The sequence below is a fragment of the Macaca fascicularis genome, chromosome 5 (assembly GCF_037993035.2).
Source record: "Macaca fascicularis isolate 582-1 chromosome 5, T2T-MFA8v1.1".
NCBI lineage: Eukaryota > Metazoa > Chordata > Mammalia > Primates > Cercopithecidae > Macaca > Macaca fascicularis.
In genome coordinates this window covers 48541096-48685274 of record NC_088379.1, presented here as the reverse complement: position 1 = coordinate 48685274, position 144179 = coordinate 48541096, and the positions used below count along the sequence as shown (strand labels likewise).

At 39.2% G+C, this 144179-nt stretch overlaps 1 protein-coding gene and 1 pseudogene across 1 annotated transcript; one reads left to right on the top strand and one right to left on the bottom strand.

The window, feature by feature from the left end:
* Positions 1-43694: 43694 nt before the first annotated feature.
* CWH43 (cell wall biogenesis 43 C-terminal homolog) lies at positions 43695-133397 on the bottom strand. Its single transcript, XM_005554882.4, has 16 exons — positions 133200-133397; positions 131003-131194; positions 128093-128213; positions 127578-127732; positions 124853-125054; positions 120913-121001; positions 115496-115753; positions 112165-112290; positions 103732-103811; positions 92189-92294; positions 90013-90148; positions 82067-82216; positions 76613-76757; positions 71908-71969; positions 66472-66627; positions 43695-43963 (listed from the first exon to the last, which is right to left on the bottom strand). Exons 1-16 carry the CDS (start codon positions 133330-133332, stop codon positions 43885-43887), a joined length of 2190 nt encoding a protein of 729 aa, XP_005554939.3. The 5' UTR covers positions 133333-133397; the 3' UTR covers positions 43695-43884.
* Positions 103871-104653, top strand: LOC102125741 (triosephosphate isomerase-like; annotated as a pseudogene).
* Positions 133398-144179: the final 10782 nt, after the last annotated feature.

Genomic DNA, 144179 nt, shown 5'->3' with positions numbered 1-144179 from the left:
CTTCTTTCCAGTTTTTATCTGAGAATATTTTCTTTTTCACCATAGACCTCCATGGGCTTCCAAATATCACTTTTAAAATTCCACAAGAACAGTCTTAGCGAACGGCTTCTTGAGGGGAAAGCTGTAACTCTGTGAGATGAATTCACAGATCACAAAAAAAGTTTCTCAGAAAGCTTCTTTCTCTTTTTTAACGGAGGATATTTCCCTTGGACCTATAGTCTTCCAAGTGATCCCAAATATCAGTTCTCAGATTCCACAGAAACAAGGCTAGCAAACAGCTCCATGAAATACAGTGGTAACTCAGTGAGTGGAAGTCACACATCACGAAGCAGTTTCTCAGAAAGCCTCTTTCCAGTTTTCATCTGAGGATATTTACTTTCTCACCGTAGCCGTCCATGGGCTTCTAAATATCACTTTGCAAATTCCACAAGAACAGTCCTTGCGAATGGCTTCTTGAAGAGAAAGATGTAACTCTGTGAGATGAATTCACAGATCACAAAGAAGTTTCTCAGAAGGCTTCTTTCTCTTTTTTATTGGAGGATATTTCCTTTGGCAATATAGTCTTCCTAGGGTTCCGAAATACCAGTTCTCAGATTCCACAGAAATAAGGCTATCAAACAGCTCCACGAAAGACAGCTGTAACTCTGTGAGTGGAAGTCACGCATCCCAAAGCATTTTCTCAGAAATCCTCTTTCCAATTTTCATCTGAGAATATTTTCTTTCTCACCGTTGCCGAACACGGGCTTCCACATATCGCTTTGCAAATTCCACAAGAACACTCTTACTGAATGGTTTGCTGAGTGGAAAGATGTAACTCTATGGGATGAATTCACAGATCACAAAGCACTTTCTGAGAAAGCTTCCTTCTCTTTTTTATCGGAGGATATTTCCTTTGGCCCTATAGTCTTCAAGGGAATATGAAATATCTCTTCTCAGATACCACAGAAAAAGGGCTAGCAAACAGCTCCACGAAATACTGCTGTAACTCAGTCTGTGAAAGTCAAACATCCCAAAGCAGTTTCTGAGAAAACTTCTTTCCAGTTTTTATCTGAGGATATTTTCTTTTTCACTTTAGCCTTCCTTGGGCTTCCAAATATCATTTGCAAATTCCACAAGAACAGTCTTAGCGAACGGCTTCTTGAGGGGAAAGCTGTAACTCTGTGAGATGAATTCACACATCACAAAGAAGTTTCTCAGAAAAATTCTTTCTCTTTTTTATCGAGAGGATATTTCCTTTGGCCCTATAGTCTTCAAAGGTTTCCAAAATATCAGTTCTCAGATTCCACAGAAATAAGGCTAGCAAATAGCTATACGAAATACAGCTGTAATTCAGTGAGTGGAAGTCACACATCACAAAGTAGTTTCTCAGAGAGCTTCTTTCCAGTTTTTATCTGAGGATATTTTCTTTTTCCCCTTAGCCCTCCATTGGCTTACAAATATCACTTTGCAAAATTCCACAAGAACAGTCTTAGTGAACGGCTTCTTGAGGGAAAGCTGTAACTCTGTGAGATGTATTCACAGATCACAAAGCCGTTTCTCAGAAAGCTTCTTTCCAGTTTTTATCTGAGGATATTTTCTGTTTTACCATAGCCATGCATGGGCTTCCAAATATCACTATGCAAATTCCACAAGAACAGCCTTAGCAAATGGCTTCTTGAGTGGAAAGCTGTAACTCGGTGAGATGAATTCGCAGATCACAAAAAAGTTTCTCAGAAACATTCTTTCTCTTTTTTATCGGAGGATATTTCCTTTGGCTGTATACAACTCCATGCGATCGATATGTGAAACTGCTTTATGATGTATGGCTTCAGTTCACAGATAAAACCTTTCTTTTAATGCAGCAGATTGAATACACATTTTTTGTAGATCTGCAAAGAAACATTTCAGAGCCCACTGAGGCCAATAGTGATAAACCAAATATCTGCAGATAAAAACTAGAAAGAAACTATTGTGAAACTGCTTTGTGATGTGTGAGTTCAGTTCACATAATTAAAACTTTTATTTGTTTCACCAGTTTGTAAACACTATTTTTGTATTATTAGCAAAGGGACATATCTGAACCAACTGAGGCCTATACTAAAAACTAGAATATCTAATGATAAAAAGTAGAAAGGAGCCATCTGTGAAACTGCTTTGTTATCTTTGGATTCTGCTCACAGAGTTTAACCTTTTTTTGTTCAACAGGTTGGAAACATTCTTTTTGTAGAATCTGCGAAGGAAATTTAGGATCCCAATGAGGCAGTTAGTGAAAAGCAGAATATCCCTTTATGAAAACTAGAAGGAAGCCATCTGTAAAATTACTTTATGATGTATGGATTCAGCTAAGTTAAACTTTTCTTTTGCTTCAGCAGTTAATAATCACTTTTTTTTGTAGACTCGGTGAAGGGATATTTGGGTACCTTGTGAGGTATATGGTGAAAAAACAAATATCCCTAGATAAATGCTGGAAAGAAGGTATTTGTGAAACTGCTTTGTGATGTGTGGATTCAGTTAACAAAGTTAATTCTTTCTTTTGATTCAGCTGTTTGAAAACAGTCTTTTTGTAGAATCTGCAAAGAGACTTTTTAGAGCCCACTGAGGCCTATAGTGAAAAACTAAATATCCCATAATACAAGCTAGAAAGAAGCTATCTGTGAAACTGCATTGTTATATGCAGATTTAGCTCACAGAGTTAAACTTTTCTTTTGATTCAGTAGGTTGGAAACCCTCTATTTGTAAAATCTGCAAAGGGACACTTTGGAACCCACTGAGGCCTATAGTGAAAAACTGAATATCCCATGATAAAAACTAGAAAGCAGCTAGCTGTGAAACTGCATTGAGTTGTGTGGATTCACTTCGCAGAGATAAACCTTTCTTTTGATTCAGCAGATTGGAAACACTCTTTTTGTGGAATCTGCAAAGGTAGATTTCACAGTACACTGAGGCCTACAGTGAAAAACAAAATATGCCATGATAAAAACTTGAAAGAAGCTATCTGTGTAGCTATTTTGTGATGGGTGAATTCATATCACAAAGTTAAACCTTTATTTTTACTCAGCAGGTTGGAAACATTCTTCTAGTAGAATCTGCAAAGGGATATTTAGGAAACCACTCTGGCCAATAGTGAAAAACTGAATGTCCCCTGATAAAAACTAGAAAGAAACTATCTGTAAAACTTCTTTCTGATCTGTGGATATAGCTCACAGAATGAAAAACTGAATAACCTGTGATAAAAACCTAAAAGTGGCTATCTGTGCAACTGCTCTACCATGTGTGGATTCAGCACCCAGAATTAAACTTTTCTTTTGATTCAGCAGATTGGAAACACTCTTTTTGCAGAATCTGTTAAAAGACATTTTGGAGCCCCCGATGCCTATAGTGAAAAACAGAATTTCACGTGATACAAACTAGAAAGAAGCTGTCTATGAAACTGCTTTGTGATGTGTGGATTCAGCTCACAGAGTTAATTATTTCTTTACATTCAGCAGATTGGTAACACTCTTTGGTGGAATCAGTGAAGGGACATTTCAGAGCCCACTGAGGCCTATAGAAAAAAAACAAATATCAGGCAATAAAAAATTTAACAATGTCATCTGTGAAATTACTTTGCCATGTGTCTAATCAGTTCACAGATTTCAACCTTTTTTTGATTTTGCAGGTTGAAAACACCCTTTTTTTTTTTGGAATCTGCAAAGGGTCATTTCAAAGCCCACAGATATCTGTAATGAAAAACAGATATCCCCAAATAAAAACTAGAAAGAAGCTATCTGTGAAACTTATTTGTGATGTGTGCATTCAGCTGACAGAGTTAAACTTCTCTTTTGATTCACCAATTAGTAAACACTCTTTTTGTAGACTCTGTGAAGAGACATTTCAGAGCCCACTGAAGTCTATAGTGAAAAACCAAATATTTCATGATAAAAACTAGAAAGAAGCTATCTGTAAAACTTCCTTGTGCTGTATGGATTCATTATACAGAGTTAAACATTTCTTTTGATTCAGGAGGTTGAAAACACTTTTTGTAGAACCTGTGAAGGGATATTTTACAGCCTACTGAGCCCTATAGTGAAAAACAGAATATCCACAGATAACAACTACAAAGAAGCTATCTGTGAAACCGCTTTGTAATGTGTGGATTGATGTCAAAGAGGTAAACATTTCTTTTACTCAACAGGTTGGAAACACACTTTTTGTAGAAACTATGAGGGACATCTGGGAGCCCATTGAGGCCTACAGTGAAAAAAATGAAAATTCCCATATAAAACTAGAAAGAAGCTATCTGTGGAACCACTTTGTGATGTGTGGATTCATCTCAGAGTTAAACATTTCTTTTCATTCTGCAAGTTGAAAACACTGTTTTTGTGGAGTTTGTGAAGAGACATTTTGGAGCCCATTGAAGCCTATAGGGACCAATTGAATATTTCATGATAAAAACAAGAAAGAAGCTATCTGTGAAACTGCTTTGTTATTTGCAGATTCATCTCAAAGAGTTAAACCTTTCTCTTAATCAGCTTTTTGGAAACACTCTCTGTAGAATCTGTGAAGGAAAATTGCTTAGCCCATATTGACCTCTAAGGGAAAACCAAATATCCCACCATAAAAACTAGAAAGAAGCTATCCGTGAATCCACTTTGCAAAGTGGCAATTCTTCTCACAAAGTTAAATCTTTCTTTTGTCTCAGCAGGTTGAAAACACTCTTTGTGTTGAATCTACAAAGGGATATTTTGGAGCCCATTGAGGCCTATGGGAAAACCTAATATCCCACAATTCCAACTAGAAAAAATTCTATCTGTGTAACTGCTTTGTGATGTGTAGATTCATCTCACAGAGCTAAAACTTTCTTTTGATTCAGCAAGTTGGAAACACTCTTTCTGTAGAATCTGTGAAGGAAGTTTTCACAGCCCATTGAGTCCTATCGGGACAAACTGAACATGGCACACTAAAAACTAGAAAGAAGCTATCTCTGAAATCACTTTGCAATGTGTGGGTTCATCTCACACAATTAAAACTTTTGTTTGATTCAGCAGGATTGAAACAATCAATTCGTATAATTTGTGAAGGCACATTACAAAGCTCATTGAAGCCAATAGGAGAAAACCAAATATCCTGTGATGAAAACTTGAAAGAAGCTATCACTGAAACCGCTTTGTGATGTGTGGATTCATCTCACAGTGATGAACATTTCTTTTGATTGAGCAGATTGGAAACAATCTTTTTGTAGAAACTGCAAAGAGCCCTTTTTATTTTATTTAGGCTTTCTGTATTTATTTCTTATAGAAAAAAGTGAATATGCTGTGATGAAAACTAGAAAGAAGCACTCTGTGCAACCGCTATGCCATGTGTCCATTCATCTCACAGGGTTAAAACTTCATTTTGATTCATACACTCTTATACATTCTGTGAAGTGACATTTGGGAGCCCAATGAGGTAAAGGAAGTAACCTAGTATTTCATGGAAGAAAAATACAAGAAGCTATCTGTGAAATTGCTACCTGATGTGTGGTGTCATCTTACAGACTTAAATCTTTTTTTGATTAAGCAGGTTGAAAACACTTTTTTTGTACAATCTGTTAAGAGACATTTCAGAGTCCATTGATGCCTATAGAAAACAACCGAATATCTCATGATTAAAAACTAGAAAGAAGCTATCGATGAAACTGCTTAGTGATTGATGTATGGATTCATCTCACAGAGTTAAACCTTTTTTTTTATTAAGGAGTTTGGAAGCACTGTTTGTGGAATCTGCAAAGAAACATTTTCGAATGTATTGAATCCTATAGGGAAAAACCAAATATCCCACAATAAACAATAGAAACAAACTATCTGTGAAATCGTGTTGTGGTGTGTGGATCAACTCAGAATTAAACCGTTCTTTTGATTCAGCAGGTTAAAAATTCAATTTTTGTAGAATCTGTGGCATGTCATTTCAAAGCCCATGGAAGTCTACAGGGAAAAACTAGAAAGAAACTGTGAAACTGCGTTGTGATTTGTGGATTCATCTCATAGCTAAACCTTTTTTTTTCCAGCAGGTGTGACACACTCTTTTTGTATAATCTCGGTAAGAACATGTCAGAGCCCTTTGTGGCCCAGAAAAAAACAAAAAACAAAAACCTGAATATCCTGTGAAAGTAAAGAGATGCTATCTTTGAAACCTCTTAGCAATTTGGGGATCATCAGAGAGTTAAATCTTTCTTTCAATTCAGCAGGTTGGAAACACTCTTATTGTAGAATATGTGAAGGGATATTTCAGAGCCCATTGACACCTATAGGGAAAAATAAAATATCTTGTAATAAAAACTAGAAAGAAGGTATCTGTGAAACTGCTTTGTGATGTGTGTATTCACCTCACAGAGTTAAACCATTTTGGTGCAGCAGGTTGGAAACACTCTTTTTGTAGAATCTGCAAAGGGACATTTCATAGTTAATTGAGTCCTATAGAGAAAAACAGAATATGCATTATAAAAGCTAGATAGAAGATATCTCCGAAATTGCTTTGCAATGTGAGGATTCATCTCACAGGGTCACCTTTTCTTTCAATTCAGTAGTTTGGAAACACTCTGTGTGTAAAATCTGCGAAGTGATATTTTGATTCCCATTGAGGCCTCTAGGGAAAAATTGAGTATTCCATGATAAAAACTAGAAAGAAGCTATCTGTGAAACAGGTTGCAATGAGTGGATTCATCTCACAGAGTTAAACCATTGTTTTGATTCAGCAGGTTGGAAACCCTCTTGTAGAATCTGTGAAGAAACACTTCCTTGCCCATTGAGGCCTGTTATAAAAAAAAAAAAAATCCTGCAATTCAAACAACTAAATATTATGTAAGAAACAGCTTTGCAATGTGCTGATTCATCACAAAAAATTAAACTTTTCTTGAGATTCAGCAGGTTGGAAACACTCTTTTGGTAAAATCTGCGTGGGGACATTTTGGAACCCATTGAGGTCTATAGGGGAAAACTGAATATGCTGTGATAAATATTACAAAAAAAAAAATCGGTGAAACCACTTTGCAACGTGTGGATTCACCTCGCAGAGTTAAGCCTTTTTTCTTTTTTTTCTTTTTCTTTTTTTCTTTTTTCTTTTTTCTTTTTTTTCTTTTTTTTTTTTTTTTTTTTTTGCATTATTTTGCTACTTGGAATCTTTATTTCTAGAAAAATGTAGAAAGTTGATTAAATATGCCACAGGGATAACAATTCTCAGCGCCATGTAAGTTTGAATATGCAGTTACTGTAACTTGTTTTACTTATCCTAAGTCTTACTTGCCAGTTTTTATACATCATATTAATATTTCTACATCAATTTAATCATCTCTGTTCATTATTGTGTTATTTATATCTTTTAAGATCTGTGTTTTCTGTTAGATCATTGTTTTACCTGCACATTGTATTCTCTTCAAAATGATGAGTTATGTCTCCTTGTTTAGATCTACATGGTACTACTTACCTGATAATAACCACTTTTGATGATAGCTGCAGTGATGGGACCCAAAATAGATGCACAGGTCCTAGCAGGTTACATAGCTCCTACAAACTGATTCTAGATCCTACCAGCAAAGACTTTTTAATCATCCTTTCACCAGACTTGACCATTATATTTAAAAGAGAGAATAGCACAGTGTTACTATGCAATGGATCTACTATGCATATTCTCACTGCTTTAAAAATCACTGATGATATAAAAAGAGAAGAGTGCACTAGCTTAGTGTTTGATCTTGACCACATAGATCTAACATCATGATCAAGTGCTTTCAGCATTTTCTTTGAAATCACATAAGGTTCATATGTGCCAAATTTCATAAGGATCACATGATAAGATCAAGAAATACAAATTCCAAAGCAGAATTTATATGCCCACTTCACATATGACAGCGATACTAAATAACCATATGTTGACTATAATACACTGTATGTAAATGCTGTTCTTGAAAGCAATCCAATCAATAAAACCTAAAATAAATAATACTTTAATAACACATTTCAAATAGACTGAAAATGGAATAGATGGACTCTATGGCAAGAACATCCCTATAAAACTGACATTCAGAGACCATTAAAACACAGAAAGTAAAACAATCATGAAATTAAAGAAAAACTGTGAATATTTAGAAGTTTTTTAAAAGCGTACTACACTGTACGCCAAGATACAGCAGTCGTTTTTATTAAAAGAGCTATTTCAATAAAAGCTGTGGATTCCTAAGTATTAAAAAGCAAATTCAGTTTGCCACAACCAATAACCAAAAAATACTTTTTTAAAAATATACAATATTACCCAGATTTTAAAAATACATAGTATTAAACAGAAAAAAAGTCAAAACAGAAACAGCTAATTTTCATTATAATTAGGATTATTAAGAGACTGACCAATTTTATCATTAAAGAAGTTTATAGGAAAGCTACTGAGGTTAACTTCAAAGGCCTGGCAGTAAAAAGTGATTGTAATGTCAGTAAAACTCTGAAACAGATCAAATAGCCCATAAGTAGTACTAATCTACTGTATCTTTGAAAATGTATATGCTTTTTTTTAAGCTGACAAAATTACCCTTTTTTCATTTAATTTGTTTTTAATATCACATTTTAAAAAATATCCAACTATTAAACTGTTAACAGCAGCTCAGAATACAGAAACTTTACCTTCCCTCATTCATAATATGAATTCAGATTTGAACATTTTTTTTTCCTCTTTGTCCTAGTTCTGGAAAACATGGTTTTGTCATCCCACATTGTACAGTGATAGTTTATCTTTTTCAACACGAGTGCTTGTTTATGTGTACAAACAAATGAAACAATGAAGCTTGCATACAATTATTTAACCAGTTTTTCTCTCATTTATTAACTCAAACTAAATGAGATGTTTGTGATGTGATTGATGACTTTCTTACCTGGTCCATTCAGAAAGTCTTTAATCTGTAGTGTTATAAAGGAAGGTGGAATACCACTTTTGCTGTCTATTTCTCCAGGCACTGTTTGTAGCCAAACAGTGCAATAATCAAGGGCTTCAGGCAGAGTCTTCCCAGGATCTAACGTGACAAAATTGAAGCCTTTTTTCAATTCAGCAGGTTGGATACTATGGGGAAAAGAAAGAGAGATCAGACTGTTACTGTGTCTATGTAGAAAGAAGTAGACACAAGAGACTCCATTATGTTCTGTACTAAGAAAAATTCTTCTGCCTTTAGATACTGTTAATCTGTAACCCTACCCCCAAACCTGTCCTTGCAGAGACCTGTGCTGTGTCTACTCAAGGTTTAACGGATCTGGGGCTGTGCAGGATGTGCTTTGCTAAACAAGTGCTGGAAGGCAGTATGCTTGTTAAAAGTCATCACTGTTCTCTAATCTCAAGTACCCAGGGACACAAACACTGCGGAAAGCCACAGGGATCTCTGCCTAGGAAAGCTAGGTATTGTACAAGGTTTCTCCCCATGTGATAGTCTGAAATATGGCCTCGTGGGAAGGGAAAGACCTCAGTGTTCCCCAGCCTGACATCCGTAAGTGGTCTGTGCTGAGGAGGATTAGTAAAAGAGGAAGGAAGGCCTCTTTGCAGTTGAGATAGAGGAGGGCCTCTGTCTCCTGCCCATCCCTGGGCAACGGAATATCTTGGTGTGAAATCCGATTGTACGTTCTATTTACTGAGATAGGAGAAAACCACCTGGAGGTGTGATGTGCTAGCAGCAATGCTGCTCTTTATGCATTGAAAATGTTTATGGAGATGTTTGCATATATGCACATCAAAACACAGCACTTTTCCTTAAACTTATTCATGGCACAGAGATATTTGTTCATATGTTTTCTTGCTGACCTTCTCCCTACTATGACCCTATTGTCCTGCCACTTCCCCCTCTCTGAGATGGTAAAGATAATGATCAATAAATACTGAGGGAGCTCAGAGACCAGCGCTGGCCCGGGTCCTCCATATGCTGAGCGCTGGTCCCCTGGGCCCACTTTTCTCTCTCCATACTTTGTCTCTGTGCCTTTTTCTTTTCTCAATCTCTCATTCCACCTGACGAGAAATGCCCACAGGTGCGGAGGGTCAGGCTACCCCTTCAGGATACAATGTTGTTTTAGAATCTGCAAAAAAATTTGGAGCCCTTTGAGGCCTACAGAGAAAAACCAAATGTTTCACAATAAAAACTTGAAAGAAGTTATCTGTTAATCCACTTCGTGATGCGTGGATTCATCTCACAGAGCTAAAAATTCTTTTTGATTCAGCAGGTTAGAAACACTCTTTTTGTAGAGTCAGTGAAAAGACATTTTGGAGCCTATTGTGGCCTACTGGAAAAAACACTAATATCCCATGATAAAAACTGAACAAAAGCTATCTGTGAAAAATCTTTGTGTAGTGTGGATTCATCTCACAGAGTTGAACTTTTCTTTTGATTCAGCCAGTTGGAAACACTCTGTGTGTAGAATCTGCAAAGGTACCTTTCAGACCCCCATTGGGCGAATATCCCAAAATAAAAACTAGAAAGCAGCTATCTGTGAAGCTGCTTTGCAATGTGTGGATTCACCTTACAGAGTTAAAGCTTTATTTTCATTCAACACATTGGAAACACTCTTTTTGTAGAATCTGCAAAGGTACATTTTGGAGTCCTTTGAGGCCTATAGGAAAAAATTGAATATTCTGCGTTAAAAACCAGAAAGAAGCTATCTGTGAAACTACTCTGTGACGTGTGCATTCATCTCACAGAGATAAACCTTTCTTCTGATTCAGTAGGTTGGATTCACTCTTTTTGTAGTATCTGTGAATGGACACTTCGGTCCCCATTAAGGCATATTGGAAAAAACTAAATATTCTGTGATAAAAACTAGAAATAAGGTATCAGTGAATCTACTTTGAGATGAGTGGGTTCATCTTACAAAGTTAAACCTTTCTTCTCCTTCAGCGGATTGGAAACACTCTTTTTGCAGAATCTGTGAAGGGACATTTGAAAGTTCATTCAGGCCTATAGTGAAAAACCGAATATCCCCAGATAAAAACTAGAAAGTAAGTTTCTGTGAAACCACTTTGTGATGTGTGGATTCATCTCTCACTTGATTCAGCATGTTGGAAATCTCACAGATGTAAACATTTCTTCTGATTCAGCAGATTGGAAACACTTTTTTTCAAGAATCTGTTAAAAAACAACCTGAAACCCATTAAGGCCTATAGGGAAAAAGTGAATATCCCACAATAAACACTAGTATCAAACTATCTGTGAAACCTCTTTGTGATGCACACATTCATCTCACAGAGTTAAACCTTTCTTTTGATTTGGCAGGCTGGAAAACTCTTTTTGTAGAATATGTGAAGGAACATTACACAGGCCACTGAGGCTTATAGTAAAAAACATATATCCCATGATGAAATCTAGACAGAATCTATCTATGAAACCACTTTGCAATGGGTGGATTCATCTCATAGAGGTAAACCTTTCTTTTGATTCAGCAGGTAGAAACAATCTTTTTTGTAGAATTTTTGAGAGTACATTTCAGAGCCCATTCATGCTTACAGGGAAATACGGAATATCTGACCATAAGAAATAGAAAGAAGCTATCTGTGAAACCACTTGCTGATGTGTGGAGTCATCTCACTGAGCTGTACATTTTTTTTTTAATTCAGTCGGTTGGATACACTCTTTTTGTAGAATCTGTCAAAGGACATTTTGGAGCCCTTTGATGCCTATTGAGAAAAACTGACTATACCATGGTAAAAACTATATGGATCCTCCATCTGAAACACCTTTACAATGTGTGGATTCGTCTTACAGAGTTAAATTTTTCTTTTCATTCAGCTGATGGAAAACACTCCTTTTGTAGAATCTGTGAAGGGATATTACAGAGCACGTTAATGTCTATAGAAAAAACCTGAATGTCTCACAATAAAATATAGAAAGAAGCTATCTGTGAAACTGCTTTGTGATATATGGATTCTTTTTAAATAGTTAAATTTTTATTTCGATGCATCAGGTTGGAAATTTTTTTTGTAGAAACTGTGAAGGTATTTTCAGAGTCCATTGAGGTCTGTAGGAAAAAACCGAATATATTAGAAAAACTAGAAGAAACTATACGTGAAACCACTGTGCAATATGTGAATTCACCTCACAGTGCTAAACCTTTCTTTACATTCAGTAGGTTGGAAACACTTTTTTAATAAATAGATTCTGTAAAGGTACATTTCACAGTTCCCAGAAGCATAAAAAGAAAAACTGAATATCCCATGATAAAAACTACTAAGAAGGTATCTGTGAAACTGCATTGGGATGTGTTGATTCATCTCACAGAGCTAAAGCTTTCTTTTGATTCTGCAGATTGGAAACACTCTTTCTCTAGAATCTGAGAAGTGACATTTCAAAACTGAGGACCACAGGGAAAACCAAACATCTTACATTAATAAATACAAAGAAATTATCTGTGAAAATGCTTTGTGATGTGTGGATTCATCTCTCAGAGTTAAACTGTTATGTTAATACAGCATGTAGGAAGCCTCTTTTTGTAGAATTGGTGAAGGGACATTTTGGAGCCCACTGAGGCCTTGAGGGAGAAGCAGAATTTACCACAATAAAAACTAGAAAGAAGCTATCTGTGAAACCACATTGTGATGTGTGGATTCATTTCACAGAGCTAAATTTTCTTTTGATTCAGCAGGTTGGAAACACACTTTTTGTAGAATCTGTGAAGGGACGTTTCACAGCTCACTGGGGCTTATAGTGAAAAAATGAATATCCTGCGATAAAAACTAGAAAGAAGCTATCTGAGAAACTGCTTTGTGATGCATGTGTTCATCTCACAGAGATAAACCTATCCTTTGATTCAACAGATTGGAATCATTCTCTTTATAAAATCTGCAAAGGGACATTTCAGAGAACAATGAGGCCTATAGGAATAAAACAAAATATCCCGTGATAAAAACTAGAAAGAAGATATGTGTGAAACTGATTTGCAATGTGTGAATTCATCTCACAGATTAAAACTTTTTTTGTGATTCAGCAGATTAGGAAAACTTTTTGTGTGGAATTAGCAAAAGGACATTTCAGCACCCATTGAGAACTGTCGGGAAAAGCAAAATATCCCTAGATAAAAACTAGAAAGAAGCAATCTATAAAACTACTTTGTGATGTGTGGATTTATCTCACAGAGTTAAACCTTTGTTTTCATTCAGCAGGTTCAATATACTGTTTTTGTAGAATCTGCTAAGAGACATTTCAGAGCTCATTGAGGCCTATAGGGAAAAACCAAAAACCCCATGACAAAAACTAGAAAGAAGCTATCTGTGAAACGGCTTTGTGATGTTTGAATTCATCTCCCAAAGTCCAAACTTTCTATTAACTCTGCAAGATGGAAGCAATCTTATTATAGAATCTTTGTGGAAACATTTTGAAACCCTTTGGGGCCTGTAGGGAAAAACCAAATATCTTGCAATAAAAACTAGCAAGAAGCTATATGTGAAACAGCTTTGCAATGTGTGGACTCATCTCACAGAGTTAATCAATTCTTTTGATTTAGCAGGTTGGAAACACTGTTTTTGTGGAATCTGCAAAGGGTCATTTTGGCGTACATTGAGGGTATAGGAAAAAAAAATTATCCCATGATAACAACTACAAAGAAGCTATCTGTGAATCCTCTTTGCAATGTGTAAATTCATCATAGAGAGTTAAACATTTCTTTTGATTCAGTAGGTTGGAAAATCTCTTCATGTAGAATCTGGGAAAAGACATTTTGGAACCCACTGAGGCCTTTAGGGAAAAACCACATATCCAGCAATATAAGCTAGAAAGTAAAAATCTGTGAAACTGCCTTGTGATATGTGAATTCATCAACAGAGTAAAACCTCTTATTTGGTTCAGCAGGTAGAAAACACTCTTCTGGAAGAACCTGCAAAGGGGCATTTTGGGGCACATTGAAACCTCTAGTTAAAACTCGAGTATCTGACAATAAAAATCAGAAAGTAGCTATCTGTGAAACTGATTTGTGATGTGTTAATTTATCTCACAAAGTTAAACATTTCTCTTGATTCAGCAGGTTGGAATCTCTCTTTTTGTACAATCTATGAAGGGACATTTCAGATTCCATTGAGACCTATAGGGAAAACTCGAATAACCCATAAAAAGTACAAAGAATCTATCTGTGAAACTGCTTTGTGATGGGGTGGATTCAGCTCAGAGAGTTAAAACTTTATTTTGATTCAGTAAGTTGGAAACTCTCTTTGTGTAGAATCTGACAAGGGACATTTTGGAGCTCATGAAAACCTACATTGAAATATTGAATGTTTGGTGATAAGAGTTACAGAGAAGTTATCTGGGAAGCTGCTTTGCAATTCACCTCACAGTGTTAAACCTTTCTTTTGATTCAGCAGAGTGGAAACTCTTTTTCTGTAGACTCTGCTAGAAACATTTCGGTACCCATTGAGGCCAACACAGAAAAATCAAAAATTTCATGAGAAAAACTATTAAGAAGTCATCTGTGAAATTGCTTCATGTGTGTATTTATCTCACATATTTAAACCTTTCTCTTGATTCAGCAGGTTGGAAACACACTTTTTTTAGAATCTGCCAAGGGACATTTCAGAGTCAATAGAGGCCTATTGGGAAAATGGAAACATTCTAAAATAAACACTAGAAAAAGCTATCTTTGAAACCACTTTCTGATGTGTGAATTCATGTCACAGAGGTAAACCGTTGTATTGAATCAGCAGGTTGGAAACACTCTTGGTGTAGAATTTGTGGAGGGACATTTCAGAGCCCCTTGAGGACTAGTGGGAAAAATTGAATATCCCGCAATAAAAACTAGAAAGAAGCTATCTGTAAAACCACTTTGTGACATCAGGTTCATCTCACAGAGTTACACCTTTTGATTGATTCAGCAGGTTGGAAACACTCTTTTTGAAGAATCTGCAAAAGAACATTTCAGAGCCCTTTGAGGACTATGGGGATAAACTGAATATCCCATGATTAAAAACTATAAAGAAACTATCTGTAAAACCACTTTGTGATATTGAATTCATCTCACAGAGTTAAAATTTTTTATTGATTCTGCAGGTTGGAAACACTCTTTTTGTAGAATCTGTGAAAGGACATTTCAGAACCCTTTGAGTCCTATAGGGAAAAACTGAATATCTCATGATAAAAACTAGAAAGAAATTATTTGTGAAACTGCTTAGTGATGTGTGGATTCACCTCACGGTGCTAAACCATTCATTGCTTCAGTAGAATGAAAATATTCTTTTTGTAGAATCTGCTAGGGATAATTCAAAACCCATTGAAGTCAAAAGGGAAAAACCTAATATCAAATGATAAAACATAGAGAGAAGAAACCTGTGAAATAACTTCATGATATTTGGACTCATCTCACAAAGCAAAATCTTTCTTTCCATTCAGCAGGTTGGAAACACTGTTTTTTACATTCTGGGAAGGGACATTTTGGAGTCCATTAAGGTCTAAAGAGAAAAACTGAATATTCCATGATGAAAACTTGAAAGAAGCTATCTGTGAAATCATTTGGCAATCTGTGGGTTCATCTCACAGAACCAAAGCTTTCTTTTGAATCAACAGGGAGGATACATTCTTTTTGTAGAATCTGTGAAGGGACATTTCATAGCCCATTGAAACACACAGGGAAAACCAAATATCCCATGATAAAAACTAGAAAGAAGAAATCTGTGAAACCGGTTTGTGATGTGTGAAATCACCTCATAAAGCTAAATTTTCCTTTTTATTAAGCTGGTTGCAAATGCTGTTTTTGTACAATATACAAAGAAACATTCTGAAGCTCATTGAGTCCTACAGTGGAAAACAGAATATTCTGTGATTAAAATTAGAAAAAAGTGGAGGCGTGCCCAAGATGGCCAGATAGGAACAGCTCCAGCCTCCAGCTCCCAGTGTGAGTGCCACAGAAGATGGGTGATTTCTGCATTTTCAACTGAGGTACCAAGCTCATCTCACTTGATCATGTTGGACAGTTGGTGCTGACCATGCGTGCAGCCCGACTAGTGAGAGCTGAAGCAGGGTGAGGCATCACCTCACCTGGGAAGTGCAAGGGGGAAGGGAATTCCTTTTTCTAGCCAAAGGAAATTGAGACACACAACACCTGGAAAATTGGGTAACTCCCACCCTAATACTGCACTTTACCAAGGGTCTTAGCAAATGGCACACCAGGAGATTATATCCCACACATGGCCCAGAGGGTCCCATGCCCACGGAGCCTCCCTCATTGCTAGCACAGCCTTCTGAGATCTAACTGCAAGGCAGCAACAAGGCTGGGGAAGGGGCGCCTGCAATTGCTGAGGCTTAAGTAGATAAACAAAGTTGCCAGGAAGCTCGAATTGGGTGGAGCCCACCACAGCTCAAGGAAGATGGCCTGCCTCTGTAGACTCCTCCTCTGGGGACAGGGCATAGCTAAGCAAAAAGCAGCAGAAACTTTGGCAGAGGTAAATGCCCCCGTATGACAGCATTGAAGAAAGCAGTGGATCTCCCAGCACAGATTTTGAGACCTGAGAATGGACAGACTGCCTGCTCAAGTGGGTTCCTGACCCCTGAGTAGCCTAAGTGAGAGACATTCCACACTAGGTGCAGACTGACACCTCACACCTCACATGGAGGGTACACTCCTGAGACTAAGCTTCCAGAGCAAAAATCAGACAGCAACACTCACGGTTCAGCAATATTCTATCTTCTGCAGCCTCCGCTGCTGATACCCAAGAAAACAGGGACTGGAGTGGACCTCAAGCAAACTACAACAGACCTGCAGCTGAGAGTCCTGACTGTTAGAAGGAAAACTAACAAACAGAAAGGACACCCACCAAAACCCCATCAGTATGTCACCATCATCAAAGACCAAAGGCAGATAAAACCACAAAGATGGGGAAAAAGCAGGGCACAAAAGCTGGAAATTCAAAAAATCAGAGCATATCTCTTCCTCCAAAGGAACCCAGCTCATTGCCAGCAATGAAACAAAGCTGGATGGAGAATGCCTTTGACGAGTTGAGAGAAGAAGGCTTCAGTTGATCAAATGTCTCAGAGCTAAAGGAGAAACTATGTGACGAGGGCAAAGAAACTAAAAACTTTGAAAAAAGATTTGATGAATGGCTAACTAGAATAACCAACTTAAAGAAGTCCTTAAAAGAACTGATAGAGATCAAAACCATAATACAAGAACTACATGACAAATGCACAAGCTTCAGTAAATGACTCGATCATCTGGAAGAAGGAGTATCAGCGATTGAAGATCAAATGAATGAAAGGAAGTGAGAAGAGAAGTGTAGAGAAAAAAGAGTAAAAAGAAATGAAAAAAGCCTCCAAGAAATATGGGATTATGTGAAAAGACCAAATCTACGTCTGATTAGTGTGCCTGAAAGCGAGGGGGAAAATGGAACCAAGTTGGAAAACACTTTGCAGGATATCACCCGGGAGAACTTCCCCAACCTAGTAAGGCAGGCCAACATTCAAATTCAGGAAATATAGAGAATGCCACAAAGATACTCCTCGAGAAGAGCAACTCCAAGACACGTAATTGTCAGATTCACCAAAGTTGAAATGAAGGAAAAAATGTTAAAGGCAGCCAGAGAGAAAGGTCGGGTTACCCACAAAGGGAAGCCCATCAGACTAACAGTAGATCTCTCCACAGAAACTCTCCAAGCCAGAAGAGAGTGGGGGCCAATATTCAACATTCTTAAAGAAAAGAATTTTAGACCCAGAATTTCAAATCCAGCCAAATTAAGTTACATAAGTGAAGGAGAAAAAAAAAGCCTTTACAGACAAGCAAATGCTTAGAGATTTTGTCACCACCAGGTCTGCCCTACAGGAGTTCCTGATGGAAGTATTAAACATGGAAAGGAATAACAGGTACCAGCCATTGCAAAAACATGTCAAAATATAAAGTCCTTCGATGCTAGGATGAAACTGCATCAACTAGTGAGCAAAATAACCAGCTAATATCATAATGACAGGATCAAGTTCACACATAACAATATTAACCTTAAATGTAAATGGAATAAATGGTCCAATTAAAAGACATAGAGTGGCAAATTGGATAAAGAGTCAAGACCCATCAGTTTGCTGTATTCAGGAGACCCATCTCACATGCAGAGACACACATAGGCTCAAAATAAAGGGATGGAGGAAGATCTCCCAAGTTAATGGGAAACAAAAAAAAAGCAGGGGTTGCAATCCTAGTCTCTGATAAAACAGATTTTAAATCATCAAAGATCAAAAGAGACAAAGAAGGCCATTACATAATGGTAAAGGGATCAATTCATCAGGAAGACCTAATTATCCTAAAAATATATGCATCCAATACAAGGCACCTAGATTCATAAAGCAAGTCCTTAGAGACTTAAAAAGAGACTTAGACTCCCATATAACAATAATGGGAGACTTTAACACCCCACTGTCAACATTAGACAGATCAACGAGACAGAAAGTCAACAAGGATATCAACGAATTGTACTCAACTCTGCACCAAGCAGACCTAATAGACATTTGCAGAACTCTCCACCCCAAATCAACAGAATATACATTCTTCTCAGCACCACATCGCACTTATTCCAAAATTGACCACATAGTTGGAAGTAAAGCACTCCTCAGCAAATGTAAAAGACCAGAAATAGTAGCAAACTGTCTCTCAGATCACAGTGCAATCAAACTAGAACTCAGGACTAAGAAACTCAATCAAAACCGTTCAACTACATGGAAACTGAACAACCTGCTCCTGAATGACTACTGGGTACATAACGAAATGAAGGCAGAAATAAAGATGTTCTTTGAAACCAATGAGAACAAAGATACAACATACCAGAATCTCTGGGACACATTTAAAGCAGTGTGTAGAGGGAAATTTATAGCACTAAATGCCCACAAGAGGAAGCAGGAAAGATCTAAAATTGACACCCTAACATCACAATTAAAAGAACTAGAGAAGCAAGTGGAAACACATTCAAAAGCTAACAGAAGGCAAGAAATAACATTCTTAGATCAGAGCAGAACTGAAGGAGATAGAGACACAAAAAACCCTCCAAAAAATCAATGAATCCAGGAGTTGGTTTTTTGAAAAGATCAACAAAATTGATAGACTGCTTGCAAGACTAATAAAGAAGAAAAGAGAGAAGAATCAAATACATGCAATAAAAAATGATAAAGGGAATATCATCACCAACCCCAAAGAAATACAAACTACCATCAGAGAATACTATAAACACCCCTACGCAAATAAACTAGAAAACCTAGAAGAAATGGATAATTTCCTGGACACTTATACTCTCCCAAGACTAAACCAAGAAGAAGTTGAATCCCTGAATAGACCAATAGCAGGCTCTGAAATTGAGGCAATAGTCTACCAACCAAAACAAGTCCAGGACCAGACAGATTCACAGCTGAATTCTATCAGAGGTACAAGGAGGAGTTGGTACCATTCCTTCTGAAAGTGTTCCAATTAATAGAAAAAGAGGGAATCCTCCTGAACTCATTTTATGAGTTCAACATCATCCTCATACCAAAGCCTGACAGAGATACAACAAAAAAGAGAATTTTAGACCAATATCCCTGATGAACATCAGTGCAAAAATCCTCAATAAAATACTGGCAAACCGAATCCAGCAGCACATCAAAAAGCTTATCCACCATGATCAACTGGGATGCAAGGCTGGTTCAACATATGCAAATCAATCAACATAATCCAGCATATAAACAGAACCAAAGACAAAATCCACGTGATTATCTCAATAGATGCATAAAAGGCTTTTGACAAAATTCAACAGCCCTTCATGCTAAAAACTCTCAACAAATTCAGTATTGATGGAATGTATCTCAAAATAATACAAGCTATTTATGACAAACCTACAGCCAATACCATACTGAATTGTCAGAAACTCGAAGTATTCCCTTTGAAAACTGGCACCAGTCAGGGATGCTCTCTCTCACCACTCCTATTCAACATAGTGTTGGAAGTTTGGACTAGGACAATCAGGCAAGAGAAAGAAATAAAGGGTATTCAATTAGGAAAAGAAGAAGTCAAATTGTCCCTGTTTGCAGATGACATGATTGTATATTTAGAAAACCCCATTGTCAGCCCAAAATCTCCTAAGCTGATAAGCAACTTCAGCAAAGTCTCAGGACACAAATTCCATGTCCAAAAATCACAAGCATTCTTATACACCAGTAACAGACAAACAGAGAGCCAAATCATTAATGAACTCCCATTCACAATAGCTTCAAAAAGAATAAAATACCTAAGAATCCAACTGAAAAGGGATGTAAAGGACGTCTTCAAGGAGAACTACAAACCACTGCTCAGTGAAATAAAAGAGGACACAAACAAATGGAAGAACATACCATGCTCATGGATAGGAAGAATTAATATCGTGAAAATGGCCATACTGGCCAAGGTAATTTATAGGTTCAATGCCATCCCCATTAAGCTACCAATGACATTCTTTACAGAATTGGAAAAAACTGCTTTAAAGTTCATATGGAACCAAAAAAGAGTCCAGGTTGTCAAGACAATCCTAAGCCAAAAGAACAAAGCTGGAGGCATCATGCTACCTGACTTCAAACTATACTACAAGGCTACCCTGACCAAAACAGCATGGTACTGGTACCAGAACAGAGATATACACCAATGGAACCGAACAGAACCCTCAGAAATAATACCACACATCTACAGCCATCTGATCTTTGACAAACCTGACAAAAACAAGAAATGGGAAAAGGATTCCCTATTTAATAAATGATGTTGGGAAAATTGGCTAGCCTTAAGTGGAAAGCTGAAATTGGATGCTTTCATTACGCCTTATATGAAAATTAATTCAAGATGGATTAGAGACTTAAATGTTAGACCTAAAACCATAAAAACCCTAGAAGAAAACCTAGGTAATACCATTCAGGACATAGGCATGGACAAGGACTTCATGTCTAAAACACCAAAAGCAATGGCAACAAGAGCCAAAATTGACAAATGGGATCTAATTAAACTAACGAGCTTCTGCACAGCAAAAGAAACTACCGTCAGAGTTAACAGGCAACCTACAGAATGGGAGGGAATTTTTGCAAATTACTCATCTGACAAAGGGCTAATATCCAGATCCTATAAAGAACTCAATCAAATTTACAAGAAAAAGACAAACAACCCCATCGAAAAGTGGGCAAAGGATATGAACAGACATTTCTCAAAAGAAGACATTCACACAGCCAACAGACACATGAAAAAATGCTCATCATCACTCTCCATCAGAGAAATGTGAATCAAAACCACAGTGAGATACCATCTCACACCAGTTAGAATGACAATCATTTAAAAATCAGGAAACAACAGGTGCTGGAGAGGATGTGGAGAAATAGGAACACTTTTACACTCTTGATGGGACTGTAAGCCAGTTGAACCATTCTGGAAAACAGTGTAGCGATTCCTCAAGGATCTAGAACTGGAAATACCATTTGACCAAGCCATCCCATTATTGGGGATATACCCAAAGGATTTTAAGTCGTGCTGTTATAAAGACACATGCACACGTATGTTTATTGCGGCACTATTCACAACAGCAAAGACTTGGAATCAACCCAAATGTCCATCAGTGACAGACTGGATTAAGAAAATGTGGCACATATACACCATAGAATACTATGCAGTCATAAAAAAGCATGAGTTCGTGTCCTTTGTAGGGACTTGGATGCAGCTGGAAACCATCATTCTCAGTAAACTATCACAAGTACAGAAAACCAAATACCACATGTTCTCACCAATAGGTGGGAATTGAACAATGAGATCACTTGGATACAGGAAGGGGAATATCGCACACTGGGTCCTATTGTGTGGAGGGGGAAGGGGGGAGACATAGCATTAGGAGATATACGTAATGTAAATGATGAGTTATTGGGTGCAGTACACCAACATGGCACATGTATACATATGTAACAAACCTGCATGTTGTGCACATGTACCCTAGAACTTAAAGTATTAAAAAAAGGTAAACACAGTATTTTGACATAAAAAATAAAATTAGAAAAATGCTGTGATACCACTCTGTGATATGTGGATTCATCTCACAGAGTTGAACCTTTCTTTTGATTCACCCTGTTGAAAATACTCTGTATAGATTCTGCAAGTGGACATTTTGGAGACAATTGAAGCGTCTGTGGAAGAAACAAATATCCTATGGAAAACAGCAAGATGGAAGCTATCTGTGATACCAATTTGAGATGTGTAGCTTCACCTTGCAGAGTTAAATCTATTTTTTGATTCAGCATGTTGGAAACACTCTGTAGAATCTGCAAAGGAATATTTTAGTGTCCACTGAATCCTACAAGGAAAAACTGAATATCCCATAATAAAAACTAAAAAGAAGCTGTCAGTGAAACTTCTTGTTGTGTGGATTCATCTCATATAGCAAAACTTTCCTTTTGATTCAGTAGCTTGGAAATACTCTTTTTGTAGAATCTGGAAATGGACATTTAGGAGACCATTGAGTCCTGTAACACTCTTTTTATAGAATCTGCAAAGGGACATTACAGAGCCCATTGAGGTCTATAAGGAAAAACTGAATATCCCCAGATAAAAAATAGAAAGAAGTTATCTGTGAAACTGCTTTGCTATGTGCGGATTCGTCTCAGAGTGCTAAACCTTTCTTTTCCTTCAGCAGATTGGAAGCACTCTTTTTGTAGAATCTGCAAAGGGATAATTTGGAGCCTATTGAAGCCTACACGAACAAAATGAAATGTCCTACGATAAAAAATGGAAACAAGCTATCTGTAAAACAGCTTTGTAATGTGTGGATTCATCTCAAAAAGCTAAAATTTTATTTTGATTCTGCATGTTGGAAACACTCTTTTCGTAGAATCTGCAAAGAGACATTTCAGATCCCATTGTGGACTATAGGTAAGTACTGAATATTCTATGATAAAAACAGGAAATAAGCTATCTGTGAAAGCAATTGGTGACATGTGGATTCATCTGAAATAGCTAAATCTTTCTTTAGAATCAGCAGGTGAGATTCTTTTTGTGTGATATGCTAAGAGAAATTTTAGAGGCCGTTAAGGCCTGTAGAAAAAAAAAATAAATAAATATCCTGTGATAAAAACTGGAAAGAAGCTTTCAGTAAAACAACTTTGTGATGTGTGGATTCATCTGAAAAAGTGAAATATTTCTTTTTATTCAGCAAGTTGGAAACCTTCTTTTTGTACAATCTGCAAAGAGACATTTCAGAGACCATTGAGTACTATAGGGAAAAACAGGATATCCTGAAACACAAATGAGAAAGGAGCTATCTGTGAAACTGATTTGTGATATGTGGATTCGTCTCACGGAGTTAAACCTTTCCTTTGATTCAGCAGGTTAGAAATACTCTTTGTGTAGAATCTGTGAAAAGTCATTTCAAAGCCCATTGAGTCGTATAACACTCCTTTTGTAAAATCTGCCAAGGGAGAATTCAGAGCCCATTGAGGCCTACAGGGAAAATCAAAATATCCCACAATAAAAACTAGAAAGAAGCTACCTGTGAAATCGCTTTGCTATGTGTCTGTTCATCTTACAAAGCTAAACTTTACTTATACTTCAGCAGGTTGGAAGCATTTTTTTTTTTTTAGAATTTGCTAAGGGATATTTCCCTGTCCAATGAGGTCTATAGAAAAAAAAAAACAAACATTCCATGATGAAAACTAGAAAGAAGGTATCTGTGAAACTGCTTTGCAACATATGAATTCATCTCACAGAGTAAAACGTTTGTTTTGATTTAGCAGGTTGGAAACACTCTTTTTGTGGAATCTGTGATGGGACATTTCGGAGCCCATTGAGGCCTATAAAAAGAGACACTGAATATCCCATGATAAAAACTAGGAGAAGCTACCTGTGAATCTGCTTTCCTATGTGTGGATTCATGTCACAGAATTAAACCTTTCTTTTGATTCAGCAGATTGGAAAGACTCTTGTTATAGAATCCACTAAGGGACATTTCAGAGCCCATATAGGAATATAAGGGAAATCTGAATGTTCTGTGACAAAAAGTAGAAAGAAGCTATCCGAGAAACTGCTTTGTGATGTGTAGATTCATCTCATACAGTTAACCCTTGTCTTTTATTCAGCAGTTTGGAAACATTTTTCTTGTAGAACTTGTGAAAAGCCATTTTAAAACCCATTGGGGCCTATTGGGAAAAAACAAATTTCTTGTGATATAAAATAGCAAGAAGCTATCTGTGATAACTATTTGTGATACGTAGATACATCTCACAGAGATAAACCTTTCTTTATCCTCAACACGATGTAAAAGTAGAACCTGCAAAGGGACATTTCAAAGCCCATTGAGACCTATAGAAATAAACCAAATATCCCGCAATAAAAACTAGTAAGAAGCCATCTGTCAAATCCCATTGTGATGTGTGATTTCATCTCATAGAGTTAAACCCGTTTTTTTATTCACAAGTTGAAAGCACTCTTTCTGTAGAATCTGCAAAGGGACATTTCAGAGCCCATTGAGGCCTATAAGCAAAAACTGAATATTCCATAATAGAAACTAGAAAGAAGCTATCTGTGAGACTGCTTTGCTATTGTGGATTTATCTTAGAGTGCTAAAGCTTTCTTTTGATTCAGCAGATTGGAAACATTCTATTTGTAGAATCTGTGAAGGGACAATTTGGGGCCCATTGAGGCATGTAAAAAAAAATCCCATGATAAAAAATGGAAAACAAGTTATCTGTGAAACTGCTTTGCGATGTGTGAATTCATCTCAAAGAGCTAAATCATTCTTTTGATTCAGCAGGTTGGAAACACTTGTTTTGTAGAATCTGCAAAGGTACATTTCAGAGCCCATTGAGACCTATAGGGAATAACTGGTTATTCCCTGATAAAAACACAAAAAATGCTATCTGTGAAACCACTTGGCAACGTGTGTATTCATCTCAAAGAGCTAAAGGTTTCTGTAGAATCAATAGAGTGGATACACGTTTTTGGCAAAAAGTGCAAAGGGACTTTTCAGAGCCCATTGAGGTCTGTAGGGAAAAACCAAATATCCCATGATAAAATCTAGAAAGAAGGTATCTGTAAAACCAATTTGCGATGCATGGATTCATCTCATTAAGCTAAATCTTTCTTTTTTCTTTTAGCAGGTTGGAAATACTCTTTTTGTACATTCTATGAAGGGACACTCCAGAGTCAGTTGATTCCTACAAGGAAAAACTAAATATCCCTCCATAAAAATGAGAAAGAAGCTATGGGTGAAACTGCTTTGTGATGTGTGGATTCACTGCACAGAGTTAAAACTTATCTTTCATTCAGCAGGTTGGAAACACTTTTTTTGTAGAATCTACGAAGGAACATTTCAGAGCTCATTGAGGCCTATAGGGAAAAACTGAATATCTGGTGATAAAAACTAGAGTGAAGCTATCTCTGAAACCATTCTGTGATGTGTGGATTCTTGTCACAAAGGAAAACCTTTCGTTTTTTCTTCAGGTTGGGCGCACTCTTCTTGTAGAATCTTCAATGAAATATTTCAGAGCCCATTGAGTCCAATAAGGAAGAATTGAATATCCTGCAATAAAAACTAGAAAGACGCTATCTGTCAAACTGCTTTATGAAGTGTGGATTCATCTCACAGATTTAAACCTTCCTTTTGATTCAGCAGGTTGGAAACACTCTTTTTGTAGACTGTTCGAAGGGATATTTCATAGCCCATTGGGATATAGAGGGAAAACTGAATACCCTGCAATACATACTAGAAAGAAAATATCTGTGAAACCACTTTGCAACGTGTGGATTCATCTCAGGTGGGAAACACTCTTTCTGTAGAATCTGCGAAGGAATTTTGCAGAGCCCATTTAAGACTATAGAGACAATCATAGTATCTCATGATAAAAACTAGAAAGAAGTGATCTGTGAGAGCACTCTGTGATGTGTGGGTTTATCTCACAGGGTTAAATTTTTCTTTTGATTCAGCAGGTTGGATACACTCTTTTTGTAGAATCTGCAAAGAGACATATCATAGTCCTTGGAATCTATAGAAAATAACAGAATATCTTGCAATAAAAAATAGACAGATGCTATTTGTGAATTGATTTGTGATAAGTTTATTCATCTCACAGGGTTAATCCTCTCTTTTGATTCAGCATGCTGGAAACACTCTTTTTGTAGAATCTGCGAATCAGCATGTTGAAAACATTCTTTTTGTAGAATCTGCAAAAGGACATTTCAGAGTTCATGGACACCTATGAAGAAAAACTGAATATTTCATGATAAATATGAGAAAGAAGCTATCTGTGATACTGTTTGCAATGTGTGGATTCATCTCACATAGGTAAACTTTTCTTTTGATTCAGCAGTTAGAAACACTGTTTGTTTAGAAGTGGTGGAGTGATATTTTGGAGTTCATTGAGATCTATGGGTAAAAATGGAATATCCCATGATAAAATGAGAAAGAAACTTTATGTGAAACCACTTTGTGATATGCGGATTCATCTCACAGAGTTAATTCTGTCTTTTGATTCATCAGGTAACAAACACTCTTTTTGTAGAATGTGTGAAGGAACATTTCAGAGTCCAGTGAGGTCAATAGTAAAAAACCGAATATCCTGTGATTGAGGACTGTGGGGACCAACCAAACATAGCTATAAAAACTAGAGAGATGCTACCTGTGAAACTCCTTTGCGATGTTTAGATTAACCTCACAGAGCTAAACCTTTCTTTTGAATCAGCAGGTTAAAAACACTCTTTGTAGAATCTGCAAAGGGACATTTCAGAGCCTATTGAGGCTTAAAGAGAAAAACAGAATATCCTGTGATAAAAACGTCAAGGAAGCTGTCCATGAAACCACAGTAGGATATGTAGATTCATCTCACAGAACTACATCTTTCTTTTGTTTAAACGGTTTGGAAACACTATTTTGTAAAATCTGTGAAGGGATAATTTGGAGCCCATTGAGGCTTATATGGAAAAACTGAATTCCCTGTGATAAAAATGAGAAAGAACTTTCTGTGATGTGTGGATTCATCTCAGAAAGTTAAACACTTCTTTTTATTCAGGAGTTTGCATTTGCTCTTTTTCTAAAATCTGCAAAGCAAAAATTCAGAGCTCACTGAGGCCTACTGGGAATAACCAAATATTCCATGAAAAAAAAAAAAAAAAACTAGAAAGAAGGTATCTGTGAATTGCTTTGTGATATGTGCATGCATTTCACAGAGTTAAACATTTTCTTTGATTCAGCAGGTTGGAAATAATCTTTACGCAGAATCTGTGAAGAGCTATTTCAAAGTTCATCGAGGCCTTTAGACAAAAAACTGAATATCCTGTGATAAAAACTAGAAAGAAGCTATCTGTGAAACCACTTTGTGATGTTTGGATTCATCTCACAGAGCTAAATCTTTCTTTTCTTTCAGTAGGTTGGAAATACTCTTTGTATAGAATCTGTGAAGAGACACTTCGGTGCCCAGTAAGGCCTATAGGGAAAAATCGAATATCTGGCAATAGCATCTAGAATGAAGTTATCTGTAAAACAATTTTGTGATGTGTGGATTTATCTCACAGAGTAAAATCGTCTATGTAATTTAGTAGATTGTAAACACTCTTTTTGTAAAATCTGCAAAGGGACATTTTGGAGCCCATTGAGGGCTGCTGGAAAAAGTGGAATATCCTGCCATAAACATTACAAAGAAGCTATCAGTGAAACCACTTTGTGATGTGTGGATTCATCTCAGTGTTTAACTATTCTTTTGATTCAGCAGGAATCAAAACTATTCTTTTGATTCAGAAAGAGTGTTTCCTCTTTCTTTATGGAATCTGCAGTGAAATATTTCACAACTGATTGAGGCTTATAGGAAAAATTGGAATATCCCATGATAAAAACTTGAAAGACGATATCTGTGAAACCACTATGTGATGTGTGGATTCCTCTCACAGAGCTAAAACTTTCTTTTACCTCAGAATGTTGGCAAAACTCTATTTGTACAATCTGCAAAAATATATTTCAGACCCCATTGAGACCTATAAGGGAAAGCCAAATATCCTGTGATAAAAACTAGAAAGAAGCCACTGGTGAAACAACTTTGTGATGTGTGTGTTCCTTGCACAGAGTTAAATCTTCTTTTTGATTCAGGAGGGTGGAAACACTCCTCATGTAGAATATGCGAAGATACAAGTCTGAGTCCATTTGGGCCTAGAGGGAAAAAGTGAATATCCCACAATAAAAACCAGAAAGAAGCTATCTGTGAAACCACTTTACAATGCATGGATTCATCTCATATAGTTAATCCTTTGTTTTAATTTTGCAGGTTGGAAATACTTTCTGTAGAATATGCAAAGGGATATTTCAGAGCATATTGAAGCCTACAGAGATAAAAAGAGCATCCCACAGTAAAAATTGGAAAAATGTTATCTGTGAAACTGCTTTACATTGTTTGCATTCATCTCACAGAGTTAAACCATTCTTTTGATTCAGCAATTGGAAAAACTCTTTGTATAAAATCTGTGAATAGTCATTTCAGAGTCCACTGAGGCCTGTAGGAAAACTAACAAACAGAAAGGACATCCACACCAAAACCCCATCTGTACGTCACCATCATCAAAGACCAAACAAAGGTAGATAAAACCACAAATATGGGGAGAAACCAGAGCAGAAAAGCTGAAAATTCTAAAAATCAGAGTGCCTCTTCTCCTCCAAAGGAATGCAGGTCCTCGCCAGCAATGGAACAAATCTGGATGGAGAATGACTTTGACGAGTTCACAGAAGAAGGCTTCAGAAGATCAGTAATAGCAAACTTCTCTGAGCTAAAGGAGGATGTTCGAATCCATCACAAAGAAGCTAAAAACCTTGAAAAAAGATTAGATGAATGCCTAACTAGAATAAACAGTGTAGAGACCTTAAATGATCAAATGGAGCTGAAAACCATGGCATGAGAACTGCATGACGCATGCCCTAGCTTCAGTAGCCAATTTGATCAAGTGGAAGAAAGGCTATCAGTGATAGAAGATCAAATGAATGAAATGAAGCAAGAAGAGAAGTTTAGAGAAAAAAGAGTAAAAAGAAACAAACAAAGCCTCCAAGAAATATGGGGCTATATGAAAAGAACAAATCTACATCTTATTGGTGTACATGAAAGTGATGGGGAGAAAGGAAGAAAGTTGGAAAACATTCTCAGGATATTATCCAGGAGAACTTCCAGAACCTAGCATTCAGGCCAACATTCAAATTCAGGAAATACAGAAAACGTCACAAAGACATTCCTCGAGAAGAGCAACTCCAAGACACACAATTTTCAGACTCACCAAAGTCGAAATGAAGGAAAAAATGTTAAGGGCAGCCAAAGAGAAAGGTCGGGTTATCCACAAAGGGAAGCCCATCAGACTAAGAGCAGATCTCTCGGCAGAAATTCTACAAGCCAGAAGAGAGTGGGGGCCAATATTCAACATTCTTAAAGAAAAAAATTTTCAACCCAGAATTTCATATCCAGTCAAACTAAGCTTCATTAGTGAAGGAGAAATAAAACCCTTTACAGACGTACAAATGCTGAGAGATCTTGTCACCACCAGGCCTGCTTTACAAGAGCTCCTGAAGGAAGCTCTAAACATGGAAAGGAAAAACCGGTACCAGCCACTGCAAAAGCATGCCAAATTGTAAAGACCTTCAGTGCTAGGAAGAAATTACATCAACTAATAAGCAAAATAACCAGCTAACATCATAATGACAGGATCATATTCACGCATAACAATATTAACCTCAATTGTAAATGGGCTAAATGCTCCAATTAAAAAACACAGACTGACAAATTAGATAGAGTCAAGACCCATCAGTGTGCTGTATTCAGGAGACCCATCTCACATGAAGAGACACATATAGGATCAAAATAAAGGGACAGAGGAAGATGTACCAAGCAAATGGAAAGCAAAAAAAAGCAAGGGTTGCAATCCTAGTCTCTGATAAAACAGACTTTAACAAACGAAGATGAAAAGAGACAAAGAAGGCCATTACATAATGGTAAAGGGTTCAATTCAACAAGAAGAGCTAACTATCCTAAATATATATGCACCCAATACAGGAGCACCCAGATTCATAATGCAAGCCCTTAGAGACCTAAAAAGAAACTTAGACTCCCCAATAAAATTGGGAGACTTTAACTCTCCACTATCAACATTAGACAGATCAACAAGACACAAAGTTTACAAGGATATCCGCAGATTGAATGCAACCCTGTACCAAGAGAACCTAATAGACATCTACAGAACTCTCCACCCCAAAACAACAGAATATACATTCTTCTCAGCACCACATTGCACTTATTCCAAAATTGACCACATAAATAGAAGTAAAGCACTCCACAGCTAATGTACAAGAACAGAAATTATAACAAACTGTCTCTCAGACCACAGTGCAATCAGACTAGAACTCAGGACTAAGAAACTCAATCAAAACCGCTCAACTATATGGAAACTGAACAACCTGCTCCTGAATGACTACTGGGTACATAAAGAAATGAAGGCTGAAATAAAGATGTTCTTTGAAACCAATGAGAACAAAGACATAACATACCAGAATCTCTGGCACACATTTAAAGCAGTGTGTAGAGGGAAATTTATAGCACTAAATGCCCACAAGAGAATGCAGGAAAGTTCTAAATTTGATACCCTAACTTCACAATGAAAAGAACTAGAGAAGCAAAAGCAAACACATTCAAAAGCTAGCAGAAGGCAAGAAATAACTAAGATCACAGCAGAACTGAAGGAGACAGAGACACAAAAAAATCCTTGAAAAAATCAATGAATCCAGGAGCTAGCATTTTGAAAAGATCAACAAAATTGATAGACCATTGGCAAGACAAATAAAGAAAAAAGAGAGAAAAATCAAATAGATGCAATAAAAAATGATAAAGGGGATATCACCACTGACCCCACAGAAATACAAACTACCATCAGAAAATAGTATAAACTCCTCTACTCAAATACACCAGAACAACTAGAAGAAATAAATTCCTGTACACATATACTCCCCCAAAACTAAACCAGGAAGAAGTTGAATCCCTGAATAGACCAATAACAGGCTCTGAAATTGAGGCAATAATTAATAGCCTACCAACCAAAACAAGTACAGGACCAGACAGATTCACAGCCAAATTCTACCAGAGGTACAAAGAAGAGCTGGTACTATTCATTCTGAAACTAATCCAATCAATAGAAAAAAAACGGAAACCTCCCTAACTCATTTTATGAAGCCCGGATCATCCTAATACCAAAGCCTGGCAGAGACACAACAAAGAAAGAGAATTTTAGAACAATATCCCCGATGAACATCAATGCAAAAATTCTCAGTAAAATACTGGCAAACAGAATCCAGCAGCACATCAAAAAGCTTATCACCATGATCAACTTGGCTTCATCCCTGGGATGCAAGGATGCTTCAACATACACAAATCAATAAATGTAATCCATCATATAAACAGAAGCAAAGACAAAAACCACGTGATTATCTCAATAGCTGCAGAAAAGACCTTTGACAAAATTCAACAGCGCTTCATTCTAAGAACTCTCAATAAACAAAGTATTGATGGGACGTATCTCAAAATGATAAGAGCTATTTATGACAAACCAACAGCCAATATCTTACTGAATGCGCAAATCTGGGAGCATTCCCTTTGAAAACTGGCACATGGCAGGAATGCGGTTTCCTTTCTCACCACTCCTATTCAACATAGTGTTGGAAGTTCTGGCCAGGGCAATCAGGCAGGAGAAAGAAATAAAGGGTATTCAATTAGAAAAAGAGGAATTCAAATTGTCCCTGTTTGCAGATGACATGATTGTATATTTAGAAAACCCCATCATCTCAGCCCCAAATCTCCTTAAGCTGATAAGCAACATCAGCAGTCTCAGGATACAAAATCAATGTGCAAAAATCACAAGCATTCTTACACACCAGTAGCAGACAAACAGAGAGCCAAATCATGAGTGAACTCCCATTCATAATTGCTTCAAAGAGAATAAAATACCTAGGAATCCAACTTACAGGGGATGTGAAAGACCTCTTCAGGGAGAACTACAAACCACTGCTCAAAGAAATAGAAGAGGACACTAACAAATGGAAGAACATTCTATGCTAATGGATAGGAAAAATCAATATTGTGAAAATGGCCATACTGCGAAGGTAATTTATAGATTCAATGCCATCCTCATCAAGCTAACAATGACTTCCTTCACAGAATTGGAAAACTACTTTAAAGTTCATATGGAACCAAAAAAGAGCACGCATTGCCAAGACAATCCTAAGCCAAAAGAACAAAGCTGAAGGGATCACGCTACAAGACTTCAAACTCTACTACAAAGCTACCATAACCAAAACAGCGTGGTACTGGTACCAAAACAGAGATATAGACAAATGGAACAGAACAGAAGTCTCAGAAATAATACCACATATCTACAACCATCTGATCTTTGACAAACCTGACAAAAACAAGAAATGGGGAAAGAATTTTCATTTAATAAATGCTGCTGGGAAAACCAGCTAGCCATATATAGAAAGCCGAAACTGGATCCCTTCCTTACACCTTACACAAAAATTAATTAAAGATGGATTAAAACTTAAATTGTTAGTCCAAAAACCATAAAAACCCTAGAAGAAAACCTAGGCAATACCATTCAGAACATAGGCATGGGCAAGGACTTCACGACTAAAGCACCAAAAGCAATGGCAACAAAAGCCAAAATTGACAAATGGTATCTAATTAAACTAAAGAGCTTCTGCACAGCAAAAGAAACTACCACCAGAGTGAACAGGCAACCTATAGAATGGGAGAAAATTTCTACAATCTACCCATTTGGCAAATGGTTAATATCCAGAATCTACAAAAAGCTTAAACAAATTTACAAGAAAAAAATCAAACAACACCATCAAAAAGTGGGCAAAGGATATGAACAGACACTTCTCAAAGAAGACATTTATGCAGCCAACAGACACACGAAAAAATGCTCATCATCACTAGCCATCAGAGAAATGCAAATCAAAACCACAATTAGATACCATCTCACACCAGTTAGAATGGTGATCATTAAAAACTCAGGAAACAACAGGTGCTGGAGAGAATGTGGAGAAATAGGAACATTTTCATACTGTTGGTGGGACTATTAACTATTTCAACCTTTGTGGAAGACAGTGTGGAATCCAGTTCTAGATTCCTCAAGGATCTAGAACTAGAAATACCATTTGACCCAGCCATCCCATTATTGGGTATATACCCAAAAGATTATAAATCATGCTGCTATAAAGACACATGCACACTTATGTTTATTGTGGTACTATTCACAATAGCAAAGACTTGGAACCAACCCAAATGTCTATCAATGATAGACTGGATTAAGAAAACGTAGCACATATACACCATAGAATACTATGCAGCCATAAAAAAGGATGAGTTCATATCCTTTGCAGGGATATGGATGAAGATGGAAACCATCGTTCTCAGCAAACTATCGCAAGGACAAAAAACCAAACACTGCACGTTCTCACTCATAGGTGGGAACTGAACAATGAGAACACTTGGATACAGGAAGGGATACATCACATGCCAGGGCCTGTCGAGGGGTGGGGAGAGGGGGGAGGGAGATATACCTACATTAGGAGATATACCAAATGTAAAGGATGAGTTAATGGATGCAGCACACCAACATGGCACATGTATACATAGGTAACAAACCTGCATGAAAGGATGAGTTCATGTCCTTTGTAGGGACATGGATGAAGCTGGAAATCATCATTCTGAGCAAATATCACAAGGACAGAAAACCAAACACCACATCTTCTCACTCATAGGTGGGAATTGAACAATGAGAACACTTGGACACAAGAAGGGGAACATCACATGCCAGGGCCTGTCATAGGGTGGGGTGGGGGTAAGGATAGCATTAGGAGATATACCTAATGTAAATGACAAGTTAACAGGTGCAGCACACAAACATGGCACATGTAGACATATGTAACAAACCTGCACGTTGTGCACATGTACCCTAGAACTTGAAGTATAATTTAAAAAAAAAGAAGAAGAAGAAGAAAGAAAGGAACGATGCAAGCAAAAAAAAAAAGAAAGAAATCTACCTGGTGCCCTACTCTAGTTGTGCTGAGTTGCCTCCCAAGCCACAAATCCTTGTTCTTCCCACTATTGCCTCCCCTTTCCACAAGCAAAAGAATTCTCTCACCATGGCCACCACTGCCCCAGACCTACAAAGAGTACTGCCTGGGTACTGTCCATGTTCACTCAAGGTGCAGTGGCTCTTCAGTCATCTTGTGGTGAATGTTGCCATGCCTGAGACTCACCCTGTTAAGACAGTGGGCTTGCCTCTAGCCCAGGGCAGGTCCAGAAATGCCATCCAAGATCTGAGACCTGGAATCAGAGACCCCAGGAGCCTACTTGGTGCTCTGTCTCAGTGTGGCTGAGCTGGTACCTAAGTTGCAAGACAAAGTCCCCTTTACTCTTCCCTTTACTCTTCTCCTTTTCTCAAGCAGAAGGACTCTCTCCCCATAGCCACCACAGATGGGACTGTGGTGGGTCGCATTTAAAACCAGTATGTCTCTGAGTATTACCCAAGGCATGGGGAGTACTGCCTGGCTACCATTACTGATTATTCAGGGCCCAAACGCTCTTTAGTCAGCAGGTGATAAATTCTGCCATGACTGGGTTCTTCCCTTCAAGGCAACAGGTTCCCTTCTGGCCCAGGGTATGTCTAGAAATGTCACTTCAGAGCTAGGGCCTGGAATAGCTGCCTCAAAACTCTGCTCAGTGCCCTACCCTACTGTGGCTGAGCTGCCATCCAAGTTGCAAGACAAAATCCTCTTTATTATTCCCTCTCTTCTACTCAAGTGGAGGGAAGGAATCTCTCCCAGAGGTTTGAGTTGTGCTGCCAGAGGTTGGGAGAGAAGTGGCACAAGCACTCCTTTGGCCACACTGGCTGGCATTTCACTAGGTTGCATGTTGCCCAAGTCCACTGGTTCTGAGACCAGCACAGCACGAGGACTTGGCTCAGCAGGACTTGCTAGTCCTTGTGGCCTAGACTGTCTTTTGAGTTTATTTAGGACCCCCAGAGCACTTTAGCCTGCTGTGAAAGGGCTTGCCAGATGGGTGACTCTCCTCTGACTACGGCTATTCTAAAGGCTCCTTTCATGGTCACCAGCTGAATTCTGCATGGTGTTGCTTTCCACTGTGACAGGGTAGCATTGAGTTCCAATGCAAAGTCCCACAATCACTGCACTCTCCCTCCCACCAAGCACACAGATTCTCTCTCCACACCACACAAGCATTGCTGGGGGGTGAATGGAGGCCTTGTGTAGGCAGTTCAAGACTGTCCTTCCTAACTCTCCAGTGCCCCTTTCAGTTATATGAAGTTAAACCAGGTACTGTGAATGCTCATCTGATTTTTGGTTCTTAAGCAGGTGCTTTTTTGTGTGAATAGTGGTTCAATTTGCTGTTCCTGGGGGGAGGACAATTGGTGAAGGCTTCTATTTGGCTATCTTGCCTCATTCTGTTTTTCCTTTTTCATTGTTTCATCCACTGTTCCCAGAATCTATGTGAATCATCTAAAAAGTGTACCGGGATTAAAGCTCAAATGAGAAATGAGAAACAAGAGGATATTTCTTGAATTGCCAGATTCCACTAAGCAGATAATTTGTTGAAGAGAAAGTCCTGAAGATGGACAGCCTGGTCTCCAGAATGGAAGACATTGGCTGCTAAGTCCACATATACTTTATGTCCACTATAAAGTAGGGGGAGAGATCTGGATTCTTCCATTTCCCCCGTAGGACTCTACCTTTTACTATCTGCAGACCATACCCACCCCAGGTTGGGAGTCACTGGATTACCAAACCTTCCTCCCTCAGGGCACACTCAATAAACTAGTGCATTCTTATTTACAATATAAAATAAATCTGGGGGAAGAAAGAAAGAAAACAAAATCTAAATTCAACATTTAAATTTAGCTAGCTAAATTTTTAGAAGAAAAAAACAGAAATGGAAATTGCCAGAGATGTTAGAAAATGTTTATGGGGATATTGTTAGAAAGCTCTGTTATGGTAAAAGTAAAAAATAAAAACAGAGAGAAATGTTAATATAGTATCTTATTTTTCTAGGAAGCAGTGCAAATATGAGAATCTGCATGCTTTCTTTCTCTGCAAAGCAAACTGGAATTGAAGAGAAATTAGGTTCCCAGAATCCTCAATCCTCATAGATCCAATGACAGAATACGGGCTTGGTATTATTAACAAGAACCCCAAAGTTCCACAGAATTCATTTAATTTCTAATCTATAGATTTCCTTAGAAATCTTAAAAATAAGGAGAGCTAAGAACATAATTATATTTTGCTGATTTCACAGATTATACCACTTCAATAATCACTTCAAGTTCAACTACGTTATGAAGTCTCCATCACTTCTTAGGAGGGCACCTCCCTTCCTGACAACTTACATAGTAGGCCTTAGCCTCCTTCCCCAAAGATGTTCAGTGGGTCCACTCAGAAGGCCCCCAACTGGAGAAACTGTAGTCAGCCACACTCTCACGCCACCTATAATATCAGGGCCTTTGTTTTACCTCAGGATTTTGCAACAACAAGCATCTGTGAAGTCAGGACAGTTAGAAGCACTGGAATAATGATCATCAAGTTAAAGAGGATTAACATAATAGCAATGTTCCACTAGTAGTATGTAATAATAACTATAATAACTTTTTGTTGACTTGCGCACAGCACGCTACTATATGCAGGTTTGAAGGGATTTTTAAGTATGTGTTTATTTTTATATATAACAAACACTACCTTTGTGAATATTAAACAGATACATTTGAAGTTTACCCCCATTTCCCTCTACCTCTGGATCTCAGTTTCTTTTGAGCTATCTTCCAGTTCACAAATCCTGTTTAACTATTTGTCTATTCTGTTGTTAAATCATATCATTGAACTCTTAATTTCAGTTATTGTATTTTTGAGTTCTACAATTTTTCTTTTCTTTTTTTTCAAATCTGCTATGTTCCTTTTTATGCTTTTTATGCTTTTAGTTTATTGCCAAAACATTCAAGCTTGGTTTTTATGTTGGTCAGACCTCACAATTTAAACTGAACCTGATTGGCTAACAGCTTAAAAACTTTTCTAAATAGGTAAAAGCAATGGAGGTTAAAAAGAGGAAGTTGCTTACAAAAGGACTTAGAAAAGTAATAATATTCCCAAATAAGGAAGGAACATAGATTGTGAGCTGGGACATGGCTGTGAGCACATCCAGCACAAATATCTTGGTTTAAGTACAAGGACATAGAATGTACTATGTGCTTGCGAGCATGTCTAGCACATATATCTTTGTTAAAGTACAAAGACATAGAATGTACTTATTCCTTTATGTCTAACAGCTACATAGGATAGGGCTTAACAAAGAGTTATTAAGAAAAAGCAAGAAGGCTTTGAAGAAAGTCTTTAAAAGAAACTATTATTTCTAACATTTATTATTAGTATCATCTTTTAACAAGAATGGAAACCTTGAAGAGGAACTTTTTACTTTCCACATTAAGCACAGAAAGCATAGTTGTTTTACAGTCTGTGTCTGGTAAATCCCATACCTGAAGGCTTAGTATGTTTTTTCCCTTGACTGTTGTTTCTGCTTATTGTGGTTTATGTCTTTGTGTGCTTAGTCATATTTGATTATGCACTGGACATTGTGCACAAGAACTTACTGTAGAAATTTCTTGAGACCTGTTATCTTCCTTCTAAAAGGGTTATTAATTGTACAGAATTTTGTTTTATTTTTTTCCAGGTGTCTGAGGACATGAGCCATCCAGAATCACCTTAGTCTCAATTTAGGGCTTAAGATTTTTTGTGCCACCAAGATCAGGACCTCTCAAACTTTAGTGTGCTTACACATCACCTGTTGATCTTGTTAAAGTGTAAATTCTGAGTTAGATGACTTGGGGTAAGCCCTAAGACTCCACCTTTTTACAAAGCCCCCAAGTGATGTCAGTGCTACTGGTACACAGGCTACATTTTTTAAAAATAACTAAGACTTACATGTCTTAAAGCAACATACAGATTTTTTTTTCTTTTTTTTAGACAGGGTCTGTCTCTGTTGCCCAAGCTGGAGTGCAGTTGCATGATCTCAGCTCACTGCAACCCCTGCCTCCTGAACTCAGCCATCCTCCCACCTTAACCTCCTGAGTAGCTGGAACTGCAGGCACATACCACCACACTCAGATAATTTTTGTAGAGATGGAGTTTTGCCATGTTGTCCAGGCTGGTCTCAAACTCAAGCGATCTCCCTGCCTAGGCCTCCCAAAGTGCTGAGATTACCAGTACAAGCCACTGTGCCTGCCCTACAGTTCTTTTTGAGGGCTATTTTGCTTTCAATTCATTCTAACATGGGTATTTTCTAATTGATTTCTGCTTCCAGTAATTCTAATAGTTCATCTGTAGATTATTTTTCATTTTCTTCATAAACAATCATGTTGTCTGAAAATAATGACAATTGTATTTCTTTTTTTCTAACCTTCTATCATTTATTTGTTTTTCTAACTGTATTGCACTGGCCAGGACCTCTAGTACAATAGCACATAGTAAGCATTTATGCCTCACGCCTGATCGCAAGAGGAAAGCATTCAATCTTTCACTGTTATCATGTTCACCATAAGATTTTGTACATATGCTTTATTAAATTAAGAAAAATTTCCTCTATGCCTAGTTTACTAAGAGATTTTTTTGTGGTTTTAAAAATAATGAATAGATATTAAGCTTCATCAAATGCTTTTAAATATATCATTACATATATTGTTGATATGGAGAATTACATTGATTTTCAAATGTTAAACCAACCTTCCATTCCTAGAATAAATTTAACTTGATCACAATGTAGTCCCTTTTCATATAGTGCTGGATTTGACTTGCAAATATTTTGTTTAGCAATCTTATATCAATGTATATGATAGAGGTTGGCCTATAATTTTCTTTTCATTTAATATTCTTTTCAGTTTTGATATTGTACTAGTCTGGGTTCTCCAGAGAAGCACAACCACGTGTGTGTGTGTGTGTGTATGTGTGTGTGTGTGTGTGTAGATAGAGACAGAGGCAGAAGGACAGAAAAGACCACGAGAGAGATGTATTATAAAGAACTGACTTGTGCATTTACAGAAGCTGAGAAGTGCCATGATCTGCAGTCAGCAAGCTGGACCCTAAAGAGAACTGGCACTATAGTTCCAGTCTGATCTGAAGGCCTGAGAACCAGAAGAGCCAACGGTGTAAGTTCCAACCAGAGTCCAAATCTGAAGGCAGGAGAAGATTCATGTTCCAGCTCAAAACTAGGCAGGCAGACAGAGTGAATTCTCCCTCACCCAGCCTTTTTGTTCCATTCAGGCCTACAATGAATTGGATGAGGCCTCTCCACATTGGGGAAAGCAATCTACTTTACTCAGTCTATCAATTCAAATATTAATTTCATCCAGAAACACCCACAGAGGCATACCCCGTATAATGTATAATCAAATATCTGGGCACATTGTGGTCCAGTAAAATTGACAATAAAATCAACCATCACAGTTACCAAAGTTATGGTGACTTCATGCAAGTTGGGAAGTATTCCTCTTGTTTTATTCTTTGGAAAAAGTCTGTAAGATTGGTATTATTTCTTCCATACATAGCTGTTAAAATTCACTGGTAATCTATCAGGGTGTACAGTTTTTGCTGTGGGAAGTTTTATCAGTCAGGATTTAACCAGAGAAGGAGAGCAACTAGAGTATATATAAGGATTTATTAGAGACTTGATTTTTGTATAGCTGTGGTTGCTGATTAAGTCACCTATAAGGTTATTGTCTTCAGACAATATTAGAGTGTGAAATCTGCAAGGCAGGCCATGGAGAAAGGAAGATGGATGTAAAGTTGTGGAGAGCAAGAACAAGCTGGAAGACACAGGAATGAGCTGGAGCACATGAGAGTAGACTGGAACTGATGTCAATTTTTCTTGCCTCTGACCTTGAATGTTTGGCTGAGAAGTTTTGTTTTATGTTTGGTTGTTTAATTATTAATTTTATTTCTTTAGTAAGTTTTCTATTTCTTCTTGTATCTCTTGTGGTAAACTATATTTTTGAGACATTAATTGGTATAAAATTGTTAATAATGTCCTCTTATTTTCTTTATAATATTTGTAAGATCTATAGTTATGTCGACTTTTTCATTCCTGATGTTGGTCAGTTTTGCCTTCTTTCTTTCCTTTTTCTTCTGATCAGTCGTACCAAAGAGTTTTCAATTTTATTAGTTTTTTCAAAGGACTCCGCCTTTGGTTTTGTCACTTTTATCTATTGCAGTTGTTTGTTTTCCAGTTCATTAATTTCTGGTCTTATCCTTTTTTCCTTTATTCTACTCTCTTTTGGGTTTAATTTTCTGTTCCCTTTTCAGCTTCTCTTGATGGGTACTTCTGTAACTGATTTTTAGTCAGTCTTCTTTTCCAATTCATGCATTTAAGTCTACATATTTTCCTCTAAACACAAAACAATATCATATAACTTTTGATATGCCATATTTTCATTACTATTTAGTTCAAAATATTTTCTGATTTTCCTTGTGGTCTTTTTTTGACCCATGGATTACCTAGAAGTTTATTATTCTATTTCCAATATTTGGGACTTTCCCATTATCTTTTTGTTATTTGTTTCTAGCTTAGTCTTATCACCATCAGAAAATATAATCCTGTATGAAGTCAATATTTTGACATTTGTTGAGTCTTGCTTTTTGGCCTAGCATATGGTCTGTTTTGGTAAATGTTCTGCAGGCACTTGAAAACAATGAGTAACTTGAAGTTCCTTGGGGCACTGTTCTGCACATGTCACTTAGATTAATTGCATTGTTCACACTTTCTCCTTGTTTTAACATTTACTGAGAGAGGTGTATTGAAACCTCCCACTTAGCTAAGCCATTGACATAGAAATTAAGATTCCAAGAGCTTGATGAGTAAGCAGGAGGCTAAAAAATAAAGATGTTAATCTGATTTGCATTAGAAATTAATAGAAATTTGGGGAAGATATGAACAACTAGGAAGAAAATAAGATATTGCCAAACTACATGATGTGAAGAAGAGAAAAGATTTGCAAAGCAAGGGAATATCTAATTACCCCATTTGAATATGTTTTGAGTTTCTACAATGAAAACCCTTCTCTATCTTCCCAAATAGTCAGTAAAAGTTGCTACCCACTAAGACACATAGTCAGAGACTTTTATTTGTTTCTTTTGAGGAAGTTAAGAAAACAACCAAACTCTCTGTATGCTTGGCATAGAACAGAGGCAGCTCCTGCTGTCTGTTTGTGGATCTGCCTCCCCAGGCACTACCAACGTGTTTTAAATGCATTATTTGCTTGCATTTACCTTGCACGGTAGCATGATTTGGGTGTCAGAAATGCAATGAGACCACGTATAAATTGAAATATGACAGTACAAGGAGATCAGTGAGAGAGATGCCTATAAGAATGTGAGTCTTGTCTCCTTCACTTCCAAATTCACAGAAATCTTGGGAAGACACTGTCTTCTGGCACATGGGTTATATAACCTTGCAGTATTGTTGTCAGGAGATAACATTGGTAAAGCATCTAACTCAATAGGGGGTAAATAATCAGTAGTTGCTATTCAAGCTGTCTTTGTATTTTCCCATCTCCCACACTTGGTGTTTAGGGCAATGTCTTTTTCAGTTAAGTGACACCTCCCACCACTACCACATGCCTAGTACAGTATAATGGATAAAATGGACACTGAATAAATATGTTTGTTGTTGCCAGATTCCCAAAGATGTTCAAATATATTTTAAGGACTGTGTTGCTTATGTATTGATACAAAACAAATTACCCCATTACATAGTGGCTTAAAACAACAAACAGTTATTATCTGTCAAGATTTGGGACAAGTTAAGTTAGGTGCTTAGGGCTCAGGATCTCTCACGAAGTTGTAGCCAACATGGGGCTGAAGTTATCTGAAGTTTTTCTGGGGCTGGAGGTTCCACATCTAAGGTGACTCACTCTGGCTATTGGCACAAGGCCTCAGTTCCTCACCACCTTTCCATGGGGCTGCTCACAACACAGCAGCTGGCTTCTCTCAGAACCAAGATAGTGAGATTAAGACAGAATCCCCAGTATTGTTTATAACCCAGACTTGGAGTCACATACCATCTCTTTCACTTTATTCTCTTCATTAGAAGTAAGTCACTAAGTCTAGCCCACACTAAAAGAGAAGTGAATGAGGTTCCAGCTTTTGAAGAAACTGCAGGATCACTCATGGACTCATCTTTAAAACCACTATAGGAATGCAATGTTTTGAACATGGCAATGTTCTCAGTATATGATATGGTTTGGAGTTTGTCCCCACTAAATCTCAACTTAAATCATAGCTTCCATAATCCCCAAGTGTCATGAGAGGGACCTGGTGAGAGATAATTAAGTCATGGGGGAGGTCACCCACATGCTGTTCTCATGATAATGAGTGAGTTCTCATGAGATCTGATGGCTTCATAGGGACTTTTCCCTTTTTGCTCAGCACTTCTGCTTCCTGTCACCATGTGAAGAAGGATGTGTTTGCTTCCCCTTCCACCATGATTGTAAGTGCCCTGAGGCCTCCCCAGCCCTGCAGAACTGTGAGTCAATTAAACCTCTTTCCTTTATAAATGATCCAGTCTTGGACAGTTCTTTATAGCAGCCTGAGAACAGACTAGTATGATACACTTTCGTTAAAAAGATCTGAGGAATCTCCTTAGATTGTGATGTAATACTTTTGGAAACTTTCTTTCTGACAACTTTTATCCCTGCCCCAAAAGGCAAAGCAGCATTCAGTGTCCTTTCCAGTTCTAAGACTTCAAGTGCCTCCATGGCCAACATTCAAATCATTATCTTCCATGGAGATGGTGCTGTTGTGTTGAATTCTCCCCTTTGTCTGCCTACTTGATTCTACAGAAGGAAAATCACTTCATGGGACCCTTCTGTGTGTTAAAGTATGCTTGCTGAGAGCCGGGTGGCCTGACTGATTGGAGACATCAGCACAGGGTGCCATGTACAGCCATGAAGAGGTGTAAGCATGGGGAAAAGACAGACAACCCCTCACAGTTCAGGGAAGGATGGTGATGGGCTGCTGCTCATGTTAAGTCAGTAATAGTCACATGCACGTTATTCTTCTAGTAATTAGACTTAATTTGTTAAACATTTTCCCCAGCTTTGTCCCAAGAAGGGTTTAAAATTGCTTGATTTTCACAAGTAATCCTTCCAGCTCACCAACAAATCAATGTCTGGCTGGGTGCAGTGGCTCACCCTTGTAATCCCAGCAGTTTGGGAGGCTGGTGGGAGGATTGCTTGATCCCAGAAGTTTGAGACCAGTCTGAGCAACATAGTGAGACCTCTTCTCTACAAAAAATTAAACAATTAGCCAGGTATGGTTGCAAACACCTATAGTCTCAGATACCCCAAGGGCTGAGGTGGGAGGATCACCCAAGCCCAAGAGATCAAGGGTACAGTGAGCAGTGATCGCACTACTGCACTTTAGCCTGGGCAACTGAGAGAGATCTTGTCTCAAAAAAAAACAAAAAACAAAATCCTATTTTTTAAGCCTTAAAGATCAAGGTGGCAGTGAGCAGTGATCACACCACTGCACTTTGCCTGGGCAACTGAGAGAGATTTTGTATCAAAAAAAGAAAACAAAAAAAAAGTCCTATTTCTAAACCTTAAAAAGATAAGACGTTTTTAATTATTTTAACTCCATGGTGAAACTTTCTTGTATTACCCCACATTCTATTTTTTATCAAAATTTAGGGAAAACAATTTGGAGAAATGTTTTTATTAAGCAACATGGTTTATAAATTGAGGTAATTTCCCACTGTATAGATACCATGTTTGTTTTTAAGTTAAGGTTGTTCATATGTACTTTCCCACTTTCATTAATCTCTTCTTTTCATCTTACATACTTTTTTTCTTAGATTTGCCCAGCCAATAGCTTCTTGTTTTAAATGTTTCATAAAAAGTATTTAGGAGTATTCATATGAAAATGATGGTTGTTTTCATAATTGTGTCCTTCTTTGTAGGATCCAAATCTAAAAAATTAAAAAAAAAAATGTCATTGACATGTAAAAACCATTCAGAAAGGTATGTTCTTATGCAAAATTTCAACCATAAAATAAAATAGTAAATGAATAAATAAAAAAGATTCATGCATATGTGAAAGGCAAACTAAAATTTTAACCCCCAAAGTCCTCTTTCCATGGTTACGGATAATTCCAAAAGCACAACTGGCTAACCTTGCCAAAAAATAAGTCTAGATTTTCGTTCTAGTCTTGAGTTTGAATAATATTTGTTTATATGAAAGGGGTCATGAAACCTGAAATGTTATTCATGTTACATTTATGCATATAAAAATCTATTTTGGCAGAACTTCTAAATTTTCTACATGTGTTAATGTGCTGCAGATTAGTTCTTTACTTTGCACATGAATAACTAATTAATTACACAGCTCTGGTTGATATGATAGAATACAAAAGACACTAGGAAGAAAGCTAAGACTTGCACATAAGAGACCACTTCCTTCCTTTTCTTCATAAGCAACCAATATATCTAACCTCTGTCATGTAAAAGACAGGAGATCTGCTTCCTTTGTCATCTTCAAAGAATAATAATAAGGAATATAAAATTTAACATAATCTTTGATTCTGCTATTTCACATCTAGAGCTAGACCCTAAGGAAGTAATCAAGGTTATGCTCAAATAGATAAGAAGTCCTTAGAAGACTTTTTATAATAATAAAATAATAAATATGGAAAAATAACAAAATTGATTAGCTAAATTTTGGTGCATCCATACAATGAAATATTATGCAATCATTAAAAAATATTTGAAGAAGAATACTTTATTTCGGAATGAAGTTCATAATATACTAGTTGGATGAAATAATCAGATTAGCAAATAGAACAAAAACACACATGTACACACAGATATACATACATACATATATGTGTCATACATTTACAAAGGTGGGATAATTGTGTGATGTATAGATATATACAAGAGTGATGTCAGCAAGATGATAAAATGGGACTTTCCAGTGCTTTTCCTTGTAGAAACATCCATTTGAACAACTATCCATGCACAAAAATATCTTCACAAGAGTTAAAGATTTCAGATGAGAGAGTATAGCACTTGAATGTATTACAGAAATAAGAAAAGGCTCATTGAGAAGGGTAGGAAGGACAACTTCTCATTACTTCTATCACTCCTCCCCCAAGACTAGGTAGCACAGTAAGTAGAGAGATAGATACTCTTCACGGGCTGAAAGGAGTGAAGTAAGCACCCAACTTTGCCACAGACCCCAGCACCAAGTCCAGGCCAATGAACATCAGCACCAGGCTGGCACCCACAGAACAAGCTTCCAGGCCAACCTAAACATGAGGCCATCCCCAACAACCCCAGGCCCTAAACTGGCCCTAGCAAATTCAGGCTCCAGGCCCACCCAAGGCTCCAGACTGGCACCAGTGCCAGGACACCCTGAAAATCCCCAGACTCCAGGCTAGAACACATGGACCTAGCCTTTAGGCCTGCCGCAGCTCCCGACCAACTCTGTGGTCCCTGACTCCAGTGCCCATGGACCTGGCCTCTAGAGCAATACCCACAGTCCCAGCCTCCAAGCCTACCCCAGTGCTAGGCTGGCCCCTATGCAACCAGCTCCAGGCCACCCCACATAACCCCAGGCACCAGGTTAGCATTGCCAGTTCCAGGCTGCAGATTGGGCCCTGTGAACCCAGGCTCTAACGCACTGCAGCTCCAGACCAGTCCCTGCAGCCCCAGGTAACAGAATCTAGGCCAGCTCCAGCAATTCCAGAGTACAGGCCCACCATAGGAGACCCCAGCACTGGTTCAACATAGGAGGCCCAGGCTTCATGGGCCCAAGTTCCAGGTCTATCCCAATGCACCCAGGCACCAGTCTCATTTCAACACCAGGGTGGCTCCTGCAGACTCAGGCTCAAGGCCTAACCCCACACACCTACTCCTGGAATCAGGTTGGCTGTCATGGACCCAGAATTCAAGTCCAGTCCCTATTGACACAGGCTCTGGGCCCATCCCAATGGACCCCAGCACCAGACTGACCCCATAGACCCAGACACAAGGCCTATCCACTTGCTAACCCAGGCACCAAGCAAGTCTGCCCAAGAACTCTAGCATAAGCCCATGCATGAGCCCAGCTAGATAGCCCACTGAGAATCTTTGGACCAGCCAACTAGTAAACGCTTTCCCTGCCAAAGCCAATCTGTAAAGAGTAGAAGAGGTACCCACTTTTTCAAATGTGCAGAAACCAGGGCATGTCCACAAGGATCACAAATAATCAAGGAAACATGATACCACCAAAATAACAAATAAAGCACAAGTAACTGATGCTAATTAAAAACTGACTAATAAAAAATTCAAAATAATCATCTTGAAGCACCAATGAAAGACAGAGAGCCAAATCATGAGTGAACTCCCAGTCACAATTGCTTCAAAGAGAATAAAACACCTAGGAATGCAAGTAACAGGGGATGTGAAGGACCTCTTCAAGGAGAACTACAAACCACTGCTCAATGAAATAAAAGAGGACACAAACAAATGGAAGAACACTCCATGCCCATGGATAGTAAGAATCAATATCGTGAAAATGGGCATACTGACAAAGGTAATTTATAGATTCAATGCTATCCCCATTAAGCTACCAATGACTTTCTTCACAGAATTGGAAAAAAACTACTTTAAACTTCATATGGAACCAAAAAAGAGTCTGCATTACCAAGAAAACCCTAAGTCGAAAGGACAAAGCTGGAGGCATCACGTTACCTGACTTCAAACTGTACTACAAGGCTACCCTAACCAAAACAGCATGGTACTGGTACCAACACAGACATATTGACCAAGGGAACAGAACAGAGGACTCAGAAACAATACCACACATCTACAACCAACTGATCTTTGACAAACCTGACAAAAACAAGAAATGGGGAAAGGATTCCCTATTTAATAAATGGTGCTGGGAAAACTGGTTAGCCATAAGTAGAAAGCTGAAACTGGATCCCTTCCTTACACCTTATACAAAAATTAATTCACGATGGATTAAAGACTTAAATGTTAACCCTAAAACCATAAAAACCATAGAAGAAAACCTAGGCAATACAATTCAGGACATAGGCATTGGCAAGGACTTCATGTTTAAAACACCAAAAGCAATGGCAACAAAGGCCAAAATTGACAAATGGGATCTAATTAAACTAAAGAGCTTCTGCACAGCAAAAGAAACTACCACCAGAGTGAACAGGTAACCTCCAGAATGGGAGAAAATTTTTACAATCTACTCATCTGACAAAGGGCTAATATCCAGAACCTACAAAGAACTCAAACAAATTCACAAGAAAAAAACAAACAACCCCATCAAAAAGTGGGCAAAGGATATGAACAGACACTTCTCCAAAGAAGACATTTATGCAACCAACAGACATGAAAAATTGCTCATCATCACTAGCCATCAGAGAAATGCAAATCAAAACCACAATGAGATACCATCTCATGCCAGTGAGAATGGCAATCATTAAAAAGTCAGGAAACAACAGGTGCTGGAGAGGATGTGGAGAAATAGGAACACTTTTACACTGTTGGCAGGACTGTATACTAGTTCAACCATTGTGGAAAACAGTATGGCGATTCCTCAAGGATCTAGAACTAGAAATACCATTTGACCCAGCCATCCCATTACTGGGATTTATAACCCAAAGGATTATAAATCATGCTGCTATAAAGACACATGCACAGGTATGCTTATTACAGCATTATTCACAATAGCAAAGACTTGGAATTAACCCAGTCATCAATGACAGACTGGATTAAGAAAATGTGGCCCATATACACCATGGAATACTATGCAGCCATAAAAAAGGATGAGTTCGTGTCCTTTGTAGGGACATGGATGCAGCTGGAAACCATCATTATCAGCAAACTTTCACAAGATCAGAAAACCAAACACTGCATGTTCTCACTCGTAGGTGAGAATTGAACAATGAGAACACTTGGGCACAGGAAGGGGAACATCACACACTGGGGCCTGTCATGGGTTGGGGGAGGGATAGCATTAGGAGATATACCTAATGTAATTGATGAGTTAATGGGTGCAGCACACCAACATGGCACATGTGCACATATGTAACAAACCTGCACATTGTGCACATGTACCCTAGAACATAAAGTGTAATAAAAACAAAATAAAATAGTAATCATCTTGAAGCTAAGTGAGCTACAAGAGAACACAGATAGACAACTAAACAAAATAAGAAAAAGAGTACAGGAACTGAATGAGAAGTTCAATAAAGAGATAGAAATCATAAAAAAGAACCAAACAGAAATTCTAGAGCTAAGAAACATCATAACTAAACTGAAAAGTTTAATGAAGAGATTCAACAACAGACTCAACCAAGCAGAAGAATCAGAGAGCTCAAAGTATGGTCATTCAAAATTACCCAACCAGAGTAACAGAAAAAAGAGTGAAAAAGTGAAGATAGCCTACAGAAATTATAGGTCATCATTAAGTAAACCAATATACCTTATTGGTGTTCCAGAAGAAGCAGAGAAAGAAGGAAATCGGGGAAGAAATCTTATTTAAAGAAAAGCAGCTGAATACTTTCCAAATTTGGATAGGAAGATTAACATGCAGATCCATGAAGCCCAAAGCACCCCCACATATATTAAATATAATGAGATTGCCACCAAGACACGTTATAATCAAATTTTTAAAAATTGAAGACAAAAAGAAAATTTTGCAAGCAGTAAGAGAAAAACAAAGAGAAAAAACATTCAAAGGAACCCCTATAAGATTATCAGTGTATTTCTCAGTAGAAACCTTGCAGGTCAAAAGAAATTGAGATGATGTATTCAAAGTGCTAAAAGAAAACAAGAATTCTGCCAACCAATAATTCTATATAGCAAGGCTGTCCTTCAGGGACAAGGAGAGATAAGGACTTTCCCAAAGAGACAAAAGCTGCAGGAGTTCATCATCATTAGACACACCCTGTGAGAAATGCTAATGGGAGTTTTTCAAGCTGAAATGAAAGGACATTTACAATGTGAAAGTGTAAAACTTATTGTAAAGTTAACAATATAGTCAAATTCAGAAAACATTAATACTTTAATACTTATGCAGCATCATTTTAAACTCTAGTGTAAAAGTTAAAAGACAGAAGTATTAACATAACTACAAAAATTTGTTAATGGGTACATGATATATAAAATACATGAATTGTGACATCAATAACATAAAATGTAGTGGGAGGAAAAGCTAAATCTCAGAGTTTTTATATGCAGCAGACAAAGTTGTTTCCAGCTGAAAATAAATAATTATGTTTTATGTAAGACTCATGGTATCTACAAATATAAAACCTATGGTAGATACACAGAAGATAAAGAGAAAGCAATTAAAGCATACTATTACCAAAAAATCATCGAATCATAAGGGAAAAGAGTAAGAATAGAATGAAGGAACTGTAAAACAGTCAGAAAACAATTCTTTAAATGGCAATACTAAGTCCTTAACTATCAATAATTACTTTAAATGTAAATGGATTAAATTCTCTAATCAAAAGACAGAGTGGCTAAGTGGATTTAAAAAAATAAATTATAAGAAATTGCTGCCTATAAAAAAAACTCACTTTAGCTTGAAGGATATACATAGACTGAAAGTAAAGGTTTGGAAAGATATTCCATGCAAATGATAACCAAAAGTGATGAGGGGTGGCTCTACTTAGACAAACTAGACTTTAAGTCAAAAACTGTCAGAGGAGACAAAGTAGGTCATTGTACTAAAGGGCTCAATTCATCAATATAATATAATAATTATAAATATATGTGCACCCACCATCAGAGCACCTAAATATATAAAGAAAATATTAACAGAACTGAAGGGAGAACTAGACAGCAATACAATGGTAGTAGGGGACTTCAATAACCCACTTCCAACAATGGATAAATCATCCAAATAGAAAATCAACAAGGAAACAGTAGACTTGAACAACATTATAGACCAAATCGACCTAACATATAGAGAGAGCATTTCATCCAACAGCAGCAGCATATACATTCTTTTCAGGTGCAAGTGAAAGGAAAATAAATCTTGTGGCCCCAAAATCACTAAGCTAGAGGGAAAAGTCAAGCTGGGATCCACTTAGGGCAAACCTGCCTCCCATTCTATTCAAAGTCATCCCTCTGCTCACAGAGATAAATGCATATCTGACTGCCTCTTTTGCAGAGGCTAATCAGAAACTCAAAAGAATGTAACCATTTGTCTCTTATCTATGACCTGAAAGCCTCCTCCCTGCTTCGAGATGTCCTGCCTTTGCTTCCAGTTGTCCTGCCATCCTGGACTGAACCAATGTTCATCTTACATATGTTGATTGATATCTCATGTCTCCCTAAAATACATAAAACCAAGCTGTGCTCTGACCACATTGGGCACATATCTTCAGGACCTCCTGAGGCTGTGTAACAGGTGTGCATCCATAACTTTGGCAAAATAAACTTCCTAAATTGACTGAGACCTGTCTCAGACTTTGGGGTTTCATAAATGCATGGAACATTCTCCAGGACAAAACTTATGTTAGGCCACAAAACAAGCCTTAACAAGTTCTAGAATACTGAAATCATTTTGAGTATCCTTTCCAACAACAATAGTTAAATTACAAATCAATAACAGGAGGAAAATTGGAAAATTCACAAATATGTAGAAATTAAACAACACTTGCCTAAACAGATAATGGATCAAAGAAGAAATCAAAAGGAAAAATTTAAATTTTGTTGAGACAAATAAAAATGGAAACACAATATACCCAAACTTATGGGACATAGCAAACACAATTTTAAAAGGGAAATTTTGTAGCAATAAACACCTACATTATGAAAAAATAAAGACATCAAACAACCTAACTTTATACCTGTGGGAGCAGAAAAAGAACAAGGCCCAAAGTCAACAAAAGAAAGGAAAATAATAAATATCAGAGCAAAAATAATGAAATAGAGGATAGAAAACTTAAAAAATGTCTATGAAACTAAGAGTTGTTTTTTTTGAAAAGATAAAATGGACAAACTGTTAGCTGGACTTACTAAGAAAGAGAGAAAAATCAAATTAATAAAATTATAAATCAGTGTGGAAATGTTAAAATGATACCACAGAAACACAAATAATCATAAGTGACTACTATGAGCAATAATACACCAAAAAATTGGATAGCCTAAAAGAAAGAAATGGACCAGTTCATAGCAACAATCTACCAAGACTGACAGATGAAGAAATTCAAAATCTGGACAGTTCAATAATGCATAAGGAAATTGCATCAGTAATCAAAAACCTCCTCAAAAGCAAAAAGCCCAGATCCAATGGCCTCACTGGTGAATTCTACAAAACATCTAAAGAAAAATTAGGCCAAGTATGGTGGCTCATGCCTGTAATCCCAGCACTTTGAGAGGCCAAGGCAGGCAGATCACCTGAGGTGAGGAGTTTGAGACCAGCCTGGCCAATATGGTGAAACCCTATCTCTACTAAAAGTACAAAAATTAGCTGGGCATGGTGGCAGGTGCCTATAATCCCAGCTACTGAGAAGGCTGAGGCAGGAGAATTGCTTGAACCGGGGAGGCAGAGGTTGCAGTAAGCTGAGATCATGCCATTGCATTCCAGCATGGGTGACAAGAGTGAGACTCTATCTCAAAAAAAAAAAGAAGAAGAAGAAGAAAAGAAGAAAGAAAAATTAATTCCCATCCTTCTCCAACTCTTTCATAATTGAAGAGGAGGGACCACTTGCAAATTCAGTTTATGAGGCCATTATTAGCCTGTTACCAAAGCCAGACAAGGATGCTACAAGAAAAGCAAATTATAGGCCAATATCCCTAATGAACACACATGTAGAAAATCCTCAACAAAATGCTAGCAAACTGAATTCAACAGTATATTAAAAGGATCATACACCATGATCAAGGGGAATTTATCCTTAGGATGCAATGATAGTTAAATATATGCAAACCAATAGATATGATACAATGTATTAACAGGGTAAAAGACAAAAATCATGTGATCATCTCAATAGATGCAGAAAAAGCATCTGAAAATTTGAACTTTTCATGATAAAAACTCTCAACAAATTAGGCATAGCAGAAATAGACCTCATCATAACAAAGGCCATATATGACAACCCACAGCTAACATCAATACCCAGTGATTAAAAGTTTAAAGCTTTTACTCTGGGATCAGGATCAAGACAAGGATGCCCACTCTCAGCACTTCTATTCAACATAGTACTGAAAGTCCTAGCTAGAGCAATTAAGCAAGTAAAAGAAATAAAATACATCTAAATTGGAAAGGAAAAATTTAAATTGTCCCTATTTGCAGATGACAAGAATATATATATATATATATATACACACACACCTAAAAACTCCACTGAAAAACTGTTAGAATTAATAAATTCAGTAAATTTGCAGGATACAAGATCAGCTTATAAAAATCAGTAGCATTTCTATATACTACCAATGAACTATTGGAAAAAGAAATCAAGAAAACAATCCCATTTACAATAGCATCAAAAAATACTTAGGAATAAATTTAACCAAGGAGGTAAAATACCTGTACACTGAAAACCATAAAATGATGATGAAAGAAATTTAAGAGCACAAATTAATGGAAACATATCTTGTGTTCATGAATTGGAATAATCAATATTGTTAAAATATTCATACTACCCAAAGCAATCTGCAGATTCAAAGTAATCCTTATCAAAATTCCAATGACATTTTTCACAGGAATAGAAAAATCAACCCTAAAATTTGTATAAGACCACAAAACACCTCAGGTAGCCTAAGCAATCATAAGCAAAAAGAACAAAGCTGAGGGCATCACACTATCAGATTCCAAAATACACAACAAACCTGTAGTAATTAAAACAGCATGGTACTGGCATAAAAACAGATCTATAGATCAATAGAACAGAATAGAGAGCCTAGAAATAAATCCACACATTTACAGTCAATTGATCTTTGACAAAGGTACCCCAAACACACAATGAGGAAAGGACAACTTTCTCAATAAGCAGTGGTGGGGGAACTGGGTATCCACATGCAGAAGAATGAAATCGGACTCTTACTTCATACCATATACAAAAATCAACTCAAAATAGATTAAAGATTTGGGGACTTGAAACTGTGAAACTGCTAGAAGAAAACATCAAGAAAAATTTCTGACATTGGTCTGGGCAATGATTTTTTTAATATGATCCTTAAAGCAAAGGAAACAATAGCAAAAATAGACAAATGGGATTGTATCAAACTAATAGCTTCTATATAGCAAAGAAAACAATCAACAGAGTGAAGAGACAACCTACAGAATGAGAGAATATATTTACAAACCATATATATGTTGAGTATTCTTTATCCAAAATCACTGGAACCAGAAGTATTTCAGATTTTGGATTCATTTTTTGGAAAATTTGTATTACACTTACTGTTTGAGCATCCCAAATCCAAAAGTACAAAATCTGAAATGCCCCAAGCATTTCCTTTGAGCACTGTGTCCGTGCTCAAAAAGTTTTGAATTTTGGAGCATTCTGAATTTTGGATTTTTTTACTTGAGATGTTCAACCTATATCTAATACATGGCTAATATCTAAAATATATAAGAAACTCAAAAATCTTAATAGCAAGAAAACAAACATGGATAAATATTTCTCAAAATAAGACATCCAAGTAGCCAGCTAGTATGTGAATAAATGCTCATCACTAATCAGGGAAATGCAAATTAAAAGCGCAACGATACATCACCTCACACCTGTTAAAATGGCTAGTGCCAGAAAGGCAAGACAGCAAATGTTGGCAGGAGATGTACAGCAAAAGGAACCCTTGTTCACTGTTGTGGGGAATGCAAATTAGTATAACCATTGTGGAAAACATTACAAAAGTTCCTTTAAAAATTTAAAATAGAACTACCATATGATCCAAAAATCCCACTTCTTGGTATATATCCAAATGAAAGAAATTAGTATTGAAGAAATATCTGTACTCCCACATTCACTGCAGCATTTTTCACTGGAGTCAAGAAATATAATCAACCTAAGTGTCCATTGACAGATGAATGGATAAAGAAAATGCAGCTATACACAAACATGTGTATGTATGGAATAGTATTCAGCCTGAAAAGAAGAAATCTTGTCATTTGTAACAACATGGATGAACCTAGAGGACATCATGCTAAGTGAAATAATCCAGACCCAGAAAGGCAAATACGTCATGATCTCATTTATATGTAAAATTTGAAAAAAATTGAACTCGTGGAAGCAAAGAGTAGAATGGTGGTTGCCAGGGGCTGGGGGAGATGAGGGTTGAGAAGATGTTGGTGAAATGATACAAAGTTTCAATTTGACAGGATGAAAAATTTCTGGAGATCTATTGTAAAGCATTGTGACTGTAGTTAATAATAATGTATTGTATATTTGAAAATTGCTATGAGAGTAGATCTTAAATACTCTCATCACAGTTTTAAAATTAAGACATGCCTTCTACTTATGCCTTTGTTATTTTCATAATTAAACTGAGTGAGAAAGCAAATCTAGCTCCCTTCACAGTTGGTTTGGATCAATCTGCCATTGTGGTTAGCCAAAAATATTTTATTTGGATTTCTCTGCACTCCTGCTACATAAAGAATAATGACACAAGAAAATCCTTTCCTTCCCTGATTTTCTAGCTTCAAGAAACCATCTCAATAAGCAAAAGGAGGGAATCCTTCTATTTTACTTCTACCATTACTAGTGGAAATTCTAAGGTTGCTTTTGCAGCTACTGTTAAACCACAAGCATTCACTATGCACTATTCTAACAACTTTTTGTGCCATGCATGCTTCATATAGCCTTAGGAGGTAACCACTACTATTTTTCCCATTTTTAGATGAGGCACTTGAGGCTCAGAGAGGTTAAGCAACTGGCCCACAGTTGCCCAGCTGTTCACTGGCAAGAGTGAGGATTTGAGCCAGACAAATGACCCCAGGGCCCAGGCTTTTCCTAGTCACATTACACTTACACAGGGTAAGATCAATACAGGAATTGGAACAAATTGAGACTTGGTGATAATTCTCCTCATATTCATCACCTACACTTTGGTACAATTTTTTCTTGTTGTAAGGAGGGACAAGGAAGAAAAAGAGAATGGAGAAATTTCTTTCTTCCCCCAACAAAATGAGAAATGTCTATAGCTATTAGCTGGTAAAAGTGATAGAAATGTCAAATAATAATAATGTATACGATATGCTCTGTGTTTGACTTTATGTAGAAGTTTCCTCTCACTATCCAGTCATGGGGGAGAAAAGAGCACATACTCCATCTCGTATGTTTTGCTGCAAATAGATTTCTCTTCTAAAAACAAAACAAGGCCAGGCATGGTGACTCACATCTGTAATCCCAGCACTTTGGGAGGCCAAGGCAGGTGGGTCACCTGAGGTCAGGAGTTTGAGACCAGCCTGACCAATATGGTGAAACTCTGTCTCTACTAAAAATACAAAAATTAGCCAGGCATCAGGGCATGAACTGGTAGTCTTAGCTACTTAGGAGGCTGAGACAGAAGAATTGCTTTAACCTAGGAGACAGAGGTGGCAGTGAGCTGAGATCGCGCCACTGCACTCCAGCCTGGGTGACAGAGCAAGACTCCATCTCAAAATATATATATATATATTTCACATGGTAATGAATTTTTCACATGCAATGTAAATGAATTATCCATGATCCATAGTCTCAATCCTAACTGCACATTAAAATAAACTGAAAATAATTTTTTAAATCCCAAAGCCCAGGTACCACACCAGGAGGTCCTGATAAATTGGTCTGGGGTTGGTCCCAGGCAGTGGTATTTTTTTTAATTAATAATTATTTTTTGCTGCTTATTTTATTTTATTCTATTTTTTATTATAATTTAAGTTCTAGGGTATATGTGCACAACATGCAGGTTTCTTACGTATGTATCCATGTGCCATGTTGGTGTCTTGCACCCATTAATTTGTCATTTACATTAGGTGTATCTCCTAATGTTCCCCTCCCCCCTCCCCCCACCCCTCGACAGGACCGTGTGTGTGATGTTCCCCTTCCTGTGTCCAAGTGTTCTCATTGTTCAATTCCTACCTATGAGTGAGAACATGCTGTGTTTGGTTTTTTGTCCTTGCAATAGTTTGCTGAGAATGATGGTTTCCAGCTGCATCCATGTCCCTACAAAGGACATGAACTCATCCTTTTTTCCGACTGCATAGTATTCCATGGTGTATATGTGCCACATTTTCTTAATCCAGTCTGTCATTGATGGACATTTGGGTTGGTTCCAAGTCTTTGCTATTGTGAATAGTGACACAATAAACATGCCTGTGCATATGTCTTTATAGCAGCATGATTTATAATCCTTTGGGTATATATGCAGTAATGGGATGGCTCGGTCAAATGGTATTTCTAGTTCTAGATCCTTGAGGAATCACCACACTGTTTTCCACAATGGTTGAACTAGTTTACAGTCCCACCAGCAGTGTAAAACTGTTCCTATTTCTCCACATGCTCTCCAGCACCTGTTGTTTCCTAATTTTTTAATGATTGCCATTCTCACTGGTGTGAGATGGTATCTCATTGTGGTTTTGATTTGCATTTCTCTGATGGCCAGTGATGATGAGCATTTTTTCATGTGTCTGTTGGCTGTATGCATGTCTTCTTTTGAGAAATGTCTGTTCATATCCTTTGCCCACTTTTTGATGGGGTTGTTTGTTTTTTTCTTGTAAATTTGATTGACTTCTTCGTAGATTCTGGATATTAGCCCTTTGTCAGATGAGTAGATTGCAAAAATTTTCTCCCATTCTGGAGGTTACCTGTTCACTCTGATGGTAGTTTCTTTTGCTGTGCAGGAGCTCTTTAGTTTAATTAGATCCCATTTGTCAATTTTGGCTTTTGTTGCCGTTGCTTTTGGTGTTTTAGACATGAAGTCCTTGCCCATGCCTATGTCCTGAATGGTATTGCCTAGGTTTTCTTCTATGGTTTTTATGGTTTTAGGGCTAACATTTAAGTCTTTAATCCATCTTGAATTAATTTTTATATAAGGTGTAAGGAAGCGATGCAGTTTCAGCTTTCTACTTATGGCTAACCAGTTTTCCCAGCACCATTTATTAAATAGGGAATCCTTTCCCCATTTCTTGTTTTTGTCAGATTTGTCAAAGATCAGATGGTTGTAGATGTGTGGTATTATTTCTGAGTCCTCTGTTCTGTTCCCTTGGTCAATATGTCTGTGTTGGTACCAGTACCATGCTGTTTTGGTTAGGGTAGCCTTGTAGTATAGTTTGAAGTCAGGTAGCGTGATGCCTCCTGCTCTGTTCTTTTGGCTTAGGATTGTCTTGGCAATGTGGGCTCTTTTTTGGTTTCATATGAACTTTAAATTAGTTTTTTCCAATTCTGTGAAGAAAGTCATTGGTGGCTTGATGGGGATAGCATTGAATCTATAAATTACCATGGGCAGTATGGCCATTTTCATATTGACTCTTCCTATTCATGAGCATGGAATGTTCTTCCATTTGTTTGTGTCCTCCTGTATTTCGTTGAGCAGTGGTTTGTAGTTCTCCTTGAAGAAGTCCTTCACGTCCCTTGTAAGTTGGATTCCTAGGCATTTTATTCTCTTTGAAGCAATCGTGAATGGGAGTTCACTCATGATTTGGATCTCTGTTTGTCTGTAATTAGTGTAAGAGAATGCTTGTGATTTTTGCACATTGATTTTGTATCCTGAGACTTTGCTGAAGTTGCTTATTAGCTTAAGGAGATTTTGGGCTGAGACAATGGGTTTTCTAAATATACAATCATGTCATCTGCAAACAGGGACAATTTGACTTCCTCTTTTCCTAATTGAATACCGTTTATTTCTTTCTCCTGCCTGATTGCCCTGGCCAGAACTTCCAACACTATGTTGAATAGGAGTAATAAGGGAGGGCATCCCTGTCCTATGCCCATTTTCAAAGAGAATGCTTCCAGTTTTTGCCCATTCCATATGATATTGGCTGTGGGTTTGTTATAAATAGTTCTTATCATTTTGAGATATGTCCCATCAATACCTAGTTTATTGAGGGTCTTCAGCATGAAGCACTGTTGAATTTTGTCAAAGGCCTTTTCAGCATCTATTAAGATAATCACGTGGCTTTTGTCTTTGGTTCTGTTTATATGCTAGATTACTTTTATTGATTTCGTATGTTGAACCAGCCTTGCATCCTAGGGATGAAGCCCACTTGATCATGGTGGACAAGCTTTTTGATGTGCTGCTGGATTCGCTTTGCCAGTGTTTTATTGAGGATTTTTGCATCGATGTTCATCAGGGATATTGATCTAAAATTCTCTTTTTTTGTTGTGTCTCTGCCAGGCTTTGGTATCAGCATGATGCTGGCCTCATGAAATAAGTTAGGGAGGATTCCCTCTTTTTCTATTGATTGGAATAATTTCAGAAGGAATGGTGCCAGCTCCTCCTTGTACCTCTGGTAGAATTCAGCTGTGAATCCATCTGGTCCTGGACTGTTTTTGTTGGTAGGCTATTAATTATTGCCTCAATTTCAGAGCCTGTTATTACTCTATTGAGAGATTCAACTTCTTCCTGGTTTAGTCTTGGGAGGGTGTATGTGTCCAGGAATTTATCCATTTCTTCTAGATTTTCTAGTTTATTTGTGAAGAGGTACTTACAGTATTCTCTGATAGTAGTTTGTATATCTGTGGGATTGGTTGTGATATCCCCTTTATCATTTTTTATTGCATCTATTTGATTCTTCTCTTTTCTTCTTTATTAGTTTTACTAGTGGTCTATCAATCTTTTTTTTATTTGATAGATTTTTTTTTGAAGATTCGCATTTCTTTTTACTATCTTTTTTTTATTATTACAGTGTAAGTTCTAGGGTACATGGGCACAATGTGCAGGTTTGTTACATATGTATACTTGTGCCATTTGGTGTGCTGCACCCATCAACTCATCAGCACCCATCGACTCGTCATTTATATCAGGTATAACTCCTAATGCCTTCCCTCCCCCTGCCTCCCTCCCCATAATAGGCCCCGGTGTGTGATGTTCCCCTTCCAGAGTCCAAGTGATCTCATTGTTCAATTCCCACCCATGAGTGAGAACATGTGGTGTTTGGTTTTCTGTTCTTGTGATAGTTTGCTGGGAATGATGGTTTCCAGCTGCATCCATGTCCCTACAAAGGACATGAGTTCATCCTTTTTTATCGCTGCATAGTATTCCATGGTGTATATGTGCCACATTTTCTTAATCCAGTCTGTCACTGATGGACATTTGGGTTGATTCCAAGTCCTTACTATTGTGAATAGTGCCACAATAAACATGCCTGTGCATGTGTCTTTATAGCAGCATGATTTATAATCCTTTGGGTATATACCCAGTAATGGGATGGCTGGGTCATATGGTATTTCTAGTTCTAGATCCTTGAGGAATCGCCACACTGTTTTCCACAATGGTTTAACCAGTTTACAATCCCACCAACAGTGTAAAAGTGTTCCTATTTCTCCACATCCTCTCCAGCACTGTTGTTCCCTGACCTTTTAAGGATTGCCATTCTAACTGGTGTGAGATGGTATCCCATTGTGGTTTTGATTTGCATTTCTCTGATGGCCAGTGATGATGAGTATCTTTTCATGTACCTGTTGGCTGTATGCATGTCTTCTTTTGAGAAATGTCTGTTCATATCCTTTGCCCAATTTTTGATGGGGTTGTTTGCTATTTTCTTGTAAATTTGATTGACTTCTTTGTAGGTTCTGTATATTAGCCCTTTGTCAGATGAGTAGATTGCAAAAGTTTTCTCCCATTCTGTTGGTTGCCTGTTCACTCTGATGGTAGTTACTTTCACTGTGCAGAAGCTCTTTAGTTTAATTAGATCCCATTTGTCAATTTTGGCTTTTGTTGCCGTTGCTTTTGGTGTTTTAGACATGAAGTCCTTGCCCATGCCTATGTCCTGAATGGTATTACCTAGGTTTTCTTCTAGGGTTTTTATGGTTTTAGGTCTAACATTTAAGTCTCTAATCCATCTTGAATTAATTTTCATATCAGGAGTAAGGAAAGCATCCAGTTTCAGCTTTCGACTTATGGCTAGTCAATTTTCCCAGCACCATTTATTAAATAGTGAATCCTTTCTCCATTTCTTGATTTTCTCAGGTTTGTCGAAGATCAGATGGCTGTAGATGTGTGGTATTACTTCTGAGGGCTCTGTTCTGTTCCATTGGTCTATATCTCTGTTTTGGTACCAGTACCATGCTGTTTTGGTTACTGTAGCCTTGTAGTACAGTTTGAACTCAGGTAGCATGATGCCTCCAGCTTTGTTCTTTTGACTTAGGATTGTCTTGGCAATGTGGACTCTTTTTTGGTTCCATATGAACTTTAAAGCAGTGTTTTCCAATTCTGTGAAGAAACTCATTGGTAGCTTGATGGGAATGGCATTGAATCTATAAATTACCTTGGGCAGTATGGCCATTTTCACGATATTGATTCTTCCTATCCATGAGCATGGTATGTTCTTCCATTTGTTTGTGTCCTCTTTGATTTCACTGAGCAGTGGTTTGTAGTTCTCCTTGAAGACGTCCTTTACATCCCTTGTAAGTTGGATTCCTAGGTATTTTATTCTCTTTGAAGCAATTGTGAATGGAAGTTCATTCATGATTTCGCTCTCTGTCTGTTACTGGTGTGTATAAGAATGCTTGTGATTTTTGCACATTGATTTTGTATCCTGAGACTTTGTTGACGTTGCTTATTAGCTTAAGGAGATTTTGGGCTGAGATGATGGGGTTTTCTAAATATACAATCATGTCATCTGCAAACAGGGACAATTTGACTTCTTCTTTTCCTAATTGAATACCGTTTATTTCTTTCTCCTGCCTGATTGCCCTGGCCAGAACTTCCAACACTATGTTGAATAGGAGTGGTGAGAGAGGGCATCCCTGTCTTGTGCCAGTTTTCAAAGGGAATGCTTCCAGTTTTTGCCCATTCCGTATGATATTGGCTGTGGGTTTGTCATAAATAGCTCTTATTATTTTGAGATATGTTCCATCAATACCAAATTTATTGAGAGTTTTTAGCATAAAGGGCTGTTGAATTTTGTCAAAAGCCTTTTCTGCATCTATTGAGATAATCACATGGATTTTGTCTTTGGTTCTGTTTATATGCTGGATTATGTTTATTGATTTGCATATGTTGAACCAGCCTTCATCCCAGGGATGAAGCCCACTTGGTCATGATGGATAAGCTTTTTGATATGCTGCTGTATTCGGTTTGCCAGTATTTTATTGAGGATTTTTGTATCGATATTCATCAGGGATATTGGTCTAATATTCTCTTTTTTTGTTGTTGTGTCTCTGCCAGGCTTTGGTATCAGGACGACGTTGGCCTCATATAATGAGTTAGGGAGGATTCCCTCTTTTACTATTGGTTGGAATAGTTTCAGAAGGAATGGTACCAGTTTCTCCTTGTACCTCTGGTAGAATTCAGCTGTGAATCCGTTTGGCCCTGGATTTTTTTTGGTTGGTAGGCTATTTATTATTGCCTCAATTTCAGAGACTATTATTGGTCTATTCAGGGAATCAGCTTCTTCCTGGTTTAGTCTTGGGAGAGTGTAAGTGTCCAGGAAATTATCTATTTCTTCTAGGTTTTCTAGTTTATTTGCGCAGAGGTGTTTATAGTATTCTCTGATGGTAGTGTGTATTTCTGTGGGGTCGGTGTCATATCCCCTTTATCATTTTTTATTGTGTCTATTTGATTCTTCTCTCTTTTCTTCTTTATTAGTCTTGCTAGCAGTCTATCAATTTTGTTGATCTTTTCAAAAAACCAGCTCCTGGATTCATTGATTTTTTTTGGAGGGTTTTTTTGTCTCTATCTCCTTCAGTTCTGCTCTGATCTTAGTTATTTCTTGCCTTCTGCTAGCTTTCAATGTGTTTGCTCTTGCTTCTCTAGTTCATTTAATTGTGATGTTATGGTTTCAATTTTAGATCTCCTCCTTTCTCTTATGAGCGTTTAGTGCCAAAAGTTTCCCTCTACACACTGCTTTAAAGTGTTCCAGAGATTCTGGTATGTTGTATCTTTGTTCTCATTGGTTTCAAAGAACATCTATATTTCTGCCTTCATTTCGTTACGTACCCAGTAGTCATTCAGGAGCAGGTTGTTCAATTTCCATGTAGTTGAGCGGTTTTGATTGAGCTTCCTAGTCCTGAGTTCTAGTTTGATTGCACTGTGGTCTGAGAGACAGTTTGTTATAATTTCTGTTCTTGTACATTTGCTGAGGAGTGCTTTACTTCCAACTATGTGGTCAATTTTTGAATAAGTGCAATGTGGTGCTGAGAAGAATGTATATTCTGTTGATTTGGGGTGGAGAGTTCTGTAGATGTCTATTAGGTCCGCTTATTGCAGAGTTGAGTTCAATTCCTGGATTTCCTTGTTAACTTTCTGTCTTGTTGATCTGTTGAATGTTGACAGTGTTGTTGACAGGGGTGTTGACGTCTCCCATTATAATTGTATGGGAGCCTAAGTGTCTTTGTAAGTCTCTAAGGACTTGATTTATGAATCTGGGTTCTCCTGTATTGGGCACACATATACTTAGGATAGTTAGCTCTTCCCGTTGAATTGATCCCTTGACCACCATTATGTAATGGCCTTCTTTGTCTCTTTTGATCTTTGATGATTGAAAGTCTGTTTTATTAGAGACTAGGATTGCAACCCCTGCTTTTTTTTTTTTTTTTTTTTTTTTTTTTTTGTTCTCCATTTGCTTGGTAGATCTTCCTCCATCCCTTTATTTTGAGCCTATGTGTGTCTCTGCATGTGAGATGGGTCTCCTGAATGCAGCAAACTGATGGGTCTTGACTCTATTCTATTTGCCAGTCTGTGTCTTTTAATTGTACCATTTAGTCCATTTATATTTAAGGTTAATATTTTTATGTGTGAACTTCATCCTGTCCTTGTGGTATTAGCTGGTTATTTTGCTCGTTAATTGATGCTGTTTCTTCCTAGCATCGATGGTCTTTACATTTTGGCATGTTTTTGTAATGGCTAGTACCGATTGTTCCTTTCCATGTTTAGTGCTTCCTTCAGGATCTCTTGTAGGGCAGGCCTGGTGGTGACAAAATCTCTAAGCATTTGCTTGTCTGTAAAGCATTTTATTTCTCCTTCACTTGTGAAACTTAGTTTGACTGGATATGAAATTCTGGGTTTAAAATTCTTTTCTTTAAGAATGTTGAATATTGGCCCCCACTCTCTTCTGGCTTGTAGTGTTTCTGCTGAGAGATCTGCTGTTAGTCTGATGGGCTTCTCTTTGTGGGAAACCCGATGTTTCTCTCTGACTGCCCTTAACATTTTTTCCTTCATTTCAACTTTGGTGACTGTGACAATTACGTGTCTTAGAGTTGTTCTTCTCAAGGATTATCTTTGTGACGTTCTTTGTATTTCTTGAATTTGAAAGTTGGCCTGCCTTACTAGGTTGGGGAATTTCTCCTGGATGATATCCTGAAGAGTGTTTTCCAACTTGGTTCCATTTTCCCCGTCACTTTCAGGCACACCAATCAGATGTAGATTTGGTCTTTTCACATAATCCCACACTTCTTGGAGGCTTTGTTCATTTCTTTTTCCTTTTTTTCTCTAGACTCCTCACTTCATTTCATTCATTTGATCTTCAATCATTGATACTCTTTCTTCCAGTTTATCGAGTCAGTTACTGAAGCTTGTGCATTTTTCACATATTTCTCGTGTCATGGTTTTTATCTCTGTCAGTTCATTTATGGCCTTCTCTGCATTGATTATTCTAGTTATCCATTCTTCCATTCTTTTTTCAAGATTTTTAGTTTCTTTGCACTGGTTACGTAGTTCCTCCTGTAGCTCTGAGAAGTTTGATCAGCCGAAGCCTTCTTCTCTCAACTCATCAAAGTTATTCTCTGTCCAGCTGGTCCATTGCTGGTGATGAGCTGCGTTCCTTTGGAGGGGGAGATATGCTCTGATTTTTTGAATTTCCAGCTTTTTCCTCATCTTTGTGGTTTTATCTGCCTTTGGTCTTTGATGATGGTGAGGTAGTGATGGTGTTTTGGTGTGGGTGTCCTTACTGTTTGTTAGTTTTCATTCTACTTGTCAGGGCCCTCAGCTGTAGGTCTGTTGGAGATTGCTTGAGGTCCACTCCAGACCCTGTTTGCCTGGGTATCAGCAGCGGAGGCTGCAGAAGATTGAATATTGCTGAATAGTGAGTGCTGCTTTCTGATTCTTGCTCAGGAAGCTTAGTCTCGGGGGTGTACCCCACCTTTTGAGGTGTGAGGTGTTGGTCTGCACCTAGAGGGGGATGTCCCCCAGTTAGGCTACTCAGGGGTCAGGGACCCCCTTGAGCAGGCAGTCTGTCCGTTCTCAGATCTCAGCCTCTGTGCTGAGAGATCCACTGCTCTTCAAAGCTGTCAGACAGGGTCATTAACATCTGCAGAGGTTTCTGCTGCTTTTTGTTTCACTGTGCCCTGTCCCCAGAGGTGGAGTCTACAGAGACAGGCAGAGACAGGCAGAAACAGGCAGAGACAGGCAGGCCTCCTTGACTTGCAGTGGGCTCCACCCAGTTCGAGCTTCCCAGAGGTTTTGTTTACCTACTTAAGTCTCAGCAATGGCTGGCACCCCTCCCCCAGCCTCGCTGCTGCCTTGTAGTTAGATCTCAGACTGCTGTGCTGGCAATTAGGGAGGCTCCGTGGGCGTGGGACCCTCCTGGCCAGGTGTGGTATATAATCTCCTGGTGTGCCATTTGCTAAGACCTTTGGTAAAGCACAGTATTAGGGTGGGAGTTGCCCAATTTTCCAGGTGTTGTGTGTCTCCATTTCTAAAGGGATTCCCTTCCCCCTTGCACCTCCCAGGTGAGGTGATGCCTTGTCCTGCTTCAGCTGTTGCTGGTCGGGCTGCACCAGCTGACCAGCACCGATTGTCCAGCACTCCTCAGTGAGATGAACCCGGTACCTCAGTTGAAAATGCAGAAATCACCCTTCTTCTGTGTCATTCGCATTGGGAGCTGGAGGCTGGAGCTGTTCCTATTCAGCCATCTTGCTCCAGATATCCATTTTGGTCTATCAATCTTGTTGATCTTTTCAAAAAGCCAGCTCCTGGATTCATTGATTTTTTTGAAGGATATTTTTGTGTCTCTATCTCCTTCAGTTCTGCTCTGATCTTAGTTATTTCTTGCCTTCTGCTAGCTTTCGAATGTGTTTGCTCTTGCTTCTCTAGTTCTTTTAATTGTGATGTTAGGGTGTCAATTTTAGATCTTTCCTGCTTTCTCTTGTGGGCCTTCAGTGCTAAAAGTTTCCCTCTACACACTGCTTTAAATGTGTCCCAGAGATTCTGATATGTTGTGTCTTTGTTCTCATTGGTTTCAAAGAACATCTTTATTTCTGCCTTCATTTCATTATGTAGCCAGTAGTCATTCAGGAGCAGGTTGTTCAGTTTCCATGTAGTTGAGCGGTTTTGATTGAGTTTCTTAATCCTGAGTTCTAGTTTGATTGCACTGTGATCTGAGAGACAGTTTGCTATGATTTCTGGTCTTTTACATTTGCTGAGGAGTGCTTTACTTCCAACTATGTGGTCAATTTTGGAATAAGTGCAATGTGGTGCTGAGGAGAATGTATATTCTGTTGATTTGGGGTGGAGAGTTCTGTAGATGTCTGTTAGGTCCGCTTGTTGCAGAGTTGAGTTCAATTCCTGGATATCCTTGTTAACTTTCTGTCTTGTTGATCTGTCTAATGTTGATAGTGGGCTATTAAAGTCTCCAATTATTATTGTGTGGGAGTCTAAGTCTCTTTGTAGGTCTCCAAGGACTTGCTTTATGAATCTGGGTGCTCCTGTATTGGGTGCATATTTAGGATAGTTATCTCTTCTTGTTGAATTGATCCCTTTACAATTATGTAATGGCCTTCTTTGTCTCTTTTGAACTTTGTTGGTTTAACATCTGTTTTATCAGAGACTGAGATTGCAACAGGCAGTGGTATTCTTCAAAAGCTGTCCAGGTGAATCTAATGTGCAGCCAGAGTTGAGAATCCCATCAACCCAATGATGCTAACAGGCTTTCTCCCCACTTATTAGTTCCATCACTGACTGGCCATGTGACCCCAGTGAAGTTACTTCATGTTTTTAAGCTTGAGCTTCCTCATCTATTAAACAGGGATAATAAGAGGACCAGCCAATAAGGATTAATTGAGATAACACAAAAAGCACCTATAATAGGGTCTGGGACATAGGAGCATTCAAATACTAGCTATTGTGGGGGTGGCAGTTATGATGATGGTGATGATGATAATGTTAGCTTTTTTAACCTGAGGTTACAACATATTTCTTGATTCCAGAAAGCAAGCACCATAACTTCAACCCCAACCAGATTTTATCATCTTTGTCACAGGCTCCCTTACCCCGAATAAACCTCTAGGAGAAGATATAATTTTTAGCTCATTTTGAGGGAATATGTAGGTTCCATAGAGGGATGTGGTAGCTTATAACTGAACTACAACATAAAGGAACTCACCTGGGATTAAAATGAATTTTCTTGGGAACTTCTCTGTGGTCTACGACCACTTTCTGATTGTCTCTAAAATTAGTGGGGTCATCAGGGATCCTAAATTTTGCCATCTGAATTTCTGAATCACTCAGTTCAGCATGGGAGATTCTTGCATAACCCAACCTGTAGCAGAAACAGAAATTATTTGTAAAGGTTTTATTATTACATGGAAATCTAATGAGCTCCAAGTGATACCACCTTTGTTATTAAGCCAGTTTCCCACTTCTGAATCTACTCTGAATATCACAACTGGAATTAAGTTAAATTGTTAATCTAAATATTGGCAAAATATTGCTTATATGATATAAATGAATAAAGAATATGTATATAGATTTAATTAACTATTCTTAGCAACTTACTTTACTTTTTTTATACTAATGAATATTCTAGCCATGCAAATTGCCTCCCATACAATCATGTTTTGAGCTAATAACAGGAATTCTTCAGAATGACAGGGGTGTTTGCCTAAATTTTTTCTTACCTTTAAAAATACAAATGCCACATGAATATTTTCAGCCAAATTTCAAGTCTAAAATCAAAGATTTTTATATATCTGAAAAAAAAATCCATATCCTATTTTGGCTGAGAGCTTTCAATTCCTGGGGAAATTCAAAGTACTTTGTAGACATTATACAAAGAGTTCTTATTTGAGAAGCTCACGTGGAAAACAGGGGGAACCATTAACAACAAAGAATTAATTTTATTTTATTACATTGTGCTCTTCCAGAAAAAAGACTTAGGTCAGCTTCAGTCATTCATTTATTCAATGAAGCACATATGTATATATATGGAGTGCCTACCACATGCAAGCACTGTTCTGGGTGTTGGGGAATAAGTCACGAATAAAATGAAGTCTTGCCCTCATGGAACTTTCATTCTAGTAGGGAAGGATGCATTAAACACATATGTATGTTTACAATCAGTCAAGTAGTGATAGATAAGTAAGTATTGGGGTGAATGCAGAGTAACGATAACAGGCAGTGATAAGCAGCAGAGGTTGGTATCTTATGGTGGATGGTCAGGGCATACCTTTGCAATAAAGTGACACTAGAGCAAAAATTCAATGAAGAGAGGGATCAAGCCATAGAGATCCTGGAGAAATGGTGTTTAGGGAAGGGGAACAGCAAATGCAAAGGTCCTGAGGTGGAAATATGCTTGGTGTTTTGGGGGCCAACTCCACCATGACTGGAGTGATGTGCATAAGAGGGAACATGCAAAGCCTTCCTCACAGGCCACTATGAGGACCTCAGATTTCTTTTGTTGTTGTTGTTGTTGTTGTTTTTGAGAGTGAGATGAGAATCCATCAGAAGGGTTTGAAGCAGAGGTCTGTGACAGCTACCAGGTAGACAATCACCTTCAGGGAAAGGATCAAAGCAGGGAGACAAGTTATGAAGCCACTGCAATAACTTAGGTAAAATATGATGGGAGCTTGGACCTGAGTGGCAGGAGAAGAGAAGCACGTAAAACAAAGCCTATAACCACATGCCTGTAACTCCATGCAAAATAGAAACGGAAACCCAGAGCGGGACCAGCAGAGACAGCAAGTCTGCCCACTGGGAAAGGTAAGCAGAGCTGTGACTGAACATCAGATGAAGCTCTGAGCTGTCAGGCAGCTTAATGCATTGTGTGGGCTCAAGTCCTAAATCTGTGCACTTTTGTCTAATTCTAGGTTACTGTCTTTAGTAAATCTAGGTTATTTATTCCCAACTCTAAGATCAAAGTTCTAACCCATTTAACAGACACTGCCTTCAAAGATACAACAAAAGTCTTGAAACTGAGGAATCTGACAATCCAAATCTTCCATTAAAGCAGAGGATCTCCCATTATTGTCCAATAAGTATTCATTAAGCTCTTACTACCTACTACATGTAGGGCATTGAACTTGGTGATTGAGATGAAAGCTTACAAAATTAGTTTTGTGGAGAGAAACTGAAAAACCCTAGTTCCTAACTTCATTAATATGGGAATTTTTTAAATCATCTTCCTATTTTGTATTCCCCCAAAATTCATTTGTTGAAGCTCTAACCCCCAGTGTGGCTGTATTTGGAGATGGGTCTTCCTAGGAAATAATTAACGTGAAATGAGGTCATGAGTGGGGAGGCCTGATCCTACAGGATTAATGACTTTATAAGAAGAGACACCAGAGAGCTCACTCTCTCTCTACAGGCACAACCCAAGGAAAGGCCATGAGGGCACATGGCAAGAAGACAGTTATCTGCAACCCAAGGGGACAGTCCTCACCAGACGCCAACTCTGCTGGCACCTTAATCTTGGTCTTAGAATCTACAGAACAGAAAGAAAATTAATTTCTGTTGTTTAGACCATCCAGTCTATGGTATTTTGTTATGTCACAGAGTATTAAATTCATATATAAATAAATATATATTATATATGATATCATATTTTCATATATACTTTATATATATATACTCTGCCATCCCATTCTCCTAAGGAGAGGTAATAAAGGTTTCAGAGCCCAACAATGAGCTATTATGGGCACCAGTTACTATAAATACCACTGTTCCTTGGTTCCCAACATTTTTTACAACTTGAAATTATACCTATTTCAGCCTATATGAAAAGTCGTTTTCTAGAATTTCTGATATCTCATTTAAACAATTGCTTTAACAAATATTTAAACAGAAACAGTGTTTTCAATCTTAGATATAAAATACCATACAAAACTCACCCTTCAGCACCTTCAGTCCTACTGTAACACTTTGGAAACACCAAATTATAGTCAAGCTATCTATTCCACAGCTATTTGGGCATGTGATGTGCCTTTTAGAGTTTCTGAGTTAGTGGCATAACCGAAACAATCTTAGCATCTCAAGGGCCTCCTTGGCCCACCTCAGTAAGCATATGGCTCCATGGAGTTGTCCAAGAACCAGCAAAGGTCACTATTTTACTAAGTAATGTCCAAAGTGCTTACTAAGGATTCACAGATCCTTACAAGATTTTTTCTCTTCCCTGCCTGCCCACACACTCTCTCCTTCCCTCCTCACTGCCCCTCACCCCACTCCAACCCAACCCTTTCCAGCCACACTAGCCTCACTTTTCCTCAAACACATGCAGCACTCCTGCACTGGGGTCTTTGCACTAGCTCAGCCCTCTACCAGGAAGTATCTTCTGCCAGGTGGCCAAATGGCTCCCTCTTTGCAATCTTGGTTGAAATGTCATCTTCTCAGTAAGACCTACCCAGTTCCCTACTTACAATCGCACCCCACCTCTATATTCTGGAAGCTCCTTCCTCTGCCTAGTTTTTCCCACTACCCTCGTCATCTTCTAAAATAGATCATCCAGGAATTATTTATCATGATTTTTGTCTGTCCTCCCTCCACCAGCATAGGGATCCTTCTCTGTTTTGTTTACAGCTTTATCCCTATTGCCTGGCATCCATTCTGCTAGATCAATACTTGTTGAATGGCAAATGGGGTCTAGAGCAAGAGAAACTAACAATTTGCTTTCACTGGACTGTAACTTATAACCGAACAAGCCATATCCCCACTGGGAGAGGAGCTGACTCCATGATTCTATACCATCCCAGAAAGCAACTATTTTCTCTCATAAATGTAGGCCACAGATCTTAGAAGATAAGGTTATTTAAAGAGTGATCCATTAATGTCGGCCCCTATCTTTAGGCAGGCGATGCCAAGATGCCTTTGGGTGATGAACTGCTCTATATGGAAAAGAGACTAAGGGTCAGAGAAGTCTGTCCTAGGAGCCCACACCAGGGCTCCCCACATTGTCCCCAGGATGGCAGTTAGGGGGCTCAAATCAAATATCTCCAGACAGATTCCATCCTAACAGGAGAACCCTTGAGTGTTTCAGGGAAGGTCTCCAGCATGTTCCCTCTGTGGAAGAAGTTTGTATGTAGAGGAACCTCTGAATCGACCCACTGTGTACATCATCTACTACCACCTGCCATACTCACATCACTTCTGTCACTCTACTCCAGCCTCACTGGCCTTCTCGATCTTGCCCCACAACGTCCAGCATCCTCCTCTCAAACTTTCCCTGCCTCCCCTGCCTGAAGTGCTCTTCCTCAGGGTATACACAGGTGGGGTCCCTCCTTCCACTTGAGGTGCTGCCCAGAAGTCACTCCAGCATACCCTGCCCACTCTTTATAACCTACCACAGCCACCCCCAGCACACCCTACCTTCTCACCTGGATTTATTATTTTTCTTTCACCATGCGTATCTCCACCTGTCATAGCCTGTCATTTCTTGTCTGCTTATTTTATGTCTCCTTCCATTGCAATGTAAGTTCTATGACAGTCAAGGATTTTGTTTTTTTCCTATTGTATTCCCACTCCTGAGAACAATACCCAGTACATAAAGAGGATTTAGAAAATACTTATTGGATAAATGAATGAATGAATGAATGAATGAATGGTTAGTCCCTCTTTTTTGGTATTAAACTGCTCCTTGCTTTATTGATACAAATACTGCCTTCAAAACTGATTTGTATGGTTACATATTTGAATTTTAAAATCTCAGCTGTATTATTTTGGATCACATATGTATGTATACAGTCATGTGTCACTTAACAACAAGAATACATTCTAAGAAATGTGTCATAGGTGGTTTCATCATTGTGTGGACACCATAGAGCACACTTATACCAGCCTGGATGGTATAGCCTACTACACACCTAAGCTATATGGTATGGCCTATTGCTCCTAGGCTACAAACCTGTACTGCATGTGACTGTACTGAATATTGTAGACAACTGTAATACCATGGTATTTGTGTATCTAAACATAGAAAAGGTACAGTAAAAGTATGATATTATATCTTATAAACTACCATTGTAGATGTGGTCTGTTGTTGACTGAAGATATCATTAAGCAGCACATGACTGTATGTATCCAAATGTATATTATCCAAGTATATCATACACACACATATGCATGTATATGATATACTTGGATTATATTTTTATGTGGAATGATTTTTTAATATAATTTATCTAGAGATCTCACTACAGTATAGTAATGGCCCCATCAAATTAGTTAACTTACCCAGGATTATTGATTAGAAGCTGGCAAGCCTGGAACTCAAGCCCAGGACTTTCTCATCCAATGGTCTATGATGTTTCCACTAAACCATACATTCAAAAATGGTGCCATTCCTCACATGTGTTGACAGTTACATATTCACCTTGCTTAATAGCCTACACAGTATCCTCTTACACAATTAAGCTTTATTTGCTAAGCTATTTCTACTTTTGTAAATTATGAGACTATGCCTTGAAAAAGATGTTAAACTGTATAGTCAAATCAATGTTTATAAAAAGCAACAAAAATTAATTGCTTCCATAAAGTTGTTTTTTCTTCTCAGATAGACCCAAAAGATTACAGCAATAATAGATTAAAAACAAAATCAAACCCCTGTGCTCACCTTATCAGTCCTCGATACATAATGTATTCACACCATCTGTCATGATCAGTGCTGTCAATATCCTAGTAAAGAGCAGAGAGGAGAATGTTTAAAACATAAAAAACAAAGCTCTATTCCACATTGCCAAAAAATGTGTTACCTACATGATAAATATCTCTTTGTACATGCTGTTTTCTCTTCCTGGCTCCTACTGATCTTTTTTGGTCCAAATTATTTGCTCATTCTACATATATTTATTGAGCACCTGCTATGTGCCCAACTAGCTTCTGTACTACATGCTGAGAAAACAAAGAGGAAGGAGGTCTGGAGAGTGACTTAGGTAAATCAGCGATTACAACACAGACCCTGGCTCCTGGCAGCTTTCCAAGCCTCTCATCCCCAACAGCACTGACCGCACCTTCATTGGTCATCCTGTACAGTACTTTACACACACTAGCTATGCCATCATGCTAGGTATCTGTTTCTATGTCTCCATCCTCCCACTCCTGCACAGAGGGACTCTTAATCACTTTTGGCCACTTGGCACTTAGCATAAAACCTGGTGTTGAGCAGGTGCTCCATCTGTGTTTGTTAAATTGAATCATGGAAATAAGAACATTTGGGGAGCAATCATGAGTCTTTTTGATGTTGAGAGCTTGGGACCAGGGTTATTATTCATCAAAGAAAGAGAACAGAAACATATTCTTTTCTATCATGTGTTGGGAAACTATAAATATGAGGCATTTATTCTGAAGAAAGAAATCTCCATTTTCTTCTTTTTAAATACCTTATATATAAAAAATATACCTGACTTTTCACCACTTCTGAATTTTACTGTTAACATTTAATTAAAAACACATTTTTAAATCACTAAAAGAATACACCACCATTTATTATATAATTCTTTATTTTTTTCTTAAGCTTAGTGGTAGACACATGGATGTCTATTAATCAACCTTTATTGTTGTTTAGAGTACACACATGCATATACCTTTTGTATACATAAAAATTATAATAAATTTTTTAAATTAAATTTAAAATGTTAATGAAGAAAATAAAGAAGCACTGTTCTGGTTTGTCTTGGGAAAATAGAAAACTTTAGCTATAGTATGGGGAATAATAAACAATAAATCTATTTAGCTATCATTTTGTTTATTCGATTTTTTAAAGATGCTGTAAGTCTTGCAAAAAAAATAAAAAAATAAAGATGCTGTAAAGTTTTAATACTGCAGGATTTAAATACTCATTTCTTTAAGAGAAAAATCTGTTCGTCCAAGCATTAATGATTAAAACTCTTCTCCACATTAATAAACTTCCCCCTAAAGAAAGCAATATAAGAATCCACCGTTAATTTTGACACAGCTTTTGACCACGACAGTGGAAATCAAGAGAGGATTAGATGAAAATCAAATCAAATTCTTCTTAACACCATGTATATCCTTCACACACACATGCACATGCACACACACAATGTAAGAATGCCCTCATTAGGATGCAATTTTTACTTAGACTTGCCAAATTTCATCTTGTCTAATATTCCTTTGTGATTTATAGACCATATACTTACACATTTCTCTTATTTTATTTTTGACATACAGCCAGACACACATAATATATGTCATGTAAGTCTGAGGGCTTTGCAGACGTTATCTTCTATTTCATTCTCAAACAACCCTATGATTCCACAGATACCGCTCTCACCACATTTCAGATATGGAACTTGAGGCCCAGAAAGGCTAAGTAACTCGCCCCAAGGTCACACAGCTGGTAAATGCAGCATCATCTAGGCTAATAAATAATGACAGACCATGAGAAGAGAGAGAGGTCCAGCACCAGGGCCCAGACACATGTGTGGGGCTATCTTAGACCCTCCTGCCATAAGTAAGCCATCAGCTGACTACACAGGAGAACCCAGGCAAGAACAGAAAACCACCCAGTCAACCCAAAGAATCATGAGAATATTCAGTTGTTACAGTTTTAAGTCACTATGTTTTGAGGTGGTTTGTTACATAGAGGTGGTTTGTTACATAGTGATAAACAACTGATACAGTCTCTGTGAGTACACACTTTCCAGGTTTTCCTCTTCTGAACTCTCCTTACTCCCTTTCCTGAAATAATCGGTCTTCTCTTCCTTCACCTACATCCCCATGATGGCCACATTCAATGTGGCTTCATTGGGGCTTTATTTGGTCTTCCTTTTGCACTTCTCTAATTCTAGCACTCTAATTTGCACTTCTCTAATTGCTAGCAATATCACCCACTTCCACGGCTTCAACGCTTCCCTACATGGTGGCCACCCCTTAATCTATAACTCTAGTTCTCTCTGCCCTGCTGAATTCCAGATCTGTATATGCACCTGCCTATTGGACATCTCTATTAATGTTCCACAGATGCCTCAAACTCAGCCCAAAGCTGAACTTATCTTCTTTGTAAAACGTTTCTTCCTTTTGTATTCTCTACAAAAATAAACGTCAGTATCATAATCCCTCTGGCCAGAGTCAGAAATCAAGGATCCACCTGTGGCTCCAAGGCTAAGTCATACAAGGCAATATAGGCTTTTTATTTTTCTCTTGGGATACTCACTATTGGAAGCCAGCTGCAAGGAAGAGAGGAAGCCCAAGTAGCCCATGGTGAGGAACCCGGGTCCCCAGGCCAAAGCACCAATTTGCCACCTGTGAATTATCTACTGAGTAGATCCTCCAGTCCCTAGTTGACCCTCCTAGCTGATCCTGCATGGAGCAGACATGAGCTATCCTCATTGAGCCCTGTCCGAACTCCAGATTCGTGAGCAAATAGATGACCGCTGTTGTTTTAACACTCTAATTTCTGCCTATCCAAAAAAATGCAGAGACTAAATCATCTTCCTAATATCTGCCTTGCCCTTCTTCCAAAATCGTAGTATTTTTAGCTGTGAATATGGCCATCAGGACTAAACATTACACCTCTCAACTTTCTGTACAGCAAGGTATGTCCATTAGACTAAATTTATGTCAGTGAAATATAAGTAGAAGTGTTAGAGATCAGTTTCTGGGTTTTGCCTTTAGAAGGGACTGGCATATGCTCTTGGCCCCTTCTTTATCCCTTCCTCTATCCTGCTAGCTACAACCTAAAGGCTGCTGTTTGGAAATATAGGCCTTGTCAAATGGAAGCACACGATAGAACACAGATTCCAAACACCACAGAGTGCCATTCCAGTGCTGATTCACCTGCCCAGACTTTTACATAAAGAAATATGATCTCTGTTATTTTCTGTCACATGCAGATAACTCTCATCATGCCATGCTCTCTTTCACCTGTCTTCCAAGCTCTGTAAATAATGTTACACCCTAAGAAGATTTAAGTAGTAAAATCAACATAAGATGGATAAGCTTTTTTCTCTGCAGATATTATCTCAAGACATGAGATAAAACAGAATGAAAGGAACCAAGACATCTGCCTAGGGCATAACTAAATATAACAATCATATTTCGCATTCTAAATTAATTCATTTGGCATTATAGTATATATATATATCATATATCATATATATATTATATATATCATATATATATTATATATCATATATATTATATATATATCATATATATATTATATATATATATATATATCAATCTTCTGGGAATTTATTTGTGTGGCAGTTCCCCAGAACATTATTATATTCTGGTACACTGACAAATTCAAGTGTTTTAGACCTGAAAATGTAGAGTAATTCAGTGTCATCTGCTGTGGCCCTGTTGGCTGATTAGCCATTCTCTCTATGAGACATTTCATTTTGTCTTTTACTCTCAATGCCATAATTAACTTTCTTTTTTTTATTTTATTTATTTATTTATTTACATTTTTTTGAGACGGAGTCTTACTCTGTCGCCCAGGCTGGAGTGCAGTGGTGCAATCTCGGCTCACTGCAAGCTCCACCTCTCAGGTTCATGCCATTCTTCTGCCTCAGCCTCCCGAGTAGCTGGGACTATAGGCACCCATCACCACGCCTGGCTAATTTTTGTATTTTTAGTAGAGACAGGGTTTCACCGTGTTAGCCAGGATGGTCTCAATCTCCTGACCTCGTGATCCGCCCGCCTCGGCCTACCAAAGTGTTAGAATTACAGGCATGAGCCATCATGCCCAAACCCATAATTAACTTTCATAATGTGGCAGATTGTGTTTTCTAAACATGGCTACAATAAAATCTCACTTCCCATTAGTATTCTTATCATGTGGTTTTTATATTCCTCCCATCAAGAGTTTAATGTGATCAGACTTGTGATGACACCGGGAGTAACAGTATATGACTTATAAAGCTATGCCATACAAAGCAATATAGGCTTTTTCTGGTTCTCTAGGGATACTCATTATTGAAAGTCAGCCAACATGCAGGAAGGAAGCCCAAGTAGCCCATGGCGAGGAACCAGGGTCCCAAGCCTAAAGCACAACTTGCGACGTATAAATCTACTGTGAAGTAGATCCTCTAGTCCTTGGTTGAGCCACCTAGCTGACCCTGCATGGGACAGAGATGAGCTACCCCCATTGAGCCCTGTCCGCATTGCAGATTTATGAGCAAATAGAAGATTGCTGCTGTTTTAAGCTCGTATGTTTTGTGGTGATTTTCTATGCAGCAGTAGATACTCAGACTGCGCATTAAATTGTTAGGTGAGGTTGATTTTTTAAAAAACATGAAAGAAAAAGAAGTATTTTACTTAATAAATTATAAATCCTATTAAGATTATGTTACCTTCACATTGCCATGTTCAGTGAGCTGTAGATAATCTCTGGAGCCAGGTGCTGAAGTGATATATCCCAGAAATATCACTTGATTTGAGCTACTTTTCAGTAGTTTTGAAACAGCAATAGCCTGCAGTTTCCTGTCGAGGTCATCTCTAAAAAATGTAAAAATATGACCCTTTATAGTATTTGTAAAACAATCTTTAAAAAGTCTTAGTTACCTCAGAGATGATCTGCACATAGTGAACAAGCCCAGAGTCGTTCCTACTCGGGCAAATGTCTTAATGTTATACAAATGAACAAGACATAGATACAGTGCTTCAAATGAGTAGGCAGACAGACATTTGGCTGAGAACATGACCTTTCTTCACAAATCATTTGGAGTCCAGTCAATTTAAAGATCAACTCTAAATACAGCATTTGTTCAACTTTTCATCAGAAGAGATTAAATCAATAATGTGAGAACTCACCATCAGTATTACAGCTAAAGAACTAGTAGTTTAAAAAAGTAAAAAGAGCCAAGAATACTGGTAAGATGAAGAATCCTGACATTTGCAGAGCCCATCAGGCTTATGTAACCTAAGCTCCTTCAACTGAACACTACTTTTTTTTTTTTTTTTTTCGTGAGACGGAGTCTCACACTGTCACATGGGTTGGAGTGCAATGGCACAATCTCAGCTCACTGGAACCTCCACCTCTTGGGTTCATGCAATTCTCCTGCCTCAGCTTCCTGAGTAGCTGGCATGACAGGCACACACCACCATGCACGACTTAATTTTTGTATTTTTAGTAGAGACAGTGTTTTCCATGTTGGGCAAGCTGGTCTTGAACTCCTGGCCTCAAGCAATCCACCCACCTTGTTTCCCAAAATACTGAGATTACAGGCGTGACCCACTGCCCAGCCCAACTGAACACTTTCTGAAAGCCTTCTTAACTCTCCTGCTCAAACACCGGCCAAACATGGTGCTTTTATTATGCTAAGCACTGTAAACCTATAACTGAGATACTTAGGTGGGTACATCTAGCTCCTGGGGAGTTTAGAGTCAGTCTGTTTGGGGGAAAATAGGACATCATATTTTACATGATCCAGCCAGGAAAACAGAAACACCCTAGATGTTTCAAACAAAGTGAATTTAATATAGGGAATTGGTTAGCCAGATAGGAGTCAATTATGCAATCAGAGATTAACAACAATAAGAAACCAGTACCACCTCTACAGCTACAGGGAAAACAAGAGGAGGTGATATTATCAGAGTCCAGAAGCCAGCACTGACTAGTGGGAGATGTATCAATGGAGGAGGCTTCCCAGAGGAACTGGGACCATTCAGAGAAGAACTGGAGCCACAGAAGAGACTCAACTCCTCCCATAGACACCAGAGGAAGCAGAGAGAGAAGGAGAGAAATACACTCTCTTCTCTACTCCCTCCAACCTTGCACTAGTGCCTCCCATTGGCTAAACCTACCCAGAAGCCAGAAGGCAAGGGACTGTGAGAAATGCAGTTCTCTGCAATGCATAGCTGAGAGTAAGAGCAAGGAATGGAGCCCAGAACAGATAGGAAGTAGACAAACAGGGTATTTACATAGAAAGGTAGCTAATACATGAGTGTTAAGGGAGAAAATGACAAAGAAAATAGAAGATCACCAAGCACTGAGAAGACTGGAGAAACCTTGTTGAGTTAGGATCTCAAGACAGGACTGAGTTGGATAAATTTGTGTAGACAGCTGAGGGCTATTAAAAGATGTCTCAAGAAATAAAAGAGTGAAAAGAATGGCCATTTGTTAAACCCCTTTGCTACTGAATTCTCACAACAGAAGGCAGGTGGTAGCTCTATTTTCAAATGAGGCTAATATGCCTATGGTTATTCTTCATCTCCCCTGCCCACATTCATCCTCTGTCTTTCTCTATGCCCTGGGAGGCTGACCCCTGCAGATTTCACCTCCTGGACTTCCTTCTCTCCTGGTTTCAAGTTAGGTTTGGCCAATTGGAGGCACCACAGGAGATTAAAATGTGGGAGAAAAGCAACATTCTGGGATTCCTTCCCCAGTCCCTCTGGCAGTAGCTGCATTCTATGCTAGGTGGTCCCTTGTCCTGGTTCTGGGTCTCACTGGGCTCTGGGAACACTGTTTTCTCTGCCTATTCCTTCAGCCCTAAGGCAGGCACTGTTATGGGTGTCTGAGTGCCTCGGCCTCTCTTATTTGTTCCATGGGTCCCTCCAGCATCTTGTTAAGTAGTTCTTTCATTAGGTCTGCAGGGAATTCTGTTCCATCTGATACCTACAACTAGGATTCAAATTCAGGTCTAGAAAATTCCAAAGCCACTGAACCACAGGAAGTGTTTTCAATCCAACATATTTTAGTAACATCTAACTGGAAGTAATCTGTGAATTTGGTTTTACATTTTCTCAGGAGATAAATCTTACCTAGTGAGAGTAATAAAAGTTAAAAGTATATATATGTGTATAAGGAAAGAGGGCAAGACAGAAAGAAAGAGACAGAGCTCACATATGCTTTATGTTTTCTTATCTGTTAATATTTTGTCAGTCCAATAACCCTATAAAGTAAGCTGGAAAAGGGAATTTTATCCCATTTTCAGAGACACGAGAACTGGAACTTACCAAGGTTTACCTGCAATGGAACGAAACCTAGAACACAGTTTTGGTTCTTTGTCACATAGTGTCAGACTATGGATTCTGTGTTCTCTCCTCTTTGTTTATGATGCATGTTATAGATTTCTTTAAATGGCGATTAGTGGCTCAGTTAATTACCTAAAATAATATCAATTTTCGTTAGGGTGTTTGCCTGTGTGACTTCTAAAAAATGCTGCCATTTCCTATTTAGTGGTTATAAAAGATGTACTTATGTAGTCAGTACTTTTTAAAATCTTTTGAATCAGCTAATAACATGCACAAGCATTAGGAATTATTCATTCCTAATAGGATTTTCACATTTATATGCCATAATCACTGGAAAATGAAATCTCTAAATATTTTTTCACAGTAAGAATTTGTGTATTTAGTACTGTAGAAAACAAAGACAAATAAAACATGTAGTGATCGCGTCACAAATTATTCAAGGTGTTAACTTTCCTATGTCACTTTTGGGGAGGCTACAGTGTACTAGACAGTAATTCTGGGGGGTGGCTCAGAGCAGTGGTTCCTAAAGCAAAGACAAAGTCTAGTCATGTGCGTGGGACATGTCAGATGCTTGATTCATGTTTGATAAATGAATTATTTTTTAAGCTGCCCAATATACCTTATATTCATAGTTGTCTGATTTGGTTTAGTAACGGCCATGTTAATTGAGCACTTACTACATTCATGTACATTGTATGAGGTACTATGGGCACAAGAACCCCACGAAATAGGTAGGATTATTGCCCCTGATTTGCAGTTGAGAAAATTAAAGCTTGAGGTAGTTAAGTAACTCAGCAAAGGATACACAACTAGTTAAAGAATTAGGATTCAAACCGGATTGTCTGATTCCAGGTTCTGGAATCCCATGCTCTTAATCATTAAACTACACTGCCTTCATCCCTGGAGGTATGTATCCTCAATATGTGTTCACTATTATTGTTACTGCTATTGTTGTTGTCATTATTATTGAATCAAATGAGCAAGACAGCAAGTAAAGGATATGGTGTTATCCAGAGAACTTTAAGTATGTGGTTAACAGAAAGTGAGAAAAGGCAATCCTTCCCTCCTCTTTTTCAAGCGCATTCCTAGGGCTCTCTTTTAGCTTTCTCTTCCTTTTCAAACCTATTCTTCACATTTTGGGATATATTGGAGAGAGTTAAAGGGGACGGGGGAAAAAGGCAAAGGAAAAATGGAAGGAGTTCAACTGTTTCTTAGGTTGAGAACTTGCAACCTTTAAACAAGAAAGTACCTTTTTTAAAAAAAGATAAACCCAATGTTAAGTACAACATAAGGTCATGGGAATGATTTCTGAATGTCTGTACTTCCTACATGAAAATCACTGGGAGGAACAGAAAGCATTTCTTCAAACAGCTTTTTTAAGAGATACGAACCATCTACATCATCCATCCTCCAAACACTCCTCTTATTTCTAAGGAGGTAAGCAAGAGTCTGGTTCATGAATGGTTCATATTAATTATATTTGGAAGGTTTATTTATATTATTTATTATCTGACCTATTTAAGAAAATATTCAAATATGCTTTCACAGATTCACATAATAGTATTAGAAACAGTGAGGTAACCAGGGAAATAAGAGTGGCAGACACATCAATTTGTTTAAATAAAACATAGTACAATAATGTTGTTTTCCAAAAGTATGTCACTTTAAAGTTCTGTGGCCTCTTGTGTCATTAATGCAGGCAAAGCTTGCATGTGAATGTCATAGCACATAGCTCTTTACATTCATGTTTAAATTATTGTGGTTTGGTATGGTAGAGTATAAGTTATATACTTTTATGTTTGCTTTTACAATATATTGCTGGGATTATTCATGATTTATTCAGTACTGTCACTGGTTGTAAATGTTATTCTTTGGTGGTAAAACTCATTCCCCACTCTTCATGTTGCTTGTAGAGGGACTTCCTTAGAAAACCACCATTGGCCTCTCTCCCCATTCTTTACTTTTGGGGAGGACTTTTCTAATTCAATAATCTTGAAGTTAATTTTACGTGCTTGTCTCAAATCCTTCTTTTCTATTCTCCTTGGAAGCTGCCAGTTTGCAAACAAGCTGTTTTCCATCCTCTTCTTTCCATCAAGGAGAGAGCTTGCCAGGGCAGGCAGGGTAGGCCCACCGTTTAGGGGGAGTCATTTTCATATATATTTGGGGATGTATTCACAAGTCCATATGGGCACTTAAGCCAGGTTGTCCAAATAGGCTTATCAGTATTTAAAGTGATATTTAGATCTCCCTCTTCCAGATTCCTCTGCCTATCTGTTGTTTGTGAAAACATGAGGGAGAGAAGAGATGTCATTTAATAAACTCAAATCCCAACAGTACTTCCATTTGTAGCAGTAATCCTGTAGGAAAAGGGAATTTCTTTTTCTGTTGTGTGGTTTATTGTGTAGTTGCAAGCACTTGCAGCCCTGGGTTTGGGGCTGCCTATGCCCTGACCCTGTGCTTGCTCCTCATTGGATGGGTTGTCTGACCTCTCTCAGCCTAGTTTCTTGACCTGCAAAATGGGACTCTAATAGTGCTTACCTTGCACAGAGTGAAGATCAAACACAGTAATGCACTTTGGACAGTCCCTGCACAGGGAATTGACCGTACAGCTCAGTAAATGCAGACTAACACGGCCCGTCCCTACACCAGCACTAACAGCTGCCTGCATCTTAAATGCTTCTGTCTGATTTTAAAAACCAGCAACACAGGGAGAAATACTTTGGGAGGTAAAAAAGAAGAAAATGAGAAAGGTGATTTCATAGAAATCAAAGTACATTATTAATAACATTTCTTGGCATTTGGGTAATATTAGGTAGGCCAAAGAAACCCACTCGTGGTTCCCAAAGTGTGTCACGACAAAATCCACCAGCTTGCCCGAAATGTTAACGGTCAATGTGATGGCTGGTGCGATCTCGCCCTCTGGTGACGGAAGAAGGTGATGCTCCGATTTCACAATTGGGTATCTTGACAAAGCCATAATCCTGTATTGCAATGAAAAGAGACATGGGCATCATTGTCAGTACCACTCTACCATGTACATGTGTTAAAAAGGGATGTGTCAGAGCAAGATGGCTGAATAGGAACAGCTCCAGTCTCCAACTCCCAGCGCGAGCGACACAGAAGACCGGTGATTTCTGCATTTTCAACAGAGGTACTGGGTTCATCTCCCTAGGCAGTGCCAGACAATCGGTGCTGGTCAGCTGCTGCAGCCCGACCAGCGAGAGCTAAAGCAGGGCGAGGCATCGCCTCACCTGGGAAGCACAAGGGGGAAGGGAATCCCTTTTCCTAGCCAGGGGAACTGAGACACACAACATCTGGAAAATCGGGTAACTCCCACCCCAATACTGCGCTTTAAGCAAACAGGCACACCAGGAGATTATATCCCACACCTGGCCGGGAGGGTCCCATGCCCACGGAGCCTCCCTCATTGCTAGCACAGCAGTCTGCGATCTAACGGCAAGGCAGCATGAGGCTGGGGGAGGGGCGCCCGCCATTGCTGAGGCTTAAGTAGGTAAACAAAGCTGCTGGGAAACTCGAACTGGGTGGAGCTCACAGCAGCTCAAGGGAACCTGCCTGTCTCTGTAGACTCCACCTCTGGGGACAGGGCACAGCTAAACAACAACAAACGTAGCCGAAACCTCTGCAGAGGCAAACGACTCTGTCTGACAGCTTTGAAGAGAGCAGTGGATCTTCCAACACGGAGATTGAGATCTGAGAAGGGACAGACTGCCTGCTCAAGTGGGTCCCTGACCCCTGAGTAGCCTAACAGGGAGACATCCCCCACCAGGGGCAGTCTGACACCCCACACCTCACAGGGTGGAGTACACCCCTGAGAGGAAGCTTCCAAAGCAAGAATCAGACACGTATACTCGCTGTTCAGCAATATTCTATCTTCTGCAGCCTGTGCTGCTGATACCCAGGCAAACAGGGTCTGGAGTGGACCTCAAGCAATCTCCAACAGACCTACAGCTGAGGGTTCTGACTGTTAGAAGGAAAACTATCAAACAGGAAGGACACCTACACCAAACCCCATCAGTACGTCACCATCATCAAAGACCAGAGGCAGATTAAACCACAAAGATGGGGAAAAAGCAGGGCAGAAAAGCTGGAAATTCAAAAAATAAGAGCGCATCTCCCCCGGCAAAAGAGTGCAGCTCATCGCCAGCAATGGATCAAAGCTGGACAGAGAATGACTTTGACGAGATGAGAGAAGAAGTCTTCAGTCCATCAAACTTCTCAGAGCTAAAGGAGGAATTACGTACCCAGCGCAAAGAAACTAAAAATCTTGAAAAAAAAGTGGAAGAATTGATAGCTAGCGTAATTAATGCAGAGAAGGTCATAAACGAAATGAAAGAGATGAAAACCATGACACGAGAAATATGTGACAAATGCACAAGCTTCAGTAACCGACTCGATCAACTGGAAGAAAGAGTGTCAGCGATTGAGGATCAAATGAATGAAATGAAGCGAGAAGAGAAACCAAAAGAAAAAAGAAGAAAAAGAAATGAACAAGGCCTGCAAGAAGTATGGGATTATGTAAAAAGACCAAATCTACATCTGATTGGGGTGCCTGAAAGTGACGGGGAAAATGGAACCAAGTTGGAAAACACTCTTCAGGATATCATCCAGGAGAACTTCCCCAACCTAGTAGGGCAGGCCAACATTCAAATCCAGGAAATACAGAGAACGCCACAAAGATATTCCTTGAGAAGAGCAACTCCAAGACACATAATTGCCAGATTCACCAAAGTTGAAATGAAGGAAAAAATCTTAAGGGCAGCCAGAGAGAAAGGTCGGGTTACACACAAAGGGAAGCTCATCAGACTAACAGCAGATCTCTCGGCAGAAACTCTACAAGCCAGAAGAGAATGGGGGCCAATATTCAACATTCTTAAAAAAAAGAATTTTAAAACCAGAATTTCATATCCAGCCAAACTAAGTTTCATAAGTGAAGGAGAAATAAAATCCTTTACAGATAAGGAAATGCTTAGAGATTTTGTCACCACCAGGCCTGCCTTACAAGAGGCCCTGAAGGAAGCACTAAACATGGAAAGGAACAACTGGTACCAGCCATTGCAAAAACATGCCAAAATGTAAAGACCATCGAGGCTAGGAAGAAACTGCATCAACTAACAAGCAAAATAACCAGTTATCATAATGGCAGCATCAAGTTCACACATAACAATATTAACCTTAAATGTAAATGGACTAAATGCTCCAATTAAAAGACACAGACTGGCAAACTGCATAAAGACTCAAGACCCATCAGTCTGCTGTATTCAGAAGACACATCTCACATGCAGAGACATACATAGGCTCAAAATAAAGGGATGGAGGAAGATCTACCAAGCAAATGGAGAACAAAAAAAAGCAGGGGTTGCAATACTAGTCTCTGATAAAAAAGACTTTAAACCATCAAAGATCAAAAGAGACAAAGAAGGCCATTACATAATGGTAAAGGGATCAATTCAACAGGAAGAGCTAACTATCCTAAATATATACGCACCCAATACAGGAGCACCCAGATTCATAAAGCAAGTCCTTAGAGACTTACAAAGAGACTTAGACTCCCATACAATAATAATGGGAGACTTCAACACTCCACTGTCAACATTAGACAGATCAACGAGACAGAAAGTTAACAAGGATATCCAGGAATTGAACTCATCTCTGCAGCAAGCAGACCTAATAGACATCTATAGAACTCTCCACCCCAAATCAACAGAATATACATTCTTCTAAGCACCACATCGCACTTATTCCAAAATTGACCACATAATTGGAAGTAAAGCACTCCTCAGCAAATGTACAAGAACAGAAATTATAACAAACTGTCTCTCAGACCATAGTGCAATCAAACTAGAACTCAGGAGTAAGAAACTCAATCAAAACCACTCAACTACATGGAAACTGAACAACCTGCTCCTGAATGACTACTGGGTACATAACGAAATGAAGGCAGAAATAAAGATGTTCTTTGAAACCAATGAGAACAAAGATACAACATACCAGAATCTCTGGGACACATTTAAAGCAGTGTGTAGAGGGAAATTTATAGCACTAAATGCCCACAAGAGAAAGCAGGAAAGATCTAAAATTGACACTCTAACATCACAATTAAAAGAATTAGAGAAGCAAGAGCAAACACATTCGAAAGCTAGCAGAAGGCAAGAAATAACTAAGATCAGAGAAAAACTGAAGGAGATAGAGACACAAAAAACCCTCCAAAAAATCAATGAATCCAGGAGTTGGTTTTTTGAAAAAATCAACAAAATTGACAGACCGCTAGCAAGACTAATAAAGAAGAAAAGAGAGAAGAATCAAATAGACGCAGTAAAAAATGATAAAGGGGATATCACCACCGACCCCACAGAAATACAAACTACCATCAGAGAATACTATAAACACCTCTATGCAAATAAACTAGAAAATCTAGAAGAAATGGATAATTTCCTGGACACTTGCACTCTTCCAAGACTAAACCAGGAAGAAGTTGAATCCCTGAATAGACCAATAGCAGGCTCTGAAATTGAGGCAATAATTAACAGCCTACCAACAAAAAAAAATCCAGGACCAGATGGATTCACAGCTGAATTCTACCAGAGTTACAAGGAGGAGCTGGTACCATTCCTTCTGAAACTATTCCAATCAATAGAAAAAGAGGGAATCCTCCCTAACTCATTTTATGAGGCCAACATCATCCTGATACCAAAGCCTGGCAGAGACACAACAAAAAAAGAGAATTTTAGACCAATATCGCTGATGAACATCGATGCAAAAATCCTCAATAAAATACTGGCAAACCGGTTTCAGCAGCACATCAAAAAGCTTATCCACCATGATCAAGTGGGCTTCATCCCTGGGATGCAAGGCTGGTTCAACATTCGCAAATCAATAAACATAATTCAGCATATAAACAGAACCAAAGACAAGAACCACATGATTATCTCAATAGATGCAGAAAAGGCTTTTGACAAAATTCAACAGCCCTTCATGCTAAAAACGCTCAATAAATTCGGTATTGATGGAACGTACCTCCAAATAATAAGAGCTATTTATGACAAACCCACAGCCAATATCATACTGAGTGGGCAAAAACTGGAAAAATTCCCTTTGAAAACTGGCACAAGACAGGGATGCCCTCTCTCACCACTCCTATTCAACATAGTGTTGGAAGTTCTGGCTAGGGCAATCAGGCAAGAGAAAGAAATCAAGGGTATTGAGTTTGGAAAAGAAGAAGTCAAATTATCCCTCTTTGCAGATGACATGATTGTATATTTAGAAAACCCCATTGTCTCAGCCCAAAATCTCCTTAAGCTGATAAGCAACTTCAGCAAAGTCTCAGGATACAAAATTAATGTGCAAAATTAACAAGCATTCTTATACACCAGTAACAGACAAACAGAGAGCGAAATCATGAATGAACTTCCATTCACAATTGCTTCAAAGAGAATAAAATACCTAGGAATCCAACTTACAAGGGATGTAAAGGACCTCTTCAAGGAGAACTACAAACCACTGCTCAGTGAAATCAAAGAGGACACAAACAAATGGAAGAACATACCATGCTCATGGATAGGAAGAATCAATATCGTGAAAATGGCCATACTGCCCAAGGTTATTTATAGATTCAATGCCATCCCCATCAAGCTACCAATGAGTTTCTTCACAGAATTGGAAAACACTGCTTTAAAGTTCATATGGAACCAAAAAAGAGCCCGCATCTCCAAGACAATCCTAAGTCAAAAGAACAAAGCTGGAGGCATCACGCTACCTGACTTCAAACTATACTACAAGGCTACAGTAACCAAAACAGCATGGTACTGGTACCAAAACAGAGATATAGACCAATGGAACAGAACCGAGTCCTCAGAAATAATACCACACATCTATAGCCATCTGATCTTTGACAAACCTGAGAGAAACAAGAAATAGGGAAAGGATTCCCTATTTAATAAATGGTGCTGGGAAAATAAGTAGAAAGCTGAAACTGGATCCTTTCCTTACTCCTCATATGAAAATTAATTCAAGATAGATTAGAGACTTAAATGTTAGACCTAATACCATAAAAACCCTAGAAGAAAACCTAGGTAGTACCATTCAGGACATAGGCATGGGCAAAGACTTCATGTCTAAAACACCAAAGGCAATGGCAGCAAAAGCCAAAATTGACAAATGGGATCTAATTAAACTAAAGAGCTTCTGCACAGCAAAAGAAACTACCATCAGAGTGAACAGGCAACCTACAGAATGGGAGAAAATTTTTGCAATCTACTCATCTGACAAAGGGCTAATATCCAGAACCTACAAAGAACTCAAACAAATTTACAAGAAAAAAACAAACAACCCCATCAAAAAGTGGGCAAAGGATATGAACAGACATTTCTCAAAAGAAGACATTCACACAGCCAACAGACACATGAAAAAATGCTCATCATCACTGGCCATCAGAGAAATGCAAATCAAAACCACAATGAGATACCATCTCACACCAGTTAGAATGGCGATCATTAAAAAGTCAGGAAACAACAGGTGCTGGAGAGGATGTGGAGAAATAGGAACACTTTTACACTGTTGGTGGGATTGTAAACTAGTTCAACCATTATGGAAAACAGTATGGCGATTCCTCAAGGATCTAGAACTAGATGTACCATATGACCCAGCCATCCCATTACTGGGTATATACCCAAAGGATTATAAATCATGCTGCCATAAAGACACATGCACACAGATGTTTATTGCGGCACTATTCACAATAGCAAAGACTTGGAATCAACCCAAATGTCCATCAGTGACAGACTGGATTAAGAAAATGTGGCACATATACACCATGGAATACTATGCAGCCATCAAAAAGATGAGTTTGTGTCCTTTGTAGGGACATGGATGCAGCTGGAAATCATCATTCTCAGCAAACTATCGCAGGAACAGAAAACCAAACACCGCATGTTCTCACTCATAGGTGGGAACTGAACAATGAGATCACTTGGACTCGGGAAGGGGAACATCACTCACCGGGGCCTATCATGGGGAGGTGGGAGGGGGTAGGGATTGCATTGGGAGTTATACCTGATGTAAATGACGAGTTGATGGGTGCTGACGAGTTGATGGGTGCAGCACACCAACATGGCACAAATATACATATGTAACAAACCTGCACGTTATGCACATGTACCCTAGAACTTAAAGTATAATAATAATAATAAATAAATAAATAAATAAATAAATAAGTAAAAAAAAAAAAAAAAAAAAAGGAGGGATGTGTCCCACTGCACACATCCCACCAAGGGACATTCAAAGCAATGTGGCAGAGACTTATATGGCAGTCCACTTGTCAGATCCTTTCATCTGCTAGTTAGCATGTCTCACTGTGTCACTAAGGAAACACCATCAACTCTGTTTTAATAAGAGCTATGGACACACGAAAAGGGCAGCATTAACAATACACAAAACCCATTGTACTTGCAGTTACTCTGCCAACATATTTGCGTAAACAATCATAATATTAATCAACACATATGGGAAGGTACAGTCTTGCCAACTAGGACATGGAGTAACAATTTACAAAATTAGAAATGAAAAACTGTCCTATAGGCATATGAAAAGGCATTCCACCTCACTCTAAGCCACAGAGCTCAGTCCTTAGTAGGCTTCTCTTCTCTAACTAGATGCATTCTCTGTCACCTTCATGGAGTCTCTGAGACAGGTCTGTCTCTGTACGATGATAGCTGAAAGTACATCTCCAGCCTGGCCTGTCCTTCTCAGCCCTCCAGGCCATAACCAACTGCCTACTGGGCATGACTTGACTGTCTTGGGGTATCTCACACTTAACACAAACCTACAACTTTCTTGATGGTTCCCATTCCATTAAAGGGCATCATCTCTTAGCGGGTACTCAGGTCAAAAACCTAGACATCGCCCTTGATTCTTCCTTCTCCTCCACTGACATCTAAACTGTTGTAAGTTCTGTTGGCTCTATTCTAAAATAGTTCCTGAGTTTGTCCTCTTGTCACCATCTCCGCTGTTCCCATTGTCATCTCTCATCTGTGCTATTCCACCTATCATTTCTGCCTCCTGGCTCCCACTCTTGTCCCTGAGAATCTGTTCTTCCAGATCACTATCTGTTTAAAATCCTCCAGTGGCTTCCAATCACAACTGGATAAAATGGAGCCCTCTTATGATCGGGTACCCATCCTTGACTTCCTTTCTTACCAGTTGCACTTTGGCCCCCCATGCTCCAGGCACACCAAGATGGATCCTGCCTCAGTCTTCACCCAGACTGTTCCCTCAGCTCTTCCCAAGGCTGATCCTGGCTCCTGCTCACAATGACATCTTCGCAGAGACCTTCCTGATCACCCTGCCTATAGTAGCATCCCCACGGCCAATGCCCACCCAGTTATTCTCCCTCAGTGGTTTCTTTTCTACACAGCACTTATTATGATTGTGAAGTACCTTATTTATCTTTTGTGTGTACATGTTGATTTTCTGTCTTACACCGGAAAGTAAGCTCCATGAGGACAGCATCCAGGCCAGACATGCTTGGTGCTGTGACCTCAGCTCCTAGATTTATAATGGTGAAGAACTGGAAATATCCAGTCATAGAAAAACCATTTGAAAAATTACAGAATGTGCATATCTCCAGCACCTCCTCAACCCACAAGAAGCATCACTGGGGCATATTCACCAAAGGTATGAAAATATCAACTTGCCACTCCAAGTCTATGCAGCCTAGCCTTTCAGGACTATCTTCAGGATTAATTCTCAAGTGTATACTCACCCCCAAGTGTGATACCTTGTGCTTGGACCAAAGTCTGTATAGAAACCCAACTTCTCCCCTAGCCACATGGTTAAGTCATTGTTCCCCATATAGGGCTTAGAAGCATCACTCTCCAAAATTGTTATGAAATCTGCACCTGTTCAGGGAAAAAAAAAAAAAGTAGCATACAGTGATGAATCACAGCAAGGCAAAAAACAATGAGCAACATTTTATTCTTGACCCTTAACCTTTTTTTCTTTACTGATAACCCAAAAACAAAGTAATTTTTAATAAGTCACTGGAAGGAAGTGGCTCAAATCTGAGCTCTAAAGGAATTTTTCCATGTTTAGAATGCAATTAAAACGTGAAACACCTCCAGGAACTACCGAGAAGGATAAAAATTTTCAAATGTGCTCAACATCATTCCTAAAATTTCAAATAATCTTAACGCATTTCTCAAATATCCAATTTATGTTCAGAAACAAGAGAACGGTGCACCATAGCATTTTATTCCAGGACAGATAGCTCCATGGTACTGACCCAGAACTAAGTTGATTGGCGTTTCTAGATCTTGGCCAGGAGTGCCTTGGAAGCCTGCAATCAGACTAAAAAAGGGCTAAGGGGCAAAGAAATGTCTCAGTGGTATTATATACATATAGATACTAAGACATTTCTCAGGAGGTATGCTTATCATTAAGAATAACCAGAACAGGTTATTCCTTTACTTATCCTGCTCCATACACCCGTAGCTGGTCTAAGAACCAAAAACACTCTCACATTTCAAAGATGCTTCACACAAAAATGAGCACCCTGGAGCATTGAAAAAATCAAATTGACCCTAGGCCTGTTGGAAGCAATTGTGGGCATTTTTCATAAGGTGGAATGAGAGACTGAGAAAAGAAATAAGACACAGAGACAAAGTATAGAGAAAGAATACTGATCCCAGGGGACCAGTGCTCAGCATATGGAGGACCTGCACAGGCCCCAGTCACTGAGTTCCCTGAGTATTTATTGATTACTATTTTCACTATCTCAGCAAGGGGAATGCGGCAGGAGAACAGGATGATAGTGGGGAGAAGGTCAGCAGGAAAACATGTGAGCAAAGGAATCTGTGTTACAAATAAGTTCAAGGGGAGGTACTGTGCCCGGATGTGTATGTAGGCCAAATTTATGCTTCTCTCCACCCAAACATCTCAGTGTAGCAAAGAGTAACAGAGCAGCATTGCTGCCAGCATATCTCACCTCCAGCCACAGGGCAGTTTTCTCCTATCTCAGAATAGAACGAATGTATGATCGGGTTTTACACCGAGACATTCTGTTCCCGGGGACATGCAGGAGATGGAGGCCTTCCTCTTATCTCAACTACAAGAGGCCTTCCTCTTTTACTAATCCTCCTCAGCATTGACCTTTTATGGGTGTTGGGCTGGGGGACAGGCAAGTCTTTCCCTTCCCATGAGGCCATATCTCAGGCTGTCTCAGTGGGAGGAAACCTTGGACAATACCCAGGCTTTCTTGGGCAGAGGCCCCTGTGACTTTCCAGAGTGCATTGTGCCCCTGGCTAATCGAGAATGGAGAATGGCGATGACTTTTACCAAGCACACTGCCTGTAAACATATTGTTAACAAGGCATATCCTGCACAGCCCTAGATCCCTTAAATCTTGATTCCATACATCACATGTTTCTGCGAGCACAGGGTTGGGGCTAAAGTTACAGATTAACAGCATCTCAAGGCAAAATAATTTTCTTAGTATAAATCAAAATGGAATTTCTTATGTCTTCCTTTTCTACATAGACACAGTAACAGTCTGATCTCTCTTTCTTTTCCCTGCAACCCATTCTGCCTTTTGATCCAACAGTTTTCTGGTCCCCAGCAGTGGGTCCCTAGGTGACAGGAGCTACTAGCAGGGGCATCCCTAAGAACAACCCAACACGAATCCCCTGCAGATACTCAGTATGAGGAATTGCTCAGAATCACCTGAATTAATTGCTCTCAAACAAAGACAGATGTGGTTACAGAAGCTCAGTCCCCCGGCAGCTGCCTGCCAAAGTAGAGCATTTTTGAGGTGAGTTTATGACCATCTGCTGGTCATAAATTTAATTTAATACCTGTGTTAAGTTATGGCTTATGACCCTGCTGAAAATAAAAGTAACAATAATAGTTTCTCAAAACCTGGAACTAATTCCAGAAAGACTTACCTGTTTCATTGAGAAGGTGAGCTGATCTTTCTAGACTAGACCACCCTTCATTGTCATATCCAAACCTGAAAGGCCAGATAGCAGCAGAGACCTCTTTGGCTGGTGCCTGAGGAATTGTTTTAATGATAATTTAGGACAACTGTGAACAATGGCAGTTTCAGTGACCCACTTTTCTCCACTTCTCTCTACCAAAATTCTTATTTCAGCAAAGGAATTTCCTTAGACATTTTCCCACATTTAATCCATGAAAAGAAGGAGATATTTGCCATACAGCATTCTCAAATTAGTCTTCTGTAAATTTCTAGCTTAAGCTTGGAAGTTAGGAGGGATGTTGGAAAAGTGAGTATTTGTAATAAGCACTGCTTATAGTAATAAAAAGTTAGAAAGAGCCTGGCTGTCCATAAGCAGGAAAATGAATAAACAAATGGTGCTACATATGTGGAATGGAACACTACACAACCCTAATAAGTGAATTAGGGCTACATAGGTCCACAAGGAGGAATCTCAGAAAGATTACTTTAAATTAAAAAAAAAAAAAAAAGTACGTTGCAAAATACATACATTAGATGTCATTTAGAAAAAAAGCAGTATTGTCTAGGGATCTGTCATATATGGTAACAATAGAAAGGAACGCATGAAAGTGCTAAAAAAAAATCACAATACTCAGGATAGTGTTTACTCTTGCATGGGAAATGAATCACACAGAGGGATACAGAGGGGCCTTCAACATATTGAAGAAGTGGTCAGCTTATTCTAACCTAGTTATGAATGATGTTACACCCCTGCTGTACTGGAAAGCTCAAGGTCCAGGAGCACAGCCCCTTTTATGAGGTCCTCAGGTCATGTGTAAGCCAGAGAATGCACTGCCCAACCCTAAGTATCCATCTCAAATGATTACCTACTAAGGTAGTAGGGGACTCGGGGAGGGAGGTGGCAATGGCTAATGGGTCAAAAAAAATCAAAAGAATAAGACCTACTATTTGATAGAACAATAAGGTGACTATAGTCAATGATAATTTAATTGTATATTTTAAAATAAAGAATGTAACTGAATTGTTTGTAACCCAAAGGACAAATGCTTAAGGGAATGGATATCCCATTCTCCACAATGTGCTTATTTTACAATGCATGCCTTTATCAAAACATCCCATGTACCCTAAAAATGTACACTCCTACTATGCAATGACAAAAAAAATTAAATAATTTTTAGAATGGTAAAAACAGAAAAAAAATCAAATTAATACCTAGTAAAGAAAGCAGAACCATCAATAGAGATTTCAAGAGGCATATTATATTTATCATGCTATCCTTTTTCTTGCAACTATTCATCTGTAATTAATTCTAGATATCATCACTCCAAAACATGTTATTCCTTTATTCTTCCCAGGAAATGCCACTCCCTTCATCCAGCTGCTCAAACCAAAAACATAGAAGTCTCCTTGATTCCTTCCTTCTCCTTACCCAACATCTACCCTCTCTGCCAATCCTATCAATTCTACTTTCAAAATATGTTCTAAGTCTATCCACTTATCTCCAACTTTATTTCCATTACACCAGCAAAGATCACCATCATCTCTCTACTAGACAGCTGAAGAAGCCTCAGAACTTATCTCCTTGCATCCATTCTTATCTCCCTATAATCCATTTTTCAAAGAGCATCCAAATTGACATATATCATTTTTCTTCACTCTCCTGCTTGAGACACTACCGTGGCTTCCATCGCAAGTAAAATAAAATCACCATGAGAATGTAAATTAGTACAATCACAATGGAAAACAGTTTAGAGATTCCTTAAAGAACTAAAAGGAGAACTACCATTTGATCCAGCAATCCCACTACTGGGGATCTACCCAAAAGGAAAGAAGTCATTATGTTAAAGACTTGGACACACATGTTTACAGTAGCACAATTCACAATTGCAAAGATATGGAACCAACTTAAGCACCCATCGACCAATGACTGGATAAAGAAAATGTAATATATATATATATACACACACACACACACACATATACATACGTATACACACACACACACACACCATGGAATACTACTCAGCCGTGAAAAGGAACAAAATAATATCTTTTGCAGCAACTTGGATGGGGCTGAATGCCGTTATTCTGAGTGAGGTAACTCGGGAATTAAAAACCAAATATTGTATGTTCTTACCTATAAGTGGGAACTAAGTCATGAGGATGCAAAGGCATGACTTATACAATGAACTTGGGGGACTTGGAGGGATGGGTTGGACGGGGTAAGGGATAAAAGACTACATCTTGGGGATGGCAGGAAAATGGCAAATCGGAGGCAAAACTAACTTGCAGCTCCCACTTCAACAGAGAGAGCAGTGCATGGAGACCCACATCATGAACTTCTGCTCCAAGAATTACCACAGGAACATGCCAGGAAAGCCAAGGGAATCCACAGACCCTTTGAAGGAAGTGGATTGCTGCTGCAGGGTCCATGGGACAGCCAAGGAACAATCAGTCGGCTTGCTTTCTCAGCTGGGAGGCTTTTAGCCTGGGGCAAGTTCCTAGCCCTGCTCACCAGCTGCCTGGACATAAACTCAGTGCTGTTGTGGGGGCACGGTTAGAGTGAGACCAGCCTTTTGCGCTATGGATTGCATGGGAGCTGGGTGAGGCCTGTGGCTGCCAGCTTTTCCCCACTTTCCTGGCAACCTATGTGACACAGCAGAGGCAGCAATGATTCCCCTGGAAATATAACTCCATTGGCCTAGTATCCACACACCCATCTCCCACAGCAGCTACAGCCAGCCCGGCCCAACAAGAGTCTGAGCTCAGAGGCACCTAACCCTGTCCCCACCTGATGGTCTTTCTCTACTGGCCCTTGTAGCTGAAGAAAAAGGACATACTTTTGTAGGAGTTCCATGGCCCCACCCACCACCTGATCCTGCCTATATACTACCACAGCTGATGTGCTCTTGAAAGTGCCACCCCCTGGCTGGAGGCCAGCTAACACAAAACTAGCACACATAACAAAAATACAATCAAGGACCCTCACAGAGTATGCTTCACTCCCCTGCTACCTCCACTGGAACAAGTGCTGGTATCCATTACCAAGAGATCTGAAGACAGATCACATCACAGGACTCTTCGCAGATACTCCCAAGTACCAGCCCAGAACCCAGTAGCTCTGCTGGGTAGCTAGATCCAGAAGAGAAATAATCACTACAGTTCAGCTCTCAGAAAGCCCCATCCCTGGGGGAAAGGGAAGAGCACCACATCAAGGGAGCACCCTGTGGGACAAAAGAATCTGAACAGCAGCCTTGAGTCCCAGATCTTCCCTCTGACATAGTCTACACAAATGAGAAGGAATCAGAAAGACAATTCTATTAACATGGCAAAACAAGGTTCTTTAACAGCCCCAAAAGATCACACTAGCTCACCAGCAATGGATCCAAACCAAGATGAAATCACTGAATTGCCAGAAAAAGAATTCAGACAGTTGACTCTTAAGCCAATCAAGGAGGCACCAGAAAAAGGTAAAGTCCAACTTAAAGAAATTAAAAAAAAAAAAATGATGCAAGACATGAATGGAAAAATTTCTGGTGAAATAGGTAGGATAAATAAAAAACAATCACAACTTCTGGAAATGAAGGACACGCTTAGAGAAGTGTAAAATGCAGTGGAAAATCTCACCGATAGAATTGAACAAATAGAAGAAAGAACTTCTTGAATAGAAGTTCAATAGACTTGAACAAATAGAAGAATAGAACAAAGGTTGAAGACAAGGCTTTCAAGTTAACCCAATCTGACAAAGACAAAGGAAAAACAATTTAAAAAATAAACAAAGCCTCCAAGAAGTTTTGGATTATGTTAAATGAACAAACCTATGAATAATTAGTGTTCCCAAGGAAGAAGATAAATCTAAAAGTTTGGAAACATATTTGAGGGAATAATTGAGGAGAACTTCCCTAGCCTTGCTGGAGATCTAGACATCCAAATACAAGAAGCTCAAAAAACACTTGGGAAATATGTTGCAAAAAGATCACCACCTAGGCACATAGTCATCAGGTTATCTGAAGTCAAGACAAAGAAAAGAATCTTAAAAGGTATGAGGCAAAAACATCAGGTAACCTATAAAGGAAAACCGATCAGATTAACAGCAGATTTCTCAGCAAAAAACCTACAAGGTAGAATAGATTAGGGTCCTATCTTTAGCCCCCTTAAACCAAAAAATTATCAGCCAAGAATTTTGTACCCAGCAAGACTAAGTTTTCATAAATGAAGGAAAGATACAGTCTTTTACAGCGAAACAAATGCTAAGAGAATTTGCCACTACCAAGCCAGCACTACAAGAACTGCTAAAAGGAGCTCTAAATCTTGAAACAAATCTTTGAAATACACCAAAACAGAATCTCCAGAAAGCATAAATCTCAAGAACCTAATAAACAACAACACAATGAAAGAAAACCCAAGGTATTCAGGCAACAAACAGCACAATGAATAGAATAGTACCTCATGTCTCAATACTAACATTAAATGTAAATGCCCTAAATGGTCCATTTACAAGACTTAGAATGGCAGAATGGGTAAGAATTTACCAGCCAAGTACCTGCTGTCTTCAAAAGACTCACCTGACACCTAAGGACTCACATAAACTTAAGGTAAAGGGGTGGAAAAGATATTCCATGCAAATGGACACCAAAAGTGAGCAGGAGTTGCTATTTTTATATCAGACAAAACAAACTTTAAAACAACAGCAGTTAAAAAAGACAAAGAAGGACATTATATAATGATAAAAGGACTAGTCCAACAGGAAAATATCATAACCCTAAATATATATGCACCTAACACTGGCATTCCCCAATTTATAAAACAATTACTACTAGACCTAAGAAATGAGATAGCAACACAATAACAGTGGGGACTTCAGTACTGCACTGACAGCACTAGAGAGGTCATCAAGAGAGAAAGTCAACAAATAAACACTTAAACAATACCCTGGAACAAATGGACTTAACAGATATTTACAGAACATTCTACCCAACAACTGCAGAATACACATTCTATTCATCAGCACATGGAACATTCTCCAAGATAGACCATATGATAGGCCACAAAACAATTTTCAACAAATTTAAGAAAATGAAATTATAGCAAGTACTCTCTCTCAGACCACAATGGAATAAAATTAGAAATCAGCCAGACACAGTGGCTCATGCCTGTAATCCCAGCACTTTTAGAGGGTGAGGCAGGTGGATCACCTGAGGTCGGGAGTTCAAGACCAGCCTGACCAACATGGGGCAAAACCCTGTCTCTACTAAAAATACAAAATTTAACTGGATGTGGTGGTGCATGCCTGTAATCCCAGGTACTTGGGAGGGTGAGACAGGAGGATCAATTGAATCTGGGACACAGAGGTTGCAGTGAACTGAGATTGTGCCATTGCACTCCAGCCTGGGTGACAAGAGCAAAACTCCATCTCAAAAAATAAAAAATAAAAATTGGAAATCAACTTCAAAAGGAACCTTCGAAACCATGCAAATATATAGAAATTAAATAACCTGCTCTTGAATGATCATTGTGTCCACAATTAAATCAAGATGGAAATTTAAAAAATTCTTTGAACTGAATGATAATAGTGAAACAACCTATCAAAACCTCTGCGATACAGCAAAGGCAGTACTAAGAAAGTTCATAGCCTTAAATGCCTATATCAAAAAGTTTGAAACAGCACAAATAAAGAACCTAAGATCACACCTCAAGGAACTAGAGAAAAAAGAACAAACCAAACCCAAGCCCAGCAGAAGAAAAGAAATAACAAAAATCAGAGCCGAATTAAATGAGATTGAAAAAACAAACGAACAAAAATACAAAAGATAAATGAAACAAAAAGCTGACTATTTGAAAAGATAAATAAAATTGATAGACTATTAGTGAGATAACCCAAGTAAAGAATAAGTTCAATTAGAAATAAAACAGAAGATACTACAACAAATACCACAGAAATACAAAAGATCATTCAATGCTAGCATGAACATGTCTACGTACATAAACTAGAAAATCTAGAGGAGATGGATAAATTTCTGGAAATACACAACCCTCCTAGATTAAACCAGGAAGAAATAGAAACTCTGAACAGACCAATGAAAAGTAGCAAGATTGAAATGGCAATTTAAAAGTTGCTAACAAAAAAAAAGTCCAGGACCAGACAGATTCACAGCCGAATTCCATCAGACATTCAAAGAAGAATTGGTACCAATCCTGCTGACACTATTCAAAAAGATAGAGAAAGAGGGGATCCTTTCTAAATCATTCTATGAAGCCAGTATCACTCTAATACCAAAACTAGCAAAGGAGATAACAAAAAAAGAAAACTACAGCCCAATATATCTGATGAATATAGTTGCAAAAATCCTCAACAAAATAGTAGCAAACTGAATCCACCAGAATATCAAAAAGATAATCCACCATGATCAAGTGGGTTTCATATCAGGGATGCAGGGATGGTTTAACATCTGTAAGTCAATAAATGTGATACACCACATAAACGGAATTTAAAACAAAAATCACATGATCATCTCAATAGACACAGAAAAAGCAGTTGACAAAATCCAGCGTCCCTTTATGATTAAAACCCTCAGCAAAATCGGCATAGAAAGGTCACACCTTAAAGTAATAAAAGCCATTTATTACAAACCCATAGCCAACATTATACCGAATAGGGAAAAGTTGAAAGCATTCCCCTGTGACCTGGAACAAGACAAGGATGTCCACTTTCACTACTTCTATTCAACATAGTACTGAAAGTTCTAGCCAGCACAATCAAGAAGAGAAGGAAATAAAGGGTATCAAATTGATAAAAAGGAAGTCAAACTGTCATTGTTTGTGGATGACATAATGGTATATCTGGAAAACCCCAAAGACTCCACCAAAAAGCTCCTAGAACTGGTAAATGAATTCAGCAAAGTTTCAAGATACAAAATTAGTGTACACAAATTAGTAGCCCTTCTATACACCAACAGTGGCCAAAGTGATAATCAAATCAAGAATCCAACCCCTTTCACAATAGCTGAAAAAATAAATAAAATAAAATGTTTAGGAATATACTTAACCAAGGATGTGAAAGACCTCTACAAGGAAAATTATGAAACACTCCTGAAAGAAATCATAGATGACACAAACAAATGCGAACACATCCATGCTCATGGATGGGTAGAATCAATATTGTGAAAATAACCATACTGCCAAAAGCAATCTATAAATTCAATGCAATTCTCATTAAAATACCACCATCATTCTTCACAGAACTGGAAAAAAAACTAAAATTCATATGGAACCAAAAAAGAGTCTGCATAGCCAAAGCAAGACTAAGTAAAAATAATAAATTAGAGGCCTTACATTACCCAACTTCAAAATATACTATAAGGCCCTAGTCACCAAAACAGCATGGCACTGGTATAAAAACAGGCATATAGACCAATGGAACAGAATAGAGAACCCAGAAATAAAGCCAAATGATTACAGTCCACTGATCTTCAACAAAGCAAACAAAAACATGAAGTGGAAAAGGACATTCTATTCAACAAATGGTACTAGGATAACTGGCAAGCCACAGGTAGAAGAATAAAACTGGATCCCCATCTCTCACTTTTTAGAAAAATCAACTCAAGATGGATCAAAGACTTAGATCTAACACCTGAAACCATAAAAATTCTAGAATACAACATTGGAAAAGCTCTTTTAAAATTGGCTTAGGCAGAGACTTCATGACCAAGAACCCAAAAACAAATGCAACAAAAACAAAGATAAACAGATGGAGCTTAATTAAACTAAAAAACTTCTGCACAGCAAAAGAAATAATTGGCAGACTAAACAGACAACTCACAAGATAGGGGGAAATCTTTGCTATCTATACATCTGAAAAAGGACTAATACCCGGAATCTACAAGGAACTCAAACAAATCAGCAAGAAAAAAAAATCCCATCAAAAAGTGGGCTAAGGACATGAAAAGACAATTCTCAAAAGAAGATATACAAATGGCCAAAAAACATATGGAAAAATGCTCAACATCACTAATGTTCAAGGGAAATGCAAATCAAAACCACAATGTGATACCACCTTACTCCTGCAAGAATGGCCATAATCAAAAAATCAAAAACTAATAAATGTTGACATGGATGTAGTGAAAAAGGAACACTTTTACACTGTTTGTGGGAAGGTAAACTTGTACAACCACTATGGAAAATAGTGTGGAGATTCCTTAAAGAACTAAAAATAGATCTACAATTTGATCCAGCAATCACACTCCTGGGTATCTACCCAGAGGAAAAGAAGTCATTATATGAAAAAGATACTTGCATATACATGTTTACAGCAGCACACTTTGAAATTGCAAAAATATAGAACCAGCCCAAATGCCCATCAATCAACAAGTGGATAAAGAAAATATGATTAGATAGATAGATAGATAGATAGATAGATAGATAGATAGATAGATAGATAATGTGTGTGTGCATGTGTGTGTGTGTGTGTGTGTGTGTAATGGAATACTATTCAGGCATAAAAATGAATAAAATAATGGCATTTGCAACAACCTGGATGGAATTGGAGACCATTATTCTAAGTGAAGTGTCTCAGGAATGGAAAACCAAACATTATATGTTCTTGCACATAAGTGGGAGCTAAGCTATGAGGATGCAAAGCCATAAGAATGATACAATGAACTTTGGAGACTCAGGGCAAAGAGTGGGAGGGAGTGAGGAATAAAAGACTACAAATTGGTTACAATTACACTGCTCGGGTGATGGATGCACCAAAATCTCGGAAATCACCACTAAATAACCTATTCACATAACCAAACACCACCCGTTCCCCCAAAAACCTATTGAAAAAAAATGTAATAACAAAAAAAGACTACATATTTGGTACAGTGTACACTGCTTGGGTGATGGGTGCACTAAAATCTCAGAAATCACCTCTAAAGAACTTATCCACATAACCAAAAACCACCTGCCCAAAAACTATTGACAATGGCCAGGGACGGTGGCTCATGCCTGTAATCCCAGCACTTTGGGAGGCGAAGGCAGGCAGATAACTTGAGGTCAGGAGTTTGAGACCAGCCTGCCCATCACAGTGAAATTCCATCTCTGCTAAAAGTACAAAAATTAGCTGGGCATGGTGGTGTGCACCTGTAATCCCAGCTGCTCCGGAGGCTGAGGCAAGAGAATCGCTTGAAGCCAGAAGGCAGAGGTTGCAGGGAACCAAGATCATGCCACTGCACCCCAGCCTGGGTGACAGAGTGAGACGCCAGCTAAAAAATAAAAAAATTAAAAAAAAAAACTATTGACATTAAAAATAATACTAATAATAAAATGAAAATAAGAAAAAAATAACAGCAACACTTCTGTGTTCTACAAGGCCCTGGTATGGCCCTCCCCAGCCTCTCCACATCATCTATTACTCTTCACCAAGCTTCAGCCAAGCCAGTCACCCTGATGTCCCTCAAACACACCAAGTGTGGTTCTCCCTCAGTCCTCTATATGTGTTCCTTCTGCCAACATCCCAGCCCTCACAACTGTTTTCTCAGTTTGCAAATTTCATCTCAAATGTCACCTCTCCTCAGACAGCTTTCTCTAATCCCCCATACCCAGTTACCTTTCATTCTACAATCCTGTTTCCTTCATGGCAGCTTGGTCTAAAATGAGATCATTTCTTTATTTGTTCTCTGAATACTATCATTCTCCCCTACTAGAATGCAAACTCTGGCAGGGCAGGTTCTTGTCCAACTTGTTTATATCTGTATCCCTGGCACCAGGTAATAAAGAAACATTCAGTAATCACTAGCCAAATGAATGAATGAGCAAATGAGCAAAAGAACAGGTATTAAATCCAATTCAAATAACTCCTTCCAAAAGAATTCCTGGATGACATTAGGTATCCTTTTCTGATGGACATTATGTTGCAATAATAATGACCAACAATTAAAGGAACATGTAATGATCATCTACTGTTATCTACTTATTAAGAAATAGTTACTTAATTCTGAATACCTACCAAGCACTCTGTAAGTTACTGGACGTACAAAGATCAAGAAGAGAAACATGGTCTATGTTCTCAGTGTAGCTTTTTATTCAAAATGAAAAATGTTCCTGGTAGTACAGACTGCTAAAATTCAAAGTCAACCCTCAACAATTTCTATTTTAACCAAAACTGTACCTCTGACTGCATTATGAAATACACTAGACTTTTTATCAGATCAGATAGAAAGCACAACATTCAATTGCTTATTCTCATTTCTGCCAACTGTTCTAAAAGAGAAAAGGATATTAAAACATTTACAACTGCAGATAGCAAGAGAGGAAAGAAAGAGACAAGAAAAGTTTTACTACCTGTCAAGGCATAAGCTACCTATAGTATTATCTGTAAGAGTTTTCCTAAAGAATCTCACATTGCTATCTTCAGCAATATCTACCAAGAAGTACAGAAAGTCCAATGCAAAATAGTTTCTTATCTCATAGTGACATGGTTTGGATCTGTGTCCCTACCAAATCTCAAGTTGAATTGTAATCTCTGGGGCCTGGAGGTGACCAGATCATGGGGGTGGAATTCCCATGAATGGTTTAGCACCATACCCTCGGTACTGTTCTCCAATAAATAAATAAATGATAAAACACCCCCCTTTTGTGTTGTTGTAATAGTGAAGGAGTGAGTTCTCATCAGATCTGGTAGTTTTAAAGTGTGTAGCACCTGCCAGGCGTGGTGGCTTACACCTGTAATCCCAGCACTTTGGGAGGTGGGCAGATCACAAGGTCAGGAAATCAAGACCATCCTGGCCAACATGGTGAAACCCATCTCTACTAAAATACAAAAAAAAAAAAATTAGCTGGGTGCCGTGGCACACTGCCTGTAGTCCCAGCTACTTGGGAGGATGAGGCAAGGGAATCACTTGAACCTGGGAGGCAGAGGTTGCAGTGAGCCAAGATCGCACCACTGCACTCCAGCCTGGCAGCAGAGTGAGACTCCATCAAAAAAAACCAAACAAACAAAAAAACAAACCAAAAAAAAAAGTGTGTAGCATCTACCCCCTCTCTCTCTTGTTCCTGCTCCACCATGTAAGATAATTAGCTCCCTGTATGCCTTTCACCATGATTGCAAGTTTCCTGAGGCCTCCCCAGAAGCTGAGCAGATGCCTCCATGCTTCCTGTACAGTCTGTAGAACCATGGGATAGTTAAAATTCTTCTTTATAAATTACCCAGTCTCAAGTATTTCTTTATGGCAGTGCAAGAACAAACTAATACACATAGTTTAGATATGTTAAATCATGAATGGCAGAAATAACTCCATAAAACAAAATCATCAACAATCTGTCCCTAGTATACGGGCCTATCCTGTTCCAAGAACCCAACTTCATAAAATAATCCCACTATCTTATCAGTCTGGCACATAAGAGTTTAGAAGATAGAGTCCAGGGCTCTGAAGTCATCAGATCCAGGTTCAATCAGAATGGTAACGTGTACAAATATATGCACATATATATACCATATAAAATTCTATTTCAAGGTTTTTAATTACTTACCACTTTGCCCAACTTTCTCTCATAGGCTTTATGCCGTAGTCCTAACCCCAACAATCCCACACCAACAAGCAGCCACAGAACTAAACAGAAAAAAGAAATGATTATTTATTTTTAAATGAATAAAATAAAATAAAATAAATTTGCTGACACTGACCTTCAGTGCCTCATCTCCAGTGCTGTGGTGCCCTCCAAGAAGTTCTTCATGATGGGGGAACTGGAAGATGAATGGGCGGAAGAAGAGTCTTGGGTAGCTCACTGGCACTGAATGTGACCAAGGTGCCAGTTGACACCGAGGTGGTTTGCTCTCCCCCCCACTGCCTATATCAACTTCACCCAGCAGAAGCTAGATCCCAAGATTGTTGTGCCTGAGCAGAACTGCTACAAAGTGACTAATGGGGCCTTTACTGGGGAGATCAGCCCTGGCAAAATCAAAGACTGCAGAGCCAGATGGGTGGTCCTGGGGCACTCAGAGAGAAGGCATGTCTTTGGGGAGTCAGATGAACAGATTGGGCAGAAAGTGGCCCACGCTCTGGCAGAGTTACTTGGAGTAATCACCTGCATTGGGAAGAAGCTAGATGCAAGGGAAGCTGGCATCACCAAGAAGGTTGTTTTCGAGCAGACAAAGGTCATCGCAGATAAGGTGAAGGACTGGAGCAAGGTCATCCTGGCTTATGAGCCTGTGTGGGACATTGGTACTGGCAAAACTGCAACACCCCAAAAGGCCCAGGAAGTACAAAAGAAGCTCCAAGGATGTCTTAAATCCAACATCTCTGATGTGGCTCAGAGCACCCGTATCACTTATGGAGGCTCTGTGACCAGGGTAACCTGCAAGGAGCTGGCCAGCCAGCCTGACGTGGATGGCTTCTTCCTGGGTGGTGCTTCCCTCAAGCCTGAATTCGTGGATTTCAATGCCAAACAATGAGCCCCACCCATTTTCCATACCCTTCCTGCCAAATCAGGGACTAAGCAGCCCAGAAGCCGAGTCATTGCCCCTCCCCTGCACAAGCTTCTGATGGTGTCATCTACCCTCTTTCGTGGCCTCATCCAAACTATACCTTCCTTTACTGTTTATATCTTCAACCTGTAATGGTTGGGACCAGGACAATCCCTTCTCCACTTACTATAATGGTTGGAACTAAATGTCACCAAGGTGGCTTCTCCTTAGCTGAGAGGTGGAAGGGGTGGAATTTGCTCCTGGGTCCCCTAGGCCCTAGTGAGGGCAGGAGATAAAACATCCTCTCCTTTCTTACACTGTGAGGCCAAGATCCTCCCCTCAGAAGCCAGGAATGCTGCCCTATTCCATGGTGCCCACTCCTGTGTGGGCTCTGTATGTGAACCACTCACATGGGAGGGAATAAACACATGGCACTAGGAAAAAAAAAAAATACCTAAATCTGTTTGAAAATAACAAGGTTTATAAAATCATTGAATTTATTGGCCAATGATTTTGTGCAAAGGGAAAATGTGTAGTTCTTGGGTTAAATTTCATGTGTGACATGTATACATCGACAACTCTTTAAACTCAGGTTTCAAGAATTTTCCCTAAAAATGTTCCAAGGACTATGAGCTTAAAGTAAAAATAAGTCATAAAACATACAAGAAAACAAGTTTCCATGAGCAGGAAACAAAGGAAAAAAACACTCTGCAGAATCAAGCCCACAAAGACAGATGTTGGAACTTTCTGAATCAGAATATAAAACAAGTATGCTTATTATATTTACAAAAATAAAGGAGGGTATTCAAAAGTATGACTAGAGAACATGAGACTAAAATAAACAATCAGAAAATTTTTAAAAGAAATCAAATAGAGTTCTAGAAATAAAAAGATAATTACAATAATTGAAATTAGAAATTCAAAGACAATTGAATTAGACAAGCTGAATAGAGAATTAGTTCAAGGGGCAGCCCAAAACATACAGGTAAAAAATATGAAAGGGGGGGGCGTGCCCAAGATGGCCAAATAGTAACAGCTCCTGCCTCCAGCTCCCAGTGTGAGCAACACAGAAGACGGGTGATTTCTGCATTTTCAACTGAGGTACCAGGTTCATCTCACTGGGGCATGTCGGACAGTTGGTGCTGGTCCGAAGATGCAGCCCGACCAGTGAGAGCTGAAGCAGGGCGAGGCATCACCTCACCTGGGAAGTGCAAGGGGGAAGCGAATTCCTTTTCCTAGCCAAAGGAAATTGAGACACACAACACCTGGAAAATCAGGTAACTCCCACCCTAATACTGTGCTTTACCAAGGGTCTTAGCAAATGGCACACCAGGAGATTACATCCCACACCTGGCCCAGAGGGTCCCACCTCACAGAGCCTCCCTCATTGCTAGCACAGCAGTCTGAGATCTAACTGCAAGGCGGCAGTGAGACTGGGGGAGGGGTGCCCACTATTGCTGAGGCTTAAGTAGGTAAACAAAGCCACGAGGAAGCTCCAATTGGGTGGAGCACACCACAGCTCAAGGAGGCCAGCCCGCCTCTGTAGACTCCTCCTCTGGGGACAGGGCATAGCTAAACAAAAAGCAGCAGAAACCTTAGCAGAGGTAAATGCCCCTGTCTGACAGCTTTGAAGAAAGCAGTGGATCTCCCAGCACGGAGGTTGAGATCTGAGAACAGACAGACTGCCTGCTCAAGGAGGTCCCTGACCCTTGAGTAGCCTAACTGGGAGACATCCCCCACTAGCTGCAGATTGACACCTCACACCTCACACGGTGGGGTTCACCCCTGAGACGAAGCTTCCCAAGCAAAAATCAGACAGCAACACTCACTGTTCAGCAATATTCTATTTCCTGCAGCCTCCACTGCTGATATCCAGGCAAACAGGGTCTGGACTGGACCTCAAGCGAACTCCAACAGACATACAGCTGAGGGTCCTGGCTGTTAGAAGGAAAACTAACAAACAGAAAGGATACCCACACCAAAACCCCATCAGTACGTCACCATGATCAAAGACCAAAGGCAGATAAAACCACAAAGATGGGGAAAAAGCAGTGCAGAAAAGCTGGAAATTCAAAAAATCAAAGCACATCTCCCCCTCCAAAGGAACACAGCTCATCACCAGCAACGGAACAAAGCTGGATGGAGAATGACTTTGACGAGTTGAGAGAAGAAGTCTTCACTCAATCAAACTTCTCAGAGTTAAAGGAGGAATGATGTAACCAGATGTAACCAGAAACTAAAAACCTTGAAAAAGGAATGGATGAATGGATAACTAGAATAATCAATGCAGAGAAGACCTTAAAAGAACTGATAGAGGTGAAAACCATAACACGAGAACTACGTGACAAATGCACAAACTTCACTAACCGACTCGATCAACTGGAAGAAAGAGTATTGGTGGTTGAAGACCAAATGAATGAAATGAAGTGAGAGGAGAAGTGTAGAGAAAAAAGAGTAAAAAGAAATGAACAAATTCTCCAAGAAATATGGGATTACGTGAAAAGACCAAATCTACGTCTGATTGGTGTACCTGAAAGTGACAGGGAAAATGGAACCAAGTTGGAAAACACTCTGCAGGATATCATCCAGGAGAACTTCCCCAACCTAGTAAGGCAGGCCAACATTCAAATTCAAGAAATATAGAGAATGCCACAAAGATACTCCTTGAGAAGAGCAACTCCAAGACACATAATTGTCACATTCACCAAAGTTGAAATGAAGGAAAAAATGTTAAGGGCAGCCAGAGAGAAAGGTCAGGTTACACACAAAGGGAAGCCCATCAGACTAACAGCAGATCTCATGGCAGAAACTCTCCAAGCCAGAAGAGAGTGGGGGCCTATATTCAATATTCTTAAAGGAAAGAATTTTCACCCCAGAATTTCATATCCAGCCAAACTAAGTTTCACAAGTGAAGGAGAAATAAAATGCTTTACAGACAAGCAAATGCTTAGAGATTTTGTCACCACCAGGCCTGCCCTACAAGAGATCCTGAAGGAAGCACTAAACATGGAAAGGAACAACAGGTACCAGCCATTGCAAACACATGTCAAAATGTAAAGTCCACTAAAGCTAGGAAGAAACTGCATCAACTAGTGAACAAAATAACCAGCTAATATCATAACGACAGGATCAAGTTCACACATAACAATATTAACCTTAAATGTAAATGGACTAAATGCTCCAATTAAAAGACACAGACTGACAAATTAGAGTCAAGACCCATCAGTTTGCTGTTTTCAGGAGACCCATCTCACATGCTGAGACACACATAGGCTCAAAACAAAGGGATGGAGGAAGATCTACCAAGCAAATGGAAAAAAAAAAAAAAAGCAGGGGTTGCAATACTAGTCTCTGATAAAATAGACTTTCAACCATCAAGATCAAAAGAGACAAAGAAGGCCATTACATAATGGTAAAGGGATTAATTCATCAGGAAGAGCTAACTATCCTAAATATATATGCACCCAATACAGGGGCACCCAGATTCATAAAACAAGTCCTTAGAGACTTACAAAGAGACTTAGACTCCCATACAATAATAATGGGAGACTTTAACACCCCACTGTCAACATTAGACAGATCAACGAGACAGAAAGTTAACAAGGATATCCAGGAATTGAATTCAACTCTGCAACAAGTGGACCTAATAGACATCTACAGAACTCTCCACCCCAAATCAACAGAATATACATTCTTCTCAGCAGCACATCACATTTGTTCCAGAATTGACCACATAATTGGAAGTAAAGCACTCCTCAGCAAATGTAAAAGAACAGAAATTAAAACAAACTGTCTCTCAGACCATAGTGCAATCAAACTAGAACTCAGGATTAAGAAACTCAATCAAAACCACTCAACTACATGGAAACTGAACAACCTGCTTCTGAATGACTACTGGGTACATAACGAAATGAAGGCAGAAATAAAGATGTTCTTTGAAACCAATGAGAACAAAGATACAACATACCAGAATCTCTGGGACATATTTAAAGCAGTGTGTAGAGGGAAATTTATAGCACTAAATGCCCACAAGAGAAAGCAGGAAAGATCTAAAATTGACACACTAACACCATGCAGTAAAAAATGATAAAAGGGATATCTCCACCGAGATAACGAAGGCAGAAATAAAGATGTTCTTTGAAACCAATGAGAAGAAAGACACGATGTACCAGAATCTCTAGGACACACTTAAAGTAGTGTTAAGAGGGAAATTTATAGCACTACATGCCCACAAGAGAAAGCATAAAAGATCTAAAATCGACACCCTAACATCACAATTAAAAGAACTAGAGAAGCAAGAGCAAACACATTCAAAAGCTAGCAGAAGGCAAGAAATTACTAAGATCAGAGCAGAACTGAAGGAGATAGAGACACAAAAAATCCATCAAAAAAATCAATGAACCCAGGAGCTGGTTTTTTGAAAATATCAACAAAATTTATGGACCGCTGGCAAGACTAATAAAGAAGAAAAGAGGGAAGAATCAAGCAGATGCAATACAAATGGATAAGGGGATATCACAATCAATCCCACAGAAACACAAACTACCATCAGAGAATACTATAAACACTTCTACACAAATAAACTAGAAAACTTACAGGAAATGGATAAATTTCTGGACACATACACCCTCCCAAGACTAAACCAGGAAGAAGTTGAATCTCTGACTAGACCAATAACAGGCAATAATTGAGGCAATAATTAATACCCTACCAACCAAAATGAGTCCAGGACCAGAGGGATTCACAGCCAAATTCTACCAGAGGTACAAAGAGGAGCTGGTACCATTTCTTCTAAAACTATTCTAATCAATAGAAAAAGAGGGAATCCTCCCTAACTCATTTTATGAGACCAGCATCATCCTGATACCAAAGCCTGGCAGAGACACAACAGAAAAAGAGAATTTTAAACCAATACCCCTGATGAACATCACTGCAAAAATCCTCAATAAAATACTGGCAAACTGAATCCAGCAGCACATCAAAAAGCTTATCCACCAAGATCAAGTTGGCTTCATCCCGAGGATGCAAGGCTGGTTCAACATACACAAACCAATAAATGCAATCCAGCATATAAACAGAACCAAAGACAAAAACCACATGATAATCTCAATAGATGCAGAAAAGGCCTTTGACAAAATTCAACAGCGCTTCATGCTAAAACCCCTAAATAAACTAGGTATTGATGGAACATATCTCAAAATAATAAGAGCTATTTATGACAAACCCACAGCCAATATCATACTGAATGGGCAAAAACTGGAAGCATTCCCTTTGAAAACCAGCACAAGACAAGGATGCCCTCCCTCATCACTCCTATTCAACTTAGTGTTGGAAGTTCTGGCCAGGGCAATAAGGCAGGAGAAAGAATAAAGGGTATTCAATTAGGAAAAGAGGAAGCCAAATTGTCCCTATTTGCAGATGACATAATTGTATATTTAGAAAACCCCATCGTCTCAGCCCAAAATCTCCTTAAGCTGATAAGCAACTTCAGCAAAGTCTCAGGATACAAAATCAGTGTGCAAAAATCACAAGCATTCCTATACACCAATAACAGACAAACAGAGAGCCAAATCATGAATGAACTTCAATTCAAAATTGCTACAAAGAGAATAAAAAACCTAGTAATCCAACTTAATAGAGATGGGAAGGACCTCTTCAAGGAGAACTACAAACCACTGCTCAACAAAATAAAAGAGGACACAAACAAATGGAAGAATATTCCATGCTCATGCATAGGAAGAATCAATATCATGAAAATGGCCATACTGCTCAAGATAATTTATAGATTCAATGCCATCCCCATCAAACCACCAATGACTTTCTTCACAGAATTGGAAAACACTACTTTAAAGTTCATATAGAACCAAAAAAGAGCCCGCATAGCCAAGACAATCCTAAACCAAAAGAACAAAGCTGAAGGCATCATGCTACCAGACTTCAAACTACACTACAAGGCTACAGTAACCAAAACTGCATGGTACTGGTACCAAAACAGATATATAGACCAATGCAACAGAACAGAGGCCTCAGAAATAACACCACACATCTACAACCATCTGATCTTTCACAAACCTGACAAAAACAAGCAATGAGGAAAGGGTTCCCTATTTAATAAATGGTGCTGGGAAAACTGGCTAGCCATATATAGAAAGCTGAAACTGGATTTCTTCCTTACACCTTGTACAAAAATTAATTCAGGATGGATTAAAGACTTAAATGTAGGACCTAAAACCATAAAAGTCCTAGAAGAAAACCTAGGCAATAACATTCAGGACATAGGCATAGACAGAGACTTCATGAATAAAACACCAAAAGCAATGTCAACAAATGCCAAAATTGACAAATGGGATCTAATTAAACTAAAGAGCTTCTGCACAGCAAAAGAAACTACCATCAGAGTGAACACGCAACCTACAGAATGGGAAAAAATGTTTGCAATCTATCCATCTGACAATGGGCTAATATCCAGAATCTACAAAGAACTTAAACAAATTTACAAGAAAAAAACAACCCCATCAAAAAGTGGGCAAAGTATATGAACAGACACTTCTCCAAAGAAGATATTTATGCAGCCAACAGACACGTGAAAAAATGCTCATCATCACTGGTCACCAGAGAAATGCAAATCAAAACCACAATGAGATACCATCTCAAACCAGTCAGAATGGCAATCATTAAAAAATCAGGAAACAACAGGTGCTGGAGAGGATGTGGAGAAATAGGAATGCTTTTACACTGTTGGTGGGAGTGTAAATAAGTTCAACCATTGTGGAAGACACTGTGGTGATTCCTCAAGGATCTAGAACTAGAGACACCATTTGACCCAGCCATCACATTACTGAGTATATACCCAAAGGATTACAAATAATGTTACTATAAAGACACATGCACACGTATGTTTATTACAGCACTATTCACAATAGCAATGACTTGGAACCAACCCAAATGTCCATCAATGATAGACTGGATTAAGAAAATGTGGCATATATACACCATGGAATATTATACAGCCATAAAAAATGAGTTCATGTCCTTTGCAGGGGCATGAATGAAGCTGGAAACCATCATTCTCAGCAAACTATCACAAGGACAACAAACCAAACACTGCAAGTTCTCACTCATAGGTGGGAATTGAACAATGAGAACACACGGACACAGGACAGGGAACATCACATACCGAGGCCTGCCATGGGGTAGGGACCGGGGGAAGGGATAGCATTAGGAGAAATACCTAATGTAAATGACGAGGTTGATGGGTCCAGCAAACCAACATGGCATATGTATACCTATGTAACAAACCTGCCCATTGTGCACATGTGCACTAGAACTTAAAGTATAATTTTTTTAAAAAAGTAGAGAAGATAGCCGTTAACAACATGGCAAAATGTTGAGAATTGCTGAAACTGGATGAAGAACACCTGAGGGACCATTATACTCTTTAATTTCATACATTTAGAATTTTACATAATTAATTTTTAAGAATGTAAAACTATACTTACAAAGTTTCATGTATTTTTCACTCTTTCTGAAAAGCACTTTAGAACTGTTTTTTGTTTGAAGAAGCAAGTCAAGGTTTTTCTTAGGACCAAATAGCATATTCAGCCCAATAATTAACAAGATTGTCCCTGTTATAAGGGAAAGAAAGAATACGTTATACTCTGATCCAAAAATCCTTCCAATGTTGTATTCCAGCAGCTGAGATTTCTTTTAAAGGAACATACCCTGGAAATTCATGTACTGATTTAATTTATCTCAGAACCTAAGCAATTACTTTGGTAGTGCCTTTGATAACTGGAAAATATCAGGTAGGGTTCTAGGAATCATGCTTTAAGTGAGAGGACCCCAGCCTTTTCCTGATGCATATTTCTTTGAATTTCTTGAGTATTTCCTAGTTGTTAGGTTGCTGAAGGTGTTGCTGACTGACTGTTGATTGAGCAGGGGACAGTGAAATCTTCTGAGCTCCCATAGGGATGCAGTAAGAGCGCTTCCGTGCACCAGGTTGAGGATCACAATGGAGCATATGTAGGCTCTTAATATGGCAGTGCTTGTTGCAATAATTCTGCCCCAGGAAATGAGTTCTCCAGCCACAGAGGCCGCACAGAGGATGCATGCCGGAACTCACAGTGTGCCAACAGGCCAGACAATAAAGTAGAGCTAAACTGGGATGCACAACAAACTAGCTTACACTTAAAGTTTACTTACTTCATCTAAAACCATACACACTAAAAATGGAAACAGAGATATGCTGCCATATGGAAATTAAGAAATTAAGGCATTTAAGAAACGTCAAGTGAAAGTCAAAAGCTAAGCAAAACCAGCGGTATCCAATTTTCCAGGAAACAGCAGGAGGAACCCAGAAAATAAATTTATAACTAAATTCTGATATAATAAAGATTATTTTCTACTCAGTTGTATTAAAAGCTACTCTAAATATTACTAATATTTCTTGGCTTTTGTGGCCTCATCAAATAACATCACTCTTATTTTTCTTTAAAGTTCTTAGTTGTATGAAGTTGTAATTATGCACTGTTTCTACAATCCCATAAGTAGTGAGAAGAAACTAAAAAAAAAAAAAAAATCATCGTTCATAAAATTCTAAAGAAACAAACTCATGCATGGAATAGTTCTTACTTTCATTTGTTTTATTCTCATGGCAGATCCCTAAGCAAGCTTGTAAAAGAAAAAAAGCAGGGCATTGGACAAGAAAACAAAGCAGGGGAGAGTACACACACCTGAAAGAAATCAGAAGATATACAAAGTTTACAAAGCCAAGGTTACCACAGAAGAAATACAGCAATGTATTTCTCTCATTAGATGAAAGCTTGAGTATTTTCCAGAAATACCAAATTCTCCAAGTTAATTCAAAAATATTTCATGTAATTTGAAAATATGTCTTTCAAGCCAGCCTGTCCTGACAGATGTCTAGCTCATGGGGTAGAAAAGCATATGGGAAAATGTACAGAGTAGTTGGATATCTGTCAGGGCACCAGGGGAACTGTAGCAGAACTCAGGTAGATGTAATCCCAGCACCTTGGGAGGCCAAGGCAGGAGAATTGCATAAGCCCAAGAGTTCGACACCAGCCTGGGCAACAAAGTGAGACCCCATCTCTACAAAAAATAACAATCAGCCAGGCATGGTCGTGTGTGCCTGGAGACTCAGCTACTTGGGAGGTTGAGGTGGGAGCTCAAGGATACACAGCTATGACTGCACCACTGCACTCCAGCTGGAGCAACAGAAAAAGAAAAAGAAAAAAACAGAACCCAAATAGAAGCCTTCACTTCTCCTGAGTAGCACTCGCACAACTGTAATTTCTTAAGTATTTGTCTCGTTTTATATATGGTGTTTCCCCCATTCAACTAAAGCTCCAGGTAGGCAAGGACAGTGGGTGTTTTTAATATTTCAGCAGCTGGGAATGGTATATAAAGTAGACCAGAAGAATGAGAGGGTGGGAAAGGGGGCAGTGATGAGAAATTGATTAATGGGTATAATGTACCCTGTTAGGGTGATAGATACTCTAAAAGTCCTGACTTAATCACTATGCAACCTATGCATGTAACAAAATTGCACTTGTACCCCACAAATTTATACAGATAAAAAGGTGAAAAAATAATCTTCAGTATCTGGCACTGTTCCTGGAACATAAGGTACATGATCATATTTTTTTCAAAATGTAGACAACCAGTGAAATCATGTTAATGTTCTTAATGAATAACTGAACAAACTAACGAGTTTATCCCTTATTAACATGTTTTTTTCTCCTCATCTTTCAAACATTTTGTGGAAGAATTTGACATGTTACTTAAGCTAAAATTATGTAATCTAAATGATTCACAACATTCAATTTATGTATGCCTGGTATACACCAATAATTTTATTATTGCCAGAAGCCAATTTTTAAAATATTAAAATTGAACTAAGTTTATGAAATTATAATTTTGGTATATGAATCAATTTTTAAAATATTAAACTGAGCTAAGTTTATGAAATTATAATTTTGGTATGCAAATTCATAACCACTAAAATGGTGAATATATTTGCGCTATGATTTGGAGGTTTATCATTTACACTAAGATATATGAATTTTTTGGTACAAATATACTAAATAAAAATGATAGCGTCTAGGTGTGGTGGCTCACACCTGTAATCTTAGCACTTTGGGAAGCCAAGGCAGGAGGATCACTTGAGGCCAGGAGTTCAAGAACAGCCTGTGCAACATAGCAAAACCCCCGTCTCTACAAAAATTTTTTAAATTAGTGGAGTGTGGTGGCCCACACCTAGTAGGCCCAACTACTTGGGAGGCAGAGGTAGAAGGATCGCTTGAGGCCAGGAGCTCAAGGTTACAGTGAGCTATGATCACACCACTGCACTACAGCCTGGGAAACAGAGTAAGACCTCATCTCAAAAAAACATTCATAAATGAAATTCAGGGGAACCCCAAAAAATCACAATCCCCATGTATATTTACAAGCCAACCACTGAAGTGGCAGCATGAGTATCATGATCATACCTTTTCCTAAGACGTCATATAACACAAGTGTTACATTGTTTACACTTTAGTATGGACCGAATCTTTTCACAACTAATTAATTTAAAAGACCTTTGTAGTAATAAGTATTACTCAAATGCGCTGGTAAATTAAGACATTTGTTTTTAATTTATAATTTAGACATCCCTCCAGGTTTTATGTTTTAATCAAGAGAGTCTATTTTATTAAGAAAGCTAGATCATCCTGTTTACTTCTACCAGTTACATAAGGTGCTAAATCCTGGTCAGTCCATAAGGATATTTTTGAGCAATTATTTTAATCCAGACCTTTCAAATTTACTCACCCAAAAGCACATCTGATCTTTCTCTAGCATAGACACCTCCTGGGACAAACTTAAAAGCTGTGCACCAGGCACAGAAAAATATTTCTAGAAGATAAAATATCATGGCAATGGTCATGGTTTTCCCAGGGTTTGTCCCTGAGTTAATAAGGTGTCCAAGTGCTTGAGGCCACATGGACGCAGTAAAGACGGCGAAGACACAGCCGGACATAGCAGCTGCCCACGTGTGCAGGTAAAGGAGCCCCGCAGCTGAAGCTGTTCCTGTTTGTGAGAGAGAGAAATGAATCAGACAGGAAAGCAGTTGAGCTTAGAGGATGACCAATTTATAGCCTTTAGAACCAGAACAGACCTTAGGGGTATACTGATCCAATCTCCAGACAGATGAGAAAACTAAGATCTGACAAGGTTAATGTGATTTGCCCAATGTCACACAGCCAGTTACTGTCTCAACTGGAGGTAGAATGTGAATCTAGTAAATCTCAGTTCAGTGCTATTTCTTCAGAAAGGGCAGGAGGAGGGAAAAAGGCATTTTTAGGTCGTTGCTGTTAAGATCCTAACAGCAATAAAAACTAAAATTATCTGTAATACCAAAAATATGTCCATTACATTTAACCAATCAGATACAGGACATTAGAAAACAGGTAGAGTGTGGTTTCTAGAACACTTCTGTTAAGGGGCTTCTAAAGGAATTTCTGTCCATCTAATGCTACCACCTATCCTACAAGAGGTACATTGACTTTTCCAACCACACAGCCCCAAGAGAAGAGGTAGCATTCGTAGGTTCACTGCTTGAGCAATTCTGCAATCAGTTCATTCATCACCCAACAGCCTGCTAGGTGTCGGTAGCTATGCTTTCTGTCTGATCCACAGCAGGCACTCTGTAAATGTTAGTTTATTGAGCCAATGCTGAGGTCACATAACCTTTCCCCCAATTCTTGTGAAATCAGCTTTGAAATAGCACTGCAAGGTCCACTCCATCTTGGGACCATCAATATAATCCCTTTCCATAGAAAATATGGCATTTTTGAAACATTCCAATCCATGTTGTATAATTGGGACCCACCCTTCAAGGGTAGCTACAGCAGACTCTTCACTACTTGGGCCAAGAACTCCAGAAAGCAGTGGGAAGCAGAAAGTGGCTCCAGCCAGCATCTTAATGCCCCATAGCTCAATAAGTTCAGTACACTCCATTGCACCATCACAGGGCAATGCCACCTGCCAGACTGCCTATTTCTCCCCACTTCAAAAAGAACATCTCTCAGATGAGCATGAGAACTAGATTCCAAGGTCCTCTACAAACCATGGAGTTTAACTTCATAGGGAGATCTTCAAATACCTAGATCCTCAATGGAATTTTTTCATTTTAAAATAAAACAAATGTAATGCCTATTTGCTTTAGAAATTTTAAAAATACAGAACCGAAAAGAAGCAGTTTAAGATTGACTAAGATGGAGATGACCACAGCCAATATTTCTGTGTATTTCTAAGTCATCTTCTGTGTATATACAGAAGTATTTTTACATAAATGGAATTGTACCACATATTAAAGACTATATATGCTGCTTTTTATGAAACATTATATCAGGAACATTTATTAGTGTAAATAATTTTTTTCTAAAACATTTTAATGTACATATAATACTTCACTGGATAAATACACCCCAATATGAGTATTTTCCTATTGCTGGCCATTTATGAAGCTTCCCATGTCAAGTTTTTAAAACAACAGTGTGATGAACATATTTTTTTGTCAATGATCCCTTGCCACATTACCTATTATTTCCTTAAAACAGATTCTTAGCAACACAACTCTTATGTTAAGGGGCATAAGTATTTTAAGGTCATGACTTGTGACCAGTTGCTTTCCTGAAAGCAACTTTCAGGAAACCTAATACTTGTCTTTACTTCCTGTAGAAAACCTGCCAAGTCTCAACACCTCTTAAATCCTGCCAAAATTTCATCTTTAATTTGGTAAAAATTTACCAAATATATGTAATAATGCCAAAAATCTTTACCAAATTAAAGTCAAAAATGCTATGACATTTTAAATTGCACTTATTTGACTATTAGTGAGGTTAAATTTTTCTTACTTACTGGCTTACAATGACTGTTTTTAAAAGAATGATTCTGAATTTGATATTCTAATCTAAAGACGTTAGAATAATATTGTTCTCTTTGTCTTACTACAGAGAATTATCTAGAGGGAATGAAAACATCTCTCAAATTTATCTTGACTGTTACCATTTTTATTTCTATTTTAAAATGGGCTCTATATCTTAAATCTGCCAAAATTGTACTGTTTAAGTTGGTTATAAATTCAAAATTGGAATTCAAATGCTACAAAAGGGACTTTCTGTCCCGTCACCCATTAGTTCCCCTTAGTGAAGGCAACCAATCCAGTGTAAGCACTTACCTTTGCATCCTTCCAGAGATACTCTACACATACAAAGAAATATATATGTGCATGCATTTCCCTTCCTTTTTGTACACCAATGGTAGCATGCGATACGCACTGTTAGTCACTTTACCTTTTTCACTTAACTGTATTCCTTAACTGCTTTTGTTTGAGCCTTTCCAATAATCTCCCCCAAACCTGTACAACATCAAAGACATCAAGTGGAAGTAATGGTAACTATTTCAATAACAGTTATAATAACTCACATATAAGTTTTCAATAAATCAAGTTTTCCATGTAGTAAAATTATCTGAACACTACAGTACAATGGGGTCCTATCAATGTGTTTACTCTATCTAGCCTTTTTTAAAAATAGAACTCTGGCTTTACTGATTTAACTGCTATCAACATTTAAAGCACCTGTATCTTTGCTTGTATGAAATTGTTCAGTCACTGCCATAATTAATTTCATGCTGAGTCTCCAGTTGGATTGTCAACTTAAACTGTACAGTGGGAAAACAGGATTCCTTTGGCCACAGCTTGCTTTATTGTGTGGTTTCCAGAGATGAATCACAGTGAAAAGTGGGCACCACCTCCAGATAATTAAGCTTGAGCTCCAACTTATTGCAAGTGAGTAAGTGATCAGAAAGGAAAATGAAGCTGGTGAATTATGGCCCTGCTTTCTTCTACTGCAAACAGCCTTCTAGAAGCCTTAAATCTGCTTCTCTTAGAGTCTTTAAAGCTACTATTTAATACTGCAGAGAGACAGCGAAACTAGATTAGGTTTGACTCTCAAGGATATGACCTTACTTGTCTGGGGAAATAAGTATAACACGATAGGTTCACAGCTTTTCTGTTCTTTAACTAACAATCTATTTCTCTGTGTTCTTAAGGTTAAAATGAAGCTGTTAACTACCTGCCCAATAAGCACTTTGCTTATACTTTATGAGAAAAGGCATGATATAAATGCTGAACAAATGCTCAATGCATTTCTTTTTCCTTTTCCAACTTATATGCAGATTAAGAAGCTTCTGTATATGCTCAATGCAAACTCAGCATTGACAAATTTTCCTGGCTCTTTCCCTGAGGAATCTCACAAATAAACCCTGTGATGAGAAAAAAGATTACTCCCACATACACACAAACCTCCACAGGCTCCAAATACAATGCCTATCAAAAACTACACAAGCAAGTACAAACAGCTCAACAAGACTGCAACAGTGTGTTCACATAGCTCCAGGAGGAAGAGGACCTGGCTAACCTCATCGATTTAGCCATGTATCTGGATTACACATACATTTCCAGACAAATGTGATGGCGCTTATGATGTACAGAAATTCACTTGTTATGTTGTCATCCTAAATCTTCTATTACTGATACAGTCTCTCAAACACAGCATCTAGTGTACCACTCTGAATCACCAGCTTAATCAATATGTATTAACAACATCTCAAACCAAATATAGTATTTGCTATATAAACCAAATATAGTATTTGCTATATAATAAAGTGGTTTTTTTACTTAGAGTCAGAAAACCTGACTATAATCATTAAATACTGCCTTTTAAGGGAAAGGAGGAGGGCTGGCATAATTCTGTTATAGGAAAATAAGTACAATGCTCCGTCCTCTTCACAAAGACTAGGGGAGAGGGAACTGGGCAGCCCAAAACATGATTGTCTTCACTGATACTTCTGGGGTCTTAAAGGGTGTAACTGGGAAAAGATGGGTCAGGTCTTTGAGTAAGCAGACATGGACCCTAAAACTGGGTGGAAGGCTGGGCCTGTTACATGTAAAGGAGAAAGGGAAATGGAGCTTCATCATGGAATTCTAAAGGGCATTTTTGAAACACAGAAAAGCAAGGAATCTTGAAGAGTGAAAGAAGTCTGGCAACTAGCAACATGGCAATGCACGGCCCTCATCTTCTAGGTAAAATCTGCTATTCATGAGAATTACTTAATGGGTCCACTCTATCCATCAGGTGAGGGATTGCCTAAGAACTCTGACTTGACCACTACCCAATCTATGCACCTATACTCTGCTGGTGAGAGTGGAAATCAGTCTAACAATTTTGGAAAACAGTGTGACAATTCCCCAAAACAGAATCACCATTTGACCTAGCAATCCCATTACTGGGTATGTACCCAAAGGAATATAAATTGTTCTACCATAAAGACACATGCACGCATATGTTCATTGCAGCGCTATTCACAGTAGCAAAGACATGGAATCAACCTAAATGCCCATCAATGGCAAACTGGATAAAGAAAATGTGGTAATATATACCATGGAATACTACGCAGTCATAAAAAAGAATGAGATCATATCCTTTGCAGGAACATGGATAGAGCTGGAGGCCATTATCCTTAGCAAACTAATGCAGGAACAGAAAACCAAATGCTGCATGTTCTCATTAAGTGGGAGCTGAATGATGAGAACACATGGACACAAAGAGGGGAACAACAGACACTGGGGTCTACCAGACAAGGGTAGAAGGAGAGAGAAGATCAGGAAGAATAACGGGTACTAGGCTTTTTACCTGGGTAACAAAATAATCTGTACAACAAACCCCCATTGCACGAGTTTACTTATATAACAAACCTACACATGTATCCCTGAACTTAAAAGTTATCAATCAATCAATCTCACTTGTATCCCATAAATTTATACAAATAAAAAATTTTTTAATTAAAAATCAAGAATTTTTATAAATCTGCTACTTAACACATGTGCCTTGTTTATGTATTTTTAAGAGTAGGTAGTATTATGGCAGTGTAGTCCAGGAAAGCAGCACAGCCACAGGAGGAAGGGGAGGCAGAAGTAGGAGGAAGCAGGAATTCAGAGCAGGTAGTCACCAGTGACCTTGGTGACATCTGCGTTATAGTTGCTGCTGCTGGTTGCAACAGCCCATCTGGCCACAGTACATATTTATATGGTTGTATCTACTTTCAGTTGAGTTGTGCATGCTTGCAGACAAACTGGATAACCAAGCTCAGTGATGGTCTATCTGCAGGTAAATTCCACATACCTGTAACCCACCAGATCAAACCAGCACCACGAAACCACGAACAAGCTGGAAGCATTAATCCACTTGCCAAGCACAGCAGTACTGCACCTCTGTGAAAAAGGACATGCTCTAAGACATGTGACGTTAGTAATATTTCATCGTCCCGAATATAAAATAGAAATATACCTCCCACCTCTGGTTACATATAAGAAATAATGTGTGTGGAACAACCGGTGAGATCATGAGAGCCCACTGGGAGCCAATATTATACACATTCAGAACAGAGAAGGAATAAAAACTCCGCCATGAGATCAATGATATCTGCCAACTTATCATGTAAGCGCAGTAACCAAGCTTTCTCAGACTATTAAAGTACAGTCCATGTTGGTCATGTAACATTTTAAATGACTCTGCCAAGAACAAAAAGAAAAGCTCATTGGAATGGTTTCTATCTAGTTTGCTTTTTTTTCTTTCTTTCCTCTACCTCAATACTGCTCTTGCCTAGAGTCTCTGCCTTCCCAAAACCAGTGTCAATTTGATAAATAACTGATAGCTGTGTGTCTTTTAAAACAACCACAAATGATTTTATTATTTTGCTATTTTGGCAAAAAGTTGCAAAAGGAGGAAAAAAGAAATTCAACTAAACTTTAGAAGGAAACCCAGAAATAATAATAGCTAGAACATAGGACTCATTTAAGTAGCTGTCACATAAATTAAGCTCAAAAACATAACATACACTATATACTAGGCACTATTTTAAGATTTTCCCCTGTAATTATTATTCATTTAATTCTCATGCGCCTGTAAGGTAAATGCTAATATTATCCCCATTTTGCAGAGGAGAATACTGGGGGAAAGAGCACGTAAGTAACCTGCTTGAGGTCAAACACAGTAGCCCACATAGGACTAAGAAACTAAAATGGTCCTCAGGCTCTGAGGTGAGGCTTGTAGCCATATTACTACCTGCTCCTACCTGTGTAAGAATGACTCTGGGGCTCCGGAAGACCAGATGTGAGAAGAGGCCATGAAGGACAGTGTGGATATTTTTCTACTGCCAAATCAACAACAAATATTTTTGAGTGCCCACCATGTGCCAGGCTCTGTTCTAGGTGTTTGGGATGCATCAATGAACAACGATCCCTTTCTCCCATAGAGCTCACATTCCGGTGGGGGAGACTTATAATAAACACCATTAATAAATAATGCAGATAGGGCCAGGCAGAGCGACTCATGACGGTAATACCAGCACTTTGGGAGGCAGAGGGGGGAGGATCGTTTGAGGTCAGGAGTTTGAGACCAGCCTGGACAAAATAGTGAGACCTAATAATAATGAAGATTATCAGAAGGCAGAAAGTGCTACAGAACACTAAGAGTGATGGGGTCACTAGTGTTGGCGTGGGCTAAGGAGAAGCCAGAACATGTGACCAAGACACAGTTTGTCCTCCCTTGTCCTCCCAGGGCCACAGATGACGCTGCTCCTTTGGTTTCCCAAGGCCTTTCAGCACCTTCGGAGCCTCCCTCTCACCTTTTCCCCATCAAACATACCTATGACCCATTTCCTTAAGTATAATCTGGTGAATTTCAGAAAGCAATTCCTACTATGATGAGGGTGAGCGATGATGGTCTAACGCAACATTTCTCAAGCTGGTTCTGAGAAACACGCCTACTCTGTCAGGCATTAATAGATGTTCTAAAGGATAATTCCATGTTCAAATAACTTTGGGAAACCTCCAAATGTCTCTAATATGCTGATACGCATTGTGAAGTACAAAGAAAGGAAGATTGAAATGCACTATTTCCTCAACCTATTTGATGTAGAAGCATTTTCTTTTTCTCGTTAATATCTCAAGAAACCAGCATCTCACAGGGAAGACGCTGTGTCTTCCCAAACCAGCACAGTTTGGGAAATGCTGGTCTTGTGAGTTGCATTTCCATCTTCAATGTCTCACTCTAATATACAGGATTAGGAAATGTCTGAAAAGCAAACCCTCATTTTATATATGTGAGAAAGTTTCCCCTTGAAGTTTAGTTACATTCTTCTTGTGAGAAAAGCAAGGCCAGGGATGTAACATGATTGGCCCAGAGTTGAATGGTGAGTTTCTCCTGGCTACCAGGACTCACCATTTACAATTAAAATTCTTCCTTTACTCTGCCACAAAACATATGCTTGTTTTCACAAGTAACTCTGGAAACTAAGCTTTAACACGTAGGAATAAACTTCTTCCTTCCCCTCTGTCCTTTTGTTCCTTTCTTTCTTCTCTGCCTTCCTCCCAGATATGGAGGAAGATACAGACTCTAAATGAAATAATATTTTCAAACGTCCTTGTTCAGTACTTGACACAGAGTAAGCAATCAATATTCATTCATTTTCCCATTCCCTGCCCTCAAGGGGCTTAGTATCTGGACAGGAAGAAAGACGTTTTTTAAAATCTGTAATACAGAAAAACAAAGTTTCTAACAGATACATATATATGTGTATGTGTGTACACACATATATAACACACATACAAAAATTGGTTGATTCAAAGTATTATAGTATGTGGCATAAAGAAGGGATCCCCTGTGATAATAAGAGAAGAATTCCCAGAGAAAATGTTTGAGCTGGGTTTTGAATGGAGTAGGGCTTACCAGGACATCAAGACAGTAAAGCAAGCCCAGGCAGTGGGGAGACTGGAACAGTCTGGCACTTCCAGAGAACCGCAAGTGGGTTCGGCTCAGGTGAAGCAGGAGGATAAGATTAGAACGCATTTGGAAAGGTAAGTAGAGGGGCCAGATCCTGCCTCATGTGGGAGAATTGGGGGCAGTATTTTCCCTGTGTATTGTGGGGCAAACTGCTGAGAGCTTATAAGTAAAGGAGTGGTGGAATCAGATTTGCATTTTACAGAGATCATTCTGGAGCCATGTGGAGAAGATTCCGCTAAAGAGAGACAATTAGGAGACAACAGTAATAGCCTGAATGAAAAAATGGTGAGGACTCCACTAAGGCAGATGTGCTTAGGGATAGAGAGGAAGGGTTTAATCTAAAAGAAGTCACCGAACAGAGTTGGAGAAAATGAGGAAGATGGAGAATTCTGGGCGAACTCTTGGTTTCAGGTTTGGATAATGAGGTGGACAGACAAAGTGGACCTGGGCATGGGGGAAGAAGAACATGCATGGAGGACTGGGAAATACTGAGTTCAGATTTGGACAGGCTGAGGTTGACAAGCCTGTGGGATATGCCCAGATCCCTGCTGGGGAAAGATCCAGTAGGCAGCTGCATGCCTTCAATTGTAAGAATTGAGCACTACAAGAGAGAAAAGTTATCAGAGGCAGATCTTTTAAGAGTTTCTCCAATTTTTTTGCAAGACGAGATGGAGCCAGTTACAAGAGACATGATGTATCAGGAAGAGTAGAGAGAGGGTTAATAAGGACAAAACACAAGGACCAACACTTGACTCCAGACTAACTCCCTGTGTGTCCCACGGCTGGAACAAGAAAGTACCAGAAGATGCAGGGATCTCCTGGGGCTGCCCTCCTTCGCTGAGAATAGAGATCTGTGCCCCAGGCAGTCAACCTAGTCTCCCCAGGGGACTGTGGTCTTGTCCTACTAAATGCCCATAACCATAACCAGAGGGTCTGGAGGAAATGGCCAGGGAGTGCTGCTCCTCTCCCGCCACTGAGAATGTTCTGTGCAAGCATTCCTCGGGATGCCTATGCTGAAGCTCTGGAAACCTCTTATTTAGCTGTGAGCAACCATTGGGCCTCCCACATCTACTTTTCAGCAATCCTTCTGCACAGGGGAAAAGACCCTTCCGGTGCCCTTCTCTCCAGAGCACACAATAATTTCATGCCATATTCTGATATCTAGGGAGAGTGGGTATGAAATATCTGGTTAGCACAGACCTAGCTATCTGACAAAGGAGGCATTGCTTTCTCCAGGCATAACTGCCAATTTTGTGATTGCTTCCAAACCCAAACTCACCCAAATGGGTTAGGATCTGGCCCTGGATGCGGATGCCCACTCACTGCCCATCTGGAAACAAGAGAGACTTCTCCAAAAACCCAGTGGGTGAGGAACACAAGGCTACCAAAGGCAGCCCCTGCCAGGAGCCAGTTGGGTCTAGAGGCCATCCCCGTGGCTGCCTCACCAGTCTTCTTTTCTTCACGTTTACTGCAGTCACCATCTAGAATTTAAAAATACATATATGGAAAAAGTTTAGTTATATGGAAATTTGCGCTCTATAGTTAGCAGACATTAAGGAAGAAATGGCATTTGGCTTCAAGAAGCTTACTTCAGAAGAGGAGATGAGACATGCAACTAAAATACAAAGCTAAACATGCTGACAGCTATTTAGTGGGAGAGATAATTCCATGCAGGCCAGATAAGGAATGGTTTAAGGCAGAAAACGCATTTTGGAATTCAACAGGTGAAAATGCAGAAAATTATTTGCTTCATGTGAAGTTAAGGCATTGCAGAAAAAGTGTCCGGGAACAAATGTAAAAATTGAGTGGAACATTTCCAGTACACAGGCTGCTTCCTCCCAAAGAGCAGGGTTGTCATCTAACCCTCTGTGGATGCAGTGCATTGACTGAGTAGCCACTGTGCACCAACCCCTCTTCCGAGCCCTGTATATTAACTTTATATTAACTCATTTAACTTTCACAACAACTTCATGAAGTAGGCTCTACTATTAATCCTATTTTACAGATTAGAAAACAGGGCAGGATGCAGTGGCTCGTGCCTGTAATCCCTGTACTTTGGGAGGCCGAGGTGGGTGGATCACCTGAGGTCAGGAGTTTGAAACCAGCCTGGTCAACATGGTGAAAACTGTCTGTACTAAAAACACACAAAAAATAAATAAATAAAAAGTTAGCCAGGCACAGTAGCAGACACCTGTAATCCCAGCTACTCGGGAGGCAGAGTCAGGAGAATCACTTGAACCTGGGAGGTGGGGGTTGCAGTGAGCCGAGATCGCAACACTGCACTCCAGCCCAGGCAACAAGAGTGAAACTCAGTCTCAAAAACAAGAAAACAGACCCAGAGAGATCAGGTAGCCTTTCCAAGTTCACGCAGCTAGTAAAGAGAACCTAGGAACCTGGGATTAGAGCTTAGGCAGTGTAGCTCCTTGGTACTATTTAGCCAAGAGGTCCAATTCATCACAGTAATGACTTTACACACAAAACTGTAACAACTGGAGAAGATGCCAGCAGGAGGACTCCTTCACAGAAACAGAGAGAGCCTATTGGGCAGACGCTTTGTGACCCCCATCCTGCCCTCTACAGGATGGAAGGAAGGTCTTAGGGTCTGACTGTACGGCTGGCAGTCTAATTTCCCAAGAAAGCTTCTCTGACATTAACAGGATCAGAGGGAGGAGGGGCAGAGCTGAGAGCAGTGGGGATGGGATGGAGTGGGAGAGGGCGGTAGTGACAGAAGGGAGACCAGGGGCATGGGGTCTCAGCAGAGAGTTTTGAGGGAAAAGAGCCATCTAAACTGAATTTGCTGAGTGAAATGCAGTGTATGACAGTGGGTGACCCCACCCCCACACAGGACCCAACAAATCTTCAAAGGAAACTACAAAAAATACTTGATATGCTCAGATAGGCTGAGAAGGTGCATGATGAACAGTCAGTTTTATAAAGGAAGGCACAGAGCAGAAATGGAGAAAGGGACTGCCAGCCAGGAACTGGGTCACATACATTTAAAACAGAGGCCAGATAGAAAAAAAGTCAGGAAATGTGAACAGTACCCTGAAGTTCAGATCTTTATCAGGCTGTACCTGTGAAATGGGCTGCCCGAGTCTCTGCCTCTAGATATGAATGTAAAACATATGTTAGGGGACCACACCGAGTTCTAAGTCTTCTACTATTAATATCATGTGGTCAATTTACTGACATAATTTCCCTCTATTCTCATTTCATGCCAAACTAGGGGGCACAGGGGAAATTATACAAGCACTTTGTTTGTGGTGAGCCAATACCCTCTAAACTTCCATTAATCTTGATATTTCACCTTGTAGTTACAGAAGAACAGTGACTCACTGAGAGTTACACAAAAAGCTAGGAGCAAGTTAACTAGAATCCACTAACACTTCTCCCTTCTTTTTAGAAGAGTCTCGGGTTGGTTTATAAAACAAACTCCAAGCTGGGCATGTTTCTGTCTCAGAGAAAGCTGGCCCCTGGGAGATACAGGTGATTGGAAAGTCGGTATGCATATGCAAGGTTTCCTTTCTTTTCAAGTCTTAGGTTTGGAGCTTCAGACCTCTGGAAGAAAAAAACACAGGAAGTTCCAGGGACAGCTATAGGTCACAGAAACTTTCCTTAGTGTTACAGATGTACTGGGGTCAGTGTGGAAGTGGAGGATGGAGAATCCCATCCTAGAGAGCCCTGACCAGGGGGAAGGAGGAGGAAGACAGAGCCGAATGAGAGCTGGGGTATAAGGCCTGGTTCTCGTCTCCCACTGCCATGGTGCTACAAACCAGTGACGGTATTTTATTTTCACCCTCTGTCTGTACAGGCAAGGAAAATGTGCCTGCTGCTTAGCAAATAGCCCACTGGTTGCACCAATTATTATTTCAGAGGAAGAAAAAGCTGAAATATAGATATAATGCAGAAAGATTACTTTTATAGATTTTCTTTCCAAGATGTGGAACATTCACACAGGAAATGTAAGCTCTGCAAAAGAGAAAATTCCAAAGTTACTATATTACCTGTGCCAATACGATCGAGTGTGGCTATGGCAGTTAATGTCAGTATCACTTTGTTGGACATCTGATAACTCCAGATTGGGTTTAGTGAAGTGTACCATATGCGTAGAACAACAAGAACAATCTGTCCTAAAACGAATCCCCAAATTCTGAGGTATCTGTAAGTGCAAAAGTATTTTTAAACACTTTTTATGTGGACTCAGTGTACTATGTCCATCATGAATTTCAGTTTCATAGAATAAGTAGCTGAAATAGTCTTGTTGGTAATCTGCAATAATGAACGTGACTTAGCCTCTATATAGCAACTTAAGCAACTTGCTATAATTCTTTAATTTTCAAAACCTTATTGAGATTGATGGCAAGTGTTCATGTCCTTGTTTTGGGAAAAGGAAAAAAAGGAGACTTCAACAAGGCCATATGGAAGGTAAAAACTATAACCTGGAACTCCTGGCCCCAGGTTTCCCTTTGGTAACTGACTATGCTTGTTTGTCTATAAGTACATGAAACATTAACCATACCTTTGCAAATGACTTCCTGACCACCAAGTCACAGCTTGCACTATCAGCGAGGAAGATACCCCAAGTGCAAGAACCATCAGTCGAAGTTTGGCATTTGGAGCCTGGAAGGAGGCTATGCTGCCTACAAACAAAATAGGGAGAGCTAAGCAGTTTTGGCAAGCATGGATTGGAACTCCATAATCTGCATTTGATGAATGTTATCTGATACCATCTTTATACTCAGGAAGACATAGTTGGTGTATAATTTTGTATATGTATTTAAAATTTTTCTTGAAATACAATTCACATATCATAAAAGTCACCATGTTAAAATATACAATTCAATGATTTTTAGTATACTCATAAAGTTGTGCAACAATCACCACTATCAAATTCCAGAAAAATTTCATCACCCCAAGAAGAAGCCACATCCCCATTAGCAGGTCACTTCTCATTCCCTTCTCTCCACATCCCCTAGCCTCTGGCAACCACTAATCTATTTTCTGTCTCTACGAATTTTTCCTATTCTGGACATTTCATATTAAATTGTACAATATGTGGCCTTTTGTGACTGCCTTCTTTCTCTTACCATAATGTTTTCAGGGTGCATCCAGGTTGTAGCATGTATCAGTGTTTCATTACTTCTCATAGCTACATAATATTCTATTGCATGTATATACTACAGTATGTTTATCCATGTGTCAGTTGATGGGCATTTAGGTTGTTTCCATTTTGTGGCTCTCATGAATAATGCAGCTATGAAGATTTGTGTACAAGTTTATGTCTGAACAGATGTTTCCATTTTTCTTGGGTATATACCAAGGAATAGAGTTGTTAGATCATATGATAACTGCTTCTGTCACACTTTGCCAAAGCAGCTGTGCCATTTTACATTTCTTACATCTCTACCAGTAATGTGTGAAAGTTCCAATTTCTCCACATCCTTGCCAACACTTATTATTGTCTGTCTTTTTTGATTATAGCCAACCTGGTGGGTCAAAAATAATCTAAATTGATAGGAGTATGAACTGGTTTAATGGTTACTTACACAGTAATTAACCTTGAATATCTGAGGTGCCAGAAGTGAGATGGCATGTAACGCTCAGACCCTCTCTGTATTTATATAAGAATATCTCAGGACTCTAAAAACAAAGTTGTTTCATATCCCTAAGAAGCATTTGAAGGGAGTTTTAAAGCAAATCATGGCTTACTTCAGCCTCTGTTTAGCAAAAACAAAGCTCAATGGTCACCTGGAGCAGCATTTAGCAGAGAATGGCCACTTCCTCCTCAACTCTGAGTAATGTTCCCTACCTATTTCATATTTCCAAATATAATTCTACTTCTGCTCAAGGTGATAGGTTTTCACGGAGGAAGAAAGTGAAAAGGGAACAGGAAGCATAGAAATAAAATAGAATATCTACCCCAAACTTATTTTATATCACATCCCTTACAGTCACCAGAAGTTACTGGGCCAAAAATGGATTGAAGTAATGGAAACTATCCCAGTTTCCACTCAGTCTGTGGATGTATAGGTAAAGTCCACATAGGCAGCACCAAAGGTAACAAGAAATTACTACCTATGAGATCACTCCCATAAAATCAACCTGAAGTGTGATAAGAAAATGAATCTTGCAAGACTCAGAGCTATGGTGGGTCATGGAAGGATACTGTAAGTCAATGCCAGTTGAAATCAATTACTATATACTCAGTTCAGGATAGGAAACTTCATTTGTTATTTCTGGAGCTGAAAATTTCAAGACCATTTGACACGTCTTCCAATTCCTATGGACACCAACTTTGTAAAGGGCACACTTTTCAGGAGTTTTTACCACTATCCTTCTGAGTCTGAGTTGTTTTAAAAACAAGAGCTCTAGGCCATGAGCAGTGGCTCACACCTATGATCTCAGCACTGTGGGAGGCCAGGGAGAATGGCTTAAGCTCAGGAGTTCGAGACCAGCTGAGCAACATAGCGAGACTTCATCTTTACTGACACAAAACAAAACAAGAGCTCTATACCTTTGTGGGGATCCACAGAAGTCAATGCACTGACTGTGTTGTGCCTTCAGAAAAGCGATGGCAGTGTCATAGTGAAATGTCGCTATGCAACACATGACTGTGAGTATATTTGCAGGATATATTTCTAGAAGTAGAATTTCTGGTGAAATGTGCTTATTTGTAATTTTGATAATACTACTAAATTATTCTCCATAGAGGTTGTGCCAATGGACACGCACCAGCAATGTATGAGTGCCTGTTTCCCCACTCTTACTGCACAGTGCAGTCAGACTATTCTTTGCTGATCTACTTGTCAAACTATAGGTAAGCATATCTGTATGTGTATAATTTATGATCTATACATTTGCTTCCATTTTTAAAACTAATTGTATTTCCTTTCCAGTGAATTGATCAGATCCTGTGCCCCCTTTTCTATTGAGTTGTTGGTCTCTTTTTATTATTGGTTTGTGGGAACTCTATATATTACAGAAATTAGCCCTTTGGCTAAAAGAGTTGCAAGTATTTTTCCTAGTTTCTTGTTTGACTGCTTATTGTGGTGTTTGTCATCATAATCTTCACATTTCTTGTGAATTATTATTTAACAAACTTTTTAAAATGGCTCCTGAGTGTTATGTCACAGTTGGAAAGAAAAACACAATATATTCAAGAGTTGATCAGTTCTTTAAGGTATCTTTCCTCTACTCATTTCAATGATTTTTAGGTCTTTCTAGTCTGGCAAAAACATTGTAAATGTAAAACACATCGACTTTCAGTCTAGTCTTCCAATTACTAAAGCTCTTCTAAGGTAGTGGTAAGGGAAAGAGAAATATTTGATTTTTTAAATTCAAACATTTAGCATTCAAAGAACAGTCTACATAATCTCACTTGATTTTTAACTAAAACAAAAAAACTTAAAGAAACTCTTTTAAATCTTACCGACAGTGATTATCCTCAGCAGGGTTAGCATCCACTTCTTGTTAACCAATTTCCAGAAAGGAGTAATTGTTAGAAATATTGGAGAAAGGAACGCTATACTAAAACTTTCCAGCCCAGTGAGTTCTAGTGTTTGCAAAGGAAAGTAATAGATCATCGGTCCCAGGTCATGGTAGAGAGACCAAGAAATATATCCTACAAAAAAAAAAGTTAAAGAGAGAAAGTGTAACTTCGGCATTGTTTCTAACAATAGCCCTATCCCTCCACTCCAGCCACTCAGGCTGGCCATTCTTCTTTATGACTCTGGCCTGAACTGGGTTCCAGTTGTTTCCACTGACAGGAAACAAAACAAGAGCACTACACCTGTGTAGAGATTCACAGAACTCGCTGCACTGACTGTGTTGTGCCTTAAGAGACGGATGGACAGAAAAGTGATGGCAATTTCCTAGTGAAATGTCACTATGTAATGCATGACTCTGAGTATATCTGTAGGATATATTCCCAGAAGTGAAATTTCTGGTGAAACATACATATTCCCCCCCGCCCCGCCCCCTCACATCAGGCCCTGGTAGAGGATGGCTTCTTGCTGCCATGAGTCTCTCAGCATCCCTTGCTTGTTCCTTTTCCTTGCCCATATGGCTGTAGACAATCTCTTTATTAAGTCCTATTCATTTGGACCATCTGAGTTGAATTTGGCTTCCCATCAGGACGCTGACTGACAAAATTTTCTTACCTACATTGTCCCCTGTATAATGAAAAATATTGTGAGAGTCCAAAAGGGCAGTAAGCAGCAGGACTCCCTCCTACAACCCCAGACTACACCCAAAGCACTTGAGTGAGGCAGCAGTCATTCCCTTGAGTAGAACATTTTCAGTCCAATCCTTAGGAGGCAGTGCAGGGTAGTGGAATACCCAGATCTGAAGTAAGTTGCACCTCTGCCAATAACCACTGTATAATCTTGAGCAATGATGATAATTAACGCTATGGGCACTTGCCACGCACTAGGATTGGTGCTAAGTGTTCAACACGGAGCATCTGTCTCATTCCTTATACAGCCCCCTATGCTATGAGATGGGTAGTATTTCCACTCACCTCTTATAAATGCAAAAACTAACTAAGCAAGAACAAAACAACAAGCAAAACGCTGAGACTCAGAAAGATAAATGAGTACCTAAGGTTACACAAGTAGCAAATGTCAGAGTTGCCATAACTCTAAGCAGCCTGGGTCCAAAGGTAGCCCCTCTAACTACCAGGTGTGGGGACTTTCTACCAACTGACTTTCCAACTCCGCTTCTTAGTCTGCAAAACTTTCAACCCCTTCAGAGTTGTTGGGAGGATTAAGTGAGATCAAATGCACTGAGTACTAGCACCTGAGGTACTTATTGAATGCTAGGCACTGTACATCTCCCAACTTATAGATACAGGCTAAGCCAGAAAAAAAAAAATTGTCTGAAGCCCTCCTGAGAATTACCAGCTCCCAGAAAATCAAGTTCTCAGGAAGGCGCCCCACCCAGACCAGAGGGATCTTTGTTTTGTAACGAACCTGGGATTCCAGCAATATCCCAAATGTTTGTCTGGGAACTTTCATTTTATTACTCACACAGCTCCGACAGAATTACACCAATAAAATTATCCTTGGGATTTTGTAAAGCTGGTGAGAGAGCACATGAGACTCGAGTCCGATGCTTTTCGCCAAATGCCCAAGTGTGCAGCCCACACCAGGGCCACTTGTCCTGGGCCCAGTTCACGGCAGCAGCTGCCGCCGGGTGTTCACCTACAGCTCCTGGGGAAAACAGGTGCCCCTTTCCTTCTGAATTTTAAAGTTCAGCACTGAATTGTATTAAGTTAAACTTAAAGGCCACGGGTGGGGGTCTTTGGGGACGATACCGGCCTCGCGGGGTCAAGGCCGACACGAGAGGAATTCGCGCTCCTTGGGCACAATCCCAGAGCTGCTGGGAACTCGGGCGACGGCGTCTTCTGCGGGCGCCTCGCAGACTCAGTTTGAACACTTCAGTCTAGGTCTTTTCCTTTATTCCCCTCAGTAGGAAGAGTTCCCAGGGGAAGATAAGCATCTCCACTCTGGACACGGAGCGCCCTTTTCCTCCTACCCGAACTCAGCCAACCTGGCCTAGCGCCGCGGCTCTGGACAGGGCCCGGAGAGCTGGCACCCGCAAACGAGCGGCGAGGCACTTCAGCTTACCCAGCAGCGACTCCAAGAAGATTTCTCTCCACAGCGAGGGCATCGCCGCGGCGCTGGGCAGCGCTTTCCAGGAAAGCCGTGCGGGCCGGGCCTGCTGCCCTAGCCCTGCGCCCCCAGGTCCCCGCAGCCGCATCCTCCCGTACCTGCGTCCGCGCCCCTAGTCCCCGCGTCCCCTTGCCAAGCGAGCCCCAACAAGCTGGCCCACTTGCCGAACCGAGGCGGGGTGGGGCCGGTCCGCCCGCCCCTTCCCGACCACACCTAGCCTCACCTGCCCGAACCTGGCCTGGCCGGGCGCCACCTGTGCGCGTTGCGCCACCTCGGGCGCCTCTGGTCCCCGCCTTCGCCTACTCGGCGCGAGCCCCAGCGGCACCCTTGGCCGGCGCAGGGGACATGCATCTCGACTCTGACTCTGCTATCTCGCCAGAACCCGGAGCAGCCCCGGGGATGCAGCGCTGCCAGAGCCCAGGAGGGAGCGAACAAGTGCAACTCCGGACCAGCGGTGCCTTCGTTTAGACGAGGCCCAGAGGGGTGTGCCGCGAGAAGAAAGTAGAGAGGAAGGACAGCTGGAGACCCAGATGGGGACCCTGGAGGAGCAGGTCCTGTACACCGGCTCCGGCGCTCTGGAAGCCTTAGGTGACCACGGGGCGCGAACCCGACCGTAGACATCTTCAGGCCAGGGCGACGCGTCGGAAGCGTGCCGGCAGGGCAAGGGCCACTCTTTCTCAGCTATGATAGTAAAAATGCAATTTGTTAATTGCCTCCTAGCAAAGGGGCCCAAAATTCTAGCGGCTGCAAGATTTTCTAGGAGGAGAGAAAGTAACTGACGCGAGTGGAAACCCAGCCCTCCCCCGGTTTATGAGTAATGATATTTGAGAGTGCTTATCCTGAAGAGAAGGTGGGAGACGTTCTGATTAATGTGGCGAGTGAACTAGGCCAGCTGTTTCTCGCTCAAATGTATCACACCCAGGATGTCTTGAACTTGTTTAAGAACCCCTGAAAGCAATTTATTTTAATGTACTTTAGTTTCTTAAGAAGAGCTTATTGTTTATCAGTTCCAGAAAGTTTGCTCTGAAATTAAACAATGATGGCATGCCCAAAAAGTATTAGAATCACATTAGCAGCAATCATTGCTATTAAATAGGAGTATTGAGCAAAGAGGTTTTGTTTTGTTTGAGACGGAGTCTTGCTCTGTCGCCCAGGCTGGAATGCAGTGGCATAATCTCGGTTCATTGCAACCTCCGCCTCCTGGGTTCAAGCAATTCTCCTGCCTGAGCCTCCTGAGCAGCTGGGACTACAGGCACGCACCACCACGCCCAGATAATTTTTGTATTTTTAGTAAAGATGGAGTTTCACTTTATTGGTCAGGCTGGTCTCAAACTCCTGATCTCGTGATCCACCCACCTTGGCCGCCCAAAGTGCTGGGATTACCAGCGTGAGCCACCATGCCCGGTCAAGTAAAGAGTTCTTAATCGGTTAATTACTAGCTAGTACTCTCAATCTCAAGGGAAGATATATAGGTTAATGGAACAGAAGTGAGAGACTGGAGATAAACCCCCTTTTAGGGTCAAATGAGTTTCACAAGCTTGCCAAGACAATTCCACGGGGAAGAGTCTTTTCAAAAAATGATTCTATGACTACTATCTGTATGCAAAAGAATAAAGTTGGATCCATATTTCACACCATACACAAAAATGAACTCTAAATGGATCAAAGACCTAAATGTAAGAGATAAAACTGTAACACTCTTGGAAGAAAACATCAAAGTAAATCTTTGTGATCTTGAATTAGGCAATGGATTCCTATTATATATAAAACACCAAAGCACAAGCAACAAAAGAAATAATAGATAACTTGGACGTCATTAAAATTAAAAGCTTTTTGCTTCAAAAGACTCCATCAAGAAAGTGAAAAGACAATGTACACAATGGGAGATTTTTTTATTATTAATATACCTTAATATCTGGGATACATATGCAGAACGTGCAGGTTTGTTATGTAGGTATACACGTGCCATGGTGGTTTGCTGCACCCATCAACCTATCATCTACATTAGATATCCCTTTTAATGCTATCCCTCCCCTAACCCCCAACCCCCACCACGGCAGGCCCAGGTGTGTGATGTTCCCCACCCTGTGGCCATGTGTTCTCATTGTTCAACACCCTCTTATGAGTGAGAACATGGGGGGTTTGGTTTTCTGTTCTTGTGTTAGTTTGCTGAGAATGATGGTTTCCAGCTTCATTCATGTCCCTGCAAAGGACATGAACTCATTCTTTTTCATGGCTGCATAGTATTCTATGGTGTGTATGTGCCACATTTTCTTTATCCAGTCTATCATTGATGGGTATTTGTGTTGTTCCAAGTCTTTGCTATTGTTAATAGTGTTGCAATAAACATACGTGTGCATGTGTCTTTATAGTAGAATGATTTATAATCCTTTGGGTATATACCCAGTAATGAGATTGCTGGGTCAAATGGTATTTCTGGTTCTAGATCCTTGTGAAACTGAACCACTGTCTTCCACAATGGTTGAACTAATTTACACTCCCATCAACAGTGTAAAAGTGTTCCTATTTCTCCACATCCTCTCCAGCATCTGTTGTTTCCTGACTTTTTAATGATCACCATTTTAAATGGTGTGAGATGGTATCTCATTGTGGTTTTTATTTGAATTAGGAGATAATATTTTTAAATCACATCTGTCCCACCACATTTATTTTGATCTCTATTTGAAGTAGGGCTTTCTTGTCATTCTCCCTTGATCTGTTGAAAATGTCTCCCAGTGTTCAGAAGTCCCTGGATAATTTTTTAATGTAATTTTAGAAATGTTAGAATTTATGGCGGCATTGATTGCTTTTTTAATGAGAAAACAAAAAGGAAGAATCAGATCATCTCTTCCCACCCTTCCATTATATCTCTGACTTCTTGGGATCCTACACATATCTGAAGGTCTCTTAGAAAACATTCTAGCTATTAGGTACCACTTTCCTCAGTATACAATTTTACACATTTGCCAGCCATCTCAAGTCACACTTGAACGTAGTCTCAAATGCATCATTCTTCTGTTATCAGGTTGGAAAATTTGTAGCACACAGGAAGCCCCACAGTACTGTCTCACCCAGCACCTTGCAGATACCCACAGCCACAGCTCTCTTCCCTGCTTCCCTCAAAGTTGACCTCAAAATCCTTCTCAGAAATAACCCTTCTCGGAATAATAATAATCCTTCTGGATAAACAAAATGTTGTATGACCATTCAATGGAGTATTATTCAGCCATAAAAAGGAGCAAAGTACTGATATATGCTATAACATATAGAATATATGAATATATGTTATACGTTATCTTGAATACATTATGCTAAGTGAAAGAGGCCAAACACCAAAGTTTGCATGTTGTGTCACTCCATCTATGTGAAATGTCTAGAATAGGTAAATCCATAGAGGCAGAAAGAGCATTGGTAGTCACCAGGGGGTCAGGGGAGGGCAGAATGAAAAGTGACTGCTTAAGGGGTTTCTTTTTGGGAGTGATGAGATGTGCTGGAATTAGATTGTGGTGATAGATGCATCATTCTGGGAAAATGCCAAAGCCATTCTATCTTACACTTTAAAGGGTGGCCCGGGAGTGGTGGCTCACGCCTGTAATCCCAGCATTTGGGGAGGTCAAGGCGGGCGGATCATTTGAGGTCAGGAGTTCCAGACCAGCCTGACCAACATAGTAAAACCCCTTCTCTACTAAAACACAAAAAAAATTAGCCCGGCCTGGTGGCGGGCGCCTGTAATCTCAGCTACTTAGAAGGCTGAGGCGGAAGAATCGCTTGAACCCGGGAGGCGGAGGCTGCAGTGATCCAAGATCGTGCCACTGCACTCCAGCCTTGTCGACAGAGCTAGACTCCCTCTCAAAAACAAATAAATAAACAAAAATAACAATAAAAGGGTGAGTTTTATGGGATGTCAATTTTTAAAGGAAGAAACAATTGTTCATAGCAGCATTATTAATAATAGCTAAAAAATGGAAGCAACCTGAATGTGCATCAACTGATTGATGAATAAACAAAATGTGGAGTATCCATGGAATCGAATATGATTCAGCAATGAGAGGGATGAAGTACTGCTATTACGCCGACATGGATGAACCTTGAAAACATTGCGCTAAGTGAAAGAAACTGCCTATTGTATGATTCTGTTTATATGAAATGTTTGGAACAGACAAATTGATAGTGATGGAGGGTAGATTAGTGGTTGCTTAGGGCTGTGGGGACATGTGGGATAGGAAAGGCGACTAATGAGTACAGAGTTTCTTTTAGAGGGAGATGAAAATGTTCTAAAATTAGATCATGACAATGGTCGCACAATGGTTGTACAACTCTATGAATACTTAAAAACTTTGTGTTGTATATGTTAAATACTATTTGAATTATATCTCAATAAGGCTATTTTTTAAATGCAATTCTTTCTAGTTAAATAGTTTTCAAATGCTCTGGTTGGGATTTCAGTCATTTTCGTGTCAAGTGTTCCCCAACATGTGAAGGACCTCAGTGACTACAGACATCAGACACTGCATTTTCCTTCTCTGATGCCCTTATGTTTATTTTCCATGCACCTATAGAAAGCATCTAGCTCAGTGCTGTGTGTGCCTAGCAGGTGCCTTGTAAAGTGTGTTCCTTTACAAAGCTAAGTGCTAGGAAAAACTTTACTTCTACTAAGGATGCGATGTGCCTTCTTCTCCACCCAGAGCTCAATTTTTGGTTTTAGTGTTTTTGGTTTTATTTTTTGCCTCATTAACCTTTTGATCACAGTTAACCACAAGGAAGTCTGGAAAATGCAGTCTAGCTGTGGTCCCAGAAAAAGAAAGAAATCAAGTTTTAGTGAGCAGCTATCTGTCTCTGCTACAAAAACTGCTTTATATATAGGATTGTTTTGAAATTTATTTATTTATTTATTTAGAGATGGATTTTGCTCTTGTTGCCCAGGCTGGAGTGCAGTGGCTCCCTCCACCTCCTGGATTCAAGTGATTCTCCTGCCTCAGCCTCCGGAGTAGGTGGGATTACAGGCACCTGCCACCACACCCAGCTAGTTTTTGTATTTTTACTAGAGGTGAGGTTTCACAATGGGGTGGCTGGTCTTGAACTCCTGACCACAGGTGATCCACCTGCCTCAGCCTCCCAAAGTGCTGGGATTGTAGGCATGAGCCACTGCGCCCAGCACATATATATATATGCCACCACACCAGAGAAAGTTTTAAGGCACTCAGCACAGCACCTTTGGTATTCACAGTATTCAGGAAATAGTACTTATATTATTACAAGTATACCCCCACCCCAATGTTTCGCCTTGTGCCAAGCACATGGTAGGTCTTCAGAACACAATTGGTAATTATAACAACAGCATCTCCATCCTGCACTCACTTTAATTGCCTTCTCTAGCTTTCTACAACTCATTCTGGCTTTTTTCCAACTGCAGAGACAAGAATGGCACTGAGTATGCCAGGAAAAATTTCGTCAAAAGACCCCCCACCCTTCTACAAAGGAATCAAGATGTTTCTGCTGTGTTTGCAATCATTGTTCAGATTTGACAGTTTGTCCCTCAGTGGCACATTATGGGAAAGTTTGTCATGATTTCTAGCACTTTCCTATGTAATTTTTAAGTATAGTTTGAATTATTGTTCCTATAACAGGTTAATTATGAAGTTGCTTTTTAATTTCATTCCTAAATATCATAAGTCAAATAGGATACTCATAAAGTCGAATAGAATGTTCATATAAACTTCTTGCTCTCCATAAGTTTTGCTGCTGTTTAACTACTAATACTATATATTAGTAGGCTGGAGTGCAGTGGCGTGATCTTGGCTCACCGAAACCTCTGCCTCCTGGGTTCAAATAATTCCTGTGGCTCAGCCTCCCAAGTAGCTGGGATTACAGGCATGTGCCACCATGCCCAGCTAATTTTTGTATTTTTAGTAGAGATGGGGTTTCATCATGTTGGCCAGGCTGATCTCGAATTCTTTACCTCAAGTGATCTGCCTCCCTTGGCCTCCTAAAGTGCTGGGATTACAGGTGTAAGCCACTATGCCCAGTCTGATATTACATAATTATTACCTAGAACATACAGGATATGAGTTATCATATGACCGATGACATAACAGCATCATTCAGTTTGACTTGTCTTGTGAGTATATCGATTATATGCAAGTTTACTGTTGCCATGTCAATTTTCATATTTACAGTCTGCCTGGTTCTAATTTAATTTTGAAGGCCACTGTCTTTTCATTGTTGTTGGAATCTCTTCTTGGACCTCAAGTTACCATTTGCATACTTATTTTTTTTTCCTTTTTTTTAACATGGAGTCTCGCTCTGTCCCCAGGCTGGAATGGAGTGGCACTTCAGCTCCACCGAAGCTGAGTTCAGTTACAAAGGTCTATTTCTCCCTTGTATCCCTGCAACTGCACTCCATCATGATCCAGAACTCAGGCTGAAGGGGCAGGCTCCACTTGCAGGTCTCATAGAAGACCACATCTCTTTCTCTCACACTCAGCAAACATGGTGTCCAAGACAACCTCAATGGGGCAGCATCTATGCAAAAGAGGCAGGAAGTGTTTTGAACAATTAATGCAATCTATTGCTGCCCTCTTTTTTAACAAGAATGTATAGTTCTGTTCTTTTCATGTTAATTTGTAATTGATTAGTAGTTATTTAATGATCATCTTTGTTTTGGAGGTTTTTTGAGTTAAAAAACTATATCTCATGTTCTACTGAAGAACATATTACAAAGCACACAGATTTCCATTTATAAATATCTGATCAGATATATATGAGGCTATAACAGAAATTATTCTTTTTGAGTATATCTAGTTCATTACTTTTGCTAGGTTCTTTTCTTTTTCTTTTCTCTTTCTTTTTTTGAGACAGTCTCCCTCTGTTACCCAGGCTGGAGTAGAGTGGTGTGATCTCAGCTCAATTCAACCTTGACCTCCAGGGCTCAAGTAATAATGATCATCTTTTGTTACCTGCTTCTTGTCTAATACATTAAGAATATTTTCTCATGTCAATAAATATTCTTCTGCAATGTGACTTTTTTTAGACACAGGGTCTCACTCTGTTGCCTTGACTGGAGTGCAGTGGCATGATCATAGTTCACTGCAGCCTTGAACTCCTAGACTCAAGCAATCCAAGTAGGTGTGCACCACCACGCGTGGCTTTTAAAATTTTTGTAGAGACATGGTCTCACTATGTTTGCCCAGATTGATCTCAATTCCTAGTTTCAAGCAATCCTCCTACCTTGGCTTCCAAGGTGTTAGGATTCCTAACACTTGGCTTTCAAGTGTTAGGATTACAGGAATGAGCCAAAGTACCCAGCTGCAATGTGACTTATAAATATTAATAGTAACATTATTTCATAGCATGATTATATAATTTACTTAACTATTCCCACTTTGAGGGCTATTTAGATTGTTTTGTTTGTGGGAATAGTCAAAGAAACAGACTCCCCACCTAGAAAACATGAACACTTTTTTTTTTTTTTTTTTTTTTTTTGTCACACAGTTTATTTTAAACAGAGAGTTTACGTGTCTCCAACAAAAAGTAGTGAAATTCTCTAAGGAGCTGATGGTCCTTGGCTCTATTTTAGCTAGAATCTCCAGGGCCCTGGGTTTTGCTTAAGATCAGCAGACTCAGACCCCAGGTGTTGTCCAAGTTTACTCACCCAATGCTATCTGAGTTTACATTACTTATGCCTGTAATCTCAGCACTTTGGGAGACTGAGCTGGGCGGGTCACTTGAGGCCAAGAGTTTGAAGACCAGCCTGGCCATCATGGTGAGACCCCCATCTCTACTAAACATACAAAAATTAGCCAGGAGTGGTGACATGTGCGTATAATCTCAGCTACTCAGGAGGCTTGGACAGGAGAATTGCTTGAACCCAGGAGGCAGGGGTTGCTGTGAGCTGAGAACATACCACAGCACTCCAGCCTGGGTGATAAAATGAGACTCTGTCTCAAAAAAAAAAAAAAAAGAAAAAAAAATGCCGAGCTTGGTGGCTCATGCCTGTAATCCCAACACTTTGGCAGGCCGAGGTGGGCGGATCACAAGGTCAGGAGCTCGAGACCAGCCTGGCCAACATGGTGAAACCCTATCTCTACCAAAAATACAAAAATTAGCCAGGCGTGATGGTGGGTGCCTATAACCCCAGCTACTCAGGAGGCTGAGGCAGGAGAATCTCTTGAACTTGGGAGGCGAAGGTTGCAGTGAGCCGAGATTGCACCATTGAACACCAACCTGGCGACAGAGCAAGACACTGTCTAAAAAAAAAAAAGAAAAAAATTAGCAGACTTCCATTCTAACTGTAAAGAAACGAAGGCATGCACTTTGTCTGCCTCTCTCCACTGAGACAGGTGGGTTTCTTTCCTTGAATGGAAAGAAAGTGGAAGCCCCCTATGGCAGAGGAGGTTAACTATCAACCAAATGTCATGCTTATCCTCCATCATCTATACAGTAGTTCCTGGAGAGGAACTGCCAGCCAGGGGCTGCATTTCTCAGCTCCCCTGGTATCTTCAGGGTCTTGTGTGATTAGTTCTCACCAACTGAATGTGACCAGAGTCACTGAATTGTGTCATTTCCAGAGAAGAAGATTTAAAATTGTTTCCTCTTCTGCTTGTGATAATAAGGCCCTAGGGAAAAGCTGAGCCACAAGAGGAAGGGAGCCCTTGCTGGGAACACTGACTTTGAGCTGTCATGTGTGATTGTCTTAGACCACCAAAATGATGTGGTTTACTTATTACAGAACTAGCATTGCCCAGACTGCGACACTCCCAGCCTCCTTTTTCCCCCCAGAGGGTTAAGAGGGTATAAAAATTAAAGGGAATCCCTTAGAGTATTCATCCTATGCCCCTCTAGGCACAGGAAAGAGAGAAAGAGAATCAAGTTACAAAATGGGAGTTTAATGTTTCAACTAATTTCTCCTCTAGGAATTGTTATGCTGCCTGAGATGATTATTTGCTCAGTAAACACCATCCAGGGCAATCAGTACAGGCAGGGATCCAGTCTTCCCACTCCCAGAATGCTCTGTTGGATTTTTAAACAGAGATCACATGTGAAATCACCACGTTCTTCAATGGGGGTGAACGTGGTTGGAAAATGGGGGAAATGACACAACTATGAATAATGGGACCTCAGAGATAAACCAACCTGTGTTTGAATCCCAGCTTTAACTTTCAGGAACAATGGCCAAAAACCATGCTGCATAACTGATCTGAAAAGATCTCCACTGACTGAACTGAACACCAGATTCCCCAGTTGCCCCACTGCCATGTCAGTGCTAGGAACTCAACTACCCCGAAACTGCTCCAGCCACCAGCACCAAAGCCACCACTGCCCCTCGACCTTGCCTTTTCAGCTACTGTTTCTGTCATCACTTCCAGAGAGGGTGGGTCAATACTGGTCCTTTAGGAAGCAGACCAGACTCTAAGGCTGGAATTAGAAGTGGAAGGAATTAAGAGGGAAATGCTCATGAAAGACAAAGAGGGAGGGAGCAGGAGTTGGAAGGGATAACCTTCAGCTGTGGTACAGATCTAGCACCGTAGAAAGGAGCAGGGGAAGGAGAGGACTGGGTAAGAAGAGACTCAGACTGTAATGACCTCTACAAACATCTCTGCCAGGCAGCAAGGGAGCCTATTAGAGTATCTAGCACTGGGGAGGAATGGCCCAGCTCCAGTATCCTCTCTGTGCCCATTCATTGACTGGAGCTGCCTAGATAGAACAGAGACTCATGGAATGAATGCTGCAGCAGATGCCAAAGGCTGTCAGTTAATTACACTCTTCACAGCAGGTTTTCTTGAAGGCATATCTGAGTGGCACAGCTCCATGCTGCCAAAGGAAAGCTTGGCATCAATAGGTCCTGGGTTGAAGTCTAACTGACGGAGATTAGACCACGTGTCCTTGCTGCAAGAAAGCCTAGAAAAGCAAGTGACTGGCATTTTCAGCACCAAAGGAGAAAAGGTCAAAACAAATGAGTGTCCACTATAGGATGTAAATCACTGAGCCCTGTGCCTGGCATACAACAGACAGCTGGATGAATGGAAGCTGCCATCCTCACTAACCACACTGAGAGGAGCAGGGAGAGTGATGGAAGGAGAATGAGTTGTTGCATCAATCTCTCCTGGGTTCACATCTGGGCTCCAGCCTTCCAGTGAAATCAGACAAGCTACTTAACCTTTCCAAGCCTATTTCCTTATCTGTAAAGCCTCCTTTGCAGAGTTGTGAGGATTTGAGTCATGCATCACATGATTGACCCAGAGTAGGCTCTGAGAAGATAACAGTGCTAAAGTTACTTGGTGGTAAGCAGAGTATGAAGCATCAAGATTAGAGTGAAAACTCTGTGAGGGGTGGGTACTGCACTGCACCACATTCATCTTTGATTTTTTTTTTTTTTTGAGACCAAGTCCCACTCTGTTACCCAGGTTGGAGTGCAGTTGCACAATCTCGGCTCACTGCAAGATCCACCTCCTGGGTTCAAGTGATTCTCCTGCCTCAGCCTCCTGAGTAACTGGGACTACAGGTGCCCTCCACCATGCCTGGCTAAATTTTTGTATTTTTTTTAGTAGACACAGGGTTTCACCATGTTAGCCAGGCAGTTCTCGAACTCCTGACCTCAGGTGATCCATATGCCTCAGCCTCCCAAAGTACTGGGTTTACAGGTGTGAGCCACTGTGTCTGGCTTCATCTTTGATGTTCTGATAATCAGTAGCAGAGCATGGCATATACCAGGTGCTTAGCAGATATTTGGTGGGTGCGAATGACTGAATGAGTGAATGAATGAACGTTGTTTCTTGTTGATAGATAACAAAGACAAAGTTGCATAAATCATTCTAAGCTGGGATTTTTGTTCTGCAGACTAGTTCTTCCTAATAATATTCTCCCTTCCCCTTCATTTCTTTTTCTTGCATTCTATCCAATCACTTCAAGGAGCTTAAAGATTACATAGTCAAAAAG

What these genes read in the sequence shown, in the direction of transcription:
- CWH43 (XM_005554882.4), bottom strand. Translation starts at nt 133,332, where the DNA reads ATGCGGCTGCGGGGACCTGGGGGCGCAGGGCTAGGGCAGCAGGCCCGG. An exon ending in TCACCTTCTCAATGAAACAG is followed by an intron (nt 90,149 to 92,188) that starts GTAAGTCTTTCT and finishes TTCCCTGAACAG; the next exon opens with GTGCAGATTTCATAACAATT. An exon ending in CTGAACATGGCAATGTGAAG is followed by an intron (nt 71,970 to 76,612) that starts GTAACATAATCT and finishes GCTCTTTACTAG; the next exon opens with GATATTGACAGCACTGATCA.